We start from the raw sequence: 144179 nt of genomic DNA, 5'->3' as shown, positions 1-144179 counted from the left end.
TCCTCCCACGCCCTGTCACTGATGGATAAAGATGCCCTTGTGGCTTCCCCAATCTTCCATGGCCTCCTCATGGAAACTCAGTTGACGTGAACGCAAGTACTCCCCATGGGTGAAGTAGGTATCGTAGGTATCGGGGTAACCTGCCTCTCTCTGACAACAACAGCTTAATCTGGACCAACACTCCCTCTCAGTCTTAGAGTGAAAGGATTGGACAACTCTAGATCATGCTCTCAGCCTGGTGCTGTTTGTGATTTTCTCTGTTGTTTATGTGGGATGTGTGCAGAAACCCTAGAATCAATTTGTAGCCCAAAGATTTCCTATGTCCCAGCCTGCCAGTGGTCGGGACAAAACTTTCCCACATGCATCCCCTAGTAAACACACAGAGGCTTATATTAATTATAAGTGCATGGCCATGGCTCAAGCCTTTTGCTAGCTAGTTCTGTATCTAAAATTAGCTCATAACTATTAATCTATGTATCACCACATGTTCTGTGGCTTTATATGCGTCCCATTACATGTTGCTCCTTGGGCAACTCACTGACGTTCCTCCCCACCTTCTTCCTATCTCTTTCTTTGAATTTCCTACCTGCCTGTAAGCTGTCTTGCCATAGGCCAAACAGCTTTATTTATCAACCAATTAGAGCAACACATATTCGCAGTCTACAGAAAGATATTCCACAGCATCAATCTGTCCCAGGAATGATAACTTCCACTCAAGGTCCCAGGACTATCCTGCCTGGATCTGCCCACTCATGACAGAGAGGGGCAAACCATGACTAGGGCTCTTTTTGATGCTTCAATATGTCATGTCCCTTCAAATGGTACAGGGACCTTACCCAAGGCTCTTGCTTCATTTCCTCCCATCTCAATTACTTCCTAGAACCACTTTGTTTTGCTTCCCTTTTCCATGCTCCCCCTAATGGGTGGCTTTGCTCTCTAGCTTCTAGGAAAGTGGTACATAGTTGCCTGGGTAGGAAATGTGCCTATTCCTGAAAAGAAGAAGTTCAGCCCACTGCCACCCTTCACATTCGTCAGGAACATTATTGGCAAATTGGAGTTCAGAATGAACATCTCGTGAGTACCTGCCCTCAGAGAGCCCTCTCTGCACTTGGCTCCATGGAATCACCACACTAACCATGTGCATGCCCCAGACATCAACTGGGCACTCAATGTCAACATGGAATCCTCTTGTGTTGTCTGGACAATGGTTCAGGTAACTTTCGTAAGCATAGGAGAGATGTTCACACTACACTGGCTGCAAACAGAAGGCTTAGTGTGTCACATTCTGTTCTCCTAGCACAGTCCCTGGAGGACTGAAGCTTTCCTTCCCCGCACTGCTTTGCTCCCTGAAGCCAGTGTAGATGCTGTGCTTACTTCTGTGCAGGCACAGAACCTCAGGCCCCTCAAGATTTCACTGAGTTCCTTGTGCAGTGAGGACCCAGGGGTAGGGACAGCAGGTGCAAGACTCTGTCTTCTGGGGGATACCTTTGGAGACACAGAAGCAGAATAAGGGAAGGACTTGGCCTCCTGGGGAAAATAGATTGGGCTGGCAATATACTGTTCAGAACTGGGAAGATGGGCTGTCTTCAGATATGGACCATCTTTCTGTTGCTCCCATCTGCTGTGATGTAGAGCACACAAGAGGTTGTGGAAAGCCATGAGCTGATGCTTGTCTAGCTGGTATATGTATCAGAAAAAGGGTTGGGGGTGTGTAGCTCAAAGATGGCAACAGCAAGGACAGGGCTGACATCATGGAGAAGGCCATGCTTATGTCCTGTGTTACAGAAAACCCACCGGGTGTACTGAGCTCAAGATCTGTATGGATAAAATTAAACATGAACCTAGTGTCTTCAAGATCTGTGAGTGCTTGGGTTTATGTTATTCCTTTTCTGGTGCCATTGTCCTTCAGCTACATGATTTACTTTTCTCCACAGGGCCAGATCACCGCATCAAATTTGTGTTTGTGCGTGGGAAGGACTTCGCTATTGCCCATTACGTGAACAATCAAAATAAGAAGATTATGACAATGCTTATGGGTACGTCTCACCCTGCCTAAGGTTGTGAGACATGAGCATGGTTTGGGGGGGGGGGCAGTGTGTACAGAGTGGATCACAATCTCCTGCTCTCATGCTCTAGTCCCCACCTTGAGGTCTTTTCTGAGATGCTTGGGGTCTTTGAGAGAGCGGATTTGTAAGTTATTGATGTGTCTTCAGCCCTCTCCAGATGGCTACTGAAACACTAGGCTCCCAACCACACCCCACACACTGAACCCTAGCTCCTCCCTTCCTTTCTCTGTCATCCTTTTTCTTGTCCTGTTCTAAGAAGAGATCTACTTGGAATTATTTCCCATGGTGACACTGAGAATCATTTGGAGACAATGTGCTATTGTCATGTTAACAGGGCCTGATCTGACAACCAGTCTGTGGTGGACAGAGTTGTACTCAACTCCTGTTGTGCATAAATTGCCCCACTCTATCCAGATAGATATGAGGTACTGGAATCCACATTTATCATAACATCAAAAGAGAAGTGAGAGATAAATTGCTGAAGGAAGGTTTTATGTATAGTTTTAGTCAGTGTTAAGTAGAGAAAAATATTTTGTTACTCACTTCTTCCTTCAGATTGTTTAAAATGTAATGAGAAGCTTGAACAAGGCTTAGGAAGTCTCAGTGGTTAAGAGTTCTTGTTCTGTGCCGGGCGGTGGTGGCGCACGCCTTTAATCCCAGCACTCGGGAGGCAGAGCCAGGCGGATCTTTGTGAGTTCGAGGCCAGCCTGGGCTACCAAGTGAGTTCCAGGAAAGGCGCAAAGCTACACAGAGAAACCCTGTCTCGAAAAACCAAAAAAAAAAAAAAAAAAAAAAAAAAAAGAGTTCTTGTTCTGCAAGCATAAAGACCTGATTCCAGATCACAAGAGTTCACATAAATAGCTAGACATGGCTGAGCATGTCTGCAACCATTATTGTGGAAGAGACAGTGGGTCCTCAAGCTGGCTACTCAGACAATCAAGCCACATTGATGAAGGTCCAGATCAGTGAGTGACTGTGTCTCTGGAAACAATGTTGAGAGCTGTGGAGGAAGATGATTGACATCCTACTCTGGTTACCATGGTTGCAAACAGACACATCCAACCATCCACCGTATATAAACACACACACACACATACATACACACACACACATTTGCCAGTTGGGAGCAAAAACAGGACTTAGGCATGTGTTCATTTCCTCAAGAGAGAATTTCAGTCACATTCTGGGGAATGGAGGTGTCCTGATCAAGCATTCCATGCTGTGTCTGTTCTAGACATTAAAGTGCACATGAAAAGAACTTGGGTCCAAAGTTACCAGTGTTGGGTGGAAACCTAACCTCCACCATCCGCCATCACCAAGCACTTAGTTCTCCAATTCTGGCAGCACATTTCTAGCCTCTGCTTGTATTCTCCAATAGCTCTTCTCTCATGATGCTTCTGAACATCAGGTGGTACTGTGCTTCCTTCCTCTCTCTAGGTCAGCCTGAACACCCACAGTCTTCAACCAGTAGTCTCTGCACACAAGAATTCCAACAATGGCCTAGGAGTCCCTCAGCCTAGACATGGAGACTCTACATACACCTACTGCTGTCCTTTGGGAGTGCTCCCACCTGGTCCTCCTCCTGCTCATGAATATTCAGCTGGAGATTCTCTCTATGACTTGAAATCTCTCAGGTCCCAGAATAAATACCTGAATGATATGTGTGTTAACTGTCTGTAGTAAGAGACTTCCACCTTCTTGTCCCATACCCATGTGTCCTGCAGGTTGCAACATGGCTCCAAAGAGAACAATACTATTGGATTTTGAAAATGTTGTTGTAAATGCTGGGATGAAAAGAACAGACATCATCCACCGTAGATGTGATGGTAATGAGATTAATATTTTGCTTATTTCTATTTCCCTCCCATTCATGATTTTCCTGTAAGATAATGACCATACCAACACCACTCTGAGACAACTATTTCTGTTTTTAATAGATTCCTGTGAGCTATCCAGAGAAATTTAGTGCATGGAGAAGTACCACAGGGTCTGCACAGGACCTTGAACCTGGGACCACTGCACTTACCCTGTCATACTATAAATACAATCCTAGGTGCCAAGAGAAGGCAGACCATACATCCACACCCCATCAAGTCTCAGCTTTCAGTAAAAGTGGTAAATATTCTCTTCTGTATGTGTCATGTGTGATCAAATTTTGCCTGGATTTATTTTACTCTGGTGTGAGAGCCAAACATTCCTGAACTTCATCACCAGCACTCATGGGTCCCTATAGAAGTGACATGTCATGTATGGCCCATGAGGCCATGGTGCTCAGCTTTGGCAGACAGAGCATCTAGAGAGAGAGAGACAGGATAGGAACATGCATTATGGCTAGTGAGGGTAGGAGAGGGTTATTACAGTCACATGCAAGCTGGTGTAGGTCAGCTAGTGTGAGTCAGTTTAAGAACATTATGTTCTGGTGCCTAATGTTGGATTGTTGTCCTGTTGTGAGGGCCATGGAGGAGGTAGCATGGACTCTGTAAATTTGGAATGCAGGGCTTGCAGGCAAGGCCTTTACTGTCTCTACCAATTAGGTAATCAGGGACTGAGGTCACCAGAAGCAGAAAGGTCCAGACACAGAACTTCAGATACAGAGGAAGTCAAACACAAGCATGCTCCTCCATAAACCCAGATAAAAAGAAAGGGAAAATTTACCACACATTGCCACTTTAGTTCCAATAAACAATCTTCTTCTGCACACCACATATCTTTCCTTGTGGAAAGATATTCATATAAAATGCAAAAATCCAATAAACAATCTTCTTCTGCACACCACATATCTTTCCTTGTGGAAAGATATTCATATAAAATGCAAAAATCCTCTTTCTGCTCTCTTCCCAAATTTAGGGAAGCAGGTGGGTTTACTGTTATAAGTCAGGTCCACCTGGGGTCACCCTCTGCATGAGGTTCCTGAAGCTCAGGCTACTATGACCATGAAACATGTGCAGTGTAAAGTCAGCCCATCTGGCTCTTGCCCTTGGGTATGCCAGCAATAGGCTGTCATATGAATTTGTGGGTTAGTGGATTTGTGCCCTGAGTAATGTATAGAAGAGAGGACCTCAGAAGACACAGTGATATCTCAGGATGGTCATGTCCATAGATCAGGATGAAGGATGAATCCTTTTCATGGAGTCACATCTTTTGTGCCTTCCACCTGTCTCACACTGAACTTCTGGGACAGAAAAATGGCAGAGTGCTCCTAAGACTTGGTAAGTCTGGTTGTGTTAATGAACAAACATCTTCTCACATCTGACTATCACATGCAAAAGAATGAAGTACAGTTCCATGTGGTGGTACTGTGTTCCCCAAAATATTGTGTACCTTAATAAACTTATCTGGGGTCAGAGAACAGAAAAGCCACAAGATACTTAGGCTAGAAAATGTTAGCACACGCCTTTAATCCTAGCATTCCAGAGACAGAAATCCCTCTGGATCTCTGTGAGTTCAAGGCCACATTGGAAACAGCCAGGCATGGTGACTCACGCCTTTAATCCCAGAAAGCAGCCTTTAATCCCAGGGAGTGGTGGTAGAAAGCAGAAAGGTTTATAAGGCGTGAGGACCAGAAACTGGAAGCATTTGGCTGGTTAGGCATTAGGCTGGTTAGGCATTTGGCTGGTTAAGCTTTCAGGCTTTGGAGCAACACAGTTCAGCTGAGATTCTTTCTAGATGAAGACTCAGAGGCTTCCAGTCTGAGGAAACAGGACCAGCTGAGGAACTGGCAAGGTGAGATAGCTGTGGCTTGTTCTGTCTCTCTGATCTACCAGCATTGACCCCAATAACTGGCCTCGGGTTTGATTTTATTAATAAGAACTTTTAAGACTCATGCTACAGTTCCACTGAAAATTAACTAGATGAACCAAAGAGTAATTTGATTATATAATGATCAATGGTGAAGGGGTGTTTCCAGGTGCATTACTGCCCTTTAGGAAGCCACACCACTGAAACAACTCACCAGGGCATGGATGACAAACTACCGACAGCAGTATAGATGGAGCTTTCTTCAGTTAACCTTTTGTGTATTCCAAAATAAGACCATGTGTAGTTTGTGCAGTTACATGCATCTTGAAGGGAGGTCTAGTAGGGAGTAGATGGAACCTCACCTGAAGGTGTAAGACCCACCACAAGCTTATTTCAGGGAACATATATAAACCTGATTTCAATGGTGTTTTGATTATCACAGCTGCTAATAGAAGATGGTTGGGGGTGTTATGCTTGGAGGACAGAGTTCTACAAACAGGCCAGGTCAGGAGTTTGTACAGTCACCTACAGTGCATTAATGAGTTTGGAATCATCATTTCTGTGGATCCCTGGTGACACCATTTCCATGGAAACTCAAATCCCCTCTGTACCATACATCTTGGATAAGACAAGTGATTCTTGACTTTCTTTAGCTATGCAGACCATAAGTGGTAAGAATTACTGATGTCTGTGATATCAGTGCACACTTGGCTCAGTATGAAGCCTTGCTGGCATTGCTCATTCAACAGAGTATAGGATGAGATTTAGATACTTGACACAATGGACTCCATTCAGAGGACTCCAAAAGAGGAGAGTTGGGTAGATAACTGTTCCCTTGTTGGTGTTTATCCTAGCTTAGAAGCAGAAACACATTCAAATAAATAGTGTTATGGGTTTGGGGCTGTGACAACTGCCAGGAGAATGTTCCTGGATCAGGGTGTGTTGCAAGTGGGATGGTATTTTGTGGTCATGCCCACAATGACCTCAGGAAATATGAGGCAGAGTTATTCTTGACTAGAGACCCAAATGTAGAAAGCAGCTCAGAAATCTGGCCACAGAGAACCTTGCTTCTGGGATATGGTAGAAGTGAGCTGGGTCTTATTGACATTAGATATGTATTTTGTTTTTATGGGCTTCATGGGAGCTGACCAATTATGGATGCTCCAGCTCACAGTGGATCTTGTTCTAGGTTATTAGAGTTGTGTGTGGGCCCAGAGTGTGAGAGTAGTGTTGAGACTGTATAGATTTTACCTAAATTGTTCTGGAATTAATAAAAAACTTGGCAATCAGAAATTGAGATATAAACCTGATAAATCTAAGGAACAGCAGAAGAGCAATCAGCTGACCTTACGCTCCATGTTTTAACCATCCAAATGCCCTAGAAGACTCTCCTCAGTCCTTCCTTTTCTATACCTGTTGCTCTCTCTCTCCAACTTCCTCAGTCTTCCAACAAATCTATGGTTAATCTTGGTCAGCCAGTCACTGAATCTGTCCTTGACTTAAGGTGGATTTATTGGGACAGCAGGATGGCAGTTTGAACAACTATCCCACAACATTTCTTCATTTTTGTCTGAATAAAAAGGAAGGGTTTTAGCTCTAATATAGTAAAATTGTATACAATAAGAACAATTATCAAGTAAAAAATACATCCATAATGTTCAGTCCATTAGTATTTGGAAATACAAAGAAAATACTCTGTTATTTATCCTATCTTGGTGAATCTAAAGTTTTGTACCTGAACTACTTTCTATCAAAACTATAAAAATTGTGCCTATAACTGTCTAATCTTTAACCCCATCAGAGGTCCAAAAAAGATATAATATTATCTGATTAAATAGAATGTGCAGAATTATCAACTTCCAAAACTAAAAAGCAACAAAGACATCTGGCTGCCTGGATAGGTTCCCCAAGGTTCCTCTGGAACATTGGGGCATACATCTTTGGCCTACATGTCTAGAATATCTAATGGACTTTTCTGTGAAGCAAGAATTTTGAAGGACTGTCCTACCTTGTCTTAACAAATTTTGGCAGTTGTCTTCTTTTGTGTTCTGCTTGTCAGATTTGGACAGCACACTGTCAGCAGTCAAGGCAAAGGCAGTTTCTTTGCTCAGTGGCTAACTTTGCCACAAATGAAAGCAAACTCTATGTGGGAGTTCTTTAATGCCTGTCATCCTCTTTTAAAGCAAATTGGTACTGCCAGGAGCAAATGTGTGCTTGTCATGAAAAGCCCTTTGTTATTAACACATTTTTTTTTTTTTTTTGGCTTTTTGAGACAGGGTTTCTCTATAGCTTTGGAGCCTGTCCTGGAATTCACTCTGTAGCCCCAGCTGGCCTTAAACTCACAGAGATCTGCCTGTCTCTGCCTCCTGAGTGCCGGGATTAAAGGTGTGTGCCACTACTACCCGCTTTGTTATTAACATTTTAAATGCCATATTCTATAGGTCTCAGAAGTGTTTGAAGACCATCTATCTATTTAAAATATGTCTCTGTTTGAAAACATACCTAACATGACTAGAAGTTTGATTGTTATAAATAAATAACTATTAATCTGTATTTCTTTGTTATCTTAAATACCCTTCAAAGACTAAAACTTTATTTTACATTTTTAAATGAGCTGAAAAGGTATAAGACCTTAAACAAGAAATAGAATCATATAATACAACATAACAAAAATAACCTTAAATTTGTACCAATATACAAAAATATCTTAAATAAGAGTAGAAAGATACATACAGTATAACAATAATAACCTTAAATTTGTATCAATATATGAAAATCCATACCAATGTAAAATATATGAGATTAGTAGTTGCTTTTTTAGTTTTAAAGTAGATTCAATAATCTACCCTTTTATTCTTTCATTTCTGTATCTGCCCTTTTTCTCTTCAGAGCAAAATCCCTGAATCTAATTTCCCTTGCTTAGTTTCCTTCCTGACCATGACCAATAACAACTTGTAATCTATCCCACTAAATGATGACAAACATCCGTCAAATGACCAAAGACTACCCACCACCCATCTTGGGTATATGGACAACATGTTCCTGCTGTCTGGGAGGTGAGAGCATCTTTAGGGGACCCTGAAGTAATTGAGATAAAGATCAAGTCTTGGGAGAGCTAGTTGAGGTACATTCTCTGTATGATGGGAAAGTGCAAGACTTATCTGAAGTTCTGACTGTAGTAGTCTGTGATGCTGGACCAACTTATCTAACCACCTTGAAATTGTCATGAGCAGTTTGTAGTCCAAGGGTGATCTTTGTATCATGTTTGTCAGCTTAGTGGCATTACCGCAATTCAGATGGAATCATCTTTGTGGGGCCCCATCATCCTTTTGGAGACTTCAAAGGTCACTGTTAGGAATAGTCACAGATCAGTGTAGAAATCTTAACCATTTTAAATATCACATTCAGCAGATCTAGGAGTTGTTAAAGGACCACAGTCTATTAAATATATCTAGAGTACACCAACTTAGTTTCTAGTTACCTGCTTCAGACTCAAGACTTGAAATCATGTACAGAAAGGCAGATGAAGCCTATTATTTCTCGAATTAGCTAGTACTCCAATATCATGACAGAGGTTTAAATATATGTGTGTAATTATTTTAAGATAATATTTATGCTTTAAGATAAGTTTTAAAGAGTCTAAAACAAAGGATTATGAGATTAGTGGCATAGAACAGTCCCTTAATTTTGGATTTCTTCTGTCTCATACAAGGTGGCTCTTCTGACATGAGACAGAGATCTTGGGTTTTTCTCTAACAAGTATGCTTAGGTTTAGAGAAGAAGAGAGACATGCTCCAACCCCAAAGCCACTTTTACATTTTAGTTGAGTTGTGAATACAAAAAGACCATTTTGTCTGTAGAGAACAGTAGAAATAAACGTTTGAGAAGATATGTTTTTTTCCTATTGGCAATGTGTTATGCCATTAAGCCAATTTACTGTTCTTGGGACATTTTCTCTGAATTGTTTGTCCTTTTTTCTTTAGATGTCTTATTTGTCCAGTGGTCTTCAGATTCTTTAGTTGGATGCTTTTATTCTCCTGCAAAAACAAAAACAAAACCCTGCCCCAACCCTACCTTTGGGGAGTTTCCTTTTTGGGGGCATGTTATAGCTGATCAAATGAAAGACATCTGCCAGTCTTATAACTTAATTTAGATGGAATGGCTATGTGGTTGAGGAACTATCATCTTTCCTAATCAAGAGATCTCTCCTATTCAAATCTAATCTTTATCAATCTTTTTTATCTTTATCAATCTTGATATCCATAACTTTCCTTCTCCTATAGAAACAAAAGCAAAATTTCTTTCCCAATGTAACACATATCCTGGTGTCCATTCTGAGGTCAACACATCTTTTAAGTATACAGGATGGTTCAATTCACCAGTTTTTTCCATTTCCAATTTCTCTCCATAGCTATCATTCCTTTCTCAGTTGCATTTAAAAATATAAAGTTAATAAAGCATTGTGCAATCTATCTGTGGGGGTCTTTACTACCCATTTCTATGACATTAGGATCATGCACTTCCAGGGAACAGTGAAATATTCTGGACCCCACCTCCTCCATCCTCTCTCTAACCAGACCACCTACCTAAGCATCCTGTGTTGTGTCTGAAATTCTCTTAGGGAAGAAGTTTTCAAGGCCTAACTAACTGTTAAATGAGGGTCTCCTGAAAAGAATGAGGAAGGGTATGGTGGAGGAGAAGGAGGAGGATGAGGATGAGAAATGGGGCTTCCAAACAACAACCTCAGATGTTTTATCTCCACCAAGCCCCCTGCATCCTCTGCTCATCTGATCATCACATTGTGTTCATCTTCATGAGTAACAGTGGCCTCCACAGGCTCATAAGTTAACTACTAGGTTATCAGGGATTGGAAGTATTTCAAAAAAATCTGAGATGTGCCCTTGTTGGAGGAAGTGTGTCACTAGGGATGGGCTTTGGGTTTCAAAAGCCCTTGAAAAGCCTAAAGTCTCTATGTCTTCCTGGTGCCTACAGATATGAATGTAGGACTATCAGTTATTTCTCCAGCACTATGTCTGACTGCAAGTTTTTATGTTTCCCACCACAAAGATAATGGACTAAACCTCTGAAACTTTAAGCCAGCCCCAACTGAATGCTTTATTTTATAAGAATTTCCATAGGCACTGTGTCTCTTCACAACAATAGAACACTGACTAAGATATCTTCCAATCTCAGGAAAGACTGACCTGCAGGACAGCAATAATGATAAGGCTGAGGCTCAGGAATTTTTGGTCTGCATTCAAAGATGTCCAACAGGACATCCAACATTCTATGGAGGCTGTGCTGGGGTCCAACTCAGCTGTCCTTCATATTAATCAGTCCAGGATGTTTGGATAACTTGGTAAGGACTTCCCAGTCCTTTTCTGCCCATTCACTATGGCCAATTCTGCAGTGGAGCAAATAAAATGTCATCAGTGTTGAAAGTTTTTAGAGAATGCTCATAGACCAGAGGGTGATGGTAAGGGCTACTGCCCCAAGCAACCACCTTGCATCTTTCTCCTGGCAAGAACATGAGTCTGAGTAAGGGGTACAGACTCTAATATCACAAGCCCCTGAGAGTGAGTAGAGCAGGAATAGACCACTCCTAAATACACTGTGTTGTCGTCTATCTGACTAATATGTTTGTTGACACAGATGAGGACACTGAAACCAGAGAGTCTTGTACTCCAGTGTCAGGGGTCCACCTCATTCTCAGGGTGGGTTGCTGAACCTTAGATTCATCTTGGAAAAAGGGAAAAGTAGGAACTTGCTGTGTGTCTTTCAAAACAGGTCCTTAAAGATGTGTTATCTCCTTATGAAGGTGTGTACTAACCTCTGCCCATATGCACAGCAATGATGGATCAAACACAGAAAGAAAGCAAGAAAGCCTGTGTGTGCACATATGTAGACAGGCAGACATGTACACAAAATCAGCAATGGGACAGAAAAATAAGCTAAGCCCGGAGAGATGACCAATTAGTTAAGAGTCCTTGCTGCTCTTGCAGAGGACCTAGGTTTATTTCCCAGCACCCACAGTATGGCTCACAACCACCTGTAGTTTCAGTTCTAGGGAATCCAATGACATCTTCTGGCCTCTGCAGGCTCTTAAATTCATGTGATGCACAGAAATTCACATAGGCTCATTCTTACACATGTAAGTAAAAATCCATAGGGTAGCAATCCTAAAGAGTAAGGTTTCAGATTGTCTCAGGCTGGCATATGAGTCTGAGTGAAGATTGTAGCCCCAATGGTACAAAGGTATGTGCAGCAGGAAGGAACTATGGTGCCCAATGTCTGGGCTCATATTTCCACATAATACATGAGAAAGCTTAAAAATAGGTTCCAAACACACAAAAATGGAGCCAAACATGGCTTCCTAGTCCCATAGCCTGTCATGCAGACCATGGTATTGACACATCTCTCTACTACTACCTGCAGGCTTGAGCCGCCAGCATGCCATGAGCTTAGTTATGCAGTGGTTTAAGGTTTTGCTCATGCAGACAGAAAAAGTTACCGATACAGTAAAGCAGATTCAGACAGGAAAAAACTCCAAACAGGTTACAGTGTGTTTAAAAAAATGTGCATGGGCTTAAGAAAACAAAAATGGGCATAGGCAGTCTAAAAAATGCTTTATAAATAATAAGATAAATCTTTAAAGAAAAATAAAATAATATGGAAGAATAAGCCGTATAAAGATGAAACATACACAGAGAACCTGGATCCTTTATGCTGTTATATTGATGTTAAATTTTTTGATTGCTAATGAGCAAACAAAAGCTGTTCAGAGACATTTGATTATAAAATCTACTAAATTAAAACAAACTATATGTTTTCAAAATGTCTCAACTTAAAAATGTAAGTCAAAAAATATGTTATGTTGGGTAAGAGGTTATACTTTTGTTTCCATAGGAAAGGAATGGCTGTGGATTAATTGAAGGCTGATAGAGATCAGATTTGATTGGGGAATACCCCATGGAAATACTGGTTGTAGACATAAAGAAATGAACTTGCCTTTAATCCCAGCACTGGGAGGCAGAGGTGGATCTCTGTGAGTTTGAGGCCAGCCTGGGCTACAGAGTGAGTTCCAGGAAAAGGCACAAAGCTATACAGAGAAACCCTGTCTCGAAAAACCAAAAATTGAATAAATAAATAAATAAACTTAAAATAACTACAAGACAGGTGACATATATTTTAGCTGCTCAAACATAAAACAACAGCAAAAATCTTTGGCTGGCTTGCACACAATTCACAGTCCATATTTGTTTTAATGAAGATATGTATGTTACCTTTGAAAGTTTGTGTTTTAGAGCAAGGAGACCAGATACCAGTAAAAGAGGGTGGCCCAGGTGATTAGGTGATTAAATTATTGTATCTATGCAACTCATTTAACAATGTAATGTTAAGGGGACCAGATACCAATAAAAAAAAGGGTGGCCCAGGTTTCTACCTATACAACTCATTTAATAATGTAATGTAAATTTCTAGTCCTTAAAAGTTATTACTACAAACTATTTAGGATAATAAAGAAATACAGGTTAGTAGTTCGTCACCTTTAACACTCAAACTTGTAGTCATGTTAGGTATATTTTCAAGGTCAAATGGAGATATATTTTAGATAGATAGATGATCTTCAAACACTTCAAAGACCTATAGAATATGGCATTTAACATGTTTTGTTAACATAGAACTTTTCATGACAATGAGACAATTCTGCTTCTAGCAGCACCATTTTACTTTAGAGAAGATGATAGGCATGGAAGAAACTCCATATGGAGTTTGCTTTCAATGAGGTAAAACCTTCCATTTGGAAAAGAAACTGCTCTTGTCTTGACTGCTGACAATATGCTGTACAAACTGGACAAGCAGGATACACATACTAAAGAAAGACTGTTGAACTTTTCCAAGATAAGGCAAGAAATCCTTCAAAATTCCTGTTCATAGAAAAATCTCACAGGCATTCTGCAGGTACACAGGAAAGTGATTGCTGACCTTTGCCAAAACAAGGAGGGATAGTTCTTCAAAATTCCTGCTTCATAAAAATATCTGTCAGATACTCTTGGCCTGTAGGCAAAAGATGGTTACCCAACATTACAGAGGAAACTAAATGTTACTAAAGTAATATTATATTCTTCCAAGGTCTTTGATGGAGTTGAATACTAGATAGTCATAGTTATAGTTTTCCTTAGTTATAATGAAAGGTAAATTAGGCACAGAAATTTGGACTCATTAGGACAGGATGAATGATGAAGTATTTTCTCCAAATATGCCAAATACAAATGGATTGGACAATTGTGAATGTAACTCTTACCTGATAATTGTTCTTATTGTTTATAGTTTTATTATGTTAGAGTTAAAACTTCTTTTTTATTTAAACAAAAAATGGGGAAATGTTGTGGAATAATCTTTTTGTACACTGTGAAGATCTGTGACTCGGATTGATTTAATAAAAAGATGAATGGTCAGTAGCTAGTCATAATTTTCAGGGCAGAGAGCATGCTGAGAAGAAGGACAAAGACAAGGGAAGTTGCCAGCTAGAGACAGAGGAAGCAGGAAAGCAGCATGGTTAGTACAGAGTAGAGGTAATAAAGCCATGAGGTAGAAAGTAAATTAATAGAAATAGATTAATTTAAGTTGTAAGAACTAGTGTGGTAATTTGAATGTTTTTGGCCCCCATAAGCTCATAGGGAGTGGCACTATTAGGAAGTGTGGTCTTGTTGCAGGAGGCTGGACCTAGAGGCTGGAGGGCACATCTTTAATTTGGGCCACACCTTATGTTGGAAGTGTGTCTCTGTGAAAGCCGGCTTTGAGGTATTGTTCTCAAGCTTCACTCAGTGTGATATTTAGTTGACTTCCTGTTGCCTGCAAGATATAGGACACTCAGCTATTTCTCCAGCACCATGACTGCCTGTATGCTGCCATGCTTCCCACCATGATGAATTGAACTTCTGAACTGTAAGCAAGCCCCCTCAACTAAATGTTTTCTTTATAAGAGTTGCCATGGTCATGGTGGCTCCTCACAGCAACAGTCAACCTAACTAAGACAGAAGTTTGTACCAGGGACTAGGGTATTGCTGTGATAGGCCTGACCATGCTTTTGTTTGGAGTAATATGGACTTTGTTACTTTGGGTTAAGAAAGCAATGGAATTCTTTAAGCACTGCTTAATAGGAATCCTTATAATAGGAGCATGGTAGACTCTACTAGTAGGAGCATGGAAGACAATGGTGTTGATAGTGATTTGAAATGTTGGGAGCTGACTCAAGAGGTTTCAGAGAAGAAATTCAATGTTGTCAAGTAATCATTCTTGTGATATTTTGCTAAAGGAAGTCTGAAGAATCTGCCTGGAACTAAATTGGATTTATTCTAATTAGGATTAATTCCTTGGCAGAAGAAACCTCAAAACAGCCTAATATAAGCCGGGCGGTGGTGGCGCACGCCTTTAATCCCAGCACTCGGGAGGCAGAGCCAGGCGGATCTCTGTGAGTTCAAGGCCAGCCTGGGCTACCAAGTGAGTTCCAGGAAAGGCGCAAAGCTACACAGAGAAACCCTGTCTCAAAAAACCAAAAAAAAAAAAAAAAAAAAAAAAAAAAAGCCTAATATAGACTCCACTGTGTGGATATTAGTAGTAACTCTAATGAAGATATAGAATGAAAGGAGCAAGCTAAGTAAGGAAAACTATTTGAGGGAAAAAAGGACACCAGAAAGTGGAATGGAGATAAACCCTCTGTTCAAGGAGATAAATGGAGTAAGAAATGGAATAAAGGGAGCTCAGGAGATGGTGACACATGCTTTTTATCCTAGCACTCCAGAGGCAGAGATAGAGGTTGGCAGATCTCTGTGAGTTCAAGGTCAGCCTGGTCTACAGAGCAAGTTTTAGGACAGCTAAGCTGTGTCAGTGAGAGAGAAAGCTGATAAACATCTAATCCAACAAGGGGGGCGTATTACAGCCCCAGAAAACTGCAGAACTTGGCAGTTTGGGCAATATGATTCTGGCTTTAGAGAGAAGGATTCAATAAAGGGGTTATGGAATCTCCCTCCATGGCTGGGGAGTGTCAGAGGTGTCCATACTTGGAGGGCCAGAGAAACCACTGCATGAAGCTGTGAATTTGAAGCCTAGAGTCCCTTGGAGATTCCAAAATGTTGGAGATACCAGAACTGAGGACACCTGCCAAGGAGAGATGCAGAATGGGTATGGAAACAGTCTAAGAGAAAGAAAGCTATAGTCAACAAAGCTGAAAGGAGTTGGAGATATAAACAGTGCTTTGACGTTAGCTATGGAAATTCAGAATTTGGAGTTTGCCTGATGGGTTTTAGTGTTGCTTTCATCCAGTATTTCCTCACTTTGCTCCATTTCCTCCCTTTTGGAACGTTAATGTTAATTTTTAATTTTGATTTTACAGGGAGTTGTAGTTAAGAGATTGCCATGAGGAGCAGAAACTTTGAACTTGTAACTTTTAAATGGTGTTGAGACTGTTGTAGACTAAGGGGACTTTTGAAGTTGGACTGAATGCATTTTTGCATTATGATATGGCTACAAGCCTATAGGGGCTGGAGAGTGGAATGTGGTGGTTTGAATAATAATGGCTCCCATGGGCTCATACATTTCAATACTTAGTCATCAAGGAGTACATTACTTAGGATTAGAAAGTATGGACTTATAGGAATAGATTTGGCCTTGTAGGAAGAAATGTGTTACTGGAGGTGGCCTTTAAGATTTCAGAATCCAAAGCCATGCCCAATGGCTCCAACTTCTTCCTGCTGCCTGTGGATCTGGATGTAAAACTTCTCCACCCCCATGACTGCTGGTGTGCCACCATGTTTCCTGCCACTCAAATAATGGACTAAACCTCTGGAACTGAAAGCAAGCCCTAATTAAATGCTCTACTTTTTGAGTTGCCATGTGGTCATGTGTCTCTTTACAGTATTAAATAGAACATTGCCTAAGTCAACAACCTATTTTCAGTTGTTCTCTGCATTTTAACCAGGTGTGGATTTTTTTTTATTTTTCTATATTAAGAAATTTTCTACTCATTCCACATACTATCCACAACCCCCTTCCTCCCTCCTCCCACTCCCCAGCCCTCTTTCCCAAGCCACCCTGCAACCCCACATCCCCCAAATCGAGGTCTCCCATGGGGAGTCAGCAGAGCCCAACACACTGAGCCTAGGCAGGTCCAAGCCCCTTCCCACTGCACCAAGGCTGTGCAAGGTGTCACACCACAGGCACCAGATTCCAGAAGCCTACCCATAGACCAGGGACAGATTCCGATCCCCCTGCCTTGGTGCCCCCCAAACAGTTTGAGCCAAACAACCATCTTCCATATCCGGAGGGCCTAGTCCAGTCCCATGGGGGCTCCACAGGCACCAGTCCACAGTTCATGGGCTTCCACTAGTGTGGCTGGTCATCTCTGCACACCCTTGGGCATATACCCAAGGAATGCTCAATCTTACCACAAGGACACATGCTCAACTAGGTTCATATCAGCATTATTCGTAATAGAAAGAACCTGGAAACAACCTAGATGTCCCTCAACTGAAGAATGGATAAAGAAAATACGGCACATATACACAATGGAGTACTACTCAGCAGTAAAAAACAATGATATCGTGAAATTTGCAGGCAGTTGTGGATTTTTGTGATGGTAGTTTCCATCTGCTACAAAAAAGAAGCTTCATCACTTCTACTTTCACATACTGTGTATACTTGCAGTTAAATTTAGAATCTTCATGTAACAAAATATGAAATATTTATCTTTCTTTGTCTGACTTATTGTGCTTAATATATTGATCATGACATGCATCTGTTTTCCAATAAATGGCAATTAAATTATTCTTTTTCAGTGAGTATACCTCCACTGTATTTGAATACAACACTTTTCTTATCCATTCTGTTCTTGATGGGTGCCCAGCCTGGTTCCATTTCTTGTCAATTGTGAGTAGTACTGCACAGACAGGAATGCAATTATCTATGTGCTATACTGACTTAACTACCTTAGGTATATACCCAAGGCTGATGTAGCTGAAATATGTGGTACAATGATAAGGAACTGAAAAACTAGCCTGCCTCCATCTTAGGCTTAAAAGCCATCTTATAGTAAAGATAAACTAAGTTCATTCTTGTTTATGATTAAACTTCTGTTTCTTGAGGATTGGACTATGCCCCAGCTGTAACCTTAACTACAAATGGTTCTATATTACATATTCCAGGAATGGCAATCACATCCTTGTTTCAAAAAGTTGTTTATAACCTCTTGAAGCCCTGTCTTTGTTTCAAGAGGTTATATGACCACTTATGACTACCTTGTTTTGTCCATCTTGCAAGTATGTCTTTGTTTCAGGATGCTTATGTGCTGCTCCTGTAATCCCACCTATTTTACATGCCAAATCCCCCATTTGGAAACCTCCTACCTCTGAGCTATAAAAACCCTGTTTTCCTCACACACAATGCTTACCACTCAAACCCTGCCTTAAGGGGAGGCTATTGTTCAATGTTGGGTCACAGGTGCCACAGTAGAGAGAGAAGCTCACCAAAATGCCAAGCCTTCATTTTCTGAAGGAGCCGAGAGGTTCAGCCATCTTGGAAAAGACTGATACCCAGCTAGCTCACCCCAATTACTTTATTCAAATATATACAAGATTAACTGGAGCTGGGAAAAGTTCCAACTACCAAAGTCATCTTGTTTTTGCTCCCCCAAAGCAGACAAGCCACACAAATCTCAGTCCCTCTTGATTATGACAAGCCATAATCAAAAGTAAAAACTCCAGGTTTGCTATGAGTGTCTTAGGACCAAGGTCAATGCACCTGCAAGCTCTGCACCAAGTGCAGATTCTCCAGAGAGACATTTCTTCAAGGTTTAAACTGTCTCAAAATAATTTCTCAGACCATACTAATCAACCCAAACATAGCAAAGCATTTACTAAAACATTTCACTCAAAGCCAGACACACATACCTTACATATCACACAGGAGGCAGCCTGTGTACACAAATAAAAAAGATGGCTTTAATTAATTTAGCCATAATGATTTGGGTTAGTGGTCTTTCTCCTCCTATCTTTGGAATTAACAGAAAACCTCCTTACTGAACTCCAGGGTGGCTTTGCCATGTATATGTTGCCTCTAGCAGGGCAGAAAGAGATGTTCTTTTCCTGCATTTTTGCCAGCATTTGTTGTTGCTTTCTTAATACTAGCCATTCTGACTAAGGTGAGATAGACCCTTGCTGTGGCTTTGCTTCACATTTTTTTCTAATGGTTATAGATGTTGAACCTTTTAAGTGTATTTCTATGCCTTGAGGGCTTTGTTCTTACCTGTTCTGCTTTGTCTGTTTATTGATGGGATGATTTGTTTTGTTTGTGTTTAATTTTTAAGTTCTTCATAGGTTCTGAATCAGTCCCCTGCCAGAGATGAAGTAGGCAAAGACTGTCTCTCACTTGTCACTCAGCTGGTAGTTTCTTTTGCTGTGAAAATGTATTTTAATTTAATATAACCCATTTGCAAATAACTGCTGATATTGTGTCAGCCATTGTAGACATTTTCAGAGATGCCTTGTCTATGCTTGTATATTAAGGTGTTTTTCTCTGTGTTTTACCCTAGCAGTTTCTGAGTTTCAAAGTCTTACATTGATGTCTTTGATCAATTCTGATTTGATTTTCATACAGGGTGAGAGACAGAGCTACTTGTCCTTCTTGTGTATGTAGATTCCAGTTTTCCTACCACCAATTGCTCCCAGCACCATCTTTCTTTATCTGTTTGTATTTTGATACCGTTGACGAGTACCACGAGGCTGCAGCTTCCTGTGTTTGCTATGGGCTCTTCTATTCCTTTCCAGGTGTCTGTGTCTTCCTCTGTCTTAGCACCATGCTGTTTCCACACTGTACCTCTAGACTCTATACTGAACTTTGAAATCAGCACTGCATTACCTTCTGCATTGTCCTTTCTGCCCAGGACTGATTTGGGTCCTCAGATCTTTTGTGCTTCTACATGAACTGCAGGATCATTTTCTAGTTCTGTGAAGAATGTCGTTGGAACTTAAATGAGGGTTTCACGGAATCCATGGATCACTTTCAATAACTTAGTTGTTCCAATAATATTAACTCTGCCAAACCATGAGAATGAAAGATTGTTCTTCTCTTTGTGTTTTCTTTAATTGGGTTCTTCATTGTTCTAATTTTTATTGTACATAATTTTCACTACCTTGATTAGATTTGTTTGGTTTCTTTTTTCTTAAGGCATTGTGAGTGATATTCCCTCTCTGATATCTTTCTTGGCATACTTTTGGTATGAACTAAACTACTAAGTTTATACCTCGCTGCTTTGCTATGTTTATCAAACATCAGAGTGTTCTGGTGGAGTCTTTAGGGTCTTTTCACTCAGGATCATGTCACTTGGTGACTGAGAGAAGCTGACTTACTCCTTTCTAGTTTTCACATCTTTATCTCTTTTCCATTCCTTGCTGCTCTAGCTGAGACTTTAGCCCTGTAGCCAATATGAATAGTGAATGTCTTTTCTTGCTCTTGAGCTTAAATGCAATGCTTTCATGTTCTCTCCATTGAATTTAATGTGCTTTTTAATATATATACAGATCTCTGTGACTTTTTCATTTGATGATTCACAGCTGTAAGTGTTCAGCACAGAACTGCCTTTTCTGTGTCCAAAAGTTCTGATAATCTGCATTTTCATTTTCTTTGAGAAAAATTTAAATTTCTTTCCTGATTTCTTCAATAGCTCACTGGTCATTCAGGAATGTACTAATCTATCTTGGTGGCATTTGAATGATTTTTTTTTAGTTTCTTTTCAATTGATTTCTAGTTTTACTGCACTGTGATCCAAAAAGAGATAAGAAATCATCTAAATCTGTTTGTGTTTGTTAAAACTTGCTTTTGAGATGTGATCTATTTCTGAGAAAGTTCTGTGGGTGCTGAGAAGCACACATCCTACAGCCTCTGCACAGGATGCTCTGCAGGCATCTGTTTAGTGCAGTTTAACTGAAGCTTGTGGGATTTCAATCTGCATGACCCTGTATTCATCAAAATGGAGTGTCGGCGTTATGTAACTGCATCTTGACCCATCTGTCCACTCCTATTGCTTAGTTTTTATCTTATGAAATGCCAATGCTCAGTGCACATATTTTACACTTGTGGTATCCTCTTGATACCTTCTTTCCTCTATTCACAAATAGTGCTCTTCTTTATGCCTTTATGCCTTGAAGACTACACTATCATCTATAAGCCAGTGATTCCAACTTGGTTTGACCTTGCATTTTCTCAGCACACTGACTTCTGTGCTTACACTGTCTGTTCATGTGTATCATTGTCCAGTGGCATGTGTTTCTTGGAGACAACAGAGAACCAATCTTGTTTTGTACTCTAGTTAGGCTAGTGCATACTGGTTTGTGTTAGAAAATGCTATATGTATATTTCTAATTGTACCATTCATTTAACAATGTAATGCAATTTTCTAATCCTTGAATGTTGTTATTACCAACTATTAGGATAAAAAGAAATGAAAGTTAGTAGTTAGACATTATAATAGAACTTGTAGTTATATTAGGTATGTTTTCAAGATTGAGTAGATATATTTTAGATAGACAGGTTATCTTCAAACCCTTCAGAGATCTACAGAATATGGCATTTAAAATGTTTTAATAACTTTGAAATTTTTTCTTTTTTGTTATGACTATGAGACATGTCGGCTCCTGACAGTACCAATCTACTTCAGAGAAAATATGGGCATTGAAAAAACTGCAATTGGAGTTAACTTTCATTGTAGCAAAAGTTAGTCACTGGACAACAAAGTATCCTCGAATCAACTGCTGACAAACAGGATAGACAGGACACGAAACAAAGGACTACTGATTCTTGTGAAAACAAGTGTGGTTATGGCTTTATCAAAAGGCATCTTCTGAGGCCAGGACAATATAGCACCATCCCTGAAGTGGCCTTCGCAATCTGGGAAAGGTACAGTGCCCTTTTCTTCGAAGGCAGCTGAACAGGCAGTGGGCCGATGGCTTCTGATGTGCAATGGGGAGGTAGCTGAAACAGTTATTCTTGAAGAGTAATTAAGCTCACACCTCTCAACAGAAGAATGGCATTTAATAGAGGGATGTGGAGAAGAACGGGATGCTGAAATGAAGCCACATACATACATAGCCAAGAAGAATGGACAGCTGAATTCAAAAAACATCAGCAATTTCCAGAATTTAAAATCCTGAATCATGACATGAAACTAGTGGAATTCAGGTATTTCTGGTATATAGACTGCTCTCACCCAATGTGAGGTTGAACTGTTGACCTTGTGTACATTCCACTTCACAAATGAGTCTGTCAGATACGCTAAGCCTATAGGCTGAAGATGATGCCCCAACACTGCGGAGAAACCTCAGATGATTGTCCAGGCAGCTGGCTGTTTCTGTCAACTCACAAGTTTTTGGAAGTTGCTTGCATATACTTCCTGTTTTTATTTTTTTTTGTTAGCTAATACTATTTCCTTCTTGGGTCTCTGAGGGAGTTGAAGATTAGTTAGTTATAGTTGACGATTAATTAGGATAGAAAGTGAATTAGATACAATAGAATAGATAATGGAATTATTTTCTCTGAATTTGTCAAATACAAATGAACTAGACATTGTTTAGGTATTTATTACTTGTATATATTGTATATAGTTATTGTACTTTTGTATATAGTTTTTCTTATGTTAGTTATAAGCTTTTTCTTTTTTCCTTTTTATTAAAATAGAAAAGGGGAAATATGGTGATATTTTATTTGTATTAAAATGTTATTTGTATGTTAATAAATAAAGTTGCCCGGGGGTCAGAGCTATTAGCAAGCCATAGGAAAGCAGGGCAGTGGTGACGTACACTTGTAATCCCAGCACTTGGTATGCAGAGCTGGGTAAGTCTCTGTGTGTTCAGGGATACAGCCATTATTGGACACACATGCCTTTAATCTCAATACCAAGCAAGGAAAACCTGGAGGCCTATACAGACAGGCCGTGACGAGGCGGTCATGTGGTTGGGTTTACAACCAATGAGAAGGCAGAACAGGAACACTATATAAAGACATTAACACAGGGGTAGTGAGTTTGGAGAGGTAGGACCACTGCAGGAGGAAGGGTAAGGTTTTAGCTCTTAGCTCTGACCTCTTGGCTTTCTTCTTTGCATTGGTTCTGTGTTTCTTATTTAATAAGAAGGTTGGTTACATCTACAGGTTTGTTGTGCTTTGTTTTAAGGACTGTCCTCACATTGTACCCTAGTCTGCTGCCTCAGACTCCCTAGTCCTGGGCTGACGGTTATGAGCCACGAACACCAGCCTTGTGTCTTTTGACTGGAGAGCAAAGAACATTTACATTTAGGGTGATTATTAGATATTTGCTGGGGATTTGTTGCTGGTGGCTCTAGTGTTTGCTATTCCCTTTCTTCATGATTCATAATGGGTGCTTGCTCATTTGCTGAGCTGGACATGACTGATATTTTTCCCAGCTGACTTTTGTTCTATTCTCACAGAATTTGTTCCTTCCTGTGCTCTCATGATCGAGGCTGACCTTGCCTCTTTGGTGCTTAGGATCCTTTTAAATGCCTTTGCTCTGCTTTACTTATCTCTTTCTAGTCTGTAGTGAACCATCCTGCTTCCTTATCACGAGGCCCTACTGTGACTTTCCTGCTTACCTCCCCAGCAACAGAAAGGCTTGGTAGGGATGTATTTCACTGCTGTCTGCCTACCCATAGCCAAGACTGAGGAGGGTTGTATTCCTGTCTTCTCCATCATCCACATGAGCTAGTGCACATTTAAAACACTCTAGGCTGGTGTTGTGGCCACCCTTTCTCATCAGGCACAGTTAGCTACAAAAGGGCTTTGGGCTGGGTCAATAATCTCCTTGCCCAGTATATTCTCTGATGGGGGGAAATGTATGTGGCATACCAGCTGGGTGGAATAATGGTCCATCCTGAGGACCAGCTTATGGACACACACCTATGGAATCCCACTGTCAATTTTTATTTGTGCTCTTTGTCTTTTTATGATCTATATTTTAACTTCTAATTTTGTTTGTTTCGCAGTTTTATTGGTCAAAATTTTCCATCTTGATGAAGTGTGATTTGTCTGTCTTTCCTTTGGCTTCTTCTCTGTCATTTATAAGCAAGAACTGTGAAAGTTAATGCACAAGGAAAGCTTTTAGTTTTAGCTACATTTAGACCTGGTTATCTTCTGTCAGTGTCTGAGACAGAATCTCACTATGAATCTACACCAGCTTCAAGCTCACTATGTAGCCCAGGAAGACCTTTAAGCTAAGAACCACTGGCTCAGTCTCTAAAGCACTGGCACAACAGATGCATCCCATAATATCTGTCTTAATTCTGACTCATTTAAGTAAATCTTTTCATCATTCTTTTACAATTGTCCAAAAGATACCCACTAAAGCCTCTTTTCCCTCCTACCTCCATGAGACCTTGGCTCTTTCCAAAAATCCTTCCTGCATGTTGTTGGCTGTTTTCCTTATAGACCTTAAAATTGTTCCTTACCTGAGTTTGCCACCCTGGCTTGTGGAGCTCCATGCTTTGTCTGATGTATCAATGTCTGCTTACAGGACCCTCTGTACACTTCTGGGCTCATCCTTCATTTACTGTCTCATGTGTGTGCTTGCTTCAAATCCTGTTGTCCTTGTTGCTGGCCCCAGTCTCCATTTAATCTGCCCCACATATCAATGCCCCTTTGCCCTGCAGGGTCCTTACTCATGATGTTGAAATTCCTTTTTAACTATGATCTTCTGTGACAATGTCTGAGCATTATTATTCTTGTTCATAGACCACTCCCTTCACTCTCTATGCCCCACTGTCTTAAAGCCATTCTTTCACAGTTTTCCTGGATTTTTCCTTAGTTTGTGGCAAGTCCACCACATCCTGCCCCTCATCAATGACTCTGTGCATATCATGACATCACCGTTCTTTTTTGTTTTTCTTGTGTTTTGTCTTTGTTACTTTTTGAGACAGGTCCTCACTATGTAGCTCTGGCTGTCCTGGAACTCACTATGTAGACCAGGATGGCCTCAAATTCACATATATCAATCTGCCTCTCTCTTCTAACTGCTGGGATTAAAGATATGTGTCACCACATCTGTCTCCAACATCTACCATTTTGGCATATATTATTGCTTCCTGTATATCTATATTGGCTCTGCAGTATCTCTGCTAATTCATCCACTGGCACAGCCTTTAAAAAATGTCACTAGCTAATGAGTGGTGATAGGCACAGGGAAGGATATTAGTGGAGGTGAACAAATTAGAGCAAAGTATAATGACTGGGACTATGTTTTCTATGATTATACTTTATATGATCATATGTATAAAATACCATAATGAAACCCAATCTTTTCTATGTTAATTTTTAAAATGCAAATGATGAAAGAAAATTAAAAATTCACATCTTGACTGTGTCAATGCCCTTATCATCTCCCCATTTTACTAGCAGTAAACATAACATCTCTAGAGTGGTTTACAGCTCATCATCTTTTCTCCTGTCCTCTCTCTACCTAGCCTTTCACCGTCTTCCTCTCCCTCCCCTCCCCTCCAGGCTGTTCCTGAATCAGCCAGGCTCCCTCTGCCTCTTCCAGAACCACTGAATGTTCCTCCTACCTGGAGTCCTCTTCTACCTCCTCATCCATGGCTAATTTCCTTCACTAACTTCAATTATGTCTTCAAATGTCTCTTTTGTGCAGCTGACTTGGGAAATTCGATTGAAGCTACAAACCCCACATCTCCCCAGTTGCTGTCCACCTTGTTCCATTTGGGTTCCTCATGGTATGTGCTGTTGTTGTAATAATATATAATTAAGTAATCAGGAGACAGGAGCACACAGTAGACTGAGCAGGGACAGTGAATTCAACGAACACTTAACAATATAAGTGTAAGGAGAGCTAGAGACACTGACTCAGTATTGCAGGAGATCAGCTAAAGAAAAATATTTTTTTGTGGTGGGATTCCTTTCACATGGCTGGTTCCACCATGGCAAAGGTGTTACAGATTGGAAACTTGGCCAAGTAATTTCTTAGCTTTTAAATTTGATTTTGGATTTTAAGATATTCATCACAGACAATAATCTCATCCTCAGAGCTTGTGTCTTCCTGTAAATTTGTGTATCTTTGATTCCTTCTTTAACCCTAAGTCTATAGCTGGAACTTTCTGCATTGCATTACATGTGCACAGGGAGAGTGGACATCCTTGCTTGTCCGAAAGGCTGCTGAGAGCACAGTATTGCACATTAGGTATTAGATGGGTTATTTGCCTACTTTGAATTGAGAAGTATCTTTTGTGTTCTGTTTTCTCTTTCTTCTTTTCCTTCCTTCCTCTCTCCCTCCCTTCCTTCCTTGCCTTTCTTTCTTCCCTCTTTCCTTCCTTTGTTTCTTTCCTACTTTCTTTCTATGACAAAGTCTCATAGCTCAGGCTGTCATAAAACTTACTATGTATCTGATGAAACCTTGAACTTTTGGTCCTCTAGACTTTACCTCCTGACACTAGTATTACAGCCATACTCCATCCTGCCTATCTTTTTTGGGGGTGGGGTTTTAAGACAGGGTTTCTCTGTGTACTTTTGGTGGCTGTCCTGGATCTCACTCTGTAGACCAGGCTGGCCTTGAACTCACAGAGATCCACCTGCCTCTGCCTTTCAAGTGCTGGGATTAAAGACGTGGGCCACTGCCGCCCAGCACATCTTGCCTATCTTATAAGGCTCTGGGGACTGGACCCAGGGCATAATGCATGCTAGGAAAGCACTCTGCCCACTGAGCCACACCCCAGCCCTCTACTCTTCTGCAGAGTGATGTAAACATTATTGCCGTTTTCCCATTAAACATAGAATTTTCTGGTGAATCCACTTTAACATGGAAGTTTGTAAAACCAAAACTTGACATTTCTTAGCAATCAACATGCTACTAAAGTTAATTGTTCTATAGTGTGTTCACATTACTTTACAGAAGTTGGGTCATGTCTCTTGTTTTTACACTTATGTGTATAGTTCTGTTCAGAGCTCTGCCTCCATATCTATATGATGTCTATAGCTGATGTAGTGATGCCTCTGTTCTAGATGTTGGTAATTTGACTTTCTTTTCTTTGCTAGTCTTTCTAGATTTCTTTCCATTTTATGGATCTTTCCAAAGACTCAATTTTGTTTCAATGTTCTCTATCATTCTTCTTTTTGTGTTTCAGTGGGTTGCTTCTCTTTATTTCTTATTTTCTCTCCCCTGTTTTTTTTTTTTACCATATGTGTTTAGTGCTATAATTCCCCCTCACAACATTGATATTGTTGATGGGTGGTTAATATTTTTATTTTACTAGAAGCACTTGGTTATAAAACTTTCATTTGCATCTTCCTCTTGGAGCTGTGAGTTATTTGGAATTTGTTGAATTTCAAAGTGTATTGTGAAAGAATTCCTGGCATTGAGTAAGCTGATTCCATGTGGTCACAGGACACTCTGTTTGTTGTTTCAGTTTTTTTTAACTACATGGAGATTAATTTTATGATCTAGGATATGGTTAATCAGGCACATGCTGTGTGTATTTGAAGAGACTGTGTATACTGCTGTGGTTGGGTGGAGGTTCCGAGAGTTCACTTCAACCATGATGGATGATGATGTCGTTCTTCAGTGTACATTCCAGTTTATTGTCTAGCTGTTTTTCAGTTGTCCAAGGAATATTGACATCTTCAACAAAAATTATTATTCTGTCTATGTCTGTATTCATATTCCTCTTTCTTGATTCATGTATCATCCTATTCTGTTGCTTGTAAACATTCAAGTAAGGTTGCTATATGTTCAGTGTGCAAAGGACACCTATCATTGCATTATGTGTCTGTCTGCTCATATTTTCCTTGGAACTCTATTTCATTTAATATTAAAATTAAAGTTCTGCATTATTTTCTCCAATGGTTGCTTTTTATATATTTTTCCAGTTTCTTAATTTCTGAGTTTATCTAAAATAATTTTCTTGGAGAAAGGATACAGTTGTCTTACATATTGTAATCCTCCCTTCCATTCACTTCCTTTTCATTGGTATAATTAACCCATTTACACTTAATATCATGGCCAATGCTAGGGCTTCTTATTATCCCAGGGCTGCTGCAACAATGTACCACATATTAGATGCTGGAAACAAAAAATCTCATTCTTTCCATGATGGAGGCTAGAGGTTCAAGGCAAGTGACAAGTAGAAGGTAGAAAACCCATGACCACACTGAGGTTCATATTTAGGACTAGTAAAGGATGTGACCACAAGTGGTGATACCTGGAGCTGTGGAATTGAGGAATTCTGCAGGAAATCAGAAGGAAATGGAGTCATTCAGAGACATGCTTTAGGCCATGGAACAATGTGGAAAGGGACTCTTCCTTGCTTTCCTACCATCATCCAATGGCATCTAGTCTGGGTTTACCTCAGGCACCTGTTTTATTTGCTCCTAAGCTAATCTAACATCTGTAGCTTGAGTTTTCCTGCCTGGCCCACAGTCAGGACAAATCTCTCTCACCTGCCAGTCCCATAGCCTCTCAGACCTGACCAAGTAAACACAGAGACTTATATTGCTTTCATACTGTATGGCTGTGGCAGGCTTCTTGCTAACTGTGTTTATATCTTAAATTAATCCATTTCCATTAATCTATACCTTGCCACATGGCTCGTGGCTTACCGGCATCTTCACAAGCTGTTTCTCATCGTGGCGGCTGGCAGTGTCTCTCTGACTCAGCCTTCCACTTCCCAGCTTTATTCTCCTCCTTGCCCCGCCTATACTTCCTGCCTAGCCAACGGCCAATCAGTGTTTTATTGATTAATTAGCAACACATTTGCCATACATCCCACAGCACTTCCCCCTTTTTTTTTTTTTCAAAAAGGAAGGTTTTAACCTTAACAAAGTAAAATTACATATAATTTGGGAATTTGGGCGTAGCTTCTCTTACTACTTCCTGCTGGAAGGGGGCGCTGTATCTTATGGGGAAACAAAGAAAATTTTAGAATTATGGAATAGTCCATGAGGCTGTATCATCTGAGCCAGATGCCTTCAAACCATTCTGGATGTCGGATCATCTGGGCCATGGTGTCATTGGAGACCTTTCAGGGGGTCTTGGCTGGTCAAACCTGATGTATCTTAATCTTGAACAAATCCATAGCCTCTGGCTTTCTGTGGGAACAAAAGCAGAGACTCCTTTCCAAAGCAACATATCCTTACATTCAAATTTTGAAGTCAAGATATCTTTAAAATATACATTTTGGCATAACTCAACAGCTTTTACAATCAAATGTTTTTCTGCAGTTAAAAATCCCAAAGACAACACAATCCAGATTTTCTGTGTAATATCCATTTTTACGTGGCTTATTTTTATATTAATTTTACTGTCTCTTTAAAGACTTTATTTTTTAAAACTATTTATTTCTTTATATAACTGTATATATTTCTTTTTCTCTCTTTCAAGCCTACGTACATTTTTACATACATTGTAAACTATTACATCTGAATCTGTATTATTGTGAATCTATTGCTTTAAACTGCAGCAGCTGTGGCTGCTGGCTCTGCCCACCTCAGCTTCCCATCATGGCGGTGGTTTACCACCAGCTCTGGGAGCTTTTGTGGGTCTATGCTTTTAGCCAAGCAGCGTGTAGCCCAGAAACATCTTTTTTTTTTTTTTTACTAGCAAAGCTAAATCCACCACGCAGCTTAATGTGCCACTTGCAGAGGCCTGATTCCCGCCATACTGCAGGTTGAGCATGCACACCAGGAACCCACCAGTAGCTGAAACCAGCAGCTGCCGCTCATTTGAGAGAGACAATTAGGAAGCTGTTTTTAGCTCTGTTTTAGAATCTTTTTTCTCAGTTTTTAGGTGGAAACTCTTGCCACCACGTTGGACGCCATTTGTAGCTTGAGTTTTTCTGCCTGGCCCACAGTCAAGACAAATCTCTCTCACCTGCCAGTCCCATAGCCTCTCAGACCCGACCAAGTAAACACAGAGACTTATATTGCTTTCATACTGTATGGCTGTGGCAGGCTTCTTGCTAACTGTGTTTATATCTTAAATTAATCCATTTCCATTAATCTATACCTTGCCACATGGCTCGTGGCTTACCGGCATCTTCACAAGCTGTTTCTCATCGTGGCGGCTGGCAGTGTCTCTCTGACTCAGCCTTCCACTTCCCAACTTTATTCTCCTCCTTGCCCCGCCTATACTTCCTGCCTAGCCAACGGCCAATCAGTGTTTTATTGATTAATTAGCAACACATTTGCCATACATCCCACAGCAAACATCTGTAGACATTAGCCACCTGCTCTGTCTCTTGTCCATCACATGTTTATGTTGACTGTAATCTCTATCCTATGCTTCCACACAGTGCCTCAATTCATTCAACAGATACGTATGAGCATAGTTGGAGGACTTGGTAGAGTTCACAGGTGGATGATAGGTAGGATGCACTGTGGCTGCAGGGTCTTCTCATCATACTAGACATGAGATTCACAGTAACAGAGCCGATCTGGCAATCATCTCTGTGTTTTTCCTTATAATTTTTTTAAGGTGGAATTTCGTACACTATTGTCACAAATGATAACATCAGTGATCCACACACTGTGAAATATAAGGTATCAGATTCGGTCAACAGACAAAGAACAGAAAAGGTTCTTGTACCTCAGATACGGACACTTAAGCTTTCTCATTAATTTTTGGTCCTAAAGAGCACAGGACCCATCTTTTCCACACCAGGTGCTGGGCTTTTGGCTCAGCAGTACTTCCCATGCTGAATTGAAGGCCTAGGTCATATGAGCACATAGGTATAATCCAAGACTTGTCAGGGAGTGCTCATTAATATTGTTTATAGATATGTAGAGCTGTCCAACCTGGATCCACAGAAGCACAAAGATGCCATTGTGGGAACAGCACCTACCTCCAGACCCTGGGCCAGCTGGGTCTCAGATCAGGATATTGAGGGCCAAGAAGTGCAGGATGTGGAGGAAGGAGGCTGAGTTCCTGCTGGGGAGGGAGCTGGCTGCATTGAATCATTAAAGAGGGCAGCCAGGGAAGTTCAGGCATGGACTCTGGATTTAGGGTGCCCTGGCCTCTGTGTGTCCCTCTTGTACTTTTTACCCAAAAAGAACTGGACTTGGGGTCACCTTGGTAGCCTGTCAGTGTTCAGACTAGTGAGAGAGTAAACTTTTGGATGGCAGGAGCTGTAGTTGACTGAAGTTAAGATATTTGTACAATTATATGTTTCTAAGCAGTTGTGGCAGACCCATAAATTTTATGCCAGCCTAAAAGATATGAAAGAAACATCAGTTGTTCCAGGAAGCCCAAAGGCCTCACATGTCCTCTTATCAGGCCCTCAGATGACCAACAAAGCAGAAGATCCAAATCTTTTTGTTAGAGATGAATCTCCTGAGTTTACAGAAATGAAACACCCTGACATATCCCTTTGGCACACACATAATTGTGACCCCCTAACATACAGCTAGAGCTCTTCCAGCTTTCATAAAAATTATGAAATACAGTCATCAAACCCCTACTCCTCAAGAGCTTAGGATGAAATGAAGGAGGTGGGTTTGGGGTAGAGGTGAGGAAGGAGGAGCGATACACTGAGAGTAAGATGTGCTGTAAGAGAGCACAGCTGTCCTAGGTGCATAAGGCAGCAGTTCAAGTGACTATGGGCTTGAATGTGGGTAGAAGACTCTTGGAAGAGGCCCTATTTGAGGAAACTATAAGCCATCATACAGGGATCCTACTCACATCTAGGGTAGTCCTGCCAGGCATAGACAGCAGTGAGTTTGGATCCTAGAACAGTGTAGGCTCTGGAAATCAGCAGAACTGTGCATGGAGAAGAAGCCCAGTCCCTTTCTGAGCAGCAAAAATAAAGAAATTATCTTCCAGAGAAGGTGGGCAGGCCAGAAATGGGTGAATAGACAGGGAGATCAGGAGTTGAAAATGAATAGGAAGAGTCCAGAGCCCTCCTACCCTGCCCAGAGTGCAGACTTTGCACCCCCTGCTCCTGAGTCACTCATCCTTGTCAGGTCCCTTGTCTGAAGCAACCTGGGGTAGCAAGACATTTCAGGACACTGTGTTTTTTATCCAGGGAGACATTGAATGACTACCAGATCCCAACAACATCATCCACCCCCTATGATGATATAGATTTGGCCATGAGAGACAGTCAGGGTGTATGTGGCCAGTGTCATTTGCAAACATAAAGGGCATCTGCTTAGGAGCTAGCACAGCCTCGTTGGATCACCCCAGTGACCTGCCTTGTCTGCAAGCACAGAGCCTAGAGATGAAGAGCCTGCTCTTGACAAACAGAGCAGGCTTGTTTGTCTTGGTGGTTGTTCTACAGGGCCAGGATGACCTGCCCTTCCTCTCAGAAGAAAAGAAAGTGAATCCAGGGAGGGATGGTGGATAGGGGTAGGCAGAAGGCTTGGCTGTTGGCCAGAGCCTGAGGACCTGAGCTATTGCTGTGGGATGACTTTCTGTATGCTGTAAATATGTGTTGTTCTGATTGGTTGATAAATAAAGCTGCATTGGCCTATGGCAGGGCAGGATGGAGCCAGGTGGGAAAATCCAAGAGAGATAGTGAAAGGAGAAAGGAGAATAAGGGGAGATGCCAAACTGCTGTCAGAGAAGAAACATGTAATGGGACACAGGTAAAGCCATGGAACACGTGGCAATACATAAATTAATAGTTAATGGGTTGAGTTAAGTTACAAGAGCTAGCTAGTAAGAAGCCTGCCTGAACCATAGACCATATAATTTGCAATTAATATCAAGTCTCTGATTATTGATTATTTTATAAGTGGCTGCAGGATCACAGGGCCAGGTGGGACTAGAGAAACACAGGATCATGGGGCCTGGTGGGACCAGAGAAACTTATAGCTACAAGCTATGAACCAGGGAGACTTTAAGTCTTTTGAGTCTGGGTCCCAATTCTTCACATAAGTCTGGAGCTGTCAGATCAGAGACCTTTTCTTCCATTAGACACAAGTTATTCTGGGACATAAGCCTGCAACAAGGTAGTTGGTTTGGGTCAGGGGTCCCTGTCGTAATATCCAGAACCATGTGATATCTCATAGTAGGACTTTCCTAAGAGAGATCTCACCCGTGCTGGGTCCTAGACATCAAAAGTTTTAATCGTATTGGGGCAAATAACTTCTTCTACTGGGCTTGGAAATCTAAAATCTAGCTCACTTGAAGGAACACAGGGGTGGCTAAGTGAGGGGGCCAGTAAACTTCAGGCACTTCAGCATTAGTTACAGGATATCTGTTTAGGCTGCAGGCCAGCATGCTGGCAACTGGAGGATTTGGATCACGTAAAGGATGGCTCAAGGTTCTATCTGCCACAGCTGAGGGACCTGGTACCTAGAGGCCATAGTGAGTAAACAGAATATGACAGAGGAAAAGCCTCAGAAAAAAATTCCCTACAATGATGATACCCATGAACTTGACATCCATAGAAGATGAAAACATGGAGGTCATGGTTGCTATAATGTGAATGTCCACCACTGTGTGTCCTCCTAGACTTTTCTCCCCCTTTTCATCTGTTGTGGCTGTTTTTGACAGAAAGGCCCTTCTCTTTGAGAGGACATAAGCTTCTCAGTTTCAAGAGGTCCCATTTATTAATTGTTGCTCTCAGTGTCTGTGCTACTGGTGTTATATTTAGGAAGTGGTCTCCAGTGTCAATGTGTTCAAGACTACTTCCTACTTTCTCTTCTATCGGGTTCAGAGTAACTGGATTTATGTTGAGGTTTTTGATCCACTTGGACTTAAGTTTTGTGCACAGTGACAGATATGGATCTATTTGCAATCTTCTACATGTTGACATCCAGTTATGCCAGCACCATTTTTTGAAGATGCTTTCTTTGTTCCACTGGACAGTTTTTGCTTCTTTGTCAAAAATTAGGTGTTCATATGTGTGTGGATTAATGTCAGGGTCTTCATTTCAATTCCATTGGTCCACATGTTGGTTTTTATGCCAGTACCAAGCTGTTTTTATTACTGTAGCTCTATAGCACAGCTTGAAGTCAGGGATTGTGATGCCTCCAGAGGTTGCTTTATTGTACAAGATTCTTTTAGCTATCCTGGGTTTTTTGTTTTTCCATATAAAGTTAAGTATTGTTCTTTCCAGATCTGTGAAGAATTATGCTGGGATTTTGATGGAGATTGCATTGAATCTGTAGATTGCTTTTGGTAAGATCGCCATTTTTACTATGTTAATCCTACCTATCCATGAGCATGGGAGATCTTTCCATTTTCTGATATCTTCTTCAATTTCTTTCTTCAGAGACTTAACGTTCTTGTCATACAGGTCCTTCACTTGCTTGGTTAGAGTTACCCCAAGGTATTTTATATTATTATGGCTATTGTAAAGGATGTTGTTTCTCTGATTTCTTTCTCAGCTCTTTTATCATTTGTATATAGGAGAGCTACTGATTTTTTTGAGTTAATCTTGTATCCTGCCACATTACTGAAGGAGTTTATCAGCTGTAGGAGTTCCCTGGTAGAATTTTTGGGGTCACTTATGTATACTATCCTATCATCTGCAAATAGTGAAAGTTTGACTTCTTCCTTTTCAATTTCTATCTCTTTGATCTCCTTTTGTTGTCTTATTGCTCTAGATAGAACTTCAAGTACTATATCGAACTTAAATTTCTTAATATGAGCCCATATGGCACTCGCAAAGGCATAGTGACAATAAAAAGTTTAAAATTTTTAAAATATATTTCCCTATCCTGCATGTAATTTCTGATTGTCTAAGAACACCTTAAGCCCTCATTAGGGCCTACAGAGTCAAGTTATTTTCTGTAGTATTGACTAGTCAGAATATATTTTTACAAATGAGGTCAAGAATGGGTACAGGGACTAAATCATTTGCCAGCTACCAATAACTGGGCTGTTTTGTATTCACGACCTAGCCAGACAATTCAGTATGTCCTTGTGAATTAAGATAGGGAATGTTGATCTAAAAAACCATTAGCAAGGCAGCCGGGCGGTGGTGGCGCACGCCTTTAATCCCAGCACTCGGGAGGCAGAGACAGGCAGATCTCTGTGAGTTTGAGGCCAGCCTGGGCTACCAAGTGAGTTCCAGGAAAAGTGCAAAGCTACACAGAGAAACCCTGTCTCGAAAAAGAAAAAAAAAAGAAAAAAAAAAACATTAGCAAGGCACCTGATCTTAATCTAAGTTACTTTGAAGCATTAAATCAGCTAATGGTATACAATTGTCTTAGAGCTGGGAAGATACAACTGTTTTCCTATGTCAGCCTGAGCTGTGAATTTAAGCAGTTCTCAGAGACTTATAATTCCTGACTTGTGTAGAATTTCTTTGTATTCATATTTATTTATCAAACACTGTGTAATCTAACATTATGATATCAAATGGACAATATAGTTTAATGAGGACTGTTCTAGACAATCCACAGATATAAATGCTTGAGGAGAACACATTAACTGTACAGGATGTAGAAAAAAAATCCCACAGCTGTTAGGGAAAAATTATAGTGCACATGAGAAAATTACGGAAGAAGCAAACAGTATTCTGTGGTGATATTTTATTTGTGCTCTAACAAATAAAGCTTGCCTGAAAATCAGAAGGAAGAGCTAGTGACTAGTTAACCACAGAGGTCTGTACAGACAGACAGGAAGTGATAGAGCTGGGCAGAAAGAGGAAGTGATAAGGCAGGGTGGAGAGAGGAGCTCACTCTTTCGGCAGATGATTTCATAGGGGTAGTGGCTTGCTGCTCCTTCACCATTGTTGTAAATGATTTTGTAAGTGATCAACACACAGTGAAGTATAAACTGTTTGATTTCAATCACTAGGACAACAAACAGAAATGCCATTGGCATCCCAGATATAGAAACTCCAAACTTTTTATTATTCTTTGCTCCTAAAGAGCACAGGCGTCATCTTTCCTGCCTTTGGGATGCCAGACTTCCTGCTCAGTAGTACCTTGCATGCTGGGATCAAGGCCTAGGTCTTATGAGCACCTCAGCAAGAACCAAAGTTTGTCAGAGAGTGCTCATTAATATTGTTTATAGACATGTTTCTGTCCAACCTAGGCCCATATTGTTTATAGATTTGTGTATAAATCTATAAATCAAAGACCACAGAGGCATAAAGAGGCCACTGTGTGAACAGCACCTGTCTCCTGAGATTGAGCCAGCTGGGTTTCAGAACAGGACATTGAGAGCAAAGATGTGCAAGATGGGGAGCAACAATGCAGGCTCCCTGCTGGAGAAGGAGCTGGGCTGTATTATGATCAGTCCATGTGAGTCTATTAAATGGGTAACCTAATTTATTAATATATAAATTGAGGAAATACATTCACGAATACAGAATGGAGTAGACAGCTGAAGTTGTCCTCTGATATGACCAAGAGTGAATCCACCTTGCAGGCAGGAGCAGGGATAAAGGACATGTGACCCTTCTCCAACTCCTTATAAGATGTCATGTACAGCAGCAGAAAGTGCCAACTCCTTTGGACCATATAGGCCAAAGCCATGAGTGGAGCAAATACCACTACATTTCCCCTCTTATACTGTGGAAGACATTTATCCCCTGGTAACATGCATTGACTCTTTAAGCACCATGAAAGCTGGCCTAAAAGGAGGAACCTTCCAGGTTGATACCAATTTGAATTGTCTGTGTCCTGTGACTCAAGTATGTGGTGTCTTCAGAATGAGGGTCTTAACATCAAGATCTGAAGGTTAACCAAGAGCAATGGCAGAAGCCTGTAATGTGCTGGAGGAGTCTATGGGACCCCACTGACCAGCAACTCAAAAAGAAGTAAGCAATACTTGGCATTGTACTTACTATTTGATAGCATATTGTGTCTGAGGCAGGTATTGTGTGTATTTTTTCCTGCTCAAAAACTTTGTGCAGGTCCTGGGTTCATTCTTTCTTCTTTTCTTCCTTTCTAATATAAGTCCTCTACCCTAAGCTTGTCTTTGTCAGGTACTATGCTAAGAGGGGATATTGTGACTGAACTTTTACCCTCTGAGTCACTTTGCCATCCTTACTCTCTGTCTAGAGTTTGTTTGTTTTTTTTTAAATCACTCCTATCCCAAGCCCAGTTCCAAACAAGAATTCTGCTATGATGATTTCAATTTAAGCTCATTGGGATATAGACACCTTGTTGAATGATCAGAACATAAGATGTAATATTTTATGATTTACACATTCTAGGTGGTCCAGGATATCCTTAGAGATGATTAAAATTAGCAGTTGGAAAGACTGGTAAGGGCTGAGGCCGCTAGGCCATCCTGTTTACATTCCTCTCATCAAGGCCTGATGGCTCTTACACATGGCCCATATGCCTGGCCCTTAGTCATTAGGATTTAAACATAAGCAGCTGCTTCATGTCTTTCTGGATGTGCTTCTCCATATATGCATCAGGGGGTCTTATATATACCTTGTTCAGGAGAGATTGTGTCCTCTTTGTATACATGTGTTTTCAGTTCATACAGCAGGGCCCTTTTTCTAGAATGAATCTGAGGTTAAGTGACCTTCATAATGTTCAGGATGTCACTAAGGTGGGCTTCCAGGGCTCTTTGGCTCCAGTAGTCTCCTCTGTGGCATTGGCTGTGTCATAGCTGGATGACTGCACACTCTGGGTAAGATGAAATCATTCCTCCTGCATATACCCTTGTCCACTGGAGGCTGTCTCTTCACTCGGACTCACGTGACAGCCTGGGACAATCTGAAAGCTGACTCCTTAGGATTCCAGTGTATGAATTTTTAATTATGTGCATAAGAGTAAGCCTATGTGGACTTGTGTGCACCATATGAATTTAAGAGCCTGTGGAGATCAGAGGAAGTCATTGGATTTGCTAGAACTGAAATTACAGAGGGTTGTGAGCATAAAGTGGATGCTGGAAACTGATCGCAGTACTTCTGCAAGAGCAGCAAGTACTCTTAACTGATGGGCCATCTCTCCTGCACCAAACTGTGATTTTTTTTATACCATTGCTGATTGTATGTACATGCATGCCTGTGTACATTTGTGCTCACACAGGCTTTCTTGCCTTCTTTCTATGTCTGATCCATTATTGCTTGTAATGGGCAGGGGCTGGCACACACCTTGCTGAGAAAGGGACACATCTTTAAGCACATGTTTTGATAATCACACAGCAGGCTTCTACTTTTCTCTTCTTCCAAGATGAAGTTAAGGTTCATTGACCTGCCCTGGGATTGAGGTGGATCCCTGAGACTGGAGCACAAGACTCTCTGGCTCCAGTGGCCTCCTCTGTGCCAATGAGCATGCCAGCCAGCTGGATGACCATGCAGTATGTGCAGGAGGGTTCTGCTCCTGCTCTACTCACCCTCAAGGGCTCCTGACATGACAGGCTACATCTCTCACTTAGACTCATTACTTTGCCAGGGGAAATCTACAAGGTAGTTCCTTGGGATAGTAGCCATGTCCCATCATCCTCTGTGCTATGAGTGTTCATTAGTAACTTTCAACAGTTATGACATTTTATCTTCTCTACTGTAGAACTGGCCAGCGTAGATGGCCAGGAAGGGACTAGCCATTTCTTACCAAGTTCCCTGAATGCCCTGGTCTAAGCATTATGAAAGACACCTGAGTGAGGCCCCAGCACAAGCCCCACAGCCTGCAGTGTCTCCTGTTGGGCACCTGTAACTGCAGACTCAAAGCTCCTGAGCTTCAGCCTTGGCCTCATTGCTGCCCTACAGGCCAGGCCATCCTGGCCTTAGAGAATACTTTAGTTAGTGTTCATTTGCTGTGAAAAGGCACCATGTCCATGACCACTCTTAGAAATGAAAGCATTTAATTGAGACATGCTTTCAATTTCAGAGGAGTCTTGCATTGTTTTCATGGTGGGGAGCATGGCAGCATACAGGCAGATATGGTGATAGAGGAGTAGCTGAGAGTTTTACATTCAGATCCTCAGGCAACAGGAAGAGACATGGACTCTGGACTTGGCATGGACTTTTGAAACCTCAAGGTCCAAACCCAGTGACACACTTCCTCCAGCAAGGTCACACCCCTAATCTTTCAAATAGTGCCACCCCCTGAAGACCAAGTATTCAAAATCTATGAGACTGTGGTGGGCATTCTTATTCAAACTACCAAGGAGGATGAATATGATGTGAGACTATGATGAGCAGAGGATGTAAGAGGCCTTGTAGAAATAAAAGGGCTGAAGTTGTTGGTTGGCGGCCCCAATGCTCTTCCCCCACTTCCTCCTTTTCCTCCTCCTCTTTGGAAGGCTTTCATTTAACAGTCAGACCTTGAAAACCTCCTCATTAAGAGAATATCAGACACAAGCACAGGGTGCCTGGTCAGGTTGTCTGCATAGATAGGATGGAGATGTGGAGGTCTAGAACACTTCACTGTTCCCTGCGAGTGCAGGTGCCTATGGTCATAGCTGCCTTTCAAGAGAGCTCACATCCCATACTGGCTTGGCGTGGGCCTTTGAAACCTGCAGATATTGGGTGATTTGGTCATGGAGTGGCCTGAGGAATGTTCCTGATCTCCAGACCTAGATGGCAATAATAGAGTCTGAGATCATAAAACAGAGGACAAGGGGTTCCTCAGGGTCCACTTGAACCATAATAGAGAGGCACCTTCTCCAGGTGTCAGGAATAAGTTGTTTTCTTGAAGAAGCTGGAGTCTGTATCTGTGACTCTCATGACAATGAAGACTCTGGAGGTGTGAGGTTGGCAGCCTGTAAGTCAATTCTCACTGTTCTGTGAGTAGTAGCTGAGATACCATCATTCGTTTTGGTTTTACCTCCTCAAAGGACCACTGAAAACTTAGTCTTATACTCAGAATACTTGATGGATGTAGATACCCTACAACTTTGAGGATGCCTGTGCTACCAGAGGAACCTATTTATTTGAGATACCACAGAACACTGTCTATGCTCTGCTCATAGGAATTATCCTTAAGTAGCCATTGACCCTGTCAATTACTCTGATATTTTTCCAATCACTCTAACTGAGGCTTGCCCTGAGTAAGCCAGATATAAATAGGTATGAGCCTGACCCCTGGACATCTCCAGGGAGCCTACTATGGGAACACAAACAGGACAAGTATGAGAAGACAAGGGAGTGGCCTTAGGCAACATCAGCAGAACAAGCCAACTAGGATGTTTGGAGATGGGGTAAGTGAAGAGGGCTGTAACACAAATTGCTAAACATGCTTGATAATAATAAAAAAAAAACCCTGTAGCCAGATATTGGGGTGAAAACTGAAAGATCAGAGGAATAGAACAAGCCAGCTTACAAGTTCTTATCACTAGGAAATCCTCAGCCCAAGAGAGAGCTACTTCCTGTATGCTCATGCCTATATGCCTTTCTGTGCCCTGCCATCTTACTTCTTCTCTCCACCCAGCTGCATTACTTCCTCTTTCTGCCCAGCTCTATCACTTCTTATCTGTCTGTACAGACCTCCAGACATCTATGGTTAACTAGTGCTGGGATTAAAGGCATGTGCCACCATGGTGTTCCCAGTGTGGCTTTGAACTCACAGAGAACCAGATGGATCTCTGCCTTCCGAATGCTAGGAGTAAAGGTGTATGCTACCACTGCCTGACTTCTATGTTTAATATAGTGGCTGTCCTTTTCCTCTGATCACCAGATAAGCTTTATTGGGGTGTACAAATAAAATATCACCACAGAGGGCAGTTATCAGAACAAGTTCATGGGATGTCTGGAGAATATATTGGGAGATTCAGGACCACAGCTTTCAGAACAAGCCACCTGAAATATTAGGGGGTGGGGTTCAGGAGGGCATGTAGTGGGTCCAGGTAGAGAGTGAAGAGAAGGATGCTACAGGAATGCCCAGGGTAGCCACTCTTCAGCAACACAGTGATAGCTGGTCACAAAGCCATAGCTGAATCAAGGTGGAGTTTGAGAGCTTGATGTGTGGATGTCTCTCCCCTGTCTCTTACTACTTTTAGCTTGGCCACTAGTGTTATGTTTCAACTTCACCTTTAATGTTCCCAGCACTCTGTCCATTCAAAAGAGCCTCTGCCCTCCTGACACACTACATACTCAGGAGCACCTTTGTTCAAGCATCTTCCGAGTACACTTCTCCAGTTCCCATACCACCCATGAGAGATCTCAGTGTTGGGCTGTCTCTCTGGAGTGAGTCCCAGTCGGTGATGCCTTGCTCCCTCTAATATCTCATTGTTCTGTCCTCTCTTCGATCACACAAACTGTAGCCCAGGTAAGGGCTCTGGCACTGCCCTGCATGCCAGGGCTGCCACTTTCCCTTGTAAGTCAGGGGGCTCAGAGAACCTTTCCTGCCATAAATGCCCACACGAGTTCTTATCAGACTCTGTAGCATCTTCTAAGTCAGCCTTCATGGTTATTGTTGAGCTGCTGCAGGTGACCTTGAAGCACAGCTGATGGGATGTGGCATTGGGTATTGATACAATCCCTACAGGAAAAATTCTGGGTCACCTTATAACAGCCAAAATTTATTCTTGTGCTTTTTTGAATGAAAATAACCACCATAGGCTTATATATTTTGTTGCTTGTTCCTAGTTGGTTAAACTGTTTGGGAAGCATTAGGAGGTGTGCGTTGTTGGAGGAGGTGTGTCCTTGGGATAGGCAACGGAATTTCAAAAGACTCTCAAGAGCCATTCCCAGTGTGCTCTCTGCCTCCTGATTATGGATAAAGGTGTGAGCTCTGAGCTCTTACTGCCTCCATGCATTTGCTTCCCTATCATGGACTCTAATCCTCTGAACTGTCAGCACAAATAAACACTGTTTTATATATTGCCTTGGTCACTGTGTTTTGTCACAACAATAGAAAAGTAAACAAGACAATTCTTGAGATATGGAAGGCAGAGCTCAGGTGAAACAGAATTATACAAACATGGCTAATTGACCCAGTTCTGAAGCTTGCCTGGAGAGGGTCATCCTACTCACCTTTCTGAGCAGTCAAAGGCTAGTCTTAACACTGCTCTCATAACTACACACAACTCTAATAACCTAGAATCAGAGCCCATTGTGCCCTGGAACATCTCTAATTGGTCATATCCCATGGAGCCCAAGAAACAAGTTACGTATCCAGTGTCCATAAGATCCACTTCACCTCTACCACATTCCAGAAGCAAGGCTCCCTGTGGACAGGTTTTTGAGCTGCTTTGTACATTAGGGCCTCTATTCAAGAGAAGCTCTTCATCATATTTCCTGAGGTCACTTTGTGAATGGCCACAAAGGAGCATCTCCCTTACAACACCCCCATCATCTAGGAAAGGTCTCTTGTCAGTTGCCATAGCCACTGAACCCACAACACTGGCTTCCCTGAGATATCTCATCCATTTATATGAACCTGTTTCTGCAGTGAGGCTAGTATAAAAACTTCCAATGTAAAAATTATCTGCCTGGCTCTCTTCCCTCAGGGGATCTTAATGGAGTCCATCCTGCCCACTGTCTAAATCCCATGGTTTATGCTCTGTTGATTGAGCAAAGCCAGATAGGCTTCACAGTGGGTCAAGTGTGCAGGGATATCATAGACACCAGGAATTCTTCTCACCCATAGTCTAAATGATTAAAGGAAGTCAAAGCTAGCCTGACTTCAAAGGGGAGATACAGAGAAGATTTCAGTTTACTTGGACATGGGAATAGGAGGGCTAATGAGGGTAAATCCTCAGAAGATTACACTTGTGGGTGGTTCTCTTACACCAAAGGTCCACAACAATGATGACTCCCAAAATGCTCATGTACCACAGAGGACAATGCAAACTCCTGACCTGGCCTGTTGTAGAATTCTGTCCTCCAAGCATAGCAACATATTCAGCCGCAGTGATAACTCAAGAAACCATACAGATCAGGTCTGGAAACATTCTCTCAAATAAATTTCAGGTGGGTCCTTACACTCTCACCAGAGATTCCAGCCACTCCATCCCTGATCTCCTTACCAGATGTATGTAACTCTGTAGGAACCACACTTGGTCTCATTTTGAAATAAATAGGTTAACTTTAGGAAAGCTCCAGATATACAGCTATGCAGGAATTGTAGTCCATGCTAAGATGGGGCTTTTCAGTGGTGTGGCTGCTAACAGGTCACACAGGCTCCTGTAAACAACCACACACCCTTGATCATTACATAATCACATTACTCTTTGGATCAGATTTGGTTTTCAGTGTATCTGCACTTTGTTCTGTTGTATGTGTCAGTCAGGGGTGAGAAGATATTTGTCCATTCACATAACAAAGCCTAGCAGAGGCTCAGGAGTATGTTGACCCCATCATGTCCCAGAAGCCTATGCTGGACAGCTGAAGGGCACAAAATGTACCCTATTTGTGACTTCAGTGAACAGGATTCATCCTACATGCTGGTCCATGAACATGTTTATCGTGAGCTACAGCTGTGTTCTCTTGAGGTCCTCCCTTCCCTTCTCTCCTCAGGGCATACATCCCCTGTGGCTGACAATACATGGCTGACATACACAAGGCCCAGGGGCCAGATGGGCTGACTTTTCACTACACATGTTTCCTGGTCATGGTAGCCAGGCCTTCAGGAATCTCATGCAGAAGCCAACCCCAGGCTGACCTGATTCATTACGCTAAAGCCCCCTGTTTCCACAGATTTGGGAAGACAACCTGTCTCCATTTTGTATGACATTAACTGTCCCCAAGAAAAGGCTGGTGATATGTCAAAGAAGGAAATTATTTTTGGAACTTCAGTGGACTTGGAGGAGGGTAGTATACATGCTTGCATTCAACTTTCTCCATATCTGGAGTTCCTGTATCTGGACCTCTCTCCTTCTGGCAGCCTCAGCCACAAGTTACCTAGTTGATAGAGTAAAGGCCTCACATGCAAACCCTACCTTCCACATTCACAGAGCCCATAACTGCACCCTCCTCCACGGCCCTCATAACAAGGGAATGATCCAACAGTAGGCACCAGAACACGAGGAAAGTACTGAGACCCCAGATTCTTATACTGACCCTCACCTGCTGACCTACACCTGCTTGCCTGCAACCCTGCTCACCCTCCCCTGTCCTCCCAGACCATCATGCATGTTTTTACCTTGTTCCTCTCTAAAGCTTCCCCAGCTGCCCTAGCTAAGCCCTGTGATCCTATGTGTCATGGCATGTCACTTATGTAGGGACTCATGAGTGCTGATGATAAAGATCTGTATGCTTGCTCACACCTGAGTAACACGAAGTCAGGAGTCATTTGATCAGAACTGACACATAGAGAAGGGAATATCTACCACCTTTACTGAAAGCTGAGGCATTGGAAGGTGTGAGCATGAGGCTTGTCTTCTCTTGGCATCTGGCATTCTATCTACAGGAGCAGAAGGTGAGTTCAGGGGTCTGAGCTCCCAGTTCCTCTGCAGATTCTGTAATACTTCTCCATGCACTAAGTTTCTCTGAACAGCTCACAGGAATCTATTTACAAACACAGAAGGAGACAGGTGTCACAGAGGGGTGTTTGTATGGTCATTGTTTTACAGGGAAATCATGAATGGAGGGGGGCAGAATTAGAAATAAGCAAAATCTCAGTCTCATTGCCATCACAACTAGGGTTGATGATGTCATCTCATTTCAGCCCTAGGTATTTCACAGTATCTTCAAAATCCAATAACATTGTTCACTTTGGAGCCATGTTGTGACCTAGAGGTCACATGGGTATGGAACAAGGGGGTGAAAAAGACTCTTACTATAGACAGTTCACCTAAAATCACTTATATGACCTGAGAGATTTCAAGCCTTTGAAAGCACATCTCCAGATGAATTTTCCTGAGAAGGAGAAGTGCCAGGTGGGCCATTCAATAGGGAATCATGTTTACCTCATATTTGGGACAAGTGTTACCTGAACACATGGGTCTCCCATGAAGCTAGAACCCCCAGTACACTCATGAAGGTTACTCAGAAAAGACTCTCACATAGTTATCCAAGGAGTGCAGAAGTCATATGCAGATAGTCCTATCCCTTCTCCCTGCACTCCCATGAAAAGCACATCCTTGGCCCAGGCCCACCCTGACCCTCCTTTCTTCATTACTTCCTAGAGGGAGGTGTAAAATTTGATGGTAGCTAGATGTGAGGAGAGGATCCAACAGTGACTGGCCAGTTCTGTCATAATTATGTTGCAAGCATCTACCAACAGGGCCCTGTCTCCCAACATTGCCCTCAGTAGCCCATCAGTTTCTCAAAACACATCTTGAAACAGGACCATCTTTTAGAAAGGTTTCTCCCTGGCTCAGAGAAATATTTGAATTCAGAGAGTAACCCAAGAATACCTAGAACTTCTGGAGCTCACCATGACTCCCAGAGCCCTTAATCAAGATGTGAGGGTGGAGCCAGTGGACAGCATTAGGTGTTTCTGTCTAGAGTTTTCATGCCTAGCCTGAGAGACCTCCTAGGCCATTTTTGGAAACTCGTGAGCACAGAGACTAGGCAAGCACAGTGCAACCCAGTGTTCAGAAGGGTCATGCAAGAAGAGTGACTGGAGAATACAAGCAGAGGCTAGAAATGTGCTGCCAACCTTGGGGCTCTCAGTGCATGGCAATGGTGGAGGCAGAGGTCAGGTCTTCACCTAGCGCTGGTGATTTTCTACAGATGTACTATCCAAGTGTGACCCAATGTCCAGAACTCCCTTGTGAGAACAGAGACAGCAAGAGACACTTGATCAGGACACCTGCCTTCCCCAGAATGTGAGTAAAAACCTGTCTCTCAGGAAATATACATAAGTCCTGGTTTTGTCCCCCACCGTGTGTGTGTGTGTGTGTGTGTGTGTGTGTGTGTGTGTGTATGTGTGTGTGTGTGTGCCTATGTATGTGTGCACTTGTGCATGTGCAGTGTGGATGGCTGGGTGTGTCTGTTTGTAACCATGGTGAATAGAGGAGGATGTCCATCATCTTCTACAACTCTCCTCATTGCTGCTTTGGGACACAGTATCTCATTGAACCAGAATTTCATCATTGTGGCTAGATTTTCTGGGCAGCCAGTTCTGAGGACCTACTGTCTCTTCCTTCGACAATGATGAGGTTACAGGTACATTCAGCCATGTCCAGAAATTTATGTGAGCTCTTGTGATAGGAATTCAGGTCTTCATGCATAAAGAGCAAGAACTCAACCACTGAGTGTTCCTAAGCCTTGTTCAAGTTTCTCATTAAGTTCTAAATTGTTTGAAGAAAGCAGAAAGAGCAATGAAACATTTTTCTTTATTTAGCGCTGGCAAAAACCATACATGGAAATTCATCTACTTGTCTATCACTTCTATTTTGATATTATGAAAACTGTGAACTTCAGTACTTGAGACCTGTCTGGTTAAAGGGGGTAAACAGGTACAATAGGTGATGAGCAGGACCATCCTCCACAGACTGGATGTCAGACCAGGCCCTGATACAATGACAACAATACATTATTTCCAAATATTTCCCAGTGTTCCCAGTAGGAAATGATTCTAACCAAACCCCTCATTAGAACAGGACCAGGAGAAACACAGACTGAGAAGGGAAGGGAGGAGCCGGGACTCAGTGGATGGGGAGTGGTTGTGAGCCTTGTGCTTCAAGAGTGACACAGAGGGAGCTGAACATAGACATACCAAGAGCTTACAAACCCCTCTCTCAAAGACCCCAGGCCTCTTAGGAAAGGCCCAAAGGAGGGGACTAGGGCATGAGAGCAGAAGATAGTGACCCACTCTGTACCTACCCAGTTCTCACAACCTTAGACATGCTGAGACGCACCCATGAGCATTGTCGCTGTGTGAGTTGGATTGCTGCCTCTGCTCTCATGGAAGGCAATAGCAAAGTCCTTCCCACTGATGAGTACAATGCGGATCTGGAACTTGGGCCCTGAGGTAGAAAATGAACCATGTGGTTTTCAAATCTCTTGTTGATTTCTTCAGAAAAAGAAGAGCATGAGCCCCATCACTCACAAATGTAGAAGACACCTGGTTTTGCTTCATCCAGATACATCTTGAACTCAACACACCCAATAGGTTTTCTGTAACACAGGACAAAAGCATGGCTTTCTCCATGACATCAGCCCTGTCCTTCCCTGTTGCCATTTTTGAGCTATACACCCCAGACCCTCCTTCTGGTACATATAGCAGCTAGCCAAGCATCAGCACATGGCTTTCCACAATCCCTGAGTCACCTCCTTGTGTGATCTACTTCACAGCAGGTGGGAAAGCCAGGAAGAGATGGTACATACCTATCTGAAGACTTGCCATCTTCCTAGTTCTGGAAAAGTTTCCTGCCAGCTCAGGCCTTATTCCTCAGAGTAAGCTAGGTCTTGCCCTGATTCTGCTAATGTGTTTCCAAAGGTGTCTCCCAAGAGACAGAGTCCTGGACCTGATCTCCTTACTCCTGGGTCTTCACTGCACATGGAACTCTGTGAAATGTTGAGAGGCCTGAGGTTCTGAGCCTACACAGAAATAAATACAGCATCTGCACTGGCTCCAGGGAGCAAAGCAGTGCAGGGAAGGAAAGTTTCAGTCCTCCAGGGAGTGTCACAGGAGAACAGCATGTGATGCACTGGACCTTCTGTTTGCAACCAGTCTCCTGTGCTTACAGAAGTCACCTGACTTATAATTTCCCTGACATTACAAGACTTGATGTTGATATGAAGTGCCTAACTTAGGTCAGGAGCATGTTCATGGTGAGGGTCAGGAGAAAACGGAGCCTGGAGCAGAGAGGGCTGCCTGAGGGCAGGTACTCAAGAGGTTCATCCTAAACTCCAACTTGCCAATAACATTCTTGATGAACTTGAAGGGTGGCAGTGGACTGATCTTGTTCTTTGCAGAAATAGGCATGTTTCCTGTCCAGGGAGTTATGTACCATTTTCCTAAAAGCTTGAGAGGGAAACCATCCTTGAGTGGGGGAGCATGGAAAGGGGAAGCCAAGCAAAGGGGTTCCAGGCAGAAGATGAGATGGGAAAAGATACAGGAGGGGACTGGGGTAGGGTCCCTGTACCATCTGGAGGGACATGCTATATTGAAGGATCAAGAAGAGTCCTGGTCATGGCAGGCTTTCTCTTCATGAGCAATCAGATCCAGGCAGGCTAGGACAGGGATTTGGGTAGATGATAGCATTCCTGGGACAGACTTATTCTCAGATTCCTGCACTGGTCCCAAATAAACAGCAAAGAAAAGTCACCAAAAAGACCAGGCTAAGAGCATGATCAGGGGCTGACCACCTCCCTTTATTCTAAGAAAAAGAGGGAAAGGGACTTGTAATCATTGTCGTCATTGGAGAAAGGCAGGTACCCAGATAGATACCAACTTCATCCATGGGAATGTTTGCTTCAAGATCAGCAGAGTTTCCAGGAAGAGGCCATGGAAGATCAGGGAAGTCAGAAGAGCATCCTTATCCATCAGTGCCAGGGCATGGGAGGAAGCCTGATCATCTCCAGAGTCTCTTATCTTCTCAAAACACATCATCAATTTAAACATTAAAGCATCTAAGGAAGTCCATCCCTCCAGACATCCCCGTACCCAGCAGTGCTCAGCCCTCTGTAAACAGCAGCTCTGCATTGTGCACATCATCCTGCATGAGGCTTTCAATGAGAAATAGAAACTCTGAAAAGAGTCATTTCTGTGGACCTAAAAGGTTTTTAGGAGACCACAGGCTGACAGAAGAGGTAGTGATTTTCTGTAGCATACTAAGGAGACAGATGCCTCCATAAACCATTCCTTATGCTCTAGGCACTCCAGATATTAGTTATCAAGAAAAGTCATGCTGTTGGCCAGATACTGAGTCATAACACAGGACATATCACTGATGTCCATTGGCAGCTCTCATCAAAAGCCCTGAGACTCTCACTCATTCCAGGAAAGCCCAGTTTGTACACTCAGTCAGCCTAGTACTCTCACCTTGTCAGCAGTGGCAGCATATTGAGAATTCCTGTAGGACAATTTCCCCACACAGGGCAAGATCTGAACCACAGTCAGCAGGAGCAGCTGCATGGTCATCATGGTGTCTCTGTACTCCTGGCTTCCCTACAGTATGCCTACAGTATGTATGTCCTGCACTGGGTGACACCCAGCATGCACAAAGCCTCCATCCATGCTATAGGTTCATTACACTGTTTTGTTTGGACCTCATGGGTGCATGGTGCTAATTCCTGTAAATAGCCACCTGCCTGTGCTTTCGCTCATTCTCAGGAAGCCTTGTCAAGAGAGAGAATGTCATCAGAGTGGGAAGTGACACCTGAGAACTCAGAGCCAGGAGGATAATAAGATTTCCTACCCTCCCCATGAATGGCTGTGTTCCCACCAAAAAATGTTACAACACTTTCTCTTCCCTCTCAGAACCTCCAGTTCCAAAAGCAGTCACCAACCCATTTCCACACAGCAGAGCAGTGCACAGGAGTGTGTTCTGTAGCTACATTCCCCTGAGAACTGAGCTATAGTGTCACCCTGCAACACGTTGGCCCTTGTCTCCTGCTTCCCATGCTGCACACCTCCCTGACTCTCTAGATTCTCACAGCTGATCTCTACCAAGCTAGCATCCAGGCCCCACAATGCACCTAAATCCCAACCTACCTTTTTATGGAGCAGCTGCCTTACTCTTTCAAGGCTCCAAGACAGGTTGGGAGTCTGACCTCTGACTCCAGTTCCCTGGGTATCCCCACTTCTTACTTACCTTCCATTCTTTGCCACACCACAGTGCAAATTCATTGTCCTGCTTCTGTGCACAGGTATAGCTGTGTGTATCTGTGTGTATTGAAGGTGCTTGTGAACTGTGTAGCTGTGGGAGACTGAACAAAAGTATATGTGTTTATGTGTCCACATGTGCAAATGTTTGTGTGTGCTGCTAGTCTCTGCCTGTTCGTGTGAACTTGTGCCTGTATGTTTCTCTCTGCCTTTGTAGTAGTGTATATACATTTTGAATATGTACCTATATGTGTGTTTGTGTGCTTCTATGTGACTAATGTTGTGCATATATGGGAATGTCAGCATGTATATGACTGTATTTATTTTTCAGGTATATGCACATGTATCTATGTGCATTCTTGCCAGAAGGTCAGTTTTGTGTGTGTGTGTGTGTGTGTGTGTGTGTGTGTGTGTGTGTGTATTCTCTGCTTTTATGTGTTTGTGTGTTAATTTTGGGGATATTATAGTATTATGGTTGATGTCTGAAATGTTTCACACATGATCATTGGGGTTTTGAATGCTTGGTCATTTCTGGAGGCTCTTGTTTTGGGAAATGTGGAACCTTTGGCACTGTAGCCTCACTAGATAACATGGATGTCAGTGGAATCCCCACTGTGTCTTCCCTGATCACAAAGTTCCTGATCCACAAAGATGCAAACAAGCTTTAGGGCAAGTTCCCCCAAGTACCAGTATTGAGAAGAAATAAAATAAAAATTGACATTTTGAAGAGAGTATCAAGAATGTCAACCTTTAGCAAAACAAATAAAAGAAACATAAAATAAAAACAAAAGGAGATGTTAGAGAAGACAAATCTATTACATGAAATTCATAGGATCTTGAGGATATGTGTAAATACTTATAATCAAATAAATTGGAAAATAAAATGACTAGTGTTCTACACTATGATCCACCAAAATTAAACAAAAGAACATGGAAGACTTAAAGTGTTCTATAATAAGCAGTAAGATAAAACAGCAACAAAATGTGTTCCAACTGAATAAGACTGCATCAAAAGTATGCATTGCTGAATTCTCCCATGAATAAACATAGTGCTCCTGAATTCATTCCACAAAGCATAAATGCGGTGATACTACAAAACTCTTCAGTGAAGCGGATATTGTCCTAACATACACAAACAAAGAAATTATAGGCAGATCTTCCTGATCAACATGGAGGCAAAAAACTGTCAGTTATATTTAGAGAAAGCATTTAACAACATATGTTTTATTACTATCCATCTGGTCTGATATACGCAAAGCAATAAATGGGATACATCACATTGATGCATTTAGGGACAGAAAGTTCACAATCATCTGAGATGGAGAGAAGCCCTTTGAGGAAGGCCAAGCATCCTTTCAGATTATACCTCTAAAGGAACCATTCATGGAAGGAGCAAATTCTTACAGTCAGCCTCATCCTAAGTGGAGACAAAGCAAAGCAATGTCACTGAAGTCAGCAGGGACAAGAGTGTCCTCTTTTTTTCTGTCCTTCTGAATGATTCCTTAAAGTATTCGCTAGAAGAGTGATGTGGGATGTCTTTCTGTATGCTGTGAATATGTGTTGCCCTGATTGGTTGATAAATAAAGCTGTTTGGCCTATGGCAAAGCAGCTTAGAGGCAGGCCGGAAATCCAGGAGGGGGATAGGAAGAAGAAAGGAAGAGGTGGAGAAGAGGCTATCCTGCCATCCAGGGAACAGCATGTAATGGCACACAGGTAATGTCATGGAACATGTGACAAAATATAGACGAATAGAAATGGGTTAATTCAAGTTGTAAGATCTAGCTAGTAAGAAGCCTGAGCCATAAGCCATATAATTTACAATTAATTTTAAGCCTCTGAATGATTATTTTATAAGAAGATGCAGGACCGTGGGTGAGAGAGATTTGTCTGGACCATGTGGGGCCAGGTGGGAAACCTGGAAAACTTCCAGCTACAGAGCAGTAAGACAGAGCTAGAAATAAAAGAGATACAAATAGAAAAATGTTGCTTGGATTCTAACAGCTCCCTCGGGAGGTGGTGAGAAGTCGCAGTATTGACAACACAGGCAATGAGAGTCCATTGAAAGCAAATAAGGAACTCATTTACTCAATAACAGGGGAGGCCTTATATACGCTCCTCCCAGCACCCAGTCTACGTGGTTGTCCCTCATTGGCTGGGCATGATTAGGAACTCTGACAATGATTGTTGCTGGGTCTTCAGGCAGACTCTGCACAATCAGGGACTCTGACATCGACTAGGAACTCTGACAGCTTCTGTTGCTAGGCCCTCAGGCAGACTTTAGGTTGGTTCTTAGGGAGTACATAATGTGCATACCTTGGCTACTGGTCTGAGCCAATTTTTCCAACCCTATGGGCCTGTCCTACTGCATATCCACCCTTTTATTTTATTGCATGGGCACTCAGTGGGAGTCAGAGTTCTTTGCTCTGGCCTTGTTGACCCCGCCTCAGGGGGGCCTCAACAACTGGACTGTGCCTGTCTTAAGTTGGCTTGCCAAACAAGCTCTTACCTGTCCTTGACTACCATCCCTCAAAGAGTGTCCATCCCCTGGGTGGGGAGTGTCAGACAGTAACCTTTTGAATTTCAGAAAGCCAGGTATGCATAACTTTCTGTGGAGGACTATGAGTTGGATGACTAAGAGCCATTAACACCTATAGTGTCACCTTAGTGGCTGCCTGTTGTTGTTGGATGTGCTGTAGGGGACACTTAAAAAGGAAAAAGATCAAAAGCACCACCCTGCCAATCAAAACATAAGTGAAATCCAGGAGGGATCAAACAGCCTCTTTATATCATGCTAAACCTTTTCAAAAAATAAAGAGTCAAAGGCCATAACCTGTACTCTTGTCTGATTTAATTGGAAAATTTCATATGTTAACTGTAATGGATAATACAGAAACTTAGCTGACCATGGGCCCTTAATATATTTAGCTAGCTCCCAGCCTGCTAAACTAATGTTCCTCATCTCAAAAGACATCATACAAAATGAGGAAAAGCAAGGCTCCTCAAGTCTTCAGCCTTTAGAGGGGCAATGAGAACAAGAAAGGGGAGTATACACATTACCCATCCTGGGTTATTTCCTCCTTGGTGGAAGCAGGCTGATCTGTGGCCAAGCACTTATCTCTTGCTGAGACCTATATTGGTGTAGTGGCACTCTGAGGAAAAACATAAGCATACCCTCTCCCACAGGTTAGCAGGGGGCCTGGTGGCTGCCATTGGAAAGAGATAGGATCTCTCCATCTCACCAGGGGCAGAGACATGTTCCTTGGCAGAGATGCCCAGTGCTTGTAGACCAGGCTGAGTCCCTTGTCATCAAAACTTAGAAAGTTCATGTGGAAAAGGACCTCTGTTAAGGCCAGATGAAGATCTCCCCTAGCCTCTCGTGAGGTAGTCCTCGTCAACAGCTCCTTAAGAGCTCTGTTGGTCCTCTCAACAATGGCTTGTTCCTGTGAGTTGTAGGGGATGCCAGTGGTATGGGATATCTTCCAGGACCCCAGATAGTCATTAAATTGTTAAGAGGCATAAGCAGGGCCATTGTCAGTCTTAAGTGCCCAAGGTACCCCCATAACTACCATGGCTGACTTAAGGGCCTTGATAACATTGATGGCCTTCTCCCCAGAAGAGGCAAGGGCATAAACAAAGGAGAAACAGGTATCCATTATCACATGAACATATTTAAGATTGCCAAAGAGAGAATGATGTGTGACATCCATCTGCCAGATGGTGTTAGGCAACAAGCCTCAGGGATTAACCCCTGCATGTTGAAGTGGTCTTAAAGGGGCAAGAGAAGTGCAAGTGGAACATGCCTGGAACAAATGTTTACATTGGGAAACTGATAATTCTGGAAGAAGTCTATGTAAATTCTGTGGAGAAAGATGAGATTGCTGGTGAAGAGCCCTGGATTGCACTAGGAGATCCATACTGGCTGTTAATATGATGGTGTCTGTGACCTAATTTCCTCAAGCTGATATTCCTGGGTAATCTGGAGTGAGATCTAATATGTGACAGGTACCAAGGCTCAGTCCTCTGATTTAGGACATCTTGTATGAGCAACATGCTGCTGGCAATGGGGGTAAGCAAGTCTTTGACTGGAGAAAAGGCCAGCACACGAACTGCCTATGCAACATATTGGCTGTCAGAAAAAAAAATATTAACATGCTTGATCTGACACTCTACTAGTACTTTGAGGAGGGCCAATAGTTCATCCAATTGAACAGAACCAGGGTTAGGGATAACATATATAACATATCTTTGGAGCCAGAACACTGGATAAGAATACCATATCAGGTGGGTGGTGGTGGTACATGCCTTTAATCCCAGCACATGGGAGGCAGATCCAGGTGGATCTCTGTGAGTTCAAGACCAGTCTAGTCTATAGAGTGAGATCCAGGACAGGCACCAAAACTATACAGAGGAACCCTGTCTCAAAAAAAGCAAAAAAAAGAACACCATATTTTTTCATTGGAATTTGAAAAGGCCAGAGTGTATGAGGGATGGGAGTGGAGGAGGGGACTGTATGGGCCTGTATCTGTATTGGAAGTGTGGGGAATTCTGCTAACATCTTATTTTTGGCAAATGATTGTCAATAGTTCCTTTGAATCCTACAGCCATTTTCTGGAACAAGATAGAATCTGCCCAGAGTGACTGGGTATTCTTTAAAGAAAAAGGGAAGACAAGCTTATCTGACTCTCATCCATATGTTCTCTGTGCCAGCATCCATGCCTTAAGGCTGAGTTGGAAGGACTGGTCAAACTTAGAGGCGACCTTGTGCAGGTCAGAATGTGCTTGATGTATCTATAGAAGGGGCCCAGATTGCCATAAGACTCCCAAGAAGCCCCTGGGTGTCCAGAGGACCACTGCCAATTAACATCTTTGGGGATCATGGTTTGCAGGCTGGAGGTGGCTAGAATGGCCAAAACCTTTTGTAGCAACTCTTTTATTTCTTGGGTAAGCCTAATCTTATTGGAAGGACAGGTGAGCCCCTCCAACAATGGAAACAGGTGTCTCATCTCATGGTAAGAGATGGATAAGAAAGGTTTAAGCCGATTAACTGTGCCACACAATTGTTGTAATTCTGATAGTGAGTATAATTTCTTCATTTCCAATTTAAAGAAAAGGGGTGGACCTGCTTAGCAATGGGAAATCCTAAAAAGGCAAAGAGGGGTACCATTTGGACTTTATCTGGAGCCACCATCAGATGTAATAATGCAAGATCTTCTAATACTCCCTTGCAGTCTTTTGCAGATAGGTTGCATCTGGGTGTGCCAAGAGGAGATCATTCATATAATGGATCAAAAGAACATCCCTGGGGACACTGACCAAAGTTATACATTGAGAAATATATAACTGGCAAAAAGTGGGGCTATTCTTCATTCCTTGGGGCAAAACAGTCCATTGATATCTCTTAACTGGTTTATGCATATTAGGTTCCCACACACTAAAGGCAAAATTATCTTGATTTTGTGGTACCAGGGGAATTTGAAAAAAGCAATCCTTAATATCTAAAACTAATATATAATAAGATGGAGGAATCATGCTAGGGTTGGGGAGGCCTGGCTATGTAGACCCTATTTTTTCCATTAGATCATTAACTACACAAAGATCCTGCAGGAGGCAGTAGTATTCCAATTTCTTGGGGATAACAAATATGGGGGTATTATGTTTACTTGTGGATGGTTCAATGTGCCGCATCTTTAACTGTTCTGCAACTAATTCCTTTAGGATTGACAGCTTGGGTTCAATTATAGGCCACTATTCCACCTATACTTCTTGATCCAAGAGCCATGTCAATGGAGTGGGGCTAGGAGGCTGAATGGTGGTGGATCTCATGGGGACAGTGGTCCTTAGAATTGGGAGTGCAGATCTCATGCAGGGTTGCAGACCACAAGACCAGCCTTCTCATGGACCTTGATGTCATCAAAAAAGGCCCTATCATCTGTAGTTAGGACAACACCCATATCCTCCAAAATATCTTGGCCCCACAGGTTACTAGGTACATTGAAAATGATAGGGCAAATGGCTCCCCAATTGCCATCAAGATTCTTACAATGGGCCAGATTAGTGGTCATCTTAGAATCTTGTTGGACTCCCACACCACTGATGTCAGGGGAGGGGAGGCGGGTTTAAACTTCCAATGAAGGAAGAGAAGCACCTCAGTCTTTGTTAAAATGGTAGCATCCGCACCCATGTCAATCAAACCTTTGGCAGCTTGTCCATCAAGATAGACAGTTAGCATTGGGGAGTGTGGAAATGTGAACATTATTCAATAGATTTTTGGATTACCAGAGCCTCCTCTTACTGGCAGGACTGAGGAGCACCCCACCTGGAGTTTAAAGGGGCCAGTGTTTCAGCAAACTGTGACCTGCAGTCATTTGCCCAATGAAATCCTTTATTGCATCTGGAGCATCAAGTCCTTGGTTTTATCCAGGGGTGGTCACACTGCAAATGATCTGGTTTGCCACATCCCTAACAATTTCTACCTACTTGGGGACCATTGGGGGTATCATTAGCATGCTGCCTATCAGTGAGGAGAGCATCCAGGGAGGCAGTAAGAGTGGCAATGAAACCAGTGCTAGTGTCAAGATCTCTGGTGGCCTGCACCCATTTGTGTATGTTCTCATTCCACGTGGCTGCTACTGCATTACAGGTTTGGGCATTGAGCCCCTCCCAAGTCAGTTGTTTAATCAGAATATCTCTAGTGGGGCCAGCATCCACTCTGCACTCTACTGCCTCATTGACATGGGCCAGGAAGTCAGTGAAGAGCTCTCTGGGCTGTTGGATAAGATTGCAAAAGTACACTGAGGGGTCCCAGGAAGTACAGGCTCTGTGGGCCTCAAGGGCCAAGTCTGAGACCTGTTGAAAATAGGTATTCAAGCCAATCTGTGCCTGGTGCACAGGATGGACATATTCTCCACACCCTGTGAGGATATCATAGGTCACCTGGACATTAAGTAAGATGTTCATCTGGGCCTGGGATTATGCCTGATCCTCATAGGCTGATTTCCAGCTAATAAAGACTGCAGGCTCCAATGCAACTTTAAGCAAATGGTACCAATCAAAATAAGTTTGTAACTGCATGGACCATTGAGCAGGGACTTGCTGAAAGTAGGGGGAATCTGGGCCTGACTCATTGGCTGCCTTCCTGATGAGGGAGAGATCAGCTATGGAGGTGGGAATCCAGGGCTGGTCTTCAGCATTTGGGTTCATATTGACTGGGAAAGCTTTTATGGGTCTATGGACTGACAGTGATGCAGGCTATGAGGGTTGTAAGATACCTGGCACTGTGGGAGAGTAGCCACCAGTAGGCTAATATTGGAGTAGATTGCCCCAAGAATACTGCGGCAGAGGGGTATGTGCCAGTGGTGGTGGTGGAGCAGAGGGGAAAGCAGCACATGACTTAATGACAGCTGCCTTCTCTTTGACAGATTTGGTGGGACCCAAACTGATAGCTACATTCTCCTTGACAGATTTTGTGGGGCCTAAACTGATATTTCAGGGCCCAAACTGACAGTTACATTCTCCTTGACAGATTTCATGGGGCCTAAACTGACAGATTTCTCAGGGTCCAAACTGTATGTTGCCCCATCATCAGATATCATAGAGATATCTGACAGGGAACTGGCTGGGATGATGAAACAATTACCCGTCTTTTCAATGGAGTGAAAATTTGTACTGAACCCTTATGTCCTGTGCTTAGTGGGAGACTTTTGTGGGTTTTTGGCCACAAATATATGCCCACACAGTGTTTCTAGATGAGGGATGGCAATCGGGAGCAGAGCCTTGGTTCCACCTCCTAGGGGGTCAATCCTTATGTGGAGGTACTGGGTGAACTGAAGCGGGGGGTGGGGGAATGTGCCTCCCTAATGGAATGGGCAGACAAACATGACAGACAACACAAAAGAAGGAAAGAAGTGGGGGTCCCAATGCTTACTTGCCAAAGGGACAGAAAGAACACAGCACTGAGGAGTCTTCTCCCAAAACACATCATCTTGGGGGTGCTATCAAGCACCACAAGTGAAGAGAGGAAGACAATCAGAACCTGCACTGGGAGAAACAAAGTAACAGAAGCCCCATGTTTATGTGCCAGATGTTGCTTGGATTCTAATGGCTCCCTTGAGGGAAGGGGGTGAGAAGGTGCAGCGTCAACAACACAGACACTGGGAATTCATTGAAAGCAAATGAGAAATTTATTTATTTGGTTGTCCCTCATTGGCTGGGCATGATCAGGAACTCTGACATTGACTAGGAACTCTGACAGCTCCTGTTGCTAGGCCCTCAGGCAGACTCCAGATTGGCTCTTAAGGAGTACATTATGTGCATGCCTTGGCTACTGGTCTGAGCCAATTTCTTCAATCCTATGGGCCTGTCCTACTACAGAAAAGGAAGAAGTCAAAATAGCAGTATTTGCTGATGATATGATCCTGTCCATAAGACACTCCAAAAACTCCACAAGTAAAGTCTAAGAACTAGTAAACACTTTAACAAAAGCATTAGGTTACAAATTCAATGAATAAAAACTAGCAGCTTTCCACATACCAAGAGGGGTCATATGGAGAGAGAAACCAAGAAAATGTTCCAGTTAGCATTGGCTTTCAAATGATCAGTGAAATACCCTGGAATAAGCCCAGATGTGGGAGTTAAAGACCTCAAAAATAAATTTTTTTTGTGGAGTGAAGCATGAAAGAATGAACATTTGAAAACACAGAGGGAAAAAATAAAGAAGAAACTGGACTGTGTAGAGCTTCCTTGTGTATGGATTGGCAGAATTGATACTAGGATAATGTCTGTATTATCAAAGCAATCTACAGATTCCATGGAATCCCTGTCAAAATTATAGCACCTTTCCTCACAGAAGTAAAATAAAAATGCAGTCCTAAATGCCCCGCCTGCAGGGCTACAATGGGTTCTCAACCACCCTAAGGATGGAATGATAGAGACAGGAGACACAAAGGAAATACACCAACTCTGGATTCTGATCAAGGTTCAACTTTATTTTTCTCCAGGAGGGTTTGTATAGGTCCTGCAGGGTGGGGGGAGCAAGAAGCTGTCATCTGCATAAGGTGGGGCAAGCTAACAGGATGTTTGTATAGGATGTTTACAGGGTGAAAGGGTCAAGGGCTCTACTCAATGTCCTGTTGCTAGGCAACCTGACTGTAAGATGATCTAGTTCCCTGTCTTATGGGGGTCTGTATTTTTCCACTAACTAGAGATTCTGTCCTTGTCCCTGACACCTAAACTTTATGTGCAAACACAAAAGACTTCAAATAGTCAAAGCAATCCTGAGCAACAGGGACAAGTTGGTGCTATCACCAAATTGGGTTATGATTATACTACAGACACTGATTTCAAATTATTCCACACCAACAAATCATCATGTTTCTGGAAGAATAAAACAGACCATGGTTCACTAGGAAGAAATAGAAAAGACACAAACCACAACAAACCTTTGACTTTTGATAGAAATACCTTAAGCCTACACTGGAGAAAAGATGCCCTTTCAATATGAGGTGCTGGGCAGTAAATGTTCACAGGTAGACAAGAATACTAGGTCTTTGTTTTACCCTGCTCAAAACTCAATACCAATGTGCCAAAGTCCTTAAGATAGGGACTGAAACTATTACGCAAAAGCACAGATGGGCATACAGAGGGAGTGTGGGAAGGTGCCCAGTAACTCTGGAAATAAAGACAAGTATTGGAAATGAAAAATTTTTTAAAGCTTCTGCAATACAAATGACTAGAGGAGAGAAAGAGGGACTGCAGATGACAATTAAATCTTCATTAACCAAACAACTGTCAGGGAGTTCATATCTAAGATGTGTAAAGAATTAAAGACCCTAAATAACAAAGCTCTAAATAATCCAGTCAATAAATGGGCTGTTGACATGAACAGACAGTTCTCAAAAATAGAAGCAATAATGACAAATAATCACATTCTAAAATGCCCCAGTGAGGAGATTATTGCTTTTATTTTGTTAAATGCAGATGGTATGCCTGTCAAATGCCTTCTAAGTGCTTCTGATCATGTCCATAGATCATAGCTGCTGTCAGCATCACTCCAGTGGAAAAGTTATTTGTGCCGTGAGTGGTGGTTACTATAACTTATAACTGATCAAGCTGCTAAGAGTGGCTATGATGTGATATAGTGGCCTGTGCTCATCAAGAAATGAAAGAAAATCAAACTTGTCTCATACCTTTTTGGCTCGGGTGACAGTACCAAAGAGGGGCCAGAGAGAATGGAAGAACCCAAGGAAGGAGTGGATTTAGCTATTTCCTCCAGATGGAAATATTCTCTTATGGAGAGGAGAGGGGGAGAGCAAAACTTGTAAGAAAATTATAAGAACACACAAGAATTTACAAATCTAATGACTATAAGATCACAGAGTCTTAACAATTTCTGGAAAATAGGAGAGTTCACTGTAGTTACCACAGTGATGCAGAGTCCATGGGGCTCACCTGTGCTATAGTTGGTGTTTTGAAGATCCAGCTCACTGGGGCACCTGTGGGACTCCATGAGATTGCCCCTTCCACATTAACATACCTGTTGGTATTGTCATTGTTCAGGTGTTGTTTTCTTATACTGTTGTATGAAAGCCTGTGACACTTCCATATTTTCTGTGGTCCTGCAAAGCAGGATGCTGTGATAACTAGTTTTGTAGGATGCTAACTAACCATCTCCAACACGTCCAACAACCTCAGGCTCCACAAAGAACTTGAAAGTAGTTACTTCCTTTCAAGATGATCTGTTACATCCAGGCAGAGAAGAATGAAGAAAGGACAGACAATGTGCATGGATGGGAGCTGAAGATTTGCTGAGTTGGGAACAATCAACAGCCTCTTAGGAAAAGATGCCATATGCTCATCCTCTAGAAATCTAGATCCCATCCAGATGTAAGGTCTGGGCCTTTCTATATCATTCAAAGTATAGGGTCACTCATATCTCACTTTGGCCCCCATGTTCCTATGAGGAAGTGTCTGCACTGACCATGAACACTAGACAAACAACATGGGTGGCAAAGCAAGTAAAAATGATTAGTGGGGTTGTAGCTGGAACTGTCTTCCTTGAAGGGTGATAACAGAAGATCTAGCCATCCTCTCCTTCCAACCCTCCCCCTGCTCCCAGACTACTAGCTGCTGAGTCCCTCACAGCAATCAAGGAAGTTTCCACTGGAGGAAGATCCCTATGGTAACTTGAATAATTTGAAGCTGTAATACCATTTCCCAAATACTGCCCAACCCAGTGGCTTCCCAAATGCTCCTGCCACAAAGGCAAACACCTTCTGAAGCTATGCAGGGTGGTAGATCATCAAAAACTTCTAGGACATCCTATATACAACAGGACTGAGGGATATCATGATTCCTAGGGACTGGCACCTATTGGTGCCACAGTTACTCGACTTTATCATAGAGCTTCTGGAAGCTTAAGGAGATTTAAAAAGCACACACTGAATCCAGAATGCTTGCTTAAGGCTTTACTTGGGTTTGGTGGGTTCTAGCAGGAGTGTGGTTCAGTAGGTAGTAAGTGTCCAGGATGAGATGGTCTTGAAGGGCTTGTCTTAGTGTTGCGTGGTCCAGGGAGAAGAATATTCCCAGAAAAGTCATTACTATGCACTGGAGGAAGAGTTGGCTCAAGATTTGCAGTTCTGAGGGGCATCTGTGACAGAAAGGGGAATAGAGGTGAGGGCCCCTCCTACTATGGGAGTAGCAATCAGAGTGTGAAGATAATGCTGGGCACTGTGAAGATGATGCTGGGCAATTACAGTCCTCAAGCACAGCCTGCCACCTTGACCAGGCAGGTAACTAAGCATATTAGGAGGGAGTGTTGGGTGGGAGATGAGGCCACATGGAGACCATGGCATGGGAAGGATTCTATGCAAGAAAGGACAGATTCCCAAGTATCCTAGGAATTTTGATTAGGGCCACATATTTGAGAGGCCTTGTGCCTGGATATGCAGGGTTTATCCTATCTTGGTATAAGGGTCCAAGAAGATGGACCACAGAACTCAGGTACTGAAAAGTCTAAGCTGTCCTAAGGATCTTTTAGGGGGTAACTTACCATTGTGGTCTTCAGGAACACACATTTCTGTAGAAACAAAAATCTCAGGATTGAGGAGGTGCAGTGGGTGGAGATCCAGACCCCATCATACCTGCAGCTTAGATGCCATCATGATCAAGTTCTGAAGCATGACCCTGTTGTCCTTGTGAGGGGAGAGGAAGACAGATGGTGACAAAAAGAGACACCAAGGATATGGAGAAACACAAGGATCACTTAAAGTAATTGTTGACCAGGAGGACATGAGTGGGAGCATGGGCAGTTCTGTATAATTATAGAGAAGTATGGTCTCTCCAGTGGCCTAGCTTATGATCTCTAAAGTCACTTGCTCACCTCTCTGCTCAGGCACAATGATGTTTTCAGGTGGAAAACCCTTCCCCTGTGTGAATTTCTTGAAATCTCCTAGGGCCTCATGGGTTTTTTTTGTAGGGGGGGGTCTTCCTCATGGGAAGAAGCTGGATGAGCAGAGGAGTCATGACTGCACAGCTCTGCAGGGAGCCAGTGGCACAAGGATAGGATAACTGTACAGCACTAGGGCTTTACCCTGGGGCATGTGCAGGCAGGAGTGGAGGGAACACCTAACATAGACAGGGAGATGGGTATGGATGGAGGAGATGAACACCAGCATGAATGCAGTTACAAAGAACTGACATATATCCTGAGTGGTTGTACATGCTTACACCCTGACTTGGAAAGACCTTGGGTCACAGGGATACTAGTTTGTCTCTAAACTCTAGAGGGACACTATCAACCAAAGGTCTCTGTTAGGACCCAATTCTTTGAACTAAGCTTCATGACATCTGAGAATCCAGAAAACAGTACTTGACAGTTTACTGTTGGAACTTCCATACCAAGTGGTCATGGCCTTGAGGCTCATATCTGCTCTTTTTCCTAACAGTCCCTGTCCATCTGCCCCTTCTTCCTCACATCTTGCACACTGCACAGGCAGCACTTGATGTCCAGAACCTGGACACCCATCAAGTCTCCAATGTTATGCATTCTAGCCTCCTGTGCCAAGTTGTAAGTGCTGGGCATCCTCTGACTTCTGGTAGTGGAGACCATACAGGACATAGGGTGCCCAGGTCCTACCTATGAGCTCTCCCACATAAACATTCTGCTCAAATAACTTGAATTAACTGTAGAAGATGTAGTGGTTCATCACTGGCAGCTCATAGATGTATATGAGAAACATTCCCCAAACTGTAGATAAGTGGAGAAAATTGGTCTATAGTGTCTTGTCCCAGATACATCATTCTGACCAATGTAAGGAACTATCTAGAACAGTGGCTCTCAACTTTTCTAATGCTGTGACCCTCTAATACAATTTTTCATGTTATGGTGACCCCTACTATAAAATTATTTTTTGTTGTTACTTCATAACTATAATTTTGATAACTTTTAGGTATCATAACGTAAATATCTGATATACAGAATATCTGATATGTGACCCCCAAAGGGGTAGTGACCCACAGTTGTAGAACTGCTGTTCTAGAAGATGTTAGCAGCGACCCATGAACTCCCAATCACATGGAGCCTGAGCTCGCTGTGGTCTCATCACAGAACCAAAGTTCTCTCTTGAAAAGGTGTCAGCCCTAGGTATGGATTCTGGATCAAGGGTGTGAGGGAAGATGGAGGCTGAAGGTTGACATTCCCTCTAATCAGCTGCACTGCTGTGCTTCCTAGATCCCAAGCCTCAGGTTTCCTATGGGTCAAGGGACAGAACTATCTAGAGGGAAGCACGGCCTTTGCTGTTGGCTAACCTGTGACCTTTAAAGTTGCCTAGTGTTTAACTAGATAGTCTCATGGAAGCTAAGCTAGACAGGGATGTTCCAACCCCAGGAGCTAGTTCCTTTACGGGAAGATCACATGCAGCTGGGAGACTGAGACAGTTCAGGTTAAGCATCCACTTGACAAGCAAGAATCTCCTGAGAGATGTAACTTTGGCCAGGCCAAGTATGCATCATCTTTATTGTGATAATTGAAGTGGTAAGAACCATCTTAACTATAGTGTGACTATCCACTGGGTAGCAGACCTTGGACTGCGTAAAATGGAGAAAGCAAGTTGAGCACTAGCATGCATACCTACCTCATTCTCTTCTTCTGGCAATAAATGTAATGTAACCAGCTGTTCCAAGGACCAGATGCCTTGAATTTCCATCTGTGATGATGGACTGTACTCTGACCAGTGTGCAAGACAGGAAGGAAGGAAGGAAGGAAGGAAGGAAGGAAGGAAGGAAGGAAGGAAGGAAGGAAGGAAAAAAGGGAGGGAGGGAGGGAGAGAAGGAGAGAGGGAGAGGAAGAGGGAGGGAGGAAGGAAGGAAGGAAAGAAGGAAGGAAGGAAAAAAACAACAAATCCCTGACCCTAACTACTTTGTACAGAGTGTTTTATCATGGCAATAGAATAAGAAATTCAGACAGACTCACAGGTACAGTATTGGCCAGGCTTCTCTGTTTTCTCCATCAGGAATTCTACCTAGATGCACTCAATATTATGCCTGGAAAACAGGGAACACACAACTGTGCTCTGTTCAGCTTGCATGGTGAATCAGTGACCTCCAGATCAACTGCAGTCGCAATTTTGTATAGCTGCTAGTATGGTGTCCCTTCAAATGAAGAATCTGATTGTCATTCATATTCAAAGCATAGTTGAGATGGGAAAGGGAAGCTGGGAAGAATCATGGTTGTGACACTCACATGGAAACCATAATAGCCTCCATGTTTCCCTTCTCCAGGGCTCTCACTGCAAAAGAGAATTCTTTCATAGGGCTCTTCCACTCCATGATCTTCAGATCATTCACTGTGGCCTTCCTGTACCAGGTCCCTGAGACTTAAAACATACAGAGCCCTGAGCACACCCAGCCAAGGCCAAGTTCTCCCTGAAGCTCCAGCACATGAGCTGGGACCTGAAGAGACATTCCAGGATGGAGGCTTCAGCCTCTTATACTGGCTGTTCCCAGTCCCTAGTCCTATGTTCCTCAAATTGTTCCTGGAAACTCATGCTCCAGTTAGCCATGAGGTGTCTGTTCACAAAGTCTCTAAAGTATTTGGGTCTAGGACAAGGCATGAAGGTTCACCCCAGAGAAACATTCTGGTTCTTGGAGTCACTGCAAGTAGGGTGCTTCTGCATTCCAGCTCTTTGCTCCAAGAGGGCTCATGCCTACTGGTAAAACAGCAATAGAGACACCAGAGCTGTAGACAGTAGATAAGACTCCAGGCTGAGGTACAAAGGACTTACAGGCCAAATTCAAAGGACTTAAAAAAATCGTGAGCACAAGCTCTGATCCTCAGGCACTAGACAGCCGTCAAACTTTCCACCTACAAACAGTGTGGCACTCCAGAGCAGGATCTTCATCTCAATGCTCTGTCCTCTTGACAAGGCAGGTTGCTTGGGTGACTTAATGAGGCTGTGCTGGTTCTTCACTACCCACACCCCTCCTAGACAAATCCATGTATGTCCATCATGATGGTGGAGGTTATTGTGTGGAGATATGCTTATCATTCTGCACCTACTGCAGTAAAAAACATAATGTCTACACCATCCAAGGGTGCCACATACACATAACCTACCACACTGTGTAAATGACTCTAGTATAAGAATAAAGAATAAGCATCCAGGATAGAAGGGCCCTGACTTCCACCTGTTCCTCCTACACATAGATACTTTCTCTCCAGCCACCCTTGGCTTCCTTGGCCATCTTATCTAGAAGTTGACTTCTCTCCCACTGAAGATGAGAAAAGGACTGAGTTTTTTAACCACACACAATCCTGCCTGTGCCCTGGGCACAAGCTGTGTACCGGGAGCCCACCCTATTGCCTTATGCTACTGGATAGATAGCCCTGCCTCACATGTGAATAAGGAAATATTTGATGTGTTAGGATCTAGCTGATGACTCAGTAACTCTTTGACCTTGACTGCTCTGAGAGGGAGGGGGCCTATAGCAACATTAGAGACCACAGTATCCTGAAGAGCTTCACATGACTCAGCAGGCAACTGTTCTCTCCCTGTCCCTGATGTGGATCAGAGGTTCATCTCCAGCAAAGGGACTTCAGTCTTCTGCTGTGTTGATAATCTAAGGACTCTATGATAGAACATGTGGAAGGAAGTCCTATGCTCTGTTGATACAACTCAGCCTCCTTCTATACCTTCTGGCCTGATGTGAGATCCATTCGGATCCATCAAAGCCTGTTGTGAACCCAGGCTTGTGCAACAACCTTAAAACACAGTAGCCCCTGATCTACCAAAGGTTTTTCCCTAATTTTCAGTTTGACAACTGGCAAGCCTTCATGAAAACCCCAAGTCTGATTTGCTTTGAATATGGTAGCAAGAGTAACATATGGAGGCCAGAGATCCACATTGGCCCAGAGCTCACAACTGAGCTGCCTTGACCACCTCATCTTCTGGCCACAGCCCAGATCCCTCTCTAGCAGGAACTCTCTTTTGTCCATTTCCATCCAGATGTCCTGAGACTCATCTAACCTGAAAATTGGATTGAGGTTCTTGTCCTACAAATGCACCTTTGTGCCTGTGTAAACAAGCTTAGACATTTTTGAGAATCTATAAGCAATATTAATGAGCACTCTATCACAATGCCTGGGCTGTGCTAAGGAGTTGCCATAATCCAATCCTGTAAGCAGCTGCTGAGCAGGAAGCCTGATATCCTGGGTGTGAGAGGATGGGCACAGTGCTCTTTAGGATCAGAGATTAGTGAGCAGCCTGGATTCCCTGAACTCAGGTTACCAAGGACATTGTGTACTATGTCCTACTGACCACACCATAGATCAGATACTTTATAAATCACTGTGTAGATCACTGATGTCAACACTTACAGCAGTGATGTGCATAATTCTTTCCTTAGCAAAACCGTGAGAGCCACACACAGATAACTGACAGATGAGATCTGTCTCCAGGAATCAATAGGGAGTTCAGCTCCTGTATTCTACAGCTGCTTCTCATCCTCTACCCATCTTTCCTGGTGTTCCAGTTAACTGAATTCTACCAAGTTCTGCAACTATGCTCAAGGAGCAGTGTCATCAGATTCTCTTTGTGCTGTCAACTCCCAAATAATGCACAGAAACTTATTGTTAAGTATGAAAGCTTGGCCTTAGCTTAGGCTTGCTCCCAACTAGCTCTTATAACTTAAATTAACCCATTCACATTAATCTACATTTTGCCACATGGCTCATTGCCTTTACTCAGTATTATATGTCCAACTTCCTTTGGCTAATAAATCTCTGCCTCTCTGATTCTTCCTTTGAGTTCTCTCTCTCTCTGGAAGTCCCACCTCCTGCCTAACTCATAGCCATTCAGCTTTTTATTAAACCAATCAAAAGGTGCCTTAGGCAGGTGAGGTAAAACAGAGACATCTTCTCACAGTGTGGTCAGATATCCCTCAATAGCATAGTTTATCTTAACACCTGTTAAGTTAAAGTGATTTTTTAAAAAATCAAGAGGTTGAAGGGCAATGGGTTGGAACAATCTTGGGAGGACAAGTGATAGGACATGAAATTAAAGTCTACTGATGGCAGATGCTCTCGAGAGTCATTAGAGCAGATGGTTGTGGTCAGGCCTCGGTATATCTTAGGGGATGGTAGGACTGAAAGAAGAGATTGTCTGGCCCATGTTGTTCCCATGTTCTAAGGCATCTCTCTCCATGCCTCCTCTTTCTTTCTAGTGACAGTTCCTTCAGGGATCTACAGCTCCACAACTCTAAACTTCACTACTTCTACATCTGTTCCTTGCTATCATTGAATTTTCACTTCAGTGTGGCCACAACTTCTCTGTCTTGCTAATTCCTAGGTGCCTCACTAGAAAGGACAGAATCTGGGATTTATCCAGCAGTACCCATCAGAATGTGAACTGGTTAAGACTGAAGTGTATCTTAGTTAGGTTTCTATTGATGTGGTAAAAGACCATAACCAAAAGCAACTTGGGGAGCAAAGGATTTGTTTTGCTGTACACTTCATAATTCATCATACAGAGAAGCCAGGGCAGGACCTCAAGACAGGAACATGGAGGTAGAAATTGATGCTGAGACCATGTAGGAATGCTGCTTACTGCCTTGTTCCTTATGACTTGCTCATCCTGCTTTCTTATAGTACCAAGGACCACCAGCCCAGAGGTGGCATTGCCCTCAGTAAGCTGGACACTCCCACATAGACCACCAATTAAGAAAATACAATACCATAGGCTTGTCTACAGGCCAATCTTGTGGGGACATCTTCTAAATTGAAGTTCTCTCTTCCCAAATGACTATAACTTGTTTAAAATTGATATCAAGTTAGCTATAACAAGATGCATGTAAAACTCCCGAGGAGTGGTCTGATATGACAATCAATAACACCTGGAAGAATACCTGCATTGTGTGTACTAGATATTGTTTCCCTAAACATGAGCATTTTAGTCTTTTTAGATTCATTTATTTTAAGTGTACAAGTCTTTTTCCTACACGTATGTATGTGCTCTACATGGTTGCCTGGTAAAGGAAGAGATCAGAAAATGGCATCAGATCCTCAGGTACTGGAGTTACAGACAGTTGTGAGCTGCCATAGGTCTACTGTGAATGGAGAATGGAGCCCAGATCCTTTCCAAGAGGACAAGCACTTAACCAATAATCTATCTCTCCAGTCTCACTCAATTATTTTAGAACAAATGTTTCCATAACTCAGAATGCTCAGTTATGTAATAAACTCAGTTTTAAGCATAAGTGGGTCAGTACAAGAGATGGAATGTGCTTGAAGTGGCCAATGACTAACCCTCTTGATCTTCTTGCAGTTGTAGAAGACAGTGCCTGTCACAATGATCATAGCTCCCAGTTCTGGTACCTGTACTTCTCTTTTCTTTGTTATCAGCAACACACCCTGGTGAAATCCAGATGTGCTGTGAACTACTACACTTAATTAAGGCAGTTCCTAATTGGATAAAAGCAGCCTGTTATGGGGAGGCACAATTCCAACATTTGAGAAGCAGAGACAGGAAGATCAAGACTTGCTCAGGGGTAGAGCATTTGACTGCAGTGTCAGACTTAGATTCATACTGAGTTTTAGGCTGCCTCAGATATGTTAGATTCTCTCTTTAAAAAACAACCAAGCTGCACAGCCATGGTGGCACGCACCTTTGATCGCAAGGGGGTCAGAATCAGGCAGATCTCAGTGAGTTCAAGGCCTGCCTGGTCTACAGAGCAAATTCCAGGACAGCCAGTGCAACACAAAGGATCCCTGTCTCAGGAAAACAAAACAAACAAACAAACAAAAATACCAAACATTTTTAAATTGGAGTGAACAAATTATATGCCATGTCAATTAGTCAGTGCTAGAAAGTCATTTGACAAAATACTGGGTAAGAACTTTCCAAAGAAGAGTCTCACACTATGTTGAAGAAGAGCTTCTACAAACCATCTACAGCCTGTGCCATTCCTACTGTGCAATGCTGTCCTCTCTGCAACTTCTAGGACAATTGAGGATGTCCATTTTCCCTGTATACATGTAATGCAATACAGAAGGTTCCAACTATAGATTTAAGATAAAAAGAGGAATAAAATATGTACATATTTACAGGAAGAAATATACCCTTGTCCACTGGAGGCTCTCTTCACTCAGACTCATGTGACAGCCTGGGACAATCTGAAAGCTGACTTCTTAGGATTCTTGTGTATGAATTTTTAATTATGTGCATAAGAGTAAGCCTATGTGGACTTGTGTGCACCATATGGATTTAAGAGCCTGTGGTGATCAGAAGAAGTCATTGGATTTGCTAGAACTGAAATTACAGGTGGTTGTGAGCATAATGTGGATACAGGAAACTGATCTCAGGGCCTCTGCAAGAGCAGCAAGGACTGATGGGCCATCTCTCCTGCACCATCCTGATTTTTTTTACCATTGCTGATTGTATGTACATGCATGCCTGTGTACATTTGTGCTCACACAGGCTTTCTTGCCTTCTTTCTATGTCTGGTCCATCATTGCTCTGTAATGGGTAGGGGCTGGTGCACACCTTGCTGAGGAAGGGACACATCTTCTTTAAGCACATGTTTTGATAATCACACAGCAGGCTCCCGCTTTTCTCTTCTTCTAAGATGAACTTAATGTTCAGTGTCCTGCCCTGGGATTGAGGTGGATACCTGGACTGGAGCACAAGACTATCTGGCTCCAGTGGCCTCCTCTGTGTCAATGAGCATGCCATCTATCTGGATGACCATACAGCATGTGTAGGAGGGCTCTGTTCCTGCTCTACTCACACTCAGGGGCTCCTGACATGAAAGAGTAAAGATAGTGCATGGCCAAAGGGGCGGGATTATATGGGGATGAGAAGCTGGGGAAAACGAAGCCCATGAGCTGGAGTTTTGGGTACAGAGTGGGGTAAGAAAAGCAGAGAGGAGACAAGATGTCGGCATAGCCTTGGTAACAGGTATTTGCAATGCTGAGAGATCCTGGAGGCCTGCTTGTGCTTTGGTATGCTAACAAGCCCCATGGTTAGCCATCTGTCTGGAGTTTCTTTTGGACCTAACAATAGAAAGCTAAATACTATAGTGCTTCCCATCCATGCTGCAATACCCAACATGGATCTATTGGTGAGATAATTGTTGGGAATGTTGAGAAAATTCTGTGCCACATTGGCACTGATGTTTCTTTTTTATATGCTCTTAGGTTTCCAAGATTAATTGGAATTTGTCTAGTATGATGGTGTGAAAGAAAATGGCCCCCAAAGGGTATGGCATTATTAGGAGGTGTGGCCTTGTTGGAGTAGGTGTGGTCTTGTTGGAAGAACTGTGTCACTGTGGGGATGGGCTTTGAGGTCTCTTTTCTCAAGTTTCACTCCGTATGACAGTCGACTTCCTGTTGCCTGCAAGATGTAGCACTCTCAGCTCCAGAACCACATCTACCTGCATCTTACCATGCTCCCATTCATGATGATAATGGACTGAGTCTCTGAAACTGTAAGTGAGCTACTCTCAATTAAATGTTTTCTTTATAAGAGTTGCCATGATCATGATATCTCTTCACAGCAATGGTAAACCCTAACTAAGACAGAAGTTGGTACCAGTAGTAGGGTACTGCTGTTCTAGGCCTGACTATGTGTTTTTTTTGGAGGAATTTGGACTTTGATACCTTGGGTTATGAAAGCAGTGGAACACTTTATGTATAACTAGTATAACTGCTTAATGGGTCATACTAGTAGAAGTATGGAAGACAGAGGAGGTGCTAAGAGTTATTTCAACTGTTAGGAGCTTGCTCAAGAAGATTCAGAAAAGAATTTTAATATGTTGCCTAGAGATCATTTTTGTGATATTTTGGTGATGAAATTGGCTATATTTTGCCCTTGTCTGAAGAGTCTACCTGAGGCTAAAGTGAAGAGTTTTGGATTAATTCCATTGACAGAAGAAATCTCAAAGCAGCCTAGTATATACCCTGTCATGTGGATATTAGTGGTGACCCTAATGAAGACATATAATGAAAGGAGCAAGCTGAGCAAGAAAAATATTTGAGGAGAATAAAGGCACCAGAAAGTTGAATCCTCTGTTCAAGTAGATAAATGGATTAAGAAATGGAATAAAGGAAGTGGAGAACTCAGGGGATAGTGGCACATGCCTTTAATACTAGCATTCTGGAGGCAGAGGTAGGCAGATCTCTGAGTTCAAGACCAGCCTGGTCAATAGAGCAAGTATCAGGACAGCCAAGCTTAGGCAGTGAAAGACAGGAAGCTGGTGAAGATGTAACTGAATGAGGTGGCCATGGTCCAGGCCCAGCAAACAGTTTAACTTGGCAGCTTTGGCCACATGGTTCTGGCATTAGAGTTAAGAATAGAAGAAACAGGTTATAGAAGTTGTCTCCATGCCTAAGGACAGCTGCTGAGACCAGGCATGTGTCAAGGGTGTCCCTGAACAGAGGCCTAGATAAGAGTCCATTGTGTGAAGCTGTGAAGTTGCAGCCAGAATTGCCTTGGAGATCCCAAAATGTCAGAGATGCCACAGTCATGGGATACCTGCCAAAGAGAGCTGGTAACAGGGAGTGGAACCAGCCCAAGAGAAAAAGGAGTGTTTTACTAAATAAATCTGAATGGAACTGGAGACTTGAAGAGTATTTCGACATCAAATGTGAAAGTGTAGAGTTTGGAGTTTGTCTGGATGTTTTTCAGTCTTGCTTCGTTCCAGTATTTCCTTGCTGTGCTCCCTTCCCTGAGTTTTGGGATGGTAATGTATATCCTGTGTCATTATATGTTCAAAGTGTGTGATCTGCTTCTTTATTTTAATTTTACAGGGAATTACAGTTAAGAGACTGCATGAGTCTCAGAAGAGTCTTTGGACTTTGAAACAAGTTTGGATCTGTTATAGACTATGGGGACTATTGAAGTTGAACTGAATGCATTTTTGCATTATGATATGGCTGCAAGCCTTTGGGAGCCAGGAAGTAGAATGTGGTGTGTAGTAGGACAGGCCCATAAGGTTGAGGAAATTGGTTCCAACCAGTTGCCAAGCCATGCACATAATATACTATTTAAAAGCCAATCTGGAGTCTGCCTGAGGGCCTAGCAACAGGAGTTGTCAGAGTTCCTGGTCACTGCCAGAGGTCCTGATCATGCTCAGCCAATGAGGTACAACCACACAGACTGGGTGCTGGGAGGAGGGTATATAACGCCTTCCCTGTTATTAAATAAATGAGTTTGTTATTTGCCTTCAATGGACTCCCAGTGTCTGTGTTGTTGATGCTGCACCTTCTCACCCCCTCCCCCAAAGCATCTGTTAGAATCTAAGCAACATCTGGTGCATGAACATGGGGCTTCTATTACTTTGTTTCTCCCAGCACAGGTTCTGATCCTCTCCCTCTCTTCACTCAGAGTGGTTGAGAGCACCCCCAAGATGGTGTGTTTTGGGGAGAAGGCCCCTCAGTGTTGTGTTCTTTCAGTCCCTTTGGTGGGTAAGCATTGGGACCCCCACTTCTTTCCTTCTTTTGTGTTGTCTGGCATGTTTGTCTGCCCATCCTGTTAGGAAAGTACATTTTATTTCACTTCAGTTTGCCCGGCATCTCCACATAAGGACTGACCCTCCCAGGAGGTGGGACCAAGGCTCAGCTCCCAGTCACCTCCCTTATATAGAGACACTGTGTGGGCATATGGTCTGGCCTAAAAAAAACCATGGAAGTCCCCCACTAAGCACAGGACTTAAGATTCTGATACAAATTTTCATCCCATTGAAAAGATGGGTAACCTTTTCAGCACCCCCACCACTACTCTGTCAGATATCTCTATGATATCTGATGATGAAAAGAACATAACTGTCAGTTTGGGCCCTGAGATATCTGTCCCCACAAAAACTGTCAAGGAGAATGTAGCTGTCAATTTGGATCCTGTAAAATATGTCAAGGAGAATGTAGCTATCAGTTTGGGCCCCGTGAAATCTGTCAAGGAGATCATAATTGTCAGTTTCGGCCCTGACAAATCTGTCAGTTTGAGTCCTGAGATATCTGTCAGTTTGGGTCAAGAGAAATCTGTCAAGGAGAACGTAACTGTCAGTTTGAGCCCTGAGATATCTGTAAAGGAGAACATAGCTGTTAGTTTGGGTCCCATGACTGTACCTGTTCCATGTGTTCCATGTGTCAGCCGTTGTTATTAACAAAAAGTTAGGTTAAAACTTGTAACACCAAATTGGAACTGCTCTGGAAAACAACATGTGGTCTGCTACTACCTTAATTAAGTACAGCCAGCCACATGGGCAGCTGCCATTTTGACTAAGGTCAAAAAAGAGGGAGGTTATATGACTTCACTGCCATCTTAAATAAAGGTGACTACATGGAGTGGCCCCACCAAGGAGACATTAAGTCTCCAATATATTTTATATTAGAATGGATTTTTGTATGATAGTTCCTGCTCTGTCCTAAAAACAAGGTTTATAAGAGATAGGATTTAAAACAATGCTGATTTACTGAGGTATTAAAGCTGCACCTCTATGCATTCATGTACAGGAATATAGCTTGCTGGCAGCTAGATTTTGTAACCTAAGAGTAAACCCCTTGATATTGATTTTAGAAACATTAAATTGTTTACTGTCAGGGACAAGGACAGAATCTCTAGTTAGTGGAAAAATACAGACCCCTCATAAGACAGGGAACTAGATCATCTTACAGTCAGGTTTCCTAGCAACAGGACATTGAGTAGAGCCCTTGACCTTTTCACCCTGTAAACATCCTACACAAACATCCTGTTAGCTTGCCTCACCCTATGCAGATAACAGCTTCTTGCTCCCCTCACCCTGCAGAAACTATATAAACCCTCCTGGAGAAAAATAAAGTTGCACCTTGATCAGAATCTTGTCTTGGTGTATTTTCTTTGTGTCTCCTGCCCCTATCATTCTGTCCTTAAGGTGGTCAAGAACCTGTTGAAGCCCTGCTGGCCGGGGCAGTTTACAATGTTAAAACTTGGTTTTGCCATCCACAGATTATGATTATGCTCTACATTTTAGGAGCAAAGCTAAACATTCCTGAAATATTCCTATTTTATGTTGCACCAAGGTGATGACCAATTTAAAAATACTTGTCTAACCTTCTTATAAGAGGTCACATACAATGGCAGGAAGCACCACCTCTTTGGGCCGTATAGCCCAAAGTCATGAGCAGAGCAAATACTACCACATTCTCTGCTTCCTCAAGAAACAGTTCCCTGAGACCTCCAGGATAACAGTTAACCAAGTGCTTCTTCACCCCTAATTCCCACTAAGCATGAGCTCCCTCCCCACATCATCTGAAGTAGCAAGAAGCAGACAGACTTGATACATCACCCATATAGCCAACAAGGTTGGGATGTTCTCTTGGAAGCTCTGCCTCAGCCTCCTCCTCCCTCTCCAAACCCTCAGAAAGCCTACCAAGTGACAACTCCTCCCCCAGAGCTCCTCAAGACTGCACCTACAGGGTATTTAAGCTGATTCATAGACCTGCCATGTGATTTCTCCTTCCCCCATGATCACCCTGGAGTGCTTGGCTCATTAAACCTGGACATGTAATTTGGCTTGATTTGGTTTACTGCATCAGCAGAGAAACCTAAGACTGGGGATCCAAAAATTCTTATTACATAGGGCCACTGTATGGCTAAACGTATAGGTGACATCCAAAGAACGCAGGTAATAACGATACTCTAATCAGTAGAACCCTGTATTTCGAGGTCACTAGTCTGCCTCCTGTCTCTGGGGGACACTGTCCATAAATGACATCTATTAGGGCATAGCCTTTCAATGAGACTGCCTGCTATGAAACCTGAGACCCCAGAAGGGACATGTAGTAAGTCACTGGTTAGAACTCTTGTTCAATTGTTCAGTGCTTAAGGACACATCTGTTCATGGAAGTTCTGCACAGACCACAACTTCCCACTTCAGAGCATGCACACTGACCATACAGCACCCTTTGCAGAGCTGCTAGAAGGACACTGAGGGTGCCAGGGTATAGCTGTGCACATTCAAATAACTAATGGTAGTAGACAGCATGGGCAGGAGGTGGGTGGGATCTCTGGGGTCCCTCACCTATGAAGTGTCCATCTTAGAATTTTTTTCTCAAACAAAAGGTTTCAGAGTATAAGATATAGTGGTACTTTACTGACATCTCATGGATGTATAAAAACTTATGGCCCAAAATTTCAGAATAAAGAGAAATGGGTGTGTATTGTCCTTTTCAAAAACAACATTCAGAACACACTAAGAACAGTTTAGAAGATTTCACCAGTAACCCATGAGTAACCAGTCAGCTGGCTCCAAGCTTGGCTATACCCCCATCACAAGACAGAAGTTCCTCCTGGAAAAGTGTCATCTCCAGCTATGGAGTCAGGACAACAGGTCTCAGGAAAGATGGAGGCTGTGCATGAATGGCACCCTAGCAGCTACACTTCCCTGCTTCCTATGTCCTAAGCTTCAGTCTCCATGTCTGAAAGTGGACAGAGGCATGGTCTCTTCTGTGGACTAGCCTGTGATCTCTAAAGCCACCTGGGAATTAACTGGGTAGGCCTTCCTGAAAAGTAAGAAAAGCAGGGATACTACAACCCCAGGAGCTTACCTTGCAAGGGATAATCAGGTGCAGCCAGGGGTACCATGTTAACTAATAACTTGACACAATCTAGGATCACCTGAGAGATGTTCCACTGGTCATGACAATGGCTGTTGTATTGATTATGTTAATTGATTGTGGAAGACTTATCTTAATTGTGGGCAGGAACATTCTGTGGGCAGAAGATCCGAGGCTGTGTAAAATGGTGAAGCCACCTGAGCACTAGTATGAATGCATTCATTCTCTCTTCTGACTATGGGCATAATATGAGCAGCTGCTTTATGCTCCGTCTGGAAAGCCCCACCATTGTGGACTGTACATTGTGGACTGAACTGTGGGCTAAAGCAAACCCTTTCTCCCTTAAGTGGTATTGATTTGAGTGTTTTATCTTTTCAACAGGAGAAGAAACTGAGACAGGAACTCACAGTCGTTATATTGACTGGCTCCTCTGTTCTCTGCTTACAGAATCTTACCTTAATGCACTGGCCCTCAGATCTGGAAAATAGGAGACCAACCCACAGCCTCTTTCAGAACACATGCCTGTGCTCTACTGAGGTCAGCTGGTTCATCAGCCTTAGCACAATATCCCCTGAAATCCCACATCAACCCTTCCCATGTTTTTGAATGCTAAGATTGTATCCCCTCAAAGGAAGGGGCCTTTTCTGTCATCAGTGTCCAAACACAGACAGAGAAGGGGATAGAAAGCTGAAAGTACCCATGGGGGACACGCACATGAACTCCAATGTTTTTTGTTCCAGTTTGTGAGTATAAAAGGAAACACTACCAGACATCTCCTCAGCTCAGTCAGATTCCCTTGACTCACTGTCACCTTTACAAACCAAACACCTGAGAGCTGTAGCAGACAGTCATGATCCCACACTTGTCCAGCCATAAGTCTCCCCCAGTTTGCCAATAAGGGGTGTAGCTTGAACACATATCCCAGACCCCAAGATTTAGCCCCCAAGTTAGTGAACTCTCCAACCCCTTATTCCTTAAAAGTAGGCTAGAACTACATTTTGATGGCCTAATAGAAGCAGAATATGCCTGTCTCCAAAGGCTCCAAACCCTTAGGATTCTCAGAAACAACACATAAAGGCCCTACCAAGTAAGACTTTCTGGTTCTGGGTGTCACTGCTAAGACAATTTCTGCTCCAACTCTATGGAGCTGGAGCCCATGTGTGCTGGAGAACAGCAGCCTCTGCTCAGACTCAGAGAACTTGAACACTCATGAGTGCTAGCTCTGGTCCTCAGACACTGGCCAACTGTCAAGCCTTCCACATACACCTGTCCACCATCCCTACTTGCCTCACTTTGTTTTCTTCTGAGGGAATGGGCAGGTCATCCTGGGTCTGCAAGACAGCCATCAGACCAAACAGTGTGACAGTCAGAAGCAGGATCTTCAGGCTGTGTGCTCACAGACAAGGCAGGTCACTGTGCTGGCTCCTCAGAGGATACCCTTTATAGCCAAAAATGACACTGGTCATACCCCTCCTGGCCATCAGTCATAGAAAAGTCCATGTCCATCATGGCATTGGAAATTGTTGCTGTTGTGATATGGTTGTTATTTCCTGCAGATAAAAGACACAATACTCTGCAATGCCTGTACCATCCAAGTTTGCTACTCCTGAAGGACCCCAGAGAGTATAAGTTACTCAGGCATTGGGTGGGGAGACAGACTGCACTATGAACCAGTAAGGGGGGATTAGTTCATTCCCTTGTCATATCTAGGCCTGTTCTCCCACTTTGGACACCCATAGCTGCCCTTGACACCTTCCCAGCAAGGTGACTTCTCAGCTCCTCCTGCTCATAAAGGGACTGGGCTTCTTTCTCCACACATGGTCCTGCTGATTTGCAGAGCCCACACTATGTTCTAAGAGCTCAGGTCAATGCTATTAATGCCTGGTAGGCATACCCTAGATGTGGGTAGGGTCACTGTGTAATGGCTCAGGGTGTCCTGAAATAACACCTCCTCTAAGAGTCTTCTAGCCACTCTCAAGCCCAGTCACCTGAACTAATATATACAGCTGTGCTCTCTTAGAACACTTCTTATTCTCAGATGTCTTGCTTCTTCTTCATTACCTTTACCCATCAACTATCTCCTATGTTTCATTCTAAGTGCCTGAGGAGTATGGCCTTGATGGCTGAGCTTCATGATTTTATCCTGAAGCTGGAAAAGCTCTAGCTGTATGTCAAGGTATCACAATTACATGTTATTTCACCTGTGTGATCTCAGGGACATCAATTTTGACAAAGGATATTGGCTCTCCCACTGTGTTGGTTATCTGGGGGCCTGCCCAAAGGACTGGTGGAGTCCCAGCCCACTCTGCAAAATTGAGGCTCCTTCCACAACTTGTGGCCCACATGAGATTCTCAGCTCAAACAGAGACAGTTGAGAGACAGCCATTTGTACAGATGCATCAATTTTCTCAGTCTACAGCCCCCAACACTCTAAGGTTTATCCTCTCATGTGTCTGAACACTGACAGGTCATCAAGGTGACCAAGTATAAGTCTCTTTGGGTAAAGATGTCAAGAGGGGCACAGGGAGGCCATGGCCCCCTACATCCAGTGTCCTTGGCTTAACTTCCCTGTCTCATTTGGAATGACTCCACCCACCTCCCTCCCCCAGAAGGAACTCAGCCTCCTTCCTCTCCATCTTTCACTTCTTGGCCCTCAATGTCCTGTTCTGAGACCATGCTGGCCCAGGCTCTGGAAGTAGGTGCTGGTCACACAATGGCATCTTTGTACTATAAACTTTCTGGACCCAGGTTGGACAGCAACACATATCTGCAAACAATATTAATGAGCACTCTCTGGCAAACCTTGCTGAGGTGCTCATAAGACCTAGGGCTTGACCCCAGAAAGCAAGGTGCTACAAAATAGGAAGTCTGTCATCTCAAGAGCAGAAAAAGATGGGGCCTGTGTATAGCTAGAGTTTTCCTGCCTGGCCCACAGTCAGGACAAATCTCTCTCACCTGCCAGTCCCACAGCACTTCCCCTTTTCTTCTTTTTCTTTTCTTTTTTTTTCTCCAAAAAGGAAGGTTTTAACCTTAACAAAGTAAAATTACATATAATTTGGGAATTTGGGCGTAGCTTCTCTTACTACTTCCTGCTGGAGGGGGGTGCTGTATCTTATGGGGACACAAAGAAAATTTTAGGATTATGGAGTAGTCCATGAGGCTGTATTGTCTGAGCCAGTTGCCTTCAAACCATTCTGGATGTTGGATCATCTAGGCCATGGTGTCATTGGAGACCTTTCAGGGGGTCTTGGCTGGTAAAACCTGATGTATCTTAATCTGGAACAAATCTATAGCCTTTGGCTTTCTGTGGGAACAAAAGCAGAGCCTCCTTTCCAAAGCAACATATCCTTATATCCAAATTTTGAAGTCAAGGTATCTTTAAAATATGCATATTGCTTTAACTCAGCTTTCTTTACAATCAAATATATCTCTGCAGTTAAGAATCCCAAAGACAACACAATCCAGATTCTCTGTGTAATATTCATCTTCACGTGGCTTATTTTTATATTAATTTTACTGTCTCTTTAAAGACTTTATTTTTTAAAACTATGTATTTGTTTCTATAACTCTATATATCATCTTTTTTGTCCCTTTCAAGCCTACGTATATTTTACACACATTGTAAACTATTACATCTGAATCTGTCTTATTGTGAATCTATTGCTTTAAACTGCAGCAGCTGTGGCTGCTGGCTCCGCCCACCTCAGCTTCCCAACATGGCAGTGTTACCTTTACCGCCAGCTCTGGGAGCTATCGTGGGTCTATGCTTTTATCCAAGCAGCGTGTAGCCCAGAAACCTTTTTTTGTTTTGTTTTGTACTAGCAAAGCCTAAATCCACCATGCAGCTTAATGTGCCACTTGCAGAGGCCTCATTCCCGCCATACTGCAGATCGAGCGTGCACGCCAGGAACTCACAAGTAGCTCAAACCGGCAGCTGCCGCTCATTTGAGAGAGACAATTAGGAAGCTGTTTTTAGCTCCGGTTTATAATCTTTTTTCTCAGCTTTCAGGTGGAAACTCTTGCCACCACATTGGGTGCCATTTGTAGGTAGAGTTTTCCTGCCTGGCCCATAGTCAGGACAAATCTCTCTCACCTGCCAGTCCCACAGCCGCTCAGACCCAACCAAGTAAGCACAGAGACTTATATTAGTTACAAACTGTATGGCCGTGGCAGGCTTCTTGCTAACTTTTCTTACACCTTAAATTAATCCATTTCTATAAATCTATACCTTGCCACGTGGCTCATGGCTTACTGGCATCTTCACATGCTGTTTGTCATTGTGGCGGCTGTCAGTGTCTCTCTGACTCAGCCTTCCACTTCCCAGCTTTATTCTCCTCCTTGTCCCGCCTATACTTCCTGCCTGGCTACTGGCCAATCAGTGATTTACTTATTGACCAATTAGCAACACACTTGACATACAGACCTTCCCACAGCACCTGTGCTATGTAGAAACAGCAGATACAGATAGGTGGAGAGCCAATGACAAACCCATGACCTAAGTTCAAGATGGTCTTCCAACCAACCTACCCCAGGTCATTTTCCATGAAAAGGCCAGGCTATGCCCTTGGTCTCCAAATGTTTCTCCAAGGGCCTCTCCCAGATGACAGGGTCCTGAATGTGCCCGTGATGCCTCAGGCTCCTCATTGACTACAAAACTCACTGAAATCCTGGAGAGTAAGACTCCCTCCCTACACAGAAATGAGCAGTGTGCACACTGGTTTCTCCAAGAGCCGGTAGTACTGTACTTGGAAGTTCCCATCATTCCCAATGTGCAGCAGTACAGAGTGTATCAGGTGGGACCCTGGGTCTCCTGTTCTAAGCTCAGTGTTCCTGAGAACATCTTTCCTGCAGTTACAGAAGACACCTGACACATTGCTCAGACATGACAAGAGTATTCCATGTTCGAATCCACTTTCCAGCTGAAATTGAGAGCGAGCATGTGTGGGATGAGGGTGAGGAGGCCATGCACCAAAGAGTCAAGCAGATGGCCTGAGAGCAGGTGCTCAGAAGATATTCATCCTGAACTCCAAGTAGCCAATTCTGTTTTGGGTCAATGTGAAGGGTTTCTCAGCTTTGCTTCCAGGAGAGGAAGGTTTACTGCTCAGTGAATTATGTACCAATTTCCTAAAAGCTAGATAGGAAAGCCATTGCTGAGGAGGGCAGGAGGGAGAGCCAGGAAAGGGGGTTTCATGCCTTAGCTGAAGTGGGAACAGATGCAGGAGGGGTTTGGAAAGCATTTCAGAGCAGACTGGAGGCTCAGAGAAACTTGGTCATAACTAGCCCCTCTGCCCCTCTGGCAGGCTGTTCCAGGCAAGATAAGGCAAGAATCTCCTGGGAGATGCTGTTCCTGACAGTGGATATGGCCATGGCCCTGCAAAGTTCTCTCAGAAAGAAGAGAAAAGTCACCTCCAGGATAAGGTTGGGGGTGGAGTGGACAGAGATCAGAAATTACTGGTCATATGTGGACAATACTACCACATACACACTGAGTATTGGGTCACTGAAGATCATACCCACCATGTATGTATGTGCCTTGCTCTTGTGGTCTCTGTCTCTGTATGTCCACATATCAGTGTATGTGTGTACCTGTATCATGTTTGTGTGCGCCTGTGTGTAATCCTGTGTTACTGTGCATTTTTGGGCATATCTGTATATATGTGATTGTGTGTGCACCTCAACTTCTGTGTGTGCATATGTGTGTGTGTTTGTGTGTGCATATCTGTGTGTGCAAATTTATGTGTATCTGTGCAGACATTTCTTTGTTTGTGTCCCTGATGTATTACCTGGGTGTTTCCCTCAGGCTCTTGCATGTGAACACCTCTGTACTAGATGGAGGCACTTTTCTGGGAAATATGTGGACCTGTGGTCCTGGAGTCTCATGAGAAGAAATGGGATGCTGGTAGAACCAACCTCAGGGTCTAAAGCAGTTTTTGATCCCTCAAGATACAAATAAGCCATGAGCCCAGCTTGTACTGCCATGGTTCAGCTGTTGCAGGCACCACACCTTACTCCTTTCCATGAGCCAGAACAAATCCTTCCTCCACTGTGTTGTTTCCATTGTGTATTTTGCCAATTGACCAGAAGAGGAACTAATGCAAGAAATTGATACTAAGAAGTAAGGTCATTTCTTGAGAACCCTGAATATGTGGATTTAGGCTTTTAGAAACTAGGAAGGGTTTAGAGCTGGGGGTCAAAAAAGCAAAGGAGTTTAGTCAAAGGATGACTGCTAAGATAGGGTCAGTTTTCTTCAGAGGAGTTTGCCCATAGTGGTTTTCCCATCCTTAGTTGCAGGGTCTTATACCCATACACACATACACAGCACTGTGTATGCTTTGGGTTTGTGAATGAGAAGTTAAGGAAGAATGAGGAAGGGTAGGAAGGAGGACAAGGAGTGAGAGGAAAAGGAGGAGAAATTGTGAAATAATCATCAAGTTGGGAAGAGGACATGGTGTGGGGTCCAGGGGCCGTTGGAAGGGAGAAGAGGTGGCTATTGGACATAAGTCCAAATAGTCCCATATGAGGTTTCCCAGGACCATGTAATAAAAAGGAAAATAAATATTAAGAAAAGGAAAGAACAAGGCAAATGGTCAACCAAAAAGTGAGACAACAAAATGAATAAGATTGAAAAAAAATAACTAATCAAAAGAAAAAATGGAAGCACAATTTAATTTATTAAAAATAAAAGACACTACCTCAGACACCAAATGAAGTTCAAAAGATCATTAAGGCATGTACTAAAAACTGTATTTAAATAAATTGAGATATATAAATGAAATAGATACTTTCATAGACAACCATGACTTAACAAAGTTCAACAAGAGAAAAACAACTCAAAGAGTTCTGTATTGAGCATGAGATGGAAGCAGTAATAAAAGCCTCTCCAGTAATTAAAGCTCAGACAAACATGGATTTTTCTTTTTTTTCCTTCCTTCCTTGCTTCCTTCCTTCCTTTCTTTCTTCTTTCCTTCCTTTTTTGCAGTTTGTACTGTTACTGCAGAGACTCTTGGCTGACTAAATTACTGAAAATATGTAACTGTTACTACATACAAAAGAAAATGTGTCTTCTATCCTACATCCCTCAAAGATTCAGTAAACTTCAGAGAAAATTGAACAGAAAGAATGTAAGCATTATAGGAATGGGTGGAGTGCAGTTTATCTATTTATTTCATATTGAAACATTCCATTATGGATAGAACTGCAGGAGGCTCACAAAACTCACAAGAAATTTACAAGATTCATGACCCTTCCCTGACCAAGGTTGTGTAAGTAGTAAACAATTGCTAGGAAAGAGGAGACTCTTTGGTGTAGTTACCTAGGACCTGCAGAGGGAGCTTAAACTACTTAGCTTTCAGGAGGCATGACCAATGGAGAAGGAGCTTTTGATGATGTAGTGTGTTGAGTCACACACACACACATTCTTCAAATTAGGATATCTGACATTGTCCTAATAAATCCAGTGGGTCAGCTTGCTAGACTTGAATGAAATGGATTCTTTATTTATTGTCATTGCCCAGTCTGGGGTCAATAGACATTCACAATATCCGCAGGAAAAGTCATATCTGCCCACAAAGGATACCACAGAGAAAGATTTGGGTAAAAAAATTGGTAGAAACACAGATTAAAATACACAAAACATGGACTGGAAACATACATGAAAACAAAAATCAAATGAAAAATAAACTATATTAGACAAATACTAAGTTTTGTTTTTTGGAGACTGGGTCTCTCTCTATAGTCCTTTCTCTCCTGATATTCACCATGTAGACCAGGCTAGTCTCAAACTCACAGATACCCACCTGCCTCTTTCTCCAAGTGCTTGCATTTAAGGTGTGCACCACTTTTCTGGGCTCAACCACTAAGTTTTTAAAGCATGGTATTTACTTAAGTGCAGTCAAAACTATTTTTCACATAAGATTTTTCACTCTGTGATTCAATATTATGAAGCTCATTTTTTATCCTGAGTTCAGTAAAATATATCCACTTCTTTTTTAAGTTCTTCCATGGAGATTGTTGACCCTTCCATGATATACATGAGTCCTACACAGCAGAGACACAGGGAATGATCACCAGCTTTATAATTTCATGCTGTCCTTTCCCTTTTAATTGTCCCTGCTGCCTCAGGCTCCAACAGGTACCTGAGGGGCTGACTCCATGTCCAGTTGACCAAGTCCAGACAGACAGGTGCAAGGAGAAGATAACAAGTGAGGATGGGAGTTTGACTGAAGGGTTACTGCTAATGCTCATTTGAGAGCAATGGGCAGCTTCTTGGGAGAAAATGATGTTGCACACTCATCCTCCAGGAATACATGTACAACTAAGATTGTCAATGATCATAATCATTCAAAGTACTGGTCCAGCCCTCCATCACTGTGGTTCTACTATGTCCCTGAGGCAGTGTCAACACAGACCTTGAATACTGACCAATCATAGAAAGCCAGGGTGAGTAAACATACCCAGAGATCTGCATCCAGGTCTACCTTGCTTGAGGGTGATGAGGGAGGGTCCTGCAATTTTCCTCCCTCCACTGCTGCCACTGCTCCTAGGTTATTCAAAGATAGGTCCCTCACAGGATTCCATGAAGTTCCCCAATGCAGCAAGATCTCCGTAGGGATCTGCAGACATTAGTAAACCTGATGCCATCGCCCAGTCCTGCCCACCCTAGTGACTACTCAAATTTCCTGCCCCAGTGTCTGCAATCTTCTGAAGCTGTTTGGCATTGGCTGCACATTACTTGATCTTCTAAGATATCATATAGTTCTATAGGATTGTTGGGTGTCATGTTACTTGGTATCTGGTATCTGTTCCAATATTTCATCAAACTTGTGAACTGAGAAGGCCTGCCACATAAAAACTGAACTCAGACAAAAATGCTAAACTCTTTATTGGATTCAGACAGGGCAGGGACAAGAGTTTAAAGCTAAAGTAGGATAGCAGTCCAGTGGGAGTAACAGTCAAGGAAGGAGTGGGTCTCCAGTGGGGGAAATGCAGCTCTGTGGGATGTGGTCCAGCAGGAAGAGTAGTCCAGTGAGGTCATTGCCTTGTACTAGCGGCAAAGATAGCTCAGCAGTTGTGGTCCTGGTTGGCTGTGACTAAGAGAGGAATACAAGTGAGAGACTCCCCCCCTTACCATGGGAACAGCAGTCAGAGAGTAGCAACCTGGGAGGTAGATGCCCATCAGAGGTCTTCCTTCCATCAAGCCTCTAGGAGGTCTCTCCAGAGAATACATTGGCCCCTGAACAATCCTAACTCCATGATCTTGTAGACCTCAAATTGTGATTGGTGGGTTCCTAGGGCATGAAATTAGACCAAGTGGAGACCCACAGTATGGGAGGGACTCTGGGAAAAGAAAGGAGAGATTTCCCAAGTATCTTGGGAATTAACCTTGAGGACACCTCCTGAAGTAGTCACTGTTTCCTGGCTTCGCTGGGTCCCTCCTGAGTGAGAGGATGGGAGCAGGGCCAAGAACAGATAGAAACTTTAACTCTGGAGCTGATAAATCTGTGTCCTATCAATGTTCCTTCAGAGGGTCACTTACCACTGTGATGCTTGGGAACACAATGTTCTGTAAAAGCAAGGGGGAAAAAATCAAATAAAAGAAGGTGTGATGGTTGAAGAACCAGATTACCCTTTGCAGCCCCAAGATCAGAGAAAGGCCTTACTGGCAAAGAAAGGCACATAGTTACACAAGCATAGCAGTATTATGGATAACACACAGGGCACATAAGGGGGGGCAGAGCAGAATATCCTCTCACCCCTCTGCTCAGGCACAATAATGTTTTCTTGGAGAAGCCCTTTGTGCTGTATGAATTTCTTAAGTTCTTCCAGGGCTTCTGTGTTTTCTTTTAGATGCTTTCCTGTAGGCAGAGGTCAGAAGAACAGAACAGGCATGACTGCACAGCTCTGTTGGGAGCCAGTGACACAAGGACAAAAACTCTGCCTAGCACTAGGGCCTTCAACCTGGAGAAGATGGAAGCAAAAGGGGAGGAGATTTCAGAGTGAACACGGAGGTGGGATATGGATGATTGGCTTGTCCACAGGAAGTGGGTATCACTGACACATAGGGCCACCATAAGACTAAACATATAGTTGACAACCTAAGGAGACAAGTAATGTCACACGCTAACCAGGAAGGACCCTGTGTTTTAGGGTCACTAGCCTGCCTCCTGTTCCTAGGAGCCATTGCCCATGAAAGGTCTCTGATAGAACACAGACTTTCAATGAGACCTGCCTATTATAAAATCTGAGACCCCAGCAAGTGACATGTAGGAAGTCACTGGCTAGAACTTCTGTCCTATTGGTCAGTGCTCAAGGCCACATCTGCTCATGGAAGTTCTACACAGACCACAGTTTCCCACTTCAGTGCATGTACATTGACCACACAGCACCTTAACCAGAGCAACTAGAAGGACACCCAGGGGACTTTGTAGTTCTGAGTGCCAGAGTGTAGCTGTGCACATTCAAATAGTTAATGATAATAGATAACATGGGCAGAAGCTGGAGTCTCTGGAGTTCCTCACCTAGGAGGTCAACTGCTTCAGATTTTTTCTCAAACAAAAGGATTTCAGTGTGTATGATGTAGTGGTCCTTCACTGGCAGCTCATAGATGTGGAAAAGCACATGGCTGGAAACTGCAGATTAAGGAAAAATGGAAATGTAGTGTCTTTTTCAAAGACAACATTCACAGCACACTAAGAAACAGCTGAGAAAGTTTCCTCAATAACCCATAAGCACCCAGCCAGATGACTCCAGGCCTCAATGTGGCCCCAACACAAGACAGAGGCTCCTCCTGGAAAGATGTCATCAGTAGCTTGGAGTTGGGACCACAAGTGTCATGGAAGATGGAGGCTGTACATGACTGGTCCACTAGCAGCTGCTTTGTCCTGCTTCTTAAATCTTCTTAAGTTTCTGTCTCCTGGCCTGACACTGGATAGTACTATCTAAAGGGAAGCATGGTCTCTTCTTGCTTCTGAAAGCAAGATGTCTTTCTGTATGCTGTGAATGTGTTGCTCTGATTGATTGATAAATAAAATGCTGATTGACCAGTAGCCAGGCAGGAAGTATAGTATAGGTGGCATAAGCAGAGAGGAGAATGCTAGGAAGTGGGAGGCTGAGTCAGGAGATGCTGCCAGCTGCCACCGCCATGAGAAGCAAGATGTAAAGTACCAGTAAGCCACAAGCCACATGGCAACTTATAGACTAATAAAAATGGGTTAATTTAAGATATAAGAACTAAATAGCAAGAAACCTGCCACAGCCATACAGTTTATAAGTAATATAAATCTCTGTGTATTTACTTGGGTCTGAGGGGCTGTGGGTCCAAGCAGGACTGGAGAAAACTCCAACTACACTAACCTTTGATCTCTAAAGTTACCTGGTAATTAACTGGGTAAATCTTCCTGCAAGATTATCAGAGAAGAGATGCTACAATCTCAGGAGCTTGCCTTCCAAGGGATAATCACATGCAGCCAGGGTACCTTGTTGGCTAATAATGTGATGTGATCTAGAATCACGTGAGTTTATTCCACTGGTCATGACAGTGGGAATGATGTTGATTATGTTCATTGATTATGGAAGAATAATCTTAATTGTGGGCAGGAGCATTCCATAAGCAGAAGATCCTGGAGTATATAAAATGGTGAAGCCATCTGGTGAGCACTAGCATTAATGCATTCATTCTCTCTTCTGACTATGGGCATAATATGAGTAGCTGCCTCATGCTCCAGCTGCCAGGAAAGCCCCACCATTGTGGACTGTACCTTGAACTGTAAGCTAGAGCAAACCCTTTCTCCCTTAAGCAGTGTTGATTAGAGTGTTTTTTGACAGCAACAGGAGAAGAAACTGAGATAAAGACTCACAGGAGCTGTATTGGCCAGGCTCCTCTGTTCTCTGCACACGGAGTCCAACCTTGATGCACTGGCCCTCAGACCTGGAAAACAGGAAACCAACTTGCATCCTCTTTCAGAACACATGCCTGAGCTCCACTGAGGTCACCTGGTTCAACAGCCTTAATACAATGTCCCCTGAAATCCTATATTAACCCTTCCTATGTTTTTGGGTGCTGGGACTGTGGCCCCTCAGAGGAAGGGGTTTTCTGTCATCAGTATCCAAACATAGATAGAGGAGGTAAGAGAAAGTTGAAAATACACATGGGGGATACTCACATGATGGTGGTCCTGATCTCCAAAGTTCCTTGTTCTGGAAATGACACTCTATTAGGGAATGCTACCAGAGGTCTCAGATTTGTCAGGTTCCTATCACTCACTGTAGCCTTCACGAACCAGACACCTGAGAGCTGGGGCATACAGAGTCCTCAGCCCACACTAGGCAGCCTCAAGTCTCCCCCAGGTTCCCATAGGCAATGTAGCCTGAACACATATCTCAGAACCCAAGATACAGCCCCTGAGTTAGTGAGGTTCCATGCTCCAAACCCATGCTCCTTAATATTATATTAGACTACAAATTAGTGGCCCAGCAGAAACACATGGTGTATGTCTCCAAAGGCTCCAAGTCCCTAGGAGTCTAGGAAACAACAAACAAAGGTCCTATCAAGTGAGACTTTATGGTTCTGGGTGTCCCTGCTCTAGGACCCTTCCTGCTCCAACTCTGTGGCCCAGGAACCCATGTGTGCTAGAGATCAGCAGCCTCTGCTCAGACTCAGAGAACTTGAACACTCATGAGTGCTAGCTCCAGTCCTCAGACACTGGCTAGCAGTCAAGCCTTCCACATACACCTGTCCACCATCCCTCGCTGCCTCACTTTCTTTTCTTCTGAGAGGAAGGGCAGGTCATCCTGAGCTTGTAGGACAGCCACCAGGACAAACAGTGTGACAATCAGGAGCAGGCTCTTCATCTCCAGGTTCTGTGCTCTCAGACAAGGCAGGTCATGGAGTGCCAAAATGAGTCTCTGCTGGCTCCTCAGAGGATGCCCTTTATGGCCACAAGTTGCACTGGCCACACCCCTCCTGGCCATCTTTCACAGCCAAATCTATTACCATCATTGGGCTGGATGTTGTTGCTGTTGGGATCTGGTGTTCTTTCGCTGACACTTCCAGATAAAAGACACAATGCCTTGCAATGTCTGCACCATCCAATGCTGCTAGTCCTATAGGACCCCAGAGAATGTGAGGTACTCAGCTGTGGAGTGGGGACACAGTCTGGGCCAGCCAGTAAGGGAAGGCTGAGTTCATTCCCTTTCTATATCTAGCTCTGCTCTCTCCCTTCAGACAATCATGGCTGCCCTGGCCACCTTCTCTGGAAGGTGATTTCTTGGCTCCTGGTACTCAGAAAAGGACTGGAATTCTCCACATGCAGTCCTGTTGATTTCCAGAGCCCGCATTATGTTCTAGGATCCAACTCAATGCTGCTAATGTGTGGCAGTCCACCCTAGATGTGGTTGGGTCACTGTGTGGTGGCTCTGGGTCTCCTGAAACATCCCCTCCTCTGAGAGTCTCCTAGCCACAGTTAAGCCCACAGTCACCTAAACTGCTGCATTCTGCACCTGGGACAGCTGTGCTCCCTTAGGGCACTTCTTACTCTCAAGGGTCTTGCTCCTTCCTCCCACCTTATTCTTTCTTCCTACCCCAAACCTATCTCCTTACTTCATTCTAAGATCCCGAGGAATAGGGCCTTGATGCCTGTGCTTTACAATTTATCCTAAAGCTGGAAAAGCTTAGCTACATGTCAGGGGCCGTGATTATGTGTTCACTACGGGATATGTCAGTGTTTCACCTGTGTGAGCTTAGGAACAAAGGATATTGGATCCTCTGTTGTGTTGGTCATCAGAATGCCTGATGAAAGGACTGGTGGACCCCCAGCCCTCCCTGCACAGTGGAGTCCCCTTCCACACCTGTGGCCTGCATGAGGTTCTTAGGTCAGGCATAGACAGTTGTGAGCCAGTGTTTGTACAGCTGCACCAAATTTCTCTGACTAGAGACCCCATAACACTTAAGTTTACCCTCTACTTTTTCTGAAAATTGAAAGGCTACCAAGGTGACCCCAAGTCTAAGTCCCTTTGGGTAAAAAGGGCAGGAGGGATACAAGGTGGCCAGGGCCTCCCTGAATCCAGAGAACATGGCTGAGCTTCCCTGGCTGCCCTCTCTAATGACTCAGCCCAGCTCTCTCCCCAGCAGGAACTCTGCCTCCTTCCTCCCCATCCTGTGCTTCTTAGCCCTCAATGTCCTGTTCTGAGACACAGCTGGCCCAGACTCTGGATACAGGTGCTGGTCACACAATGGCATCTTTGTACCTCTGTGGACCCATGTTGCACAGCTCCACATATCTATAAACAATATGGAGTCAGGTTGGACAGCAACAATATCTATAAACAATATTAATGAGCACTCTCTTACAAGCTTTGGCTCTTGCTGAGGTTCTCATAAAACCTAGGCTCTGACCCTAGCATGCAAGGTGCTACTGAGCAGGAAGTCTGTCATCCCAAGGGCTGGAAAGGGTGGGTCCTGTGATCTTTAGAAGCAAAGAATAATGAGAAGGTTAAAGTACCCATATCTGTGGTGCCAAGGATTTTTTTTGGTTGTTGTCCTGCTGATTGAAATAAAAAAAGCTTATACTTCACTGCATGTGGATCACTGATTGAAGTATTTATGACAATGGTATATGGACTTTAAAAGATTGACCGATCATGAATCTCATGTGTAGTATGATATGAAGCCTCCCCACACCTCTTACCCACCTGTCATTCCTGTGTCCCTGTGAGCTGAGTTCTGCCACCTATGCTCATAGAGACCCAAAAGTTAAAGCGATGAAAGAATCCATCCAGAGCTGGTGAGGCAGAGTTTGAAGTCTACCTGGTGACTGAGAGAGGGCATCATGTGGAGTCCTCAGATGGCACATATCTCAGGAGTCAAAAAACAGGTGGCTGGGGACAACCCAGGGTTGACAATGTGGAGAGATGGTAGGGTAGGAGGGAGAGGATGCCCTGTCTGCAGTGTGCCATGGCCTAAGGCATTTAGGAGTGACCCCATTTCATTCTAGTGGTGGTTCTTACAGAGTTCTCCAACTCCACAGCTCCCGGGCTCACCACTTCTGGTCACATCCTTCACTGCCCTTGAATGTGAACCCCAATGTGGTCAACTTTTAGATGCTGCTAAGTCACAGGTGCCTCACTACAGGGTCCTGTGTCTGTGCATTCTACAAAATTTATAGATAGGGAGGTATTGATAGCTCAACCGATAGCATCAGGCAAGATGGAGTATTTGCTGGGACTGAGATTCATTGAAAAGAAGTGGAGAGCAGTCCTGAGATTGCTATCAGTAAATCCTGGAATACGGACTCCATAGTGGGGGCCACAGATTGTTTCTCCATAGACTTCAGTTGAGGCTGCACTTGGACCACCATGAATGCCTAGTTCCAGTATAAAGCCAATCTGAAGCATGAGTACTCAGTACAAGAAGTGAAAGATCCTTTCAGGTGCTGCTGCTGAACTCTGTTGGTTCTCTTCTTTTTTTAAAAAAGGCAGGTCCAGGCACACTGATTTATGGCTTACCACCTCCAGTACAGTACGTCTCTCTTCTGTGTTTCAAGTGACACACTCTGGTAAGGCCCAGATGTGTCCTGTGTTAGTACACTCAGTTACAGAGGCAGTTACTAATAGGATAAGAGGAGTCTGGTGTGGGGCTGCAGACCTTAATCCCAGTGCTTGGGAGGTGGAGACCAGTGGATCAGGAGTTCAGTGCAAACCTGAGATGCAAACTGAGATTCATGCCAGACTTACCTGCGTTAGACTGTGTCTCCAAAGAATTTTTAAGGAATAAAGAAAGAAAAAGGTCTGTTATTTAGTTCCTCCTTCACCTCTCTCTCTACCTCTCTCTCCCTCTCTCTCTCTCTGACACTGTCTCTGTCTCTGTCTGTCTGTCTGTCTCTCTGTCTGTCTGTCTCTGTCTGTCTGTCTGTCTGTCTGTCTGTCTGTCTCTCTCTCTCTCTCTCTCTCTCTCTCTCTGTGTGTGTGTGTGTGTGTGTGTGTGTGTGTGTGTGTGTGTGTGTGTTCCTTCATTCTCTCTCTCCCTCTCATTTCTCTCTGAGGAAAATCAAGCACACTAACTGTCCCACAGTGCTCATCTTCTAGGTGGCATTCTTTCCACATTCTCTGCATTTTTTTTATTTTACTGAAATATTTTCATTGTATATAGTGGTTTGAGTGACAGTCACCCTCATAGGCTCAGATATTTTGAATACTTGGACTCCAGTTTGTGGTTCTGTTTGGCTAGGTGTAAGAGGTGTGGCCCTGCTGATGGAAATATGTCACCGAGGGGCAGGATTTGTGATTTCAAATGCCACATGGCGTTTTGAGTTTGCTAGCTTTGCTTTCTGCCTGTGGAGTGAGATGTGAGCTCTCAGATTATTTTCTTGCTACCATGGCAGCCTACTGCCACACCTCTCTCATGATGGTGATGGCCTTATATGCCTCTAGAACTATAAGCCCCAAACAGACCCTTACTTCCATAAGTTGGCTTGGTCTTGGGGTTTTATCATTAAAGTAGAAAAAGAATTAAGACAGAATCTGGTGCCAGGGGTGGGGTATTGCTGTGACAGACCTGACCATGTGATTTGGGGAGGATTGTGGTGGCATTAGAACTTTGAGCTGGAAAAACGGTTGGCTGATCAGAGCTCAATGGCTCTTTAGTGATCAATGGGAAGGAAGGAATGCTGAGAGAAAGGCAGATGGTAGAGGATTGCCTTGTGAAGATAAAGAACCATGGAGTCTATCTCAGGCATTTGGTGATTTTTGAGTTAAGAATCCATGGTGTCTGGTGTCTTCAGCTGGAGGTGAAGAATACCTGTGATTAGCCAGAGACTGGAACCAATTCTTCACTTATACAATCAGTACTGGTTAACTGGAACTGAGAAATGAACAATGATTTAGATGAGACCAGAATTAGAGTCTTCTGGAAATATTCCCTCAGAATCAGCACACAGAAGATATGGTGCAGAGGGGAATAAGGCTGTATCTCATGATTTCATCTGAACTTGGTAAAATATAAGAGCTGCCAAAGTAGTGCTGGGATTTATATAAGTTTTGTTAGTTTTAGTCATTTCATTTTTCATGTGAGGGTATTGCCTGCATGTGTGTCTATGCACCAAGTGAGTGCTTGGTGCCGACAGACATCAGAAGAGAGCATCAGATCCCCTCAAAATGAAATTAGAAATGGTTTTGAACTACCATGTGGGTACTGGGAGTCAATCCCCAACCTTCTGCAAGATCATCAAATGCTCTTAACCACTGAATCATCTCTCCATTCCCCAAGGTGGTACTGGTTTTGAAGATACAAAGAGATCGTGGGGATAAGCTGAGGTTTTGCATTACGTGGCAGGGTTGGGGCCCTGAAGAGAGGCCATTGGTGAGGGTGTAGTGTCAGTAGCAATGGAGACCCCAGGACACTGGAGATACCATAACTATCTGTAATCACTGCAAAAGACAGCAGCAGATGTGAGATGAAGGCTGGCCTGTGTCTGTGAAATATGCTATTTGTTCTCTATCAGGCAGAGACAGGGAAGTGGAGTGAGGTGCCCATGCACTTTGGAGCCCAGAACTATAAGTACATCCTAGATATCAAGCACTTTTTATACTGTTGAAGTTTGGTTGTGCTTTGATTTGATTGTGATTGTACCCTGGTTCTTCCCTTTTGGAGCAAGAAGTATTTAACTTGGATTTTGTTTTTATTATTATTTTATAAGAGCCCACAGTTGAGAGACTTTGGACTTTGAAAGAGGCACTGGATTTTTAAAGAGAACTTGGATTTTTATAATTTTGGAGTTTTTGAAGACTGTGGGACTTTTAAAGTTGTTTAGGTTTTATATTGTAATAGTAATGTCAACCTGACATTTCAGGAACAAATGAGAAAGGGAAGACTGTGTTTTAATACTGATGTGATTTATGCATGAAGTTGATGAGTGGTCCACTCTGCTGGTTAGTTTTTATGTCAGCTTAACACAAACTTAGACTTCTCTGGGAAGAGGGAATCTCAATTGATGGGTTTCATCCTTCAGACTGGTATATAAGCAAGTCTGTGAGTTATGTTCTTGATTATTGAATGATGTGGGAGAACATAACTCATTGTGACAATACTGCCATTATGAAGTTGGTCCTGGGCAGTACAAGAAAGCATGCTGAGCAGGTCTTGAGGTGCAAGCCAATGAGGAGCATTCCTCACTTGATGAATTCTGCTTCAGTTCCTGCCTCCAGGTGCATGCCTTGAGTTCCTGTTTTGAGTTTCCTCTGTTATGGATTGTAACCTGGAAGTTTAAGACAAAATAAACCCCTTTCTCTCCCAACTTTGAATAGGTAAGTTTTTACCAAAGAAAGAGAAAACCAAACAAAACACTGATTCTCATGATGAACAATGAACAGTGTCATGATTTCCAACTGGCTAGTGAGGGTAAAAAAGGGAATCAAAGACACATATCTATAGGAAAAAATAAGACCCTATGTAGGGCTGGTATGACTGTCTCTGTGGAAAAATCCAATGAGTATAAAAGCAGAACCAGAACTGAAAAGTGACACTTCCAAGATCCCAGGCTGTGGCACTTTTTCTGCCATGATGGAACCAGCCAAGTATAAGAAATTGCAGCACAAAATGGTTTCCTCAGCTGATCTCCTGTAACCCTCTGTTAGTGTCTCTAGCTCTCCTTACACTGTATTATTCAGTGTTCATTATATTCACTATCACTGCTCAGTCTACTGTGTGCTCCTGTCTCCTGATTACTTAATTATATATTATTACAAGAGTGGAGTGTGCCATGAGGAAGCCCCAAATGAACAAGGTCAACTGCAATTATGGGCATGAGGGGTTGTAGAACTAATGGAAGAGTCGGAGTCAGCTGCACAAAGGGTCATTTAAACACATAATTGAAGGTAGTGAAGAGAATGAGACATGAATGAGGAAGTGAAAAAGAACTCCAGATGGGAGGAGCATTCAGTAAGGCTTGGAAGGGGCAAAGGGAACCTCACTATGCCAGGAATAGACAGGAGGGCAGGGAAGATGGAGCAGATGGCAGGGCAGGGAGATGGCCAGAGACCAGGTTTCAGAAAGGGTAGAGCAAACAGTAGTGATTTGTGGGCCACTGTGGCACCTCTGCTTTTACTATGAGTAAAATGGAGAATAGAGACAAGGGGAGGGTGTTGTCATTGCGTAGACATACCTCCTTGTCTTAGACAAAAAGAATAAGTGAATCAAAGATGCAATAAATGAAAAGATAGCAGGAGATGTAGAAGATTCAAAAGGCTGGAACATCTATCTTTCTGTGGCCTTCTCCAGCTTCCACTGCAGATTTCAGGTCCTTCTTCCCCTTCCTCAAGATCCCAATTTTTTTCCATGTGAGATGGGAGCTCTCTCTGGGGTGAGACCCTGTGGGTGCTGCCTTCTCCCCTTTAGATTCCCATTGCTCTGTCAGCTCTATGGCCACACGAACTGCTGCCCAGACATGGTCTCTGGCACTATCCTGCACATCTTGCGGGCTTCCTCTTGGACTTCAAAGAGCTCATGGCACCTTCTCAGCCAGGTGGCCTGCCTGGGTTCTCAGCTATGATTAGTGGCACCTAGAAGGGGCAAAGAGCACTAGGGACCTGGGAAGTGTTTCAGTTTGCATGGTCACTCTCCAGCCCCTATAGGAATTTTGGTGCCCCATGGACAGACTGTTACACTACATGTTGTTACATTCTCTGACAGGAAATGTGCCCCATGATGGCCAAGATTCATCCTTTTTTATCGCTTTTTATACTTCTCCCCAAAGTCTTTATTGATGAAGTTACATGCATGTAAAACACATTACATTAGCAAAAAAATTTCTGCTTCCAGAGAAATTATATTTTTGAAGTAGGAAAGGTAGAGCCCACATAATAGAGTTGTGTAAACATGACATGTTGACCCAGCTTTAAGGGGATAGCTGGTGAGGTCAGTCATTTCTCTGTGTTCCTGAGCAAATACTGAGTCCAATGCCAACCACATCCATACTCTGGGACCAGACACACATCTCTGATTACACCACAATAAGAGATACTGTGATCTGGAGCACCACCACTTGGTCAGCACATATGGACCCTAATAAACCAGCCACAAACACAGTGGCTCATAGATCCAGCTCTCCTCCACCCTGTCTCACATAGGAGCCCCTCTGTGAGGCAGCCTCCCGAGCTATGCTCTATGCTGGGGCTGCAATCCACAAGGAGCCTCACAGTTCCCTGAAGTCACTTTAGGGCTACCTACTAAAGTGCGTTACTCCTTACATTACACCCTGATCCAGGAAAGAACTCCAGTGAGTTTCCACAGCCTATTAACATGTCCGCTGGTTCCCAAGAGAAACCTCTTTGACATACATGAATCCTGTCCCTGAATCAAGGCTTGGGTGAAACCTTACCAGGACAAAGCCAGTTCCCCTCTGTCAGGAGCTGTTAAGAATGGGGTCTACCATACCACTGTCTCCATCCCATGTTCTATGTTCTCTCAACATAGAAGGTGGCAGGTGATCAGCTCCTGGTTGCTGAGTCATCTCCACAGAGCCTGCTCCATTACTAAGATTCTCAGATTACTCACAGGAATCCATTTCAAGAAGCACAAAGAGGGCTGTATAGAGTGCTTGTGTGGTTGTGTCTTATAGGGAAACGCTGAAAAGAAAGGAAGGAGACATGAGGGAAAACCCAATCTTTACTGTCACAAGGAGGGTTGAAGATGTCTATTCTCTTCAGACTTATATTTAACATAATTGTTTCATATACCCTCACCGATAGTGGGTTTGCAAGAAGAGAATGACATATGGTGATAGTGTGTGTGACTGCAAGACCCCAGTCTATATAGGGATAGGAGACTATGTTTTAGGAAATGAGACCTACAAGTAGGCCACCATAGTTCCTCTTGGATCTTCTATGATGTGGGAAGACTTAGGCCAGGAATAGGGAGGCCCCAGGTCAAACTTCCTGGAAAAGAGGCCAGCAAGGTGGGAGGAGTCAGGAGGGAATCATGTTTGCACGTGGTTTGGGACAAGTGTCACCTGAGCAGACATGTCTGCAGTAGGGCAGGAAGTCTCAGGTGGATCACACACAAAGGCTTCTGAGCAGGGGTTTCCACCCCCACAGCCCAGGGGAGCAGAGGACACACAGAATTCAATGCACAGGCAGAAGCTGAGTATGGGATACACACTGCAAAATTGAAGTGCTGAGTTTGACAGCTAAGGCAGCATGAGTGAGGTGTCTTAGGTTTTTTTTTTTGTTTTTGTTTTTTTTTTTTTTTTTTTTGTTTTTTTTTTGCTGTGACGAAACACCATGACCAAAACATAGTTAGGGAGGAAAAGGTTTATTTTTCTTACATGTAACTGGAGTATTCTTGTGTCCACCCAGCTCCTGTAGCCACTCAGGCCCAATTAAATACACAGAGACTTATATTACTTATAAACTGTATGGCCATGGCAGGCTTCTTGCTATCTGTTCTTACATCTTAAATTAACCCATTTCTATTCATCTATAAGTTGCCACGTAGCTTGTGGCTTATCGGTATCTTACATCATGCTTCTCCTCATGGCGACTGCCAGCATCTCCTGACTCAGCCTTCTATCACCCAGCATTCTCCTCTCTCCTTGTCCCACCTACACTATCCTTCCTGCTTGGCTACTGGCCAATCAGCATTTTATTTATCAATCAATTATAGCAACATATATTCACAGCATACAGGATACCCCACAGCACTTCCCCTTTTCTGTTTTTTCAAAAAGGAAGATTTTTAACTTTAACATAGTAAAACTACATATAACAAAACAATTATCAAACAAGAATTGCAGTTACAATATCTAGTCTATTTATAATATCTAGTCTATTTGTATTGGCAGAATTAAAGAAGATATCCTATCTATCCTATATTTGTGAGTCTAAGGTTTCATATCTAACTTATCTTTTATCATAACTAAGGAAATTATAACTATCTAGTCTTCAACTACATCAAAGACCTCAGAAGGATATAATATTACCTGAGGAATGGAGAAGGACACAAGCAACTTTCGGGAGTCTTGCAAGAGTAGACAAAAACAGCTGGCTGCCCAGACAGTCATCCAAAGTTCTTCCGTAAAGTTGGGGCATCTGTCTTTAGCCCACAGGCCTAGAGTCTCTCAGTCATTTCTCTCTGTGTCCTGTAGAATGTCTGGCAGTTTCCTCTGTGAAGCAGGAACCTGAAGGACCATTTTGCCAAGCAAAGTTCAGTGGTCACCTTCTTATGGGTCCTGCATGTCTAGTTGATCAAGCAGTCCAGGCAAGAACAGTTTCTTGCCCAAATAGCTATTTTTGTCAAGAAGATAAACTCCATATAGAGTGTCTTCGATACCCATCCTTCTCTCTGAAGTAAATCAGTGCTGCCAGGAGCAGACAGTTCTCACTGTCCCAAAAGTCTAAATTTTTAAAAATATTTTAAGTGCCATATTATGTGGGTCTTTGAAGTGTTTGAAGATTACGTACCTAACTGAATTATATCTATGTATACCTAGAAAACTTAACTAACATGACTATAAGTTTGACTATCATAGAAGACTAATTATTAATCTGTATTTATTAATTATCTATTACAATCTAAATGAGTTACATAAACATAATACCTTAAAAAAGAGTAAAATATATATACAGTGGAACAAAACCAACTCTAAATTTGTATCAATAAACTAAAATCTATACCAATGTAAAACATTTTAAACAAGTTGCTCTTTAAAAGTAGGTTCAATAATCTACCCTTTCATCCTATCATTATCTATACTGTCCCCTTTTCTTCTTTAGAAAGTGATTGCATTTATAATCAATGTGTTTTAAATACAAATGTTGTTTTTTTTCTGTCCCACACCAGAGGGCTCTTCTGATATGGGACAAAAGAATCTCTCAAACTTTTTTTTTTAGCAATATTCTTGGGTTTAGAGAAGGAGTGAGCCAATTCTTTCTCCAAAGCCAGCTTGGTATATTGGGAATTTGGATTCCCATCATCTGCTGGATGAGGGCGCTGTATTCTTATGGGAACATAAAGAAAATTTTAGGATTATGGAGTAATCTGTGAGGCTGTATTCTCTGAGCCAGTTGCCTTGAAACTGTTCTAGATGTTGAATCATCTGGGCCATGGTGTCATCAGACACCTTTCAGGGGGTCTTGGCTAGTCAAACCTGATGTATCTTAATCTGAAACAAATCCATAGCCTCTTGCTTTCTGTGGAAACAAAAGCAGAGCCTCCTTTCCAAAGCAACATATCTTTAGATTCAAATTTTGAAGTCAAGTTATCTTTAAAATATACATGTTGGCTTTTACAATCAAATGCCTTTCTGCAGTTAAAAATATCAAAGACAACACAATCCAGATTCTCTGTGTGATATCCATCTTTACATGGCTTATTTTTCATATTACTTTTAGTTTCTCTTTAAAGATTTTATTTTCTAAAACTTTCTGTTTGTTTAATATAACTGTCTATATTCCTTTTCTTTTCTCTTCCAAGCCTACGTACATTTTTACAGACATTGTAAACCATTTAGAGGTTTAACCCATTTGAATCTCTCTTATTGTGAATCCATTGCTTTAAAATACAGCATTTGTAAGACTGAAAGAGCCTAGCTGCTGGCTCCACCTACCTCAGCTTTCCAACATGGCGGTGGTACATTTACTGCCAGCTCTGGGAGTCAACAACTCTCAGAAGCAGTGGGTCTATGCTTCTATCAAAGCAGCGTGTAGCCCAGAAACCTCTTTTTTTTTTGTACTAGCAAAGGCTAAATCCACCATGCACCATGTTGCATGGCTTACAAAATCCCCTGTGTAACTTGGTAGGAATAGATCAAGCCCACATGGTAGAGTAGCTCAAGCCTGCATGTTGTGGCCTCTTGCTGCCTGCATGAGACATGTTTACAGCTCCATTTAGAATTGGTTATTAAGTATTTTGAAGTTTAAGGTGGAAACTCAAGCCATTGGGTGCCATTTATAACTGGAGTAGTCCTGTGTCCACCCAGCTCCTGTAGCCACTCAGGCCCAATTAAATACACAGAGACTTATATTACTTAAAAACTGTTTGGCTGTGGCAAGCTTCTTGCTATCTGTTCTTACATCTTAAATTAACCCATTTCTATTCATCTATAAGATGCCAAGTAGCTTGTGGCTTACCGGTATCTTACATCATGCTTCTCCTCATGGTGGCTGCCAGCATCTCCTGACTCAGCCTTCTATCACCCAGCATTCTCCTCTCTCCTTGTCCCACCTACACTATCCTTCCTGCTTGGCTACTGGCCAATCAGCATTTTATTTATCAATCAATCATAGCAACATACATTCACAGCATACAGGGCATCCCACAACACTTACATGTCAACATTGCTGTTCATCACTGAAGGAAGTCAGGACAGGAATTCAAACAGGGCAGGAACCTGGAGGTAAGATTTGATGCAGAGGCAATGGAGGGGAGCTGCTTACTGGCTTGCTTCCCATTGCTTGCTCAGCCTGCTTTCTTATAGAACCCAGGTGTAAGATGATTTGCTAAATGGTCTTATTAATAAAAACCTCAGAGTCAGATATTGGGGTGAAAAACTGAGAGATCAGAGGAGTAGGACAAGCCACAGCCAACCTCACCTCACCAATTCCTCAGCTTCTAAAGAGCCCTACTTCCTGTCTACCCACACCTATATGCCTTTCTGTTTGGCCATCTCACTTCCTCTCTCTGCCCAGCTACATCACTTCCTCTTTCTGTCCAGCTCTGTCACTTCCTGTCTGTCTGTACAGACCTCCATGGTTAGTGCTGGAATTAAAGACATGTGCTACCATTGCCTGACATATATGTTTGATATAGTGGCTGGCTTTTTCCTCCAATCCTCAGATAAGCTTTATTAGGGTGCACAATATATTGGAGGACACAATATATCACCACATTTCCCCTTTCTTGTCTAAAATTAAAAAATTATAACTAATATAAGAAAAACTATATACAATAAGTACAATAACTATATACAATATACACAAGTAATAAATACATCAATAATGTCTAGTCCATTTGCATTTGACAAATTCAGAGAAAATATTCCATTATCTATCCTATCTTGGAAAGTCCAAACAGCCATGTGAGTGAAACAGAGCCAGGCATGGTCATGATTCCTTGCAGAAAACTGATAGAGACTCAAACACAAAAACATGTACAGGCAGCTAGAAGAAGCCTTTTTTCTAGAATTAGTTAGTACTCTATATGACCATTAATATCATGACAAAGCCGGGCGGTGGTGGCGCACGCCTTTAATCCCAGCACTCGGGAGGCAGAGCCAGGCGGATCTCTGTGAGTTCGAGGCCAGCCTGGGCTACCAAGTGAGTTCAAGGAAAGGCGCAAAGCTACACAGAGAAACCCTGTCTCGAAAAACCAAAAAAAAAAAAAAAAATATCATGACAAAAGTTTAATATATATATATGTATAAATAAAATACAATAAAATTTGATATAAAATTCATACCTTAAGAAAAGTTTTAAAGAATCAAAATAGAACCAAAGAATTATGAGATTAGTGGCAATAGAATAGTCCCTTAATTTTGGTTTTCTTCTGTCCCATATCAGATGGCTCTTCTGACATGATACAGAGATTTTGCATTTTCTTTTAACAAGCATGCTTGGGTTTAGAGAAGGAGAGAGTTATTCTCCAACTCCAAAGCCAGCCTTAAATTTTTTTCTGGTTTTTTGAGACAGGGTTTCTCTGTGTAGTTTTGGTGCCTGTCCTGAATCTTGCTCTGTAGACCAGGCTGGTCTCAAACTCACAGAGATCCGCCTGTCTCCAGCTCCCAAGTGCTGGGATTAAAGGTGTGTACCACCACCACCTGGAAATAATGATTTCTATAAATGTGATGATATTTCTCACAAACATTTTGCCCCAATGCTTTAGTGTTTCTTAACTCCTTCATTTTCCTGGCATTGCTGAAATGTTGCCACTTGTTTCATTTTGATTAATTAAAATATTACATTACTTTCCCTTTAAATTTCCTCTCTCCAACCACTCCCATGCCTCCCTTACACTCTCTCAAGTTGATGATCTTATTTTCTTTGATTATTATGATTACACGTGTGTGTGTGTGTGTGTGTGTGTGTGTGTGTGTGTGTGTGTACATAAAGGTATAAATACAACTGCTGAGTCTGTTTGGTGTTGCTTTGTTGTATATTATTTTTGGAACTGATTGCTTTGTAATGGATAACATAATTGGGGATTCATCCCAAGGAGAGTCTAATTCTCTCTCTCTCTCAATTGTCATTAGTTGCCTGTAGTTCTCTGTCTAGATGTGGGACCCCTAAGAGATTACCCCTGTCTTAGTTAGGGTTTTCTATTGCTGTGAAAAGACACCATGATGATGGCAACTCTTATAAGCAAAACATTTCCTTGAGTTGTCTCACTTACAGTTTCAGAGGTTCAGGCCATTATCATCATGGTGGGAAGCATGGCAGCATGCAGGCAGACATGACGCTGGAGAAATAGCTGAGAGTCCTACATCTTGCAAGTAACAGGAAGCCAAATGACAATGGGCAGTATCCTGAGCATAGAGAACCTCAAAGCCTGCCCCCACAGGGACAAACTTCCTCCAACAAGGTCACATATCCTAATAGTGTCACTCCCTTTGGGGGCCATTCTCTTTCAAATCACCATTATCATGCCTATTGATATCATCATTGTTCAGGTATTGTTTTCTTACTCTGTTTTACAAAGGACTTTGACAGTTCTGTATTTTCTGTGGTCCTGCAGAGTGGGGTACTGTGTTCGCTAGGTTTGTAGGGTTCTGCCATCCAACATGTCCAACCACCTCAGTCTCCACCAGGCACTTGAAAGGGGTTGCTTTCTTTCAGGATGACCTACAATCCTCAGCAATAATCACATCCAGGTAGAGAGGGAAAAGGAAAGGACAATATGTGAGGGTGGGAGCTGAAGAGTTGCTGAGCTGGGAACAATCAACAGCCTCTCAGGGAAAGATGATACCATATGCTCATCCTCTGGAAATCTAAGTCCCATTGAGATGACAGTTTATGGGTCTTTGTCATTCAAGGTACAGAGCCACTTCTCCCTCATTGTGACAACTTGTCCCCATGAGGTAGTGTCCACATAGACTTCAAACACTGGACAAACAACATGGAGGGCAGAGAATAAAAACAAGTAGTAGGGGGCTGGAGAGATGGCTCAGTGGTTAAGAGCACTGGCTGCTCTTCCAGAGGTCCTGAGTTCAATTCCCAGCAACCACATGGTGGCTCACAACCACCTGTAATGAGATCTGGTGCCCTCTTCTGGCCTGCAGTCATACACGCTGTATACATAATAAATAAATAAATTTAAAAAAAAAAAACAAGTAGTAGGGCTCTAGCTGGTACCGTCTTGCTTGAGAGATGATGATGATTCATTTGTACTCTTCACTGGTGCCCTTTCTACAAGGTCACTCACTACTGGGTCCCTTAAATGATTCCCCAGAAGTCACCACTGGAGCAAGATCTCTATGGGGATCTGCATACACTTGAATCTGTGATAACACTCCCCTAGTCCTGCTGAACCCAGTAGCTTCCCAAATTCTGAAGCCATGTTGGGTAGTCCTACATCCTATAGGACTTCAAGATGCCATGGTCCTTGGGGTCTGGTACATCTTGGGTCCCATAGCTCCTCAATCTTGTCATAGAGCTTCTGGGAACTTACAGGAGACTTCAAAACACATGCTGAATTCAGAATGGCTGCTTAAGGCTTTACTTGGGTTTAGGGTGGAAGAGGGGAGTCCTAGCAGCAGTAGTCTGTCAGGTAGGGAGTATCCTGGATAAGATGGTTTCAAAAGGTGTGTCTCAGTGCTAGATGGTCCAGACAGAAAGTACTCCAGTAAAGCAATACTATGCATTCCTGGCAGACTTGGCTCAAAATTTAAAGCTCTGATAGGCAGCTGTGACAGGAAGAGGACAGAGGTCAAGGTCCCCTCCTTCTACTATGGGAATAGCAATCAGAATGTGGCTAACAGGAATCAGACAACAATCAGAGAACTTCCTTCCCACAGGTACTCTGAAGATGCTTCTGGGTACTCCTGGTCCTCAAGCACAGCCTGCCACCTTGACTGGGGAGGTCACTAAGCATTTTACTGGGTATGTTGGGTGGGAGATGAAGCTACAAGGAGATCATTACATGGAAAGAATACAATGGAAAAAAGGACAAATTCCCACGTGTCCTAAAATTTTGTTTGGGGCCACATACTTGAAAGGCTACTCACATCGAGACATATAGGGGCTCTTCTATGTCAGTATAATGACCCAAGCAAATGGACCACAGAACTCAGGTGCTGAGAAGTCTTAAGCTGCCCTAAGATTCTTCAACTTTCCATTGTGATCATCAGGGACACACATTTCTGTAGAAACAAAGAATAAACTGTAATTGATGAGGTACAGTGTGTAAAGATCCAGACCCCATTCATTACACATGCCCCCTAGATACCATCATGACAAGACCTGAAGTATGGCCCTGTTGTTCTTGTGGGGGGAGATAGGGGCAAATGGTGACGCAAAGAGATAAGGGGATATGGAGAAACACAAGGGTCACTTTGGACACAGGAAGACATGGGAAGGATTGTGGGTCGATCTATGTATCTAGAAGGAAGCATGGTGTCTTTGGTGGATTGACTGAGGCCACTAAAAGAATACGCAGAAGTGACAACTAGTATTTAACAAGACGACCTACCAGATGTATAACTCCCTGCTAGGGAGCCCCACTCGGCAGAGCTGTGGGGTTACTGACAGTGAATAAATGGTTGTTTCTGTCCATAACTTCTCAAGTGCCACCACTATATCTCCCAATAAGAACAGCTGTGGAGTTCTTTCCACAGCCCTTTGGTGGTGTGTTTTACACTTTGGGGGCATAATTATGTCTGTGATTTGTCAGAGGGATGACTTTCCCTTATACTTTGTAATTTTGGTGAATAAAATATACTTTCATAGCCAGGCCTTTAGCTAAAGACCCTAGCAAATTCAAAAAAGACTAGTTGCCCTGGAGACAAACAGCTCAAGGACAAGTTTTCAGGTGGCTAACAAAGTCAGGCATGAAACAACTTCAGTGCCAATTTTTCCGCTTACAGAAAAAGCTTGATGAATAACAAAGACGCAACTCACTGTTTCAACAATTGACTTTCTGCACATATTTCTAACCTCATTTTTATGTTATAAAAATCAAGGTCCAGCTAACTAACTGTTTATGCAAGGTAGAAGAATATATCTTAAGATTTGGGATGCTTTCCAGGTCACTGTCTTTTGCTATGTGCCTTTTTGCCTGCTTCATAGACTACACATCAGGGAATCTGACTGACACACAAACTGTGCCGTGGTTATGGTTGGTGTGACTTTTTCAAGCCTGAGAGAAAAACCTTGTCATTTCTTATGTTTTTATAGTATGGCTCTGTCTCTACACTTAAGAAATGTAATATGACCTTCAATATACAGCTCTTGTGCTGGCTAGAGTTTTTTTCTGTGAGGAAGAATTTTCACAGGAAGCAGTAGTAAAGAAAGTTACCTTCAGCATGTGTGAGCCTGCTTTTCCTAAAGACTTTTTTTAGATAGATAAAATCTTTTCCTAGGCCTCACTACTCTGAGGTATTCTTTTTGCTCCCCTGGTGCAGACGAGGAGCTGGCCTCTTGGTCTGCTTTAGTGAACTCCCTTGGGATTTCTAAACTCAACTGTTTATCTCTCTGCTCATGTACAATGATGTTTTCTGGTGGAAAGCATCTCCACTGTATGAATTTGTTGAAATCTTCTATGGCTTCATGATTTTCTTTGGAGTCCTTTTCTATAGGCAGAGGTCAGATGAGTAGAGGGGTCATGACTGCACAGCTCTGCAGGGAGCCAGTGGCACACGGACAGGAACTTTGCTTAGCACTAGGGACTTCATCCTGGCCCAGGTGCAAACAGGAAAGGAGGGAGCACTTGAGAGTAAACAGGGAGGTAGGGTATGGATGGAGGAGATGGACACCAGCCTGGAGGCAGTTACAAGGAGCTGGCATATATCCTAAATGCTGTGCAGGATTACTCCCGGACCTGGAAGGACCATGGGTCACAGAGAGACTAGTCTGTTTCTCAACTCTAGAGGAACATTGCCTTTTAGAACCCAACCCTTCAAACGAGCTTCCTGAAATCTGAGACCCCAGGAAATGGTACTTGTCAGTACACTGCTTGGAATTTCCATTATGAGTAGTTACAGCCCTGATAGCCATATCTGTTCTTTTCTCTGAAAGTCCCCAACAATCTGACCCTTCTCTCTCAGATCTTGCACACTGCACAAGCAACACCTAGTGTCCAGAACCCAGACAAACATCAAGTCTCCCATACTAAGCATTCTAGTCCCTAGTGCCAAGGTGTAGTGCTGCACATCCTCTGGCTTCTGGTAACGGAGACCATACAGGAATGGGGTTCCTGGGGTCCCACCTATGAGCTCTCCCACATAAATTTCTGCTGAAATAACTTTTATTCACTGTAGAATTGCAATGGTCCATCACTGGCAACTTATAGATGTTCATGAGAAACATATCCAAAACTGTAGGTGAACAGAGAAAATGAGTCTGTAGTTTCTTATTCCAGATGCATCATTCTGACCATGCTGAGGAAATGTCTAGAGCAGTGGTTCTCAACCTTCCTAATACTGTGACCCTTTAATATAGTAACTCTTATTGTGGTGACCCCCAACCATAAAATTATTGTCGTTGCTACTTCATAACTGTAATTTTGCTACTGTTAGGAATCATAATGCAAATATCTGATATACAGGATATGTGATATGTGAAAACTGCTATTCTAGAAAATGTTAGTAATGACTCATTAACTGTCAATCGTTGGAGCCTGAACTTGATGTAGTCTCAACACAGGAACAAAGTTCTCTCCTGAAAAGGTGTCATCTCCAGGTATGGAGTCTGAACCAATGGTGGCAGGGAAGATGGAGGTTGAAGTTTGACAGGGCCACTTAGCAGCTGCCCTGCCTGATTCCTAGATCCTAATCCTCAGTTTGCCTATGGGTCAAGGGACAGAACTATCTAGAAGAAAGCATGGTCTCTTCTGTGGAATAGCTTGTGACCTCTGAAGTCCCCTAGGAGTTAACTGGCTAGCCTTTCATGGAAGCTAAATGGGGCAGGGAATGCTCCAATCACAGGAGCTTGTCCCTGTAATGGAGGATCACATGTAGCCTGGGAGACTGCAACAGCTCAGGTTAAATGTATACTTGACAAGCAAGAATCTCCTGGGAGATGTGCCTTTGGCCATTCCAGTGGTGCATTATCTTGATTATAATAATTGAAGTCTTAAGAGACATTTTTACCTATAGTGAGACTATCAGACCCTGTGTAGAAGACCCTGGACTATGTAAAATGAAAAAGTCAGCTGAGCAGAAGCATGCAAGCATCCCTCATTATCTTCTGGCAGTAGATGTAATATAACCAACTATTTCAAGCACCAGCTGCCTTGAATTCCCTGTGATGGTAGACTCTATCTTGAACAGTGAGCTAAAATAAACCCCCTTTCCCTAATCTTATGGACAGAGTGTTTTATCTAAGCAAAGGGAGAAGAAATTAAAACAGGGACTGACAGGCTTTGTATTAGCCAGGCTTTCTCCACTTGTTTTCTCCACCAGGAATTCCCCTGCATGCACTCACCATTAAACATAGAAAATAGGAAGCATACCAGCAGCCTGTTTGTGAGCCCACACCTGTGCTCTGCTCAGCTTCAATGGTGAATCAGTGACTTCCAAATCCCCTATCAACAGTGTTGGGGACCGATTCCGGACAGCGGTGTCCTTACTTTATCAAACCTTACAAAATCAGGAAGTTCCTGGCCTAACCTCAGGCTGTACAACTTCCTGGAGTACCTGCTAATCAGCCAGCTGCAGGGGCCTGGGACCAAAGTGACCTCACCCTCCCTTAGGAATTTTCCATCCTTCTCTCCGTGCTTCCCCTGTTCCCCCTCCCTGCCTGAAGCCCTGTTTATAAGCTTCAACACCCAGTCAATAAACGAGACCTCGACGCAACTCAGAATGTCTCTGTCTTCCTTTACGCGCCTGGTCTCCTTTCTCTCTTGCCCCCATTGATCTTTCAGGAGGTGCCTCCTCGGGTCTCATCAAATAACCTGGCCCTCGGGACCGGGCAAGTGGCGCCCGAATGTGGGGCTCGAGGCACGGTGACCTGCCAGACGACGGACAACGGAAGGGGCCCCGAGAGGATCAGGGTAGAGACGCCCGGACCGCATCACTTGTGCAACGCGGGAGAGTCTTGAGGTAAGTATGTCGTCCCATCGATCATGGGCAAAAATTTATCTAAAGAGGCTGTTTTTCTAAAGGAGATGAAAAGGTAATCTTAGGGAGAGAGGAATAAGAGTTAAGAAAAAGGATTTGATAAAATTCTTCCAATATGTGGAGGAGAAATGTCCCTGGTTAGTGATTATGGACCAGGAATTCACCTTCTGACTTGGAACAAGGTTGGAAAAGATATTAACAAATTAATCAGAGATGGGGAAAATGTCCCCGATGCCTTTTTTAGTTTTTATGGTGTGATTAGAGATGTTCTAAAGGAAGCAGAGGGAGATGGGCGTGTTTCACATTTACTAGCCCTTGCAGAGGATTTTCTCTCAAACTCCCCCTGCCTGACACCCAAGGGTCCAGAGGTTTATTAACATCTACCTGTAAGAGCGCTCTCTGTCCTGTCTGTGTCTCTGTCATGTTACTTTTGTTTTGTACCGGTCGATCGATTTGTACTTTGCAGGCTCTCACTGGGGCAGACGTGTCCGGACAGTGAACCTGGCAGCGAAGGGAGACATCCCAGAGCCCTAAAGCCACCTCAGAGGTGACGATTTGGCTTAGGAGCATCTTTGGGTATCTTCCCCCACGGTGGGAGGAAGTGCCACTTTGTATTTTGTCCCGGGAGTTTGTCAGAGCCATTTTGTGGGTTTTTTTGTATGTTTTGTTGTGATCATTGTTACTTTACTCTCTCCTTCTCTTCAAAGAAAAAAATTTTTTTTAACTAAATGAAAAAAGGGGAACTGCTGCAGGCCGCAGGAATATATCATAAAAACTCAGCTGGTTATGGCAAAGTCACTACCTGGAGGAATCAGGGAATTCCTCCAGAGGAAGCCAAATCCCAAGGAGTTTTTGCTGTTACTTGGCTTGTTATATATCAGCTGTATTCTGTTATAAAAATCATGTGTGCCTTCATAGTTTTCCCAATTGATTTTTCCCTAAGAAGGGCTAACAATGTGCACTGATCACTCTCTAGACACACACATTCCAGGCATTTGGAGAACAGCCCCAGGAAAGGCTTTCTCTGGAATCAGATATCTCCCCTAGCCATTTTCAAGGACTAAAGGAGACACCACCCAGGTGGTCACCCAACTTCCGAGGACTAACAGTGATAACCACCCACAGGTGAGTCTCCTGACTTAAGGTAAATTCCACAAGGAGACACCGCCCAGGTGGTCACCCAATTTCCGAGGACTAACAGTGATAACCACCCACATACAAGTCTCCTGACTTAAGGTAAATTCCACAAGGAGACACCACCTAGGAGAGGTGGATGTTAAGTAATAGCTTTACACAATTTAGCTTGGACCCTCCCTTTTATATACCGGGACTTCCAGGGCACAGAAAGAAAAAGAAAAAAGAGAATGGAAGAACTAGATGGGTAAGAACTTGAGAGGAACAAACTGAGATGGGGAAGAACTAGATCGAAGGGCTAAAAGAGAGAACTAGAGGAATGAGATGGAAGATGAGGAAGAGCCAGATGGGGAAGAACAAGATGAGAAAGAGCCAGATGAGAGAGAAGGAGATGGGAGAGGAGCTGATAGGGAAAAGAACTAGATAGATGAGAACCTAGAAGGGTCAGAACTATATGAAGGAATTAAGATAGAACCTAGAGGTAGATAAATATAGAGAAATCAGTCAAGAAAGGAGCTAGACATGAGAGCAGAATAGAAGCTATGTAGAGAGAGAACTGTCACAGAATAATAAAGTGTATGAACAAAACAAAACAAAACAAAACAAAAAAGGTGCATGTCTGACTGACAGGGATGTGGAAGCCCCTGATGTCTGTTTGATCAAGGACAGAGATCCTTGAGTCTGGATTGTTTTTGATGTGATTGAGCCTGGAGGGTTACCCCCCCCCCCCCCGAGCATGTCAGGCTGTCATTGTTCTTGGAGCTTTGTTGGTTGTCTTGTTGGGGCAAAGTTTTTTCGTGTGCCCTTGGTCTTGTGTGTAATGTATTAATTGCTCTCATTGTTGACTTGACTGTGAGGGACGCTATGGGACAGTTCCCTTCTTCTCTACTAGACCTTTGCCTAGCCCACTGGAAGGATGTGTGAACCACAAAAGAGGGAACTGGGTCCCCCACCCCCACTCCCCGATTGAACTGAGATAAACAGGTAGCTCCTGCCAGGTGGGGCTTGCATACTGCAGGAGGGCTTGCTGGCTGTGAATGAGGCCATCATCTCAGTGCTCGCTTTGCCATTGATAATGGGAAAACTCTTATGTTCTGGTCCAATTAGTCTCTGATATGGAATTCTTTGAGCAGAGAGGCAGATACACTCGAGAACCTGTGTCTATGACTATTGCCCTCTTGTTAGGTATTGGGGCATCACTGCAGGAATTGGTACAGGAACTACTGCTCTCGTGCAGAGCAACCACCTTATGCAGTCACAAATGGCTATGACTACTGACCTAGAGGCCATAGAAAGATCCATTTCTGCTCTGGAGAAATCTTTAACCTCGCTCATAAGAGGTCTGGATTTACTATTTTTTAAAGGAGGGGGGATTATGTGCAGCCTTGAAGGGAGAATGCTGCTTTTATGCCGACCATACTGGTATTGTCAGGGAATCGATGGAAAAATTAAGGGAAAGGCTGGCTCAAAGAAAAAGGGAGTTTGAAAATCAGCACGGGTGGTTTGACCTTTGGTCCCTGGGCCTTTCAGCGGTTGACTCGGTTTATCAAAAATCAGATTGATTCAGCCTTACCACAACACGTCTCGATTCATTATCACAGAGTAGATTCTGAGGAGGCCGGCCAGGAGCCCCATCAAGGACTCAGATTCAGTGTCCTAAGGCCCTAACATCCCCACAGTCCTGCTAGAGGGTACTCAATGACGGGAATAGTACAGGGCCCACGCCGGAGACAACAGCGTACAGAGGTTGCCCGAGACCGGCTCAACATGGCACCCTGCCGAGCGTGGGAAGCCCCCTGTGTAGCCTAAGACAGGGACTCTCTTGGACCACCCCGATCACATGGACTTGGTCCATTTTTGAGAAAAGAGGGGGAACTGTTGGGGACCAATTCCGGACAGCAGTGTCCTTACTTTATCAAACATTACAAAAGCAGGAAGTTCCTGGCCTAACCTCAGGCTGTACAACTTCCTGGAGTACCTGCTAATCAGCCAGCTGCAGGGGCCTGGGACCAAAGCGACCTCACCCTCCCTTAGGAATTTTCCATTCTTCTCTCTGTGCTTCCCCTGCTCCCCCACCCTGCCTGAAGCCCTGTTTATAAGCCTCAACACCCAGTCAATAAACGAGACCTCGACGCAACTCAGACTGACTCTGTCTTTCTTTATGTGCCTGGTCTTCTTTCTCTCTCACCCCCATTGATCTTTCAGGAGGTGCCTCCTCGGGTCTCATCAAATAACCTGGTCCGCAGGACCAGGCAGACTCCTGTGCTTCACCTTTTATTCCAGAAGCTATCAAGGCTTTAACCACATAAAGCAGTCAAAAAACCTTGTGACCACTAAAGGAAGTTTCTCGACTGTGGATCGGGTTTTATCTCCAACAGAGGGAACTGGGTCTTCTATTGCATCGACCATCTTAGGGTCTTATGATAGGACACATGTAAACCATGTACTCCCATGGCATAACTCAGGTTCCTTTCATAACTTCTGGCCTGATGTGAGACCCATAGGGCTCATCAAAGCCTGATGTGGATCCTCAGATGTGCAACCATCTTAAAACAATAGAGCTTCTGATCTACCAAATGTTTTCACTACCTTGTCAGGTTGACTCATGGCAAGCTCTCAAGGAGTCCCCAAGTTTGGATCCCTTTGAACAAGTAGCAAGAGTCATACATGGAGACCAGAGACCCATATGGGCCCAAAGCCTGTAACTGAGATGCCTTGTTCTGGCCACAGCCCAGCTCTCTCTCCAGCACAAAATCTGTTTTGTCCCTGCACATCCTAATATGCTGATACCAATCTGACCCCAGCTCTACAGAGAGGTTCTACTTCTAAAGGTACTTTTGTGTCTCTGTATATCAAGCCTGGATAGCTTTAAGAAATGATAAACAATATTAATGAGCACTTTATGACAAGCCCTGGGCTGTGCTGAGAAACTGCCATAATCCAGTTCTGTAAACTGCTGCTGAGCAGGAAGCTGACAATTTGGTTGTGAGAACTTGGTGACAGTGCTCTTTAGGACCAGAGATTAGTGAGCAACCTGGAGTCTCTGTACCCAGAGTGTCAAGAACTTTGTGTACTTTGTCTTGCTGACTGCACCATAGATACCTTCCACATCATTTCTCAGATCACTCATATCAGCACTTATGACAGTGGTTTGTGTAGTGATTCCCTTTGCAAAATCATGAAGAGCTGCATGCAGATGATTGATAGATGAGGTCTGCAGTCATGGTCTTGTGTGCGGCATGAAGGGCAGCTCTTGCAGTCTACAATTGCTTCCCATCATCTACCTGACTTTTGCTGTATCCCAGTTGACTGCATTCTACCAAGTTCTGCAACTATGCTCATAGACATTTCTTATGTTAATGATGAAAAGCACCATAAGGAGGTGGAAGGCCCAGGGTTTGCAGGCAAACATGGAAGGACAAGTGGTAGGAAAGGAAGTTGAGGTCTACTTATGGTAGGTGCTCTCAGGAGTCAACAGAACAGGGGGTTGTGGTCAGCCCTGGGTAGACATGGTAGGACAGAAAGGAGAGGTTTCCTGGACCATGCTGTTCTCACGTTCTAAGGCATCTCCCTTCATTCCTCCTCTTTCTTTCTGGTGGCAGGTTCTTCAGGGATTCCCCAGCTCCACAGTTTTAGCCTCTATTACTTCTGGTCATGTCACTCACTACCCTTGAATTTTAACCTCAGCTTGGCCACCCATTTTCTGTTCTGCTAATTCCTAGGTACCTCACTGGAAAGGACAGAGTCTGGGCTTTACTCAGCATTAGCATAGTTTTTGATAGTCCCAGGCAGAAGGTGAACTGGCTGGGACTGAGGAGTGTCTTCATTAGGCTTCTACTGATGTGGTAATACATCATGTCAAAAGCAACAGGAGTGGAAAGGGATTCTTTAGTTTACAGTTAACAGTCTATCATCCTGGAAAGTCAGGAAAAGGGCTTAAGAGAGGGATCTGGAGGTAGAAATTGATGCTGAGGTCATGTAGGAGTGTTGTTTACTCATTTGCTCCTTATGGATTGCTCACCCTGATTTCTTATAGTACCAAGGACTACCAACTAAGAAGTGGTACTGCCTACAGTGAGCTAGACCCTTCCACATCAACTACAAATTAGGAAAGTATACCACAGGCTTTTCTACAGGCCATTTTTAAAGAGCATTTTCTCAATTAAAGTTCCCTCTTCCCAAATGACTCTAGCTCATTTCAAGTTGACATCAAATTAGCTATGACAAGACACATCTGAAACTCCTGGGGAGTTTCTGAAATGAATATCCATAACACCTGGAAGATCATCTGCATTGTGTGTAGTAGAGATTGTTTCCCTAAACATGATTATTTTAATCTTTTAAAATTCATTTATTTTGTATGTTTAAGTCTTTTTCCTACAAGTATGTATGTGCTCTACATGATTGCCAGGTAGAGGAAGTCATAAAAAGTTATCAGATTCCCCCTGGAAGTAGAGTTACATACAGTTATGAGCTGCCCTATATGTACTGTGAACAGAGCTCAGGTCTTATACAAGAGCTATATGTGTTCTTAACCAATGAGCTATCTCTCCAGTCTCTCATTTATTACTTGAGAAGCTGTGTTTCCATAACTCTGAATACTCAGCTATAGAATAAATTCAGTATAAAGCATAAATGGGTCAGTACAAGAGGATGGACTGTTGTTGAAGTGGCTGATGTTGAAGATCAACCATCTTGGTCCTTTTGCAGTTTTTAAAGATAGTGCCTGTCCCAGTTGTCATACCACCCACTTCTGGTACCTGCATCCCTCTTTTCTGTGTTTCCAGTGACAAACTCTGGTGAAATCCAGATGTGCTGTGAATTACTACAGTTTATTAAGTCTGTTGCTAATTGGATAAAAGCAGCCTAGTGTTGTAGTAAGAAGGTAGAGGCAGGAGGATCAGGAGTCCATTTCCAGCCCCAGATTTATACTGAGTTTTAGACTAGCCTCAGCTACATTAGATTCTGTCTTTAAGAAAAAACAAAAAAACAATTATTTAAACAATTGAAGTAGAAAAATTCTGTGTCATGTCAATCAATCAGTGCTGGAAAGTCATTTGACAAGATTCTGGGTAAGCACTGTTGGAAGAAGAGTCTCTCTCTATGTTGATGAGCAGTTTCTACAAAAGATGTGTAACCTGTGTCATTCCTACTGTGCAATGTTGCACTTTTTGCAGCTTCTAGGGCAAGTGAAGAAATGGGGTCCTATGTGGGGATGGATCCAGGAAGTATAAAACAAAACCAGAACTGATAAGTGAGTTGACCAAGGTCCCCAAACCTGTCACAAAGCTAAAAGTACTCAGTTTCTAGAAACACACACAAAGGTATAGGCAAATCTTCACAATTTTCAATAAAATAATTGGTAAAGCAAATTTAATAACACAAACAAATAGTATTTACTACGATCAACTTGACTTCATTTCTGGGATACATGAATGGTTCAACATATTCAAATAAAAATTTCAATAAAGCAAATAAATGGATGCAGTGACTGAAGTGGCATGATCAGATCTGACTCAGAAAAGCACTCTGACAAAGTCAGCTACCCCTTCATGATATCTGCCCACAAGAAAGTAGTAACAGAGGGAGCAAATCCACATAAAGAAAGCTATGCTCAAAACTACAGCCAACATTATTCTATGTGAAGAAAAACATTATCACTGAAGCCAGCATAATAAGGCTGTCCATATTCTTCACCCTTACTCAGTAAACAGCTTGAGTCTTAGCTAGTCAATAAGACAAGAAAAATAGATAAAAAGGGATATAAATAGTAGAGAAAGATGTCAAAAGATCTGTATTTGCTGATGGTATGATCCTCTGTGTAAGATACTTGGGAAATTCTAAGAACTAATAAACACTTCCATAAAAGTATCAAGTTACAAAATCAAGGTATAAACCAGTAACTTTTTTATGTATTGTTTCACTATGTAGTAAACACATGGATAACAAAGTCAGGGGAAATTCCCATTCTCAACAGTTTAAAAAATAATCAATTTAACATGTTGGAATTAACCTACCAAACAAGTGAAAGAATTCTAAAATAATAAAAAAAGTTAAAATGATGAATTGAAGAAGACACTACAGTACAGAAATATCTCCCATGCTCACAGGTGAGCAGAATTAATACTGCGAAAGTTTCTACATTATAAAATACAGTCTACAAAATCATCACAATCCACATCAAATGCCAATCCTCACAGAAAGACAAAATGCAATTATAAAATTTATATGGAAGCATGAAAGACACCAAATAACCAAAGCAATTCTGAGCAAAAGGAACGATGTCAGAGGTGTCATCACTCTAGATTCCAAGTTACAATACAGTAACCAAACCATTGTGGTACTGGCAGCAAACAGAAAGATAGACCACAGGGCAAGAATTAAAGGGCTTAGGAAGAGAACTACACCTTTTGACCACCTTATTAACAATTATGCTAAAAACATGCACTGGGTGAATGAAAGCTGCCTCAACAGATGCTGATGGAGACTGAAGGTCATGTCCAAGAATGGAGCTGGGTCTCCACCTAACTCAGTCAAAAATCCATGCAAAAGGAGTCAAAGATCTTAATGTAGGACCTGAAACTCTGAAATTGAGAGAGAAACTAAAGCCTTCTGGCAACTGCAGTCTCTTGAGTAGGCTCAGTATTAACAACATACAGAGACATGGCTCTTTTAAGAGACCCTGATACTGAGCACTTGAATGGGATTTATGAGCTGTGGAAGGTGCCCTACTCAGTGGCAGGAGACTAGGTAGAAACACCTACTGTACCAGAAACTTCCCAGAGTTGGGGCAGTAAACCTGGCACCTGCCTGTACCCACTAGCAAGAGCTAGGCTCTCAGGAAACTTAGGGTAGGGAAACCAGCCACCAATGAATCATGTGCTAAGCTGAGCCATGCAGCTAGCAGCTTAAGACTTGGCTTATGAGGTCAGAGAGGCTTCAGCACCCAGAAAGTCAGATCCAGACCAAGAAAACCTCAGAACAGAAATGATATACTTAAAAATGTGCATAGATTCTGAAGAAAGAAAAAATGGTACAGTCATAGAAAAATTAGTTTAAAAATAATAAAGTAAAATCATTAAAGAAAAAATAAAGTAATATAAAAAATAAGCCACATAAAAATGGGAAATACATAGGGTATCTGGATACTGTATGGTGTTCTATTGATTTTGAATATTTTAAATGCTAATAAACAGAAAACAATAGCTGCTGGGAGGGATTGGATTATGGAAACTGCTAAATTAAACAAACCTATGTACTTTAAAAAGTCTTAACTGCAAAATGGAAGTCAGAAAATATGTTGCATTGGGGAAGAGGTCATGCCTTTGTTTCCAGAGGAGACAAAAAGTTATGTTTCTCTTCAAAATTAAGGAAGAACAGATTTGATTGAGAGAGACCTCCTGAAAATTTTGGTTACAGACATGAAAAAAGAAACTAAGAAAGACTACAGGACAAGTGGCATGTATGCTGATTCCTCTACTATGGGAACAACTCTGAGACTGGATAAGACATGATAAATATTGTTGTCTACAGAGTCCTCATGACTTATTGCATGCCATTCTTTCATATGGTATGGATAGAGGTTTGGTTATACTGTCCAAACAAATTCATAAAGCTAACAGGTACGTTTTACCTGTTCAAACATAAAACAAAAAAATATTTAACTGACTTATGCATACTGCACATTCCATACTTGTGTTAATGCAGATATATATATATGTTACCTTTAAAAGTTTATATGTTTTCAGAAAAAAGGGACCGGATACCAATAAAGACAAGTAGCCCAGGTGACCCAGCTCTTAGAATGCCTATATTGCAGTATCCTCAAATTTCTGCATCCAGAACAATTAAAGGTGCTAGCTGAGATGGTCCAGCCCCACAGAGTATCCAGCCAAGACTTCTGATAAGCTCTACACTTTCCCATCACATGGAGACTAAACAAAAAAAATACAGCTAGCTCTCTCAGGACTTGATTATTATCTCAATTTCCTCAGGGTCCCCTAAAGCTGCCATCACCCCAAAACAGTAGGAAGGAGTCTAAAGAACACAACACCCATATTCCCAAGAGGTGGGGTGGGTAGTTTATGGTCATTCAGTGGGTTGTGGATTTTTGTAATTGTTTAGGGGGTAGGTTCCAATTTATTATTGGTCATGGTCAGGAGAAAAAGCTGAACAAATGAGATTACATTTCAGGGATCTCTTTAAAAATGGAAAAGGTAGAAAATATAGTACAGAAATGATGGGATAAAGTATAGATTGTTGAGTCTAATTTTGAACTACCTCAAGTTTGAAATATTTTACATGGGCATGGATTTTTTTAAACAAATTTAAGTTTATTCCTGTTAGAAAATATTCTACATATGTTTCTACTCTTAAGATATTTTTGGTCTCTCTTTATGACTGAGGAGTTGGCGAGACCATATGTCAACCATCCCCTGTGGCACCAGTAATGCCCACACTGCACAGATTGGGAACAGTGAAGACCAGAGCTATAAGCTGCCTCCTGGGAATGGAGAATGTGGGAAGAAGAACAACCACAGGAGCCAGAGGACCCACCTGGACCAACTGGAAAAAGAGTGACCTGGAGCCCCACCTGTTCAGATTAAAGGAAGAAATAGGTGTATAGAAGTGTAAGAACACATTAAACAACCCAAAGAGCAATACATTACCACCAGAACCTAGTGATCTACAACAGCAAGACCTGAATATCCCAAAGCAGATGATCCAGAAGAAAATGACCTTAAAAACAACTTTATGAAGATGATAGAAGACCTAAAAAAGGAAATGAAAAAATCACTTAAAGAAATGGAGGAAAATACAAACAAAAAATTGGAGGAAATCAAGAATTCTCTTAAAGAAAGTCAAGAAACCCAAGAAAAAAACAATCAAACAGGAGGAGACAATTTAAGACATGAAAACTGAAATGAAAGCAATAAAAAAAACACAAACTGAGAGAATTCAGGAAAAGGAAAATCTCAGTAAACAAACAGAAACTACAGAGGCAAGCATAACCAACAGAATACAATAAATGGAAGAGAGAATCTCAGGTGTTGAGGATGTAATAGAGGAAATAGATTCATCGATCAAAGAAAATGATAAATTCAGAAAATTTTTAACACAAAACATGCAGAAAATCTGGGACACCATAAAAATACCAAACCTAAGAATAATAGAGATAGAAGAAGGAGAAGAATTCCAGCTCAAAGGTACAGAAAATATATTCAACAAAATTGTAGAAGAAAAATTTCCCAACCTAAAGAAAGACATGCCTATGAAGGTACAAGAAGCATACAGAACAACAAATATACAGGACCACAAAAAAAAAGTCCTCTTGTCATATAATAGTCAAAACATTAAACATACAGAATATAGAAAGAATATTAAGAGCAGTAAAGGAAAAAGATCAACTAACATATAAAGGCAGACCTTTCAGAATTACACCTGACTTCTCAATGCAAACTATGAAAACCAGGAGGTCCTAGACAGACATTCTGCAGATACTAAGAAACCATGGATGCCAGCCCAGACTACTATACCCAGAAAAGCTTTCAATCATTGTAGATGGAAAAAACAAGATATTTCATGACAAAACCAGATTAAAACATTACATATCCACAAATCCAGCCCTACAGAAAGTATTAGAAGGAAGACTCCAACCCAAGGAAGCTAGCTGCAACCACCAAAACACAGGCAACAGATAACTTCACATCAACAAATCCCAAAGAAGGGAAACATGCACACACTACCACCAAAAATAACAGGAATTAACAAACACTGGTCACTAATATCCCTTAATATCAGTGGATTCAATTCACCTGTAAAATGATACAGGCTAACAGAATAGATATGAAAACAGGATCCATCCTTCTGCTGCATACAAGATACATACCTCAACCTCAAAGACAGACATTACCTCAGAGTAAAGGGTTAGGAAAAAAATTTCCAATCAAATGTACCTAAGAAACAAGTTGGTGGAGCTATCCTAATGTCTAACAAAATGGAATTCAAATTAAAATCAATCAAAAGAGATGAAGAAGGGCATTTCATACTCATCACAGAAAAAAAAATCCATGAAGAGGAAGTCTCAATTCTGAACATTTATGCTCCAAATACAAGGGCACCTACATTCATAAAAGAAACATTACTAAGGCTCAAATCACACATCAAACCCCACACATTAATAGTGAGAGACTTCAACCCCCTGTATCTTATCAGACCACCATGGCTTAAAGCTAGAATTCAGCAACAACACAAATGCAGAAAGCCTACAAACTCATGGAAACTGAACAATCCTCAAATGAATCACCAATGGGTCAAGGAAGAAATAAAGAAAAAAATTAAAGACTTTCTAGAATTAAAAGAAAATGAAGGCACAATATACCCAAACTTATGGGACACTATGAAAGCAGTGCTATAGGAAAGCACTAATTGCCTACGTAAAGAAGTTGGAGAAATCTCACACTAGCGACTCAACAGCACACCTGAAAGTTCTAGAACAAAAAGAAGCAAATTCACCCACGAGGAGTAGAAGACAGGAAATAATCAAATTGAAGGCTGAAATTAATAAGATACAAACAAAGAACAATACAAAGAATCAATGAAACAAAGACATGGTTCTTTGAGAAAATCAACAAGACAGACAAACCCTTATCCAAACTAATCAAAAAGCAGAGAGAGAATACCAAAATTAACAAAATCAGAAATGAAAAGGGATATATAATAACAGACTCTGAGAAAATCCAGAGGATCATTAAGTCATACTTCAAAAACCTGTACTCCAGAAAATTGAAAAATACAAAAGAAATGGATAATTTTTTGGATAGGTACCACATACCAAAATTAAATCAAGATCAGTTAAATAATTTAAATAGACCTATAATCCATAAGGAAATAGAAAGAATCAACAAAAGTCTCCCAACCAAAAAAGCCCAGGACCAGATGGTTTCAGTGCAGAATTATACCAGAATTTCAAAGAAGAGCTAATACCAATACTCCTGAAATTGTTCCAAACAATAGAAACAGAAGAAGCATTGCCAAACACTTTTTACAAGGCTACAGTTACCCTGATGCCCAAAACACATAAAGATGCAACTAGGGAAAAGAATTTCAGACCAATCTCCCTCATGAACATTAATTCAAAAAATAGTAACAAACCGAATCCAAGAACACATAAAAAAATAAAAAAATAAAATAAAATAAAAACCATCCACCATGATCAGATAGGCTTCATCCCAGGGATGCAGGGATGGTTCAACATATGAAAATCTGTCAATATAATCTACCATATAAACAAATTAAAAAAAAACCACATGATCATCTCATTAGATGCTGAAAAAGCCTTTGACAAAATCCAACAACCCTTCATGATAAAGGTCTTGGAGAGATCAGGAATAAAGGAACATACTTAAACATAATAAAGGCAATATACAGCAAACCAATGCCAACATCAAACTAAATGGAGAGAAACTCAAAGTGATTCCACTAAAATCAGGAACAAGACAAGGCTGTCCACTCTCTATATACCTATTCAATATAGTACTCAAAGTTCTAGCTAGACCAATAAGACAACAAAAGGAGATCAAGGGGATACAAATTGGAAAGGAAGAAGTCAAAGTAAAAAACTTTTGCTATTTGCAAATGATATGATAGTCTATATAAGTGACTCCAAAAAGTCCACCAGGGAACTCCTACAGCTGATAAACACCTTCAGTAATGTGGCAGGATACAAGATTAACTCAAAAAAATCAGTAGCCCTCCTATATACAAATGATAAATGGGTTAAGAAAGAAATTAGAGAAACATCACACTTTACAATAGCCACAGATAGCATAAAGTAACTTGGAGTAACCTAACAAAGCATGACAAGAACTTTAAATTTTTGAAGAAAGAAGTTGAAGAAGATATCAAAAAATGGAAAGAATTCCCATGTTCATGGATAGGTAGGATTGACATAGTAAAAATGACAATCTTACCAAAAGCAGTCTACAGATTCAATGCAATCCCCATCAAAATCCCAATGCAATTCTTCACAGACATTGAAGGAACAATAATAAACTTCATATGGAAAAAAAAAAAAAAACCAGGATAACCCAAACAATCTTCTACAATAAAGGAACTTCCAAAGACATCCTCATCCCTGAATTCAAGCTCCATTAATAGAGCTATAATAATAAAATCAGCTTGGTATTGGCATAAAAATAGAAACAGTGACCAATGGAATCAAATTGAAGACCCTGACATTAACCCACATACTTCTGAACACCTGAGTTTTGACAAAGAAGCCAAAATTGTACAATGGAAAAAAGAAAGCATCTTCAGCAAATGGTGCTGTCATAACTGGATACCTACACATAGAAGATGCAAATAGATCCATATATATCGCCATGCACAAAACTCAAGTCCAAGTGGATCAAAGATCTCAACATAAATTCAGTTACACTAAACCTCATAGAAGAGAAAATGGGAAATAGCCTTGAATGCATTGGCACAAGAGACTACTTCCTAAATATAACACCAGTAGCACAGACACCGAGAGCAACAATTAATAAATGGAACTTCTTGAAACTGAGAAGCTTCTGTAAGGTGAAGGACACTGTCAATAAGACAAAAAAGCAGCCTACAGAATGGCAAAAGGTCTTTACTAACCCCGCATCAGATAGAGGGCTGATCTCAAAAATATGTAAAAAACTCAAGAAACAAGACAGCAAAATATCAAATAATCCAATTAAAAAATGGACTACAGAGCTAAACAGAGAATTCTCAACAGAAGAATCTCAAATGGCTGAAAGGAAATATTCAAAATCCTTAGCCTCAGGGAAATGCAAATCAAAATGACTCTGAGATACCATCTTATGCCTGTCAGAATGGCTAAGATAAAAAATACAGATGACGGCTTAAGCTGAAGAAGATGTGGAAAAAGGGGGACACTCTTCCACTGCTGTTGGGAATGCAATTTTGTACTGCCACTCTGGAAATCAGTATGGTGGTATCTCAGAAAATTGAGAATCCACCTACCTCAAGACCTAGCTATACCACTATTGGGCATATAACCAAAAGTTGCTCAACCACACCACAAGAATATTTGCTCAACCGTATTCATAGCAGCATTCCTGGAAACAACCTAGATGCCCTTCAACAGAAGAATGGATAAAGAAAATGTGTTACATTTACACAATAGAGTATTATGCACCATTAAAAAAAATGTCATCATGAAATTTGCAGGCAAATGGATGGAACTAGAAAAACTCATCCTGAGTGAGGTAACCCAGACCCAGAAAGATAAGTACAGTATGTACTCACTCATAAGTCAATGTTTGAAGCAAAGCAAAGGATAACTATGCTACAGTCCACAACCCCAGAGAAGCTAGGCAAAGAGGAGGACACTAAGAGGGACACACATGGATCACCCCAGGAAGGAGAAAAGGTTAAGATCTCCTCAGCAAACTAAGAGGGGGGAATAAAGGGGATGGGATGGGAGGGAATAGAAAGTGGAAACATGGGGTAGAGACAGGGAGGGAGGACAATGAAAGATATATCTTGGCCAGGTGGTGGCGCACGCCTTTAATCCCAGCACTCGGAAGGCAGAGCCAGGCGGATCTCTGTGAGTTCGAGGCCAGCCTGGGCTACCAAGTGAGTTCCAGGAAAAGGCGCAAAGCTACACAGAGAAACCTGTCTCGAAAAACCAAAAAAAAAAAAAAAAAAAAAAAGATATATCTTGAGAAAGTGTACCATTAGGGGGATGGGGAGAAATATGCAGCTAGGGAAAACCCCAGGAACTCACAAGATTATCCCCAGCTAAGACTCATAGCAATGGTGGAGAGTGCTTTTGAACTAGCCTTCCCGTGCACTCAGACTGGTGTCTACTCTAATTGTCATCATAGAACCTACATCCAGTGACTGATGGAAACAGATGCAGAGACCCACAGTCAAGCACTTGGCCAAGTTCCTGGAGTTCAGTTGAAGAGAGGGAGGAAGCATTATAAGAGCAAGTGGGGGAATCAGAATCACGACGAGAAAAACCACAGAAATAGATGACCCAAGCTAATGGGAGCTCATGGACGCTGGACTGAAGCTGGGGAGCCTGCATGGGACTTAACTAGGCCCTCTGAATGTGGGTTAAAGTTGTGTGGCTTGATGTGTTTGTGGGTTTGTAGCTAGAGTTTTCCTGCCTGGCCCACAGTCAGGATAAATTTCTCTCACCTGCCAGTCCCACAGTCACTCAGACCCAACCAAGTAAACACAAGAGACTTATATTGGTTACAAACTGTATGGCCATGGCAGGCTTCTTGCTAACTGTTCTTACAGCTTCAATTAATCCATTTCCATTAATCTATACCTTGCCACATGGCTCGTGGCTTACCGGCATCTTCACATGCTGTTTGTCATTGTGGTGGCTGGCAGTGTCTCTCTGACTCAGCCTTCCACTTCCCAGCTTTATTCTCCTCCTTGTCCTGCCTACACTTCCTGCCTAGCCAATGGCCAATCAGTGTTTTATTTATTGACTAATTAGCAACACATTTGCCATACAAAACATCCCACAGCATGGGTTCCCTGGCAATGGGACCATGACTTACCCTGGGTACACAAACTGGCTTTTTAGACCCGATTCTCTATGGTGCAATGCCTTACTCAGCCTTGATGCAGGAGGCAGGGGCTAGGTCTAGCCCCAACATGGTGTAGCAGCCTGTGTTGACTACCCAAGGAAGGCCTTACTCTCTATGAGGAAGGGATGGGGGTGGGATGGGGGTAGGTGGGGAAAGTGGGAGAAGAGGAGAGAGGGGGAATTGGGTTGGCATGTAAAAGGAAAGAAAATCTTCTTTTTAATAAAAAATTAATTTAAAAAGAAGTGGTTAGTTAAAGTGTTAGGAGTCCATCAGTGATAAGTGGAAATAAAACTACCTTATTTTCCTTTGGCCAAAAAAGATATTTTTGTATATTGATACAAATTTAAGTTTATTTTTGTTATATGATATATATGTATAATTATACACACACACATATATTTGCTTTTGTTTAAGGTATTATACCTATGAAACTGATTTGACAATGTAGTATAAAGTTCTAGTCCTTGAAAGTTATTATTACAAGCCATTTAGGATAATTAAAAAATACATTTCAGTAGTTAATAATCTAGCAATCAAATTTGTGGCCATGTTAGGTATATTTTCAAGGTCAAACATGAGATATATTTTAGATAGACAGATGGTCTTCAAACACTTCTGGGACCTGCAGAATATGGAATTTAAGATATTTTAATAATGTAAGGATTCTTATGATAGTGAGACGCATCTGCTTCTGTAAGCACCAATATACATAAAAAAGAATGATGGGCATTGAAGAACCTCCATATGGAATTTGCCTTCAGTGTAACAGAGCTAGCCATTTAGGCAAGAAACTGCCCTTGTCTCAACCACTCATAGTCTTCTGTCCAAATTAGATGAGCAAGACACAAAAGAAGGCAACTGCCAAACAACCAAGACAAGGTAGGGCAGTTCTACAAAATTCTTGCATCACAAGAATGTCTGTCAGATATTCTAGGCTTGTAGGCCAAAGATGAATGTCCCAACATTGCAGAGGAACCTTGGTTGACTATCCAGACAGCCACCAGTTTCTGTCATTTCTATAGTTTTGGAAGTTGCTTGCTCTGCACTTTCTGTTTCCTTGAGTAATAGTATATCCTTCTGGGGTCTTTAATAGGGTTGTAGACTAGATAATTATAGTTGCAGTTTTCCTTGTTATCAAATTAAGAAAATAAACCTACATAAGAGATGTAAAGTTTATAAGGTTGAGAAGCATAAAAGCTTAAGTTATTTATCTAACAACATGTTTTAAATTCAAAAAGATATTTTTAGGAAGGTAATATAAGTTATGATAGAAAATGGTTTGACTATAAACTTTGGTCTCGCTAAGATAGGATAGATAATACAGTACTTTCTCCAAATTTGCAAAATACAAAACGACTGGATATTATAAATTTAATTCTACCCAATAATTATTCTTACTGTATATAGTTTTAATATGCTGGAGTTAAAGTCTTTCCTTTTTATTTAGACAAAACGATGAACATGTTGTGGGGTATTTGTAAACTATGTGAAGATATATTGCTGTGATTGTTTTAATAAAGAGTTGAATGGCCAATAGTAGGCAAGAGATAAAGGTCAAACTTCTGGGCAGAGAGAGAAAATATAAAGAGATAATGAAGGTGCAGGGGAGATACCAGGAGACATGGAGAAGAAATAGGAGGTGCAAAATGGAAGAGAGATAATGTTGTGATAGAATGTAGATTAATATAAATGGGTTAGTTTAAGTTATAAGATCTAGTTAGGAACAAGCCTAAGCTATTCACCAAGCTTTCATAATTAATAATAAGTCTCCACGTCATTATTTTTGAGCTGGTGGCCCAAAGAAAACTCTGACAGCAATGAAACATTCCATTACGGAGAGGATTTTAGGAGGCCCACAAAACTCACAAGAAATGTACACAATTCATGAACCTTCCCTGTCACCAAGGTTATATAAATAGTAAATAATTGCTAGGGAAGAGGAAACTCTGGTGGAACTGCCTAGAACTAGTGAGAGTAGGTCAAGCTACTCAACTTCTAGGAGATGGGGCTTTTCATGATGCAATGTGCTGCATCCCTCACACTCTTCAAAATAGCCTGTCATACACTATCCTAAAAAATTCAGTGGGCAACATTGCACAGGTTCCAGGAGATAATCTGGAGGCACCTCCATGAGTCAAGTGGTGAGGCACACTTCCCAAAAATGCCAAGACAGAAAGATTTGGGTGACAAAATTGTGCTAGAAACACAGATTTAAATGCATGGAACATGGATGGAAACATGGATTAAAACTTATTGAAACAAAAAGCCAATGAAAAATCAACTGTATTAGACAAATACTAAGTTTGGGGTTGTTTGTTTTGAGATAGGGTCTCTCTATGTAGTCCTGGCTGTCCTGGAACTCCCCATGTAGAAAAGACTAGTCTCAAATTCACAGAGATCTGATTCCTTTTCCCAAATGCTGGGTTGAGTACCACTCTATCAGGCTCAAACACTAAATTTTTAAGGCATATCTACTTCAGTGCAGTCAAATCTACTTTGCACATAAGATTTTTCACCCTATACTTTGATACTATGAAACAAACTTTTTATCCCTATTTCAATAAAATATGTCCACTTCTTCTTTTATATTTTTACATGGAGGACTTTGACCTTTCCGAAATATACCTGGATCTCATACATCAGAGACACACACAGTGCTCACCAGATTTATACTTTTCTTGCTATCTCTTCCCTCCAACTTGTTGAGGGTTTTATGCCAAGTCCAGATGACCAGGTCCAGGCAGGAGAGGACAACAGGTGAGGGTGGGAGTTGGGCTGAAGGGTTATTGCCGATGCTCATTTAACAGCAATGGGCAGCTTCTCAGGGATAATGATGTTGCACACTCATCCTCCAGGAATACATGTACAACTAAGATTGGCAATGACTTTTATCATTCAAAGTACTGGTCAATCACTCCATCACTGTGGTCCCACCATGTCCCTGAGGCAATGTCAACACAGACCTTGAATACTAAGCAATCACACAAAAGCCAAAATAAGTAAAAATAACCAGAGTTCTGCACCCAGATCTGCCTTGCTTGAGGTATGATGAGGGAGGGTCTTGCAATCTTCTTCCCTCCACCCCTGCCACTGCTACTACATTATTAAAAGCTAGGTCCCTCACAGGATTCCATGAAGTTCCCTCAATGGAGCAAGATCTCTGTAGGGACCTGCAGACATTTGTAAACCTGATGCCATCGCCAGTCCTGTCCACCCTGGTGGCTCCTTAAATTCTCCTTCCCCAGTGTCAGAAATCTTCTGAAGCTGTTTGGCATTGGCTGCACATCATTTGAACTTCTAAGATATCACATAGCTCTACAGGATTGTTGGGTGCCATGCTACTTGGTGTCTGGTATCTGTTAATTCCAATATCACATCAAACTTCTGAAACTGAGAAGGTCTGTCACATAAAAGCTGAACGCAGACAAAAATGCTAAACTCTTTATTGGATTCAGATGGGCAGAGAGGGGTCAAAAGCTAAAGCAGGATGGTGGTCCAGTGGGGAATAACAATCAAGGAAGAAGTAAATCTCAGGTGGGGGAAATGCAGCTCAGTAGACGGTGGTCCAGGGGGAGAGTAGTCCAGTCAGGTCACTGCCATGTACTAGTGGCAAAGATAGCTCAGCATTTGTGGTCCTGGTGGGCTGTGACAGAGAGGGAAACACAAGTGAGAGAACTCTCCTCTTACCATGGGAGTAGCAGTCAGAGAGTAGCTACTTGGGAGGTAGGTGCCTGTTAGAGGTTTTCCTTCCATCAAGCCTCTGGGAGGTCACTGTGAAAACACATGGGCCCCAGAACAGTTCTGAATTCCTTGACATTGTAGATGTCTAATTATGTTTGGTGGGTACTGAGAGAAAGTGGAGATCATGATATGGGAAAGACTCTGGGGAAAGAAAGGGCAGATTTCTTGGGCATAGCACTTGAGGACACCTCTTGAGATGGTCACTGCTTCCTGGCTAAACGTGATCCTTCCTGAGTGAAAGAATGGGAGCAAGGTCAAGAACAGATAGAACCTTCAACCCTGGAACTGAGGAATCTGGGTTCTCTCAGGGTTCCTTTAGAGTATTACTTACCACGGCCATGATTGGGAACACAACGTTCTGTAAAAGAAAGAAAAAATTGAATGTAAGAAAGTATCAAGGTGAAGACCCAGAGTACACCTGCCCCTTGGATGGCCTCATGATTAAGATGACAAGAAGGGCCCTGCTGGTGAAGGAGGGCACATGGTTACACAAGAGCTGCAGCAGCATGGGTGACACAGAGGGTACACGGGGGCGGGGGGGGGGGGCCGCGGAGCAGATTATCCTCTCACCCCTCTGCTGAGGCACAATAATGTTTTCTTGGAGAAGTCCTTTGTGCTGTGTGAATTTCTTAAATTCTTCCAGGGCCTCCATATTTTCTTTGGGGCACTTCCCTGTGGGTAGAGGCAAAATGAACAGAGACATGACTGCACAGCTCTACAGGGAGCCAACAACACAAGGACAAGAACACTGTCCAGCATTAGGGCCTTCAACCTGGAGAAGATGGGAGAAAGAAGGGAGAAGCTCTCAGAGTGAACATGGAGGTGGGATATGGGTGGATGACTTCTCCACAGGAAGTGGGTATATCACTGACACATAAGGATACTATATGACGAAGAATATAGGTGACATCCTGAAAAGCCAAGCAATGTCACACTCTAACCAGGAAGGACCCTGTGTTTCAGGGTCACTAGTATGCATCCTGTCCCTGGGGTGCATTGCCCATAAAAGGCCCCTTTAGGAGACAAATTTTCAAGGAGGCATGCCTGCTCTGAAACCTGAGACCCAAGCAAGTGACATGTAGTAAGTCACTGGCTGGATCTTCTCCCCTATTGGTCAGTGCTCAAGACCACATCTGCTCATGGAAGGTCTGTGCATACCACAATTTCCCACTTCAGAGCATGCACATTGACCACAGAGCACCTAAACCAGAGCTGCTAGAGGGATACCCAGGGGGCTTTTAATTCCCAATGCCAGGATGTAGCTGTTACACATTCAAATAGCTAATGGTAGTAGAGAGCATGGGTAGGAGGTAGTGTCTCTGGGGTGCCTCACCTATCAGATGTCCTGAAAGGAATTTTTTCTCATGCAAAAGAGTTTCTATGTATATGATGTAGTGGTCCTTCACTGGCAGCTCATAGATGTAGAAGAGCTTATGGCCGGAAACTGCAGATTAAAGAGAAATGAGTGTGTAGCATCTTTTTCAAAAACAACATTCAGAGAACACTAAGGAACAGTCTAGAATGTTTCAGCAATAACCCATGAGCATCCAGCCAGATGGCTCCAGACCTTGCAGTGGATCAAACACAAGACAGAAGTTCCTTCTAGAAAGGTGTCATCCCCAGCTGTGGACCACAAGTGTCAGGAAAGATGGAAGCTGTGCCTGACTTGTCCCCTAGAAGCTACCCTGCCCTTCTTCCTAAATCCTAAGCTTCAGTCTCCATGTCTGACAGTGGACAGAGGCATAGCCTCTTGTGTGGACTAGCCTGTGATCTCTAAAGCCACCTGGAAATTAACTGGGTGGGTCTTCCTGAAAAGTAAGCAGGGCAGGGATGCTGCAACCCCAGGAGCTTGCTTGCAAGGGATAATCAGGTGCAGCCAGGGGAACCTTATTGGCTAATGACTTGACATGATCTAGAATTGCCTGGGTTTTGTTCCACTGGCCATGACAGTGGAAATATTATGCTAATTTATTGTGGAAGAAACATCTTAATTGTGGGCAGGGGCATTGTTGGGCAGCAGATCCTGGACTGTGTAAATGGTGAAGCCATCTGAGCACCAGCATGAATGCCCTCATTCTCTCTTCTGACTATGGGCATAATATCAGCAGCTTCTTCATGCTCCAGCTGCCAGGAATGCTCCACCATCATGGACTGTACCTTGAAATGAACCTTGAACTAAAGTAACCCCTTTCTCCATTAAGCAGTGTTGATTAGAGTGTTTTTTTGACAGCAACAGGAGAAGAAACTGAGATAAAGACTCACAGGAGCTGTATTGACCAGGCTTCTCTGTTCTCTGCATATGCATTGTTGTCTTCATGCACTGGCCCTCATACCTGGAAAACAGGAAAACAACCCATAGACTATTTCAGAACACATGCCTGTGCTCTACTGAGTTCACCTGCTTCATCGTCCTTAGAAAAATGTCCCCTGAAATGCCATATGAATCCCTCCAAGTTGTAGAAATCTAAGACTGTGGCCCCCTCTAATAAAGGGGCTTTTCTATCATCAATATCCCAACACAGTAAAGGAGGGGATAGAAAGGTGAAAAGACACACTGGGGATACTCACATGACTGTAGTCTTGACCTCCAAAATTCCTTGTTCCAGACATGACAGTGTATAAGGGAACAGAACCAGAGGTCTCCCCAGCTCTGTCAGGTTTCTTTCATTCACTATAGCCTTCACGAACCAGACACCTGAGAGCTGGGGCAGAGAGAGTCCTGAGCCCACACTTGCCCAGCCCCAAGTCTCCCCCAGGTTCCCATAGGCATGCAGCCTGAACACACATCTCAGAACCCAAGATACAGCCTACAAGTTAGTGATGTTCCACTCTCCAACCCCTTGCTCCTTAAAATTATATTAGAACTACTGATTGGTGGCAAACTAGAAGCAGGTGTCCATATCCAGAGTCTTGGAAACAACACACAAGAGGTCCTAACAAGTGAGAATTTCTGGTTCTGGGTGTCCCTGCTCTAGGACCCTTCCTGCTCCAACTCTGTGGCCCAGGAACCCATGTGCGCTGGAGATCAGCAGCCTCTGCTCAGACTCAGAGAACTTGAACCCTCATGAGTGCTAGCTCCAGTCCTCAGACACTGGCCAGCAGCCAAGCCTTCCACATACACCTGTCCACCATCCCTCTCTGCCTCACTTTCTTTTCTTCTGAGAGGAAGGGCAGGTCATCCTGAGCTTGTAGGACAGCCACCAGGACAAACAGTGTGACAGTCAGGAGCAGGCTCTTCATCTCCAGGCTCTGTGCTCTCAGACAAGGCAGGTCACTGGGGTGATTCTATGAGGCTTTAATGTCTCCTCATAAGATGCCCTTTATAGCCACAATGACACTAGCCACACCCTTCCTGGCCATCTGTCATGGCCAAATACATGTCCATCATGGGGGTGTATATTGTTGGTGTTGGGTAATATGGTGGTAGTTCACTGAAGATAAAAGACACAATGCCTTGCAATGTCTGCACCATCCAAAGGTGTTACTCCTGAAGGACCAGAAGAATACAAGAGACTCAGGAGTGGGGTAGGGACACAGCCCACACTCTGGGCCAATCATGTAGGGATGAGTTTATTTCCTTGCTATACCTAGCCCTGCTCTGCCCCTTTGGACATCATGGCTGCCCTGGCCCCCTTCTCTGGAAGGTGACATTCCTATGCCTCTTGACCACAAAGGTACTAGGATACTTCTCCACACAAAGTCCTGCTGATTTACAGAGCCCACACTGCAATCTAGGATCTGATCTCTCTACTGCTCATGCCTGGCAGGCATGCATGTAGACTCTGGGTCTCCTGAAATACCACTTCTTTAAAGAGGCTCCTAGCCACATTCAAACCTACCATGACCTGAATTGCTACATTCTGTACCTGGAGACAGCTGTGCTCTCTTAGAGTGCTTCTTACTCTCAAGTGTCTCACTACTTCTTCCTGACCTCTACCCATCATCTACCTCCTCTGTTGCATCCTAAGCTCCCGAGGAGTAATGAATGCCTTGATGCCTGTGCTTCACGATGTTACCCGGAAGCTGGATATCTCTAGCTACATGTCAGGGATCAAGATTAAGTGTTCACTAAGGGATAGGTCAGTGTTTCAACTGTGTACGCTCAGGAACATCAACTTTGACAAAGAATATTGGATCCTCTGCTGTGTTGGTCATCTGAGAGCTGCTGAAAGGAGTGGTGGAGCCCCAGCCCACCCTGCAAAATTGAAGCCCCTTCCACACCCGTGGCCTGTAATAGGCGCTTAGGTCAGACACAGACAGTTGAGAGCTAGTGTTTGTACGACTGCATCAGCTTTCTCAGACAAAGCCCCCACCACACTAGATTTTACCCTCTCATCTGTCTGAACACTGACAGGACACCAAAGTCACCCCAGGTCTAAGTCACATTGGATGAGAACGGCAAGAGAAGAATAAAGAGGCCAGGGCCCCCTGCATCCAGAGTCCATGGCTGAGCTTCCCTGGCTGTCCTCTCTAATGACTCAGCCCAGCTCCCTCCTCAGCAAGAACTCTGCCTCCTTCCTCCCCATCCTGTGCTTCTTAGCCCTCAATGTCCTGTTCTGAGACACAGCTGGCCCAGGCTCTGGTCACAGGTGCTGGTCACACAATGACATCTTTGTGCCTCTGTGGACCCAGGTTGGACAGCTCCACATATCTATAAACAATATTAATGAGCACTCTCTGACAAGCCTTGGCTCTTGCTGAGGTGGTCATAAGACCTAAGCCTTGGTCCCAGCATTCAAAGTGCTACTGAGCAGGAAGTCTGTCATCCCAAGGGCAGGAAAAGTGACGCCTGTGCTCTTTAGAAGCAAAGAATAATGAGAAGGTTTAAATTTCCACATCTGGAGTCCCAGGAACTTTTCTGTTTGTTATCCTGTTGATTGAAATAAAATAGGTTATACTTCACTGTGTGTGATCACTGAGGAAAGCATTTACAACAATGGTATATATAATTTCATCCTTTAAAATGGGAAACAATAACTACAGGTGATTGACAAATCATGACTCTCATGTCTAGTCTGATGGGAAGCCTCTGCACTCCTACCACCTACCTGTCATTCCCTGTGTCTCATGAACTGAATACTGCCAACTATGCTCATAAAGACTGTCTTTGTTAGGGTTTCTATTGCTGTGGGAAGACACCATGACCAAGGCAGCTCTTATATGGGAAAATATTTAATTGGGGCTAGCTTACAGTTCAGAAGTCTAGTCCATTATCATTGTGTCAGGTGGCATGCAGGCAGACATGGTCCTAGAGAAGGAGCTAAGAGTTCTACATGTTGATCTACATGCAGCAGAAGGAGTCTATGTCCCACACTGGGCATAGCTTGAACAAAGGAGACCTTAAAGCCCACCCCCCACAGTTACACACTTTCTTCAACAAGGCCACACTTACTCCAACAAAGCCACATCTCCTAAAACTGCTACTCCCTATGGGAGCCATTTTCTTTCAAACCACCACAGAGACACAAAAATTAAAGTGATTAAAGAATCTGTCCAGAGTTGGTGAGGTGGGGCTTGCAGTCAGTCCCAAATAACTGAGGCAGGACTCAATGTGGTCACCTCAGATGGTAGATGTTTCCAGGAGTCAAAAGAACAGGTAATTGGTGTCAAACTAGGGTAAACAACATGGAGAGATGTAGGAGAGAAAGGAGTCCCTATCCACAGTGTGCCATGGCCTAAGGCATTTCTGAGTGACCCCATTTCATTCTAGTGGTGGTTCTTACAGAGTTCTCCAACTCCACAGCTTCCAGTCTCAACTTCTGGTTACATCCTTCACTTCCCTTGAATGTGAACCTCAGTATGGTGACCTTTTAGATGCTGCTAAGTCACAGGTGCCTCACTGCTGGGTCCTGTGTCTGGGTGTTACATGTCATTTATAGATAGGGAGGTATTGATAGCTTCACCAATAGCATCAGGCCAAAATGGGACTGAGGTGCATAGGGAGCAGTCCTAAGATAAACATCAAGAACTCCTGGAGGATGAACAACATACTGGGGACTACAGTTTGTTTCCCCATGGACTTCATTATTTTTGAGGATATACTTGAACTATGCTGAATACTCAGTTCCAGAATAAAGTCAATCTGAAGCATGAGTGCTCAGTACAAGAAGTGGAGGATCCTTGAAGGTGCTGATGACCAACCTTCTTGGTTTTTTTTAAAGGCAGGACCAGGCATACTGATTCATGGCTTCCCACCTCCAGTGCTGTCTGCCTCTCCTCTATGTTTCAAGTGATACACTCTGTTGAGGCCCAGATGTGCCCATATTAGCACACTCAGTTAACAGAGGCAGTTACTAATAGGAAATGAACAGCCTGGTGTGGTGCTGCACACCTTAATCCCAGTGCTTGGGAGGTGGAGACAGGAGGATCAGGAATTCAGTGCAAACCTCAGATACATACTGAGATACAGGCCAGACTCAGCTACATTAGACTCTGTCTCCTAAAATGTTTTAATGAAAAAGAAAAGAAAAGGGATCTGTGTTTCTATGTTCCTCCTTCACATATCTCTTTCCCACACTTCTCCCTCTCTCCTCCATTTCTGTCTGAAGAAAATCAAGCAGACTGAGTCCCCGACAGTGCTCATCTTCTGGGTGGCATGCTTGTCATGGTCTCTGCATTTTGATTTCTTTCTTTTACTGGACTATTTTCATTGTATCTAGTGGTTTGAGTGACAATGACTCCAATAGGCTCAGATATTTTGAATACTTGGCCACAAATTTATGGCCTTGTTTTGGTAGATGCAAGAGATGTGGCATCACTAATGGAAATATGTCATGGTGCGGGGAGGGGCAGATTTTGTGATTTCAAAAGCTATATGGCATTTTGAGTTTGTTTGCTCTGCTTTCTGCTTGTGTTTGAGATGTGAGCTCTCAGCTGTTCCTACCACCATGGCAGCCTGCTGTCACACCTCCCTGACATGATGGCAATGAACTCTTATCCCTCTGGAACTGTAAGCCCCAAACTGACACTTCTGTAGCTAGAGTTTTCCTGCCTTGCCCACAGTCAGTACAAATCTCTCTCACCCGCCAGTCCCACAGCCACTCAGACCCAACCAAGTAAACACAGAGACTTATATTGTTTACAAACTGTATGGCCATACCAGGCTTCTTGCTAACTGTTCTTATATCTTAAATTAATCCATTTCTATAAATCTATACCTTGCCACATGGCTTGTGGCTTACCGGCATCTTCACATGCTGTTTGTCATGGCGGCGGCTGGCAGTGTCTCTTTGACTCAGCCTTCCACTTCCCAGAATTCTCTACTCCTTGTCCCGTCTATACTTCCTCCTGCCTGACTACTGGCCAATCAGTGTTTTATTTACTAACCAATCAGAGCAACACATTTGCCATACAGAAAATCCCACAGCACACTTCTGCCATAAGTTTCCATAATCTTGGTATTTTATCACAGAAGTAGAAAAATAACTAAGACAGAACTTCTTGCCAGGAGTGGGGTACTGCTGTGACAGACCTGACCATGTGATATGGTAAGGATTGTGGTGGCATTGGAACTTTGGACTGGAAAAGCCAATGACTGATCAAAGCTCAGTGGCTCTTCTGTGAGAGATAAAAGGAAAGCAAGGTGAGAACAAGGCGGATGATGGGGGACTCCCTTGTGAAGGTTCAGAAGGAAGCAAAGTCTACCTGTGTCACTTTGTTATATTTTTTTGAATTACTAATCAGTCTGTGGTGTCTGCTCAGCTGGAGCTGAAGAATAGCTGTGATTAGCTGGAGACCAGCACCACTGAAGTAAAACCACTGCTTCACTCTGACAATCAGTGCTGGTTAACAGGAGCTAAGAAATGAGCAATGGTTGAGAAGAAACAGATATCACTGAGGTACAGTCTTCCTGGAATATACCCTCAGGTTCAGCACACAGAAACTGTGGTCTAGAGAGGGCAAAGACTGCATCTCATGCTTTTGTCTGAACCTGGTAGGAGTCACCCAAGTGGTGCTCGTATTTATGTAAGTTTTATTAGCTTTGTTTTTCCATTTTATTTTATGTGCAAAGTATGCACATTTTGTCTGCATGTATGTCTGTGCACCATGTAAGTACTTGGTGTCCACAAAGATTGAAAGAGGGCATGAGATCTTCAAAAATAAATTAGAGATGGTTTGGAACTACCATGTGGGTACTGGGAATCAATCACTAGTCCTCTGCAAGAGCATCAAATGCTCTTAACCACTGAATAATCTCTCCAGTCCCCAAGGTAGAGCTGGTTTTGAAGGTGTAAAGAGATCATGAAGAGAAGCTGAGGCTTGGCATTTTGTGGCAGTGCTGGAGTCCCTGAAGAGAGGCCACTGGTGAGGGCATAGCCTCAGTTGCAATGGAGACTCCAGGACACTGGAGATACCAGTACCATGTGTAATCACTGCCAAAGACAGCAGTAGAGGCTGGCCTGAGCCTATGAAATGAGCTATTTGTTCTGTAGAGGTAGGGGCAGTGAAATGAAGCTAGCTCCCCAGGCTCTTTGGGACCCAGAGAATTATGAGTGTGTCCCAGACATCAAGCATGTTTTGCAGTGTTGAAGTTTGTTTGTGGTTTGATTTGGTTGTGACTGTGCCCTGGTTTTTATCTTTTGAAGTAAGAAGGATTTTAACTTGTTTGGGTTTTTATTATTATTATTATTATTATTATTATTATTATTATTATTATTATTATTATTATTGAAAAGCCCACAGTTGAGAAACTTTGAACTTTGAAAGAGCCATTGGGTTTTAAAGAGAACTTAAATTTTTACGGCTTTGGAATTTTTGAAGACTATGGGACTTTAAAAGTTGTTTGGGTTTTATATTGTGATAGTAATTGTTTGACCCCAAAGTTTAGGGTCTCAAGTGGGCGCCCCAAGAACCCAGACTCCAGTCCAGTTGATGCAACAGCACGAGGATTTATTAAGCTTCTATATAGAAGGGCAAACTCTGCTCGTAAGAGCAAGAGCCGCATCTTACTGCAGCCCCATAAGGGCTTTTAAAGGAAAAACCCATAAAAACCATAAGATTACAATTCCCATACAATTTCGTTTTACAAGAACATGATCTGATCATAGGGTGATCACAGAGGGGGTACAGTTACGTAAACCTCAAGGAGGGTATCAGGGCAGGAGTGGAGCTTACACACAGGTCACGATGGTCCTTCCTGGAACACCTGCAACTATCCCAGTCACAGTTGAGCACATCTCTTAACAGAAATCTTTTTACATTGTTATATTGTTACAGGGGTGATTGAGTAGTGGCTGAGTCAGGTTGCCCTGAGAACTAGATTTTTAGTTTCTCATTCCTGGTGCTTGAAGTTTCTCTTTTCCTGAGGCTTGGGGGTGTAAGCCTGAAGGGCTAGGGTCTTTCAGTAATGTCAGTGTGACAGCTTGGGAACAGATGAGAATGTGTTGGGTCTGGGAGTCACACAAATATTGAAGACTAGGCCACCAAAGTTAGATGAACAAAGTCAACTTTACTCCATCACCATGGGGTAGCAGAACTTCTAACCAGTTAGAGCCACAGGCAGCTTGGGTTCTGACACCATGACCCTGAACAGAGGGAGTAGCTCCTTTTTAAAGCAAAAGCCATAAGTGGGGGGGGGGGTCAAGGTTGATATAAGAAAGGAATTTTTACAATTTGAGATTAAGACTTGATGGTACATTCTGGGAATTTACAACTTATGATAACATTTTACAACTAGTAGTACAATTTGTGGTAACAAGGTATTTGTACAAGCTTAACAGGGGATTTGCTTACACAAGTCTGTGATTATCTTAACATAGTTCTTGACACAACTGGGGCCTTGTCTTAACTTTTAACCAACTGTTCTTCTCAGAACTGCAGAAGAAACAGGGTAGGTGACTAATATTTTGAATTATTGTGGACTCCACATTTCTTCCTAGAGTTTGTAACAGATCAAACCCTTGATTCCTTGTCTGTATATAAATCTTCCTACATTCGGTCTTTAAGGGTTTAGGTGGCTAGGGGAAAGTATTGTGAGCAGAAGACCAAGAGTTCCACTTTAGAAATGCAGTTTCTCACAAATCTAATCAGCACATTAATCACACATGAACTTGTAATGGTTTATTGTGTACCCCAATAAAGCTTGCCTTGAGGATCAGAGGACAGAGTCAGCCACTAGATTAGACATAGAGGCCAGACAGTGGTGACACACATCTTTAATCCTATCACTGGGAGGCAGATCTGTCTGGATCTCTGTGAGTTCAAGGCCACACTGGAAAAGAGCCAGGCAGTGGCGCACACACCTTTAATCCCAGTACTGGGAAGCACACACGTCTTTAATCCCAGGAAGTGACAGCAGGGTGGAGAAAGGTATATAAGCCGTGAGGAAACAGGAACTAAGGCAGTTCAGCTGACTTTCTTTCAGGTGAGGACTCAAAGGCTTGTAGTCTGAGGAAACAGGATTGGCTGAGGAGTTGGTGAGATGAGGTTGGCTGTGGCTTGCTCTGCTTCTCTTATCTTTCAGCTTTTACCCCAAAATCTGGCTCTAGATTTTTTATTATAAGACTTTTCAAGATTAATGTTATATGAACCAATCATTAAGAATATCTGTATCAGCCGGGCGGTGGTGGCGCACGCCTTTAATCCCAGCACTCGGGAGGCAGAGCCAGGCGGATCTCTGTGAGTTCGAGGCCAGCCTGGGCTACCAAGTGAGTTCCAGGAAAGGCGCAAAGCTACACAGAGAAACCCTCTCTCGAAAAACCAAAAAAAAAAAAAGAATATCTGTAGCACAAATCCTAATTGGTCTTGATAATAAAAACTCAAGTTAGATGTCAGGGTTAAAGCAGAAAGATCAGAGAAGCAGAGCAGCCAGCCACTAGAAAGACTTCTTACTTCTAGGAATCCTTAGACTGAAAAGGGTCCTGTCTCTACAAATCCTCAAACAATGCAATATGCTCCTGTCTTCTCCCACTTTATATTCCTCTCTCCACCCAGCCCTTCCTGTCTCCACCTTCCTAGTGCTGGGATTAAAGGCATGTGACTCCTAAGTGCTGAGATTAAAGGTGTGAGCCATCATCGCCTAGCTCTGTTTCTCTTTTAGACTGTATTAATCTCATTTAGTCCAGGGTGGCCTTGAACTCACAGAAATCCATCTGCTTCTACCTCCTCAATGCTTGGATTAAAGGTATGTGCCACCACTGCCTGGCCTCTATGGCTAATTAATGGCTTATCTCTGTACTCTAATCTTCAAGCAAGCTTTATTTGTTAGATCACAAACAAAATATCACCACAAGTATCAAAACAATAAGCAATGGCCCAGCAATGGAGAACAATAGGTTGTTAGCCAAGGGGACCAATTAAAGAGTTTATGAAACCAGGAAAATTATGGTTGTTTCTCTTTTTTGTCTTTCAAGAAGACTTACTTTGAGCTCTTAAAGAGTATTTCTAACAATGTCTGAGTGGTTAGCATAGAAGCAACAGGATTCACCCAAGGCAGCACATACCCTCCCCCTTTGTTTAGGAGTACTGAGTCTAGTCCCCTTCTATTTCATAGAACCATTTCTGCTGAAGAGTTCAGGTCAGTTTCCCATGGTAAAAAGGTTAGTTGATATACAGGGATATAGACCCATGGTACAGGCATACCAAGACACTTGGGCGGGGAGGGCAATCAATTAATGGGAGTTTGTGGTGGTATTGTGTTCCCCAAAATATTGTGTATCCTAATAAACTTATCTGGGGTCAGAGAACAGAAAAGCCACAATATTAAACATAGAGGTTAGGCAGTGGTAGCACACGCCTTTAATCCTAGCATTCCAGAGACAGAAATCCCTCTGGATCTCTGTGAGTTCAAGGCCGCATTGGAAACAGCCAGGCATGGTGACTCACGCCTTTAATCCCAGAAAGCAGCCTTTAATCCCAGGGAGTGGTGGTAGAAAGCAGAAAGGTTTATAAGGCGTTGAGGACCAGAAACTAGCATTTGCCTGGTTAAGCATTTGCCTGGTTAAGCATTTGTCTGGTTAAGCTTTCAGGCTCTGGAGCAACATAGTTGAGCTGAGAGCCATTGGGATGAGGACACAGAAGCTTCCAGTCTGAGGAAACAAGAACAGCTGAGAAGTTGGCCAGGTGAGATTAGCTGTGGCTTGTTCTTTCTCTCTGATCTACCAGCATTAACCCCAATAACTGGCCTCGGGTTTGATTTTATTAATAAGAACTTGTAAGATTCCTGCTACAGGAGTTCTTTAAGTTAAGAGTATTGCGGTAGCACTCTGCGGCAGAGTGGGTCGCTCTCTCAGTGGCGCCACCGCGGATGTGGAGGGTGTGCGCAGCTATTCCCTGGAGCAAGTTCGAGCTTTCTACTCATTTCCATTTCAACAAATGATGGCTGAAGCTCCTAACATTGTCATGACTGAGTAGCAGATGCTGTAGATGTAATTCTAAACGATCTTATTAAATAAGAAACACAGAGCCAAATAAAGAGTTAAAAGCCCAGAGATTGAGCAGTAGCCAAGAGCTAAGACCACCTTATCTTACCATTCAATGTTGTCCTTGCCCTCAGAGAGAGACCTTCTTCCTGTGTCCTGTCTTTTTGTTGCCTTTCTGTTCTGCCTTCTCATTGGTTCTAAACCCAACCATGTGACTTCCTCATCACTGCTTGTCTATACAGACCTCCAGGTCTCTATGGTTCATACTGAGATTTAAAGGTTCAGGTCTTCTCTGCTTCTTCCTATTCCTCTGGGGTCTTCATTCATCATGGTATCTCCCTCTCTGTTCTCCCACTCTGAGCCTGGGGCCTAAGCCGGGACACTTTGCTCAGCCTTGGTGTAGGGAGGAGGGGGCTGGACCTGCCTTGACTGAGTCTACCAGGCTGGGCTGACTCCCCAGGGGAGACCTTGTCTTGGAAGAGGTGAGAATGGAGGGTGGATTGGAGGGAAGGGCTGGGGGGTGGGAGGAGAGAGGACAGGGGAATCGGTGGCTGATACGTGAAATTAAGTTAATTATAAAGGTTAGGGTCACCGCTTGGCTGTGTCCTTGAACACACAGAAATTCTGCCTGCCATGTGATCGGATTAAGGATGTATGCTACCATGCCAGACTTCTACTAAATGGCTTGCTCTTAGCTCTGATCTCCAGGCAACTTTATTAACATACAAATAAAATCACATTTCAGCACAAATAAAATATCACTATAGGATGCCAGTGGAAGCTCCTGCCGAGGAGCCTGTACCAGAGGCTCCAAAAAGAAGGAAAAGGAAAACCAGAGCATCAGAACCCAAGGACCCAGTGGAACCCAAGAAAACTGCTGAGTCAAAAAAATCTGGCAAGTCCACAAAATCAAAAGAGAAGCAAGAAAAAATCACTGACACCTTTAAAGTGAAAAGAAAAGTGGACCGTTTCAGTGGCGTTTCTGAAGCAGAGCTTTTGGCTAAGACTCTTCCTGATATTTTGACCTTCAATCTGGATATTGTGATCATCGGCATTAACCCAGGATTAATGGCTGCTTACAAAGGGCATCATTACCCTGGACCTGGAAACCATTTCTGGAAGTGTCTGTACATGTCAGGGCTGAGTGAGGTTCAGCTGAATCACATGGATGACCACACCTTACCAGGGAAGTATGGCATTGGATTCACCAACATGGTAGAAAGGACAACGCCGGGCAGCAAGGATCTGTCTAGTAAGGAATTCCGGGAAGGAGGGCGAATCCTAGTGCAGAAACTGCAGAAATACCGGCCACGCATAGCGGTGTTTAATGGAAAATGTATTTATGAAATTTTCAGTAAAGAAGTGTTTGGAGTAAAGGTTAAGAACTTGGAATTTGGGCTTCAGCCCCACAAGATCCCAGACACAGAAACTCTCTGCTACGTCATGCCATCTTCCAGTGCCAGATGTGCTCAGTTTCCTCGAGCCCAGGACAAAGTTCATTACTACATTAAGCTGAAGGATTTACGAGATCGGCTGAAAGGCATTGAGTGGAACACAGACGTCCAGGAGGTGCAGTACACGTTTGACCTGCAGCTCGCACAAGAGGATGCAAAGAAGATGGTTATTAAGGAAGAAAAGTATGATCCCGGCTATGAAGCAGCGTATGGTGGTGCTTATGGTGAAAACCCATGTGATGGTGAACCTCGCAGCTTTCCTTCAAATGGGCTGACAGCCGACAGTGCCGAGCTGAGAGAAGAAGAGGCCCCTGGTGACGTTCCAAATGGGCAGTGGATAACACAGTCATTTACAGAACAGATCCCGTCTTTTAATAATTGTGGGACCCATGAACAGGAAGAAGGAAGCCATGCTTAATGACGGTACTTCTCAGCTCTGCCTCAATGTTGCAATTTTAATGCAGTTGGCAGAACCTAGAACCTCAGTTTCCTAACTGAAGAGTTAGTATTAATAGTACTTTATACCAGTGGCGTAATTATATATGGATCAGTTACATGGTAGGGTCAACTGTATGAACCTATGTAGTTTGGAAGGAAAAAAATAGGGTGTTTTCTACCTGAGTTTTGTATTTGAATTACGCATCATCCCAGCTTTTTATATACTATATTTCATTTATGAGGAAACTGGTTTTCTTTGGGGAGTTACTTTGATGTAATTTTAAAATGCAACAGTCTGAATATTTACTTTAATGTAATTTTAAAATGCAACAGTCTGAATATTTACAGTTGATTCTTGACTGTGCATACCTATATATGCCATTATTCCTTTTAATGCCTCAGAAGGGCATGCTAGAAAGAATCAAACTAGTAAAAGGCAGATGTGCCGATTTTCATGTAAGAAGCTAACCTACCCTCAGTGGAGTCTAGTTAGTTTTGGAAGCCGGGGTTAAACTCAGAACTTCCTGGTCACACTCTCCAGATGGTGTATATGGCAATTGCTTAGTAATAGAATCAGAGTGTGGCCTGACCTGATGGTTTGGCCTCCCACTCCTGTGTGCTGGTCCTCTCAGAGACAGAAACTGTTTTGCTGAGCTGGTAGGTTCCGGAGAATGCAGTAGACCTTTTAGAGTTTGCCAATTGTGTATTTTACTGAATTTCCCCATCAGTGTTTATCACTGTTCTAATTTTATCCTTGACTGGAAAGTAGTAAGAAATGAACTTTCAGGGAGAGCAACAGGATGCTGTAGGTGTTTGATAATTCTGTTTAAACTGGTGCTGTGTGTACATGGGATGTACTAAGATAATGCAGAATTTTTCTTGCTAATTAAAACTAATTAGTCAATAATTTAAAAATGATTGTCACTACTGTTTGTTGCTGTGGACTAAGTGAAACTCATGAAAAGGTTGGCTGGAATTTGTACCTTTGTGGTTTCTAATGCATTTTCCATGCTGCTACAAATAGTCCAGCCCATTAGGGCTGGTGGATATTAAAGCCAGGTATTCAGAAATACCTATTACATTCAATCCTGATCACTCATGAATATTCTAACTTGATGCATACCCAAGGAGCATGCTGGTTTTGCAGTATGAAATGTCTGTGAAGTTTTTATATTCCACAGAGGTTAAGTAGTCTTCAGAGAAGCAGTTTCTTGTGAATCTTAACATGCCTTTTAGCTGTGGCAATGATGGATTTTATTTTTCTTAAGTCTAGTCAAGCCGTGTATGAGTCATGTTGTTTAAAAGATGTACTGCACTGCTGTTTACATGGACATTTTGTGTGAGTGCTTTGAAGTGCCTTGCATCAGGGATTAGGAGCAGTTAAATTATTTTTTTCTTTTTTGTTTTTTTGGGTTTTTTTGTTTTTTCAAGACAAGGTTTCTCTGTGTAGCTTTGCGCCTTTCCTGGGACTCACTTGGTAGCCCAGGCTGGCCTCGAACTCACAGAGATCCACCTGGCTCTGCCTCCCGAGTGCTGGGATTAAAGGTGTGCACCACCACTGCCCAGCAAATTATTTTTTTCATAGGACTATGTAAAGCGTGTAACTAGGTATTGCTTTGGTATATAACTGTTGTAGCTTTCCCATAGATTTCCTTGAGTAGAGAAATACCTTTAAATTATGTCACTCTGAGCCGGGTGGTGGTGGCGCACGCCTTTAATCCCAGCACTCGAGAGGCAAAGGCAGGCGGATCTCTGCAAGTTCGAGCCAGCCTGGGCTACAGAGTGAGTTCCAGGAAAGGCACAAAGCTACACAGAGAAACCTTGTCTCAAAAAAAAAACAAAAAAAAATTATGTCACTCTGGAGAATGGATGTGAGGGTCTTCTGATACAGCCCGGTGATTTTCATTGAACATGGCAAATGAGTAGTAAATGTTGATGTATCCTGCACATGACAGGATGGGTTTTTCTTCATTATAATACTGAGATTTTAAATTCATATGAAAGTCTGGATGGCTTTTACAATAAACATTAAGAATGGCTATGCTTAAAAAAAGAGTATTGGAAGACTTTGTGAGAATATTCTTTTTGCATATCAATGAATAGGCAGTTTTATGTAAGGGATAGTTATATGAGTGGAAGCAGGTGGCAGGCTCTCGAATGTCTCTTAGGGTAAGAGGGGCCTCCCAGGGACAAGCTGTCCTGTTTGTTAGGGACACAGTCCTGAGTGTTATGGATGACTGCATAATCAGAAGAACTAATCCTATATAAAAAGATGGTCTAGGATCTAGACATAACCAGCAGCCATCAGTGAGATTAACATTGAGAGAATTAAGGAGGGAGTAGGTAGCCAGGACCATTTCAAAGAGGGGCACTGGTGGCTTGATTTGTTTTTTTAGTTAATGTCAATATATTGGTCCCTGATGAGGTGATATTTTGGGCTATCTGGGTGGTGTGGGACTGAGTTATCAGGACCTGAGTGGGGACCTGGAGAGGTTGAAGGATGTCATATAAAGGTACTATATGGAGGATAGGAGTCCTAACCTGTGATTTCTGTATGGTAAATGCCATTCTATAATCATTACTAGACTCCCATAACCTAAGTCCCCAAGATCTCCCCGAATTCTAGAAGCTATAAGCTTGTAGGTGCAAAGCATCCCATCTTTTAACTTGGATTATAACAGGGTTACAGAATATGGGTTCTGTTCAGGAACCATTAACAAAGCTGATATTGTTATA

General features: G+C 42.8%; 3 protein-coding genes across 3 annotated transcripts; 1 reads left to right on the top strand and 2 right to left on the bottom strand.

The window, feature by feature from the left end:
* Positions 1-40965: 40965 nt before the first annotated feature.
* LOC131907696 (vomeronasal secretory protein 2-like) lies at positions 40966-88308 on the bottom strand. The gene is made up of 6 exons (XM_059258818.1): positions 88216-88308; positions 87621-87751; positions 87315-87385; positions 85977-86087; positions 85212-85313; positions 40966-41198 (listed from the first exon to the last, which is right to left on the bottom strand). The coding sequence occupies exons 1-6, from the start codon at positions 88306-88308 to the stop codon at positions 40966-40968; spliced, it is 741 nt and encodes a 246-aa protein (XP_059114801.1).
* Positions 88309-88387: 79 nt separating this feature from the next.
* On the bottom strand, positions 88388-130432 carry LOC131907695 (vomeronasal secretory protein 2-like). Its single transcript, XM_059258817.1, has 7 exons — positions 130340-130432; positions 129761-129894; positions 129455-129525; positions 128526-128636; positions 127763-127864; positions 127524-127550; positions 88388-88560 (listed from the first exon to the last, which is right to left on the bottom strand). The coding sequence occupies exons 1-7, from the start codon at positions 130430-130432 to the stop codon at positions 88388-88390; spliced, it is 711 nt and encodes a 236-aa protein (XP_059114800.1).
* Positions 130433-131173: 741 nt separating this feature from the next.
* LOC131907694 (G/T mismatch-specific thymine DNA glycosylase-like) lies at positions 131174-141423 on the top strand. The gene is given in 3 exon segments (XM_059258816.1): positions 131174-131422; positions 139379-139548; positions 140319-141423. Coding segments are annotated over 3 exon segments (1524 nt in total).
* Positions 141424-144179: the final 2756 nt, after the last annotated feature.

This window comes from Peromyscus eremicus, chromosome 4 (assembly GCF_949786415.1).
Source record: "Peromyscus eremicus chromosome 4, PerEre_H2_v1, whole genome shotgun sequence".
Taxonomy (NCBI): domain Eukaryota; kingdom Metazoa; phylum Chordata; class Mammalia; order Rodentia; family Cricetidae; genus Peromyscus; species Peromyscus eremicus.
The sequence above is the reverse complement of the archived record's forward strand: the minus strand, read 5'-3'. Positions and strand labels throughout refer to the sequence as shown.

Coding starts and splice junctions, on each gene's coding strand:
- LOC131907696 (XM_059258818.1), bottom strand. CDS start 88,308: ATGAAGAGCCTGCTCCTGATTGTCACACTGTTTGTCCTGGTGGCTGTC. Junction 87,386..87,620: donor GAGATCAGGACCACCATCAT/GTGAGTATCCCC, acceptor CCTGTTTTCCAG/GTCTGAGGGCCAGTGCATCA. Junction 86,088..87,314: donor GCCTGGCCAATACAGCTCCT/GTGAGTCTTTAT, acceptor CTTAATCTGCAG/TTTCCAGCCATGTGCTTTTC.
- LOC131907695 (XM_059258817.1), bottom strand. CDS start 130,432: ATGAAGAGCCTGCTCCTGACTGTCACACTGTTTGTCCTGGTGGCTGTC. Junction 127,865..128,525: donor CCTTTCAGGACATCTGATAG/GTGAGGCACCCC, acceptor CTCTACCCACAG/GGAAGTGCCCCAAAGAAAAT. Junction 127,551..127,762: donor TATTGTGCCTCAGCAGAGGG/GTGAGAGGATAA, acceptor TTTCTTTTACAG/AACGTTGTGTTCCCAATCAT.